We start from the raw sequence: 144,179 nt of genomic DNA, 5'->3' as shown, positions 1-144,179 counted from the left end.
CTAAAAAACGAATGTATATACAGACCGGGACACCGGGATACAAATGACGACCGGGACACAGGGAATATAAATGACGACCGGGACACAGGGACACAACTACAACGGGGACACCGGGGGAAACAGGGGGATGTAAATGACGACCGGGACACCAGGACAGGGAATGGTCGATTAGCAATCACCATCAACAAAGCTCAAGGGCAATCATTAGAATCATGAGGTATAGATCTGAATACAGATTGTTTTCCCATGGACCATTATATGTTGCATGTTCAAGAGTCGGTAAACCTGACAATCTATTTATATGCAAAGACAATGGGACAGCAAAGAATGTTGTATAAGTTTTACGTAGTTAAAACCATATATCTATATATATAAAAATAAGTTGTCTGTCTGTGGATGGATGGGTCAGGTGACGTCACCTGAAAAAACTGGATCAGGTGACGTCAAAACTGAAAAAACTAAAAAAGGCAAAAACTACAAAAAAACTAAAAACTAATAAAAAAAATAAAAAAGCTAAAAAACTAAAAAAACTAAAAAAAGGCAAAAACTACAAAAAAAACTAAAAACTAATAAAAAAGCTAAAAAACTAAAAAAACTAAAAAAAGGCAAAAACTACAAAAAAAACTAAAAACTAATAAAAAAAAATAAAAAAGCTAAAAAACTAAAAAAACTAAAAAAACTAAAAAAAAGATAAAAAACTAAAAAAACTAAAAACTAAAAAAAAAGGAAAAAACTGAAAAATAAGCTAAAATAAAGGTAAAAACCAATAAAAAACTAAAAAAAAAACTGAAAAAACTAAAAAAAGGCAAAAACTACAAAAAAAAACTAAAAACTAATAAAAAAAGTAAAAAAGCTAAAAAACTAAAAAAAACTAAAAAAACTAAAAAAAGGTAAAAAACTAAAAAAAATAAAAAATAAAAAAAAACTAAAAAAAAGGAAAAAACTGAAAAATAAGCTAAAATAAAGGTAAAAACCAATAAAAAACTAAAAAGAAAAAAAAGGAAAAAACTAAAAAAAATTTTCATCTAAAAAACTAAAAAAAACTAAAAAAGGTAAAAACTAAAAGAACTAAAAAAGAAAAAAATAAATGACGAAACTCAAAGAGAAAGCGACCAGGACAAAAGGAATGTTCGATTAGCAATCAACAAAGCACCGGGACACAGGGAGTATAAATGACGACCAGGGCATAAGTAAAAAAAAAAAAACTATCTATATATATAAAAATAAGTTGTCTGTGGATCTGTGGATCGTGGATCAGGTGATGTCACCTGAAAAAACTGGATCAGGTGACGTCAAAACTGAAAAAACTAAAAAAAGGCAAAAACTACAAAAAAAACTAAAAACTAATAAAAAAAAATACACCGGGATACAAATGACGACCGGGACACAGGGAATATAAATGACGACCGGGACACAGGGACACAACTACAACGGGGACACCGGGGGAAACAGGGGGATATAAATGACGACCGGGACAAAAAAACTAAAAAGAAAAAAAAAATAAAAACTAATAAAAAAACTAAAAAATCTAAAAATCTAAATAAGCTAAAAAAGAAAAAAAAAGGAAAAAATAAAGGAGAAAAACAAAACTAAAAAACGAATGTATATACAGACCGGGACACCGGGATACAAATGACGACCGGGACACAGGGAATATAAATGACGACCGGGACACAGGGACACAACTACAACGGGGACACCGGGGGAAACAGGGGGATGTAAATGACGACCGGGACACCGGGACAGGGAATGGTCGATTAGCAATCACCATCAACAAAGCTCAAGGGCAATCATTAGAATCATGAGGTATAGATCTGAATACAGATTGTTTTCCCATGGACCATTATATGTTGCATGTTCAAGAGTCGGTAAACCTGACAATCTATTTATATGCAAAGACAATGGGACAGCAAAGAATGTTGTATAAGTTTTACGTAGTTAAAACCATATATATATATATATATATATATATATATATATATATATATATATATATATATATATATATATATATATATATATATATATATATATATATATATATATATATATATCTATAGACAATGGGACAGCAAAGAATGTTGTATAAGTTTTACGTAGTTAAAACCATATATATATATATATATATATATATATATATATATATATATATATATATATATATATATATATATATATATATATATATATCTATATTCACAGGTGGGACATAGGGACACAACTACAATGGCGCGTAACTATTATGGCGCGTAACGACTTACGCGCGCGGGGGGGCTTGGGGGGGGCGCGAAGCGCCCCCACCAACTAGGTGTTGGGGTGGCGCGAAGCGCCACCCCAACAGCTAGTATATATATATATATATATATATATATATATATATATATATATATATATATATATATATATATATATATATATATATATATATATCTATAGACAATGGGACAGCAAAGAATGTTGTATAAGTTTTACGTAGTTAAAACCATATATATATATATATATATATATATATATATATATATATATATATATATATATATATATATATATATATATATATATATATATATATATATATATATATATATATATATATATATATATATATATCTATATTCACAGGTGGGACATAGGGACACAACTACAATGGCGCGTAACTATTATGGCGCGTAACGACTTACGCGCGCGGGGGGGCTTGGGGGGGGGCGCGAAGCGCCCCCACCAACTAGGTGTTGGGGTGGCGCGAAGCGCCACCCCAACAGCTAGTAATAGAATATTAATTGCTCATTTTATGACTAAAAAGTTTAGGGTATCAGTTATAGTAGTATATGCCCCCATTGAACCAACTGATGGAGATACTAGTGACTCAGATGAATTTTACTTACAGTTACAGGAGCAAATAGACAGGGTACCAGGTAGAAATATGGTGTTTTTGCTAGGAGATTTTAATGCCCAGGTTGGTAGAAATAGGGATAGATGGTATCCTAGCCTAGGTAATTTTGGTGTAGGAAAAGAAAACAGTAATGGCTATAGGCTTTTGCAATTTTGTAGGTATAACAACCTAGTTATAACCAATACGGTGTTTGGTCACAAAATGGCCCATAAGTTGACATGGTATTCACGTGATGGTAAGACAGCAAACCTTATTGATTATGTTATTGTAAACAGAAGACTAGCAGGATCAATACAAGATACTAGGGTGTATAGGAGTGCCGTTATTGATGTTAAAAGTAAAGATCACCATCTAGTAGTGTCTAAGGTTAATTTAAAGCTGAAATTTCGGAAGAGTAACTCCCTCCCGGGAAGTTATGATGTTGGTAGACTTCAGGATGAAAATTTGAGAAAAAAATTCCAGGAACAGTTGAGTACTAAACTTGAGGGTTTAAAATTTGACAATGTGGAAGATGGATGGAATAATTTCAGAAAAACAATTTGTGAAGTTGCTGATGGTGTCCTAGGGAAGAGTGCTAAGACAGCAACTAGGAATATTAGTGAAAAAGCTTTAGGTTTAATAGAGAGTAGAAGGGGTTTGTATAAGAATTATCTGAGCGATAGGTCGTATGAAAACAAAAGGAATGTAAAGAAAGTGGAGAAAGCATTAAAATATGAACTAAGGAGATGTGAAATGGAGGCGATGGATAAAATTGCTGAGGATCTGGAAGATGCGGCTAGACGGCATAATAGTAAAATATTATACTGGCATGTTAATAAATTGAAAGGGAGTAGCCGATCCGGACTAGTCCCAGTTAAAGATAGAAATGGGGTCACAATTAGTGATAAGGAAAAAGTTAAAGAAAGATGGGTGGAACATTTTGAGAATGTGCTAAACCGAGATACAGTTGCAGGAAAAGATATAGATGAAAATGAAAAAGTTTGTGATACCTTGGATGTGAAGGAAGATTTGTTTAGTGAGGAAGAATTAGCGACAGTACTAGAAGGATTAAAAAATAATAAGGCCCCAGGTGCTGATAGTATGATTAATGAGTTCCTTAAATATGGTGGCTCTGAGGTTAGGAATAAGCTACTGAAGATTATGAACATGATTTTTGAAAAAGGGGAAATACCCAATGATTTTAGGAAAACCTTAATTAAACCACTGTATAAGAAAGGTGACAAGAGTGAATGTCGGAATTATCGAGGCATTAGTCTGGTCTCTGTAGGTAGCAAATTACTGAGTAATATGATACTTTTTAGACTGAGACATGCTGTAGACAAAGTTTTAAGGGAAGAACAATGCGGTTTTAGAAAAGGTAGAGGATGTGTCGACCATGTTTTCACTCTTAGGTTAATAATTGAGAAGTCCCTTCGTTGTCAAACACCTTTGGTCCTTAGTTTTATCGATTATGAGCAAGCTTTCGATTCTGTTGATAGAACAGCGTTAACAAAGGTCCTATCGTTATATGGTATACCAGAAAAATACATTAAAGTGATTTGCGCTATGTACGAGAATAATACTGCTGCGGTTAAGGTAGGAAATGAGGTTAGCAACTGGTTTTGTATTAAATCAGGAGTTAAGCAGGGTTGTGTTCTATCCCCCTTTATATGGATCATTTTGATGGACTTCGTCTTAAGGAGCACAGGAAAGGCAATTGGAGACCATGGAATCAAATGGGGAGGAAGAACGCTCCTGGACTTAGATTATGCTGATGATTTAAGCATATTAGATGAAAGTGTGAGCAAAATGAATGAATTTTTAGAGGTTTTACGAGTTCAGGGTGCTAAAATAGGCTTGAAAATTAATGTTAAGAAGACTAAGTCACTAAGGTTAGGAATAAGTGAAGATGAACAGGTGACCTTAGGTAACGAAAAGATTGATCAGGTTGGGAGCTTCAGTTACCTTGGTAGTATTATTAGTAAAGATGGTGGGAGCAGTGAAGATGTTAAAAGTAGAATAGCTAAAGCTCAGGGTGTTTTTTCACAGTTAAAAAAAGTTTGGAAGAATAGAAAGATAAGCCTACAAACCAAGATTAGAATATTGGAAGCTACAGTGATGACAGTGGTCAAATATGGCTCTGAAGCATGGACACTCCGAAAAGCAGATGAAAATTTACTAGATGTTTTCCAGAGAAATTGCCTACGGATTGTTCTGGGTACCCGGCTGACTGACCGTATTTCAAACAGTAGGTTGTACGAAAAGTGTGGTTCAATCCCGCTTTCTGGGGCTATAATGAAAGAAAGGTTGAGATGGCTAGGCCACGTTCTACGGATGAAGGATGACAGATTACCGAAGATTGTCCTTTTTGACCAACCGTCTGGGGCTACACGGAAAGCAGGTCGTCCTTGTCTGGGTTGGGAGGATGTCATAAATAAGGATTTAAAGGAAATGGGAACTTCCTGGGAGGGTGTAAAGAGGGAGGCTTTAAATAGATTAGGTTGGAGGAGGAGCGTGCGTAGCTGTGTTGGCCTCAGGCGGCTTGGTGCTGCAGTGAGTTATTAGTAGTAGTAGTAGTAGTATTTGTTATTGGGAAGTATACAGACATTTTTCGGGAGAGATATTGCGCTTGGGATAAGTTTCCATAGGTAAAATTTTCCTCAGGAGGGAGGGGGGGATTTCCGGCAGGTTGATTTTCCACGGAAAATTTCACAGTAGGGGAATTTCACAGAATTCTTATACGATTTTTTTTTCTTACTTTGTCTTTGCCAACTCAACTTTTCATGAGAGGTTCCGAGGGAATTGTTCAGGGGTTATTTTTAGAGTTTTTGGATTTCCAGGAAAAAAATTTCACGGAAGGAAGAATTCCCGGAGCGATTGAAAAGAGGCTAAAAATTGTAGTCTTTTTCAAATGAAAGTATGCTAAGGTGAATTTTTCAGGCTGAATCCTCCGCAAGAAATTTTACGGGGGGGGGGGTGATTGTCAGCGAGGCGAGAACTGCCCGGAGGAACCTTACGGGGGGAGGTGTATTTTACGTTGGAGGAAATTTCCACGGAAAAGTTCCTCGTCGGTATATTATGGAGGGTGAACCAGATTTACCAGTATTATTTGAAAAACTGTCAGAAATTAAGTAAAAAAAAAAAGGAGTTTATAAACTGAAAGTAGAGAGCAACATTCAAATTCATAACAAACAGAAATTTTACATATATGTAGGGGTTGCCCCCTCCTCAATACATTCCTTTGTACGCTAAAATTTGACTGTTTGTCCCATTTTTTTAACAACGGCTACTGAAACACAGTGATCGTTTTATTCGAATAGGAAGCTTTGTTAAATGAGCTAAAAGCTTTAGAGTTAAGAGCAAGGTATTAGGGAGGGGGGGTCGACCCCTTCATATACGAAATAATTGCTGTTGAATTTTGCGTTTTAATATTGCTCCTTACTTTCAGCTAAAAAAAACTATTTTTTTTAATTTTGATTTAGAATATCAGGAGAAGGTTCATTAGAAAGGAAAGTGAAAGTTCTAGAGTACTTTTGAAGCACCAATATTGTGCTACAGCAAAGTGGCGTTTCTACCATTTTACGATGCAAAACGGAAATTTCAGCCCATAAGCTGCCAAAAAGCCAACAAGTGGAAATTTTGAGCTAGCCAATTGATTTAAAATTATCAGCAAACTATAAATTGGACTTTCCAGTTTTAATACTGTACTACATTCTGTCTAGGTTATGCCATTCCAGCCAAAATCCGATTATTGGCTTAAATCAAGTGAAGTTACATTCTGAGCTATTTGGCAAGTTAAAATTAGACGCTGCCAACCAAACACTGTTCTCTATAAGCGTCAGGCTGTAAAATTACGGTAAGAAAATAATCAATCAACTCATTTGCGAAATCCGCACGTAATTCTTCGTGGTATAGTGCCCCCCCCCCCTTCTAATCAAACTCCAGGGTACGCCCTCGGGTGCAAATATTACAGTTTTGAAACACAGCGATGCATTGAAAGAAAGTATTTTTTTTTTTTTCAAGCCGAAGACTACTTCGGCTTGAATACATTTACCTTTTTTAGTTTATTTTTATTTTTATTTTTTTTAGTTTTCTTTTTCTCCTTTATTTTTCAGTTTTTTCCTTTTTTAGTTTTTTTTTCTTTTTCAATTTTTAGGTTTTTTTAATTTTTCTTTAGCTTTTTTTAGTTTTTTTTTGTAGTTTTTACCCTTTTTTTAGTTTATTTCTTTTTTAGTTTTTAGTTTTTTACCTTTTTTTATTTATTTTTTTAGTTTTTTAGCTTTTTTAGCTTTTTTAGTTTTTTTTAGTTTTTTCGTTTTTTTATTATTTTCTTTTTAGTTTTTTTTTGTAGTTTTTACCTTTTTCAGTTATTTTTCTTCTTTTGTATTAATGCTAAAGCCAAGGTTCGAACCAGGAACCTCTCGGACCTACAAGCTGGAACATAACGCTTTACCAACTCAGCTACTTCGGCTTGAATACATTCGTTTTTGAATTGGTATATGATGAAGTAATTCAGACGTCATATGCGGACACACAGACAGACACACAAACAAACAACTTATTTTTATTTATATATATAGATTTTCAAGATCAATGAATATATATCGGAAAACATACGTAAAAGCGGCATACCCCACCCACACCATAGTTACTGCTCTCGATAAAAAGGTAAAAATTTAATAACGACAGGTGTTTTCCATTGTATTTAACGTCAAACTTGTTCTATAGAAGCGAGAAATTAGAATGACGAGGTATTAGCTCAAAAGGTTACTTATATCTACAGTAATTTATTACTAAATATTGTCTGCCAATGCTAAGTCTATGAATGTTTTGCTTGATCATTCTTGCAGATAGAAAACTGCTGTTCCAAGCTTCTTTCTTTTCTAGTTTCAAAAAAAAATTACGCACTAAATCTCAAGGGCGCATGCTCAAATTTTTTTCAGGGGGAGGGGAATGTTTTTTCGTAAGAGGGCGGGCGAGGGTGGTGGGGGGGGGGTTACAAACAAGCTTATAAAATACACAAACACTTACGAGGGGGGTTCAAACCCAGCACCCCTCCCTGGATACGGCCTTGCTAAATTTTTACTCTTGTGAAGAGTGTACGTTTGAAAACTGAAGAATGCTTAACTGGGTAAATTATATGTGGGATGCATATCCAAGCAAAGCACAATTTGAGGCCTTGTTTTTAAAGCTTTGCTACTACTAATGATTTTATTCTGTTTTTCTTTTTTGTCTGATAAATTTTTGATCCTATAGAAGGTTGTTTGCATTTAACAGATATTGATCTACAACAATGGGGTATTTCAGGGGTATAAACTTCCATATATAGTGCTTTTTTCGTTTATCTGCTATTGTTCAACATTCAAATGACTTTCAAAGCAGTTACTCAGTGAGAAAACCTTAAAAACCATTTGAATATGTCCCTACTTTAATTTGTTGTCACGATAACAAAAATGACTATTCATGACAATAGCAAAAAAAGCAAAGATTAAATAATAAGTATATCAATTCAGTAGCAACTAAGGAGCAGGGACTTTAATAACAAAAGGAACACTGCGATAAAGTGGAGCTTTGACCTGTGCTGCTTGGTGACTCTATATGCACATTGAGAGGAGCATGTTTTGGAACACTCGGCTATATTGGGGAGGGAGGGGGGCAAATAAAAACAAATATAAAAAAAGATGTTAAAAAAATATTTTTTAAAATAAAGTATTATAAGGAAACTATATAATCATAGGTATTACATAAAACTACCAAACACAATTTTAATTATATAGAAACTATAAAAAAAACTTAAGTCTGGGTGCCTAGATTGGGTTTGAACTACGCACATTTTATTGTAGTTTACATGATTGATAGATCTAGCGGTATGTCTCTTCTTTTTGTGTGTGTGTTTTGACGAATAATTCTCATTTGGCTCGGTATAAGTAACTTAACACTACGAAAGAGCCACAGGTGTCAATGAGTGTCACAGAGCATAAAGAGCAACTGCAACAACACTTAATTAAAGAGGACTGAATTTGGTGCATTATGCACAAACAAAACAGACAAGGGGTCAAAGCTTATGTGAAGATTCTCATCGTTCATAGACAGGGTTGCCAACGCGGTACAATTGTACCGTTTCCGGTGCAATTTGAAGGTCTTAGTACAATGCGGTACATTAGGAAATGTTCTGGTACAATCAAATTTCCCGGTTCATCTTGGTTTTATTTGCTCCTTTCTGACCCGGATATCTGTTCAATTTATTAATTTGTCGAAAATTTTCCTCTTATTAGGGAATATTTGTTAACCTACTGCTCAGATGGTATAAATTGACCTCTTGCGGTGCAATTTTAGTCGGCAAACTAGTACAGTTTATTTCAAAGCGTTGGCAACACTGCTCGTAGACAGTCATGCTGCGGCTGATGTATGAGAAAGGATCAGCCATTTAAAAAGAGCCATGCTTTTGCTGAGTTTTGATACTTCCAAAGAGTTATACAGGGGAGGGTAGAGGACACTGCATAGCTATCGGCAGTGGCCGAGTCTCAGCGAAACTAAAGCCAGGAATATTATACAACATCCCTAAATATTTACCGTGCTCTTTGTTTCTTGAAACGCATTAAATAATAAAAAAGGTACTTGTCGGTTAAACAAAACACACATAAGAAATGAAGTTAAGTTAACCGTAATGAAATGTAACAAAACATGATGATAAAATAATATTTTAAAAATAAAATTATGGATACCTAAACAGTTCGTGGTAACGAACTGTAGTAAGGAGCGACCCGGCTCAATAGTAAACGAAACTCTAAAAAAATGAATTTTGATGCTAAAAGATACATCAAAAGAATCGAATTTTCACGCTGATTCTAAATATATAAGTTTCATCACATTTAGTCTTTGTCATCAAAAGTTACGAGCTTGAGAAAATTTGCCTTATTTTGGAAAATAGGGGGAAACACCCCCTAAAAGTCACAGAATTCGCATTCGGCGTATCAGAGAACCCTATAGCAAAATTTTCAAGCTCCTATCTACAAAAATGTGGAATTTCGTATTTTTTGCCAGAAGACAAATCACGGGTGCGTGTTTATTTGTTGTTTTTTTTTGTTTTTTTTTTAGGGGTCATCGTGTCGACCAAGCGGTCCTAGAGTGTCGCAAGAGGGCTAATTCTTACGAAATTAAAAGTTCTAGTGCCCTTTTTAAGTGATCAAAAAATTGGAGGGCACCTAGGTTCCCTCCCACGCTCATTTTTTTCCAAAAGTCAACGGATTAAAATTTTGAGACAGCCATTTTGTTCCGCATAGTCGATAATCATAATAACTATGTCCTTAGGAATGACTTACTCCCCCACAATCCCTGGGGGAGGGGCTGCAAGTCACAAACTTTAACCAGTGTTTACATATAGTAATGGTTATTGGGAAGTGTACAGACGTTTTCAGGGGGACTTTTTTGGTTTGGGGGGTGGGGTTGATGGGAGGGGGCTATGTGGGAGGATCTTTCCTTAGAGGAATATGTCATGGGAGAAGAAAAATTCTAAGAGTCCATAAAGTTGGACTCTTTGCCACAATTCTACTTTTTAAAACAATTAAAAGCTTTAGCGTAAAGAGCGAGGCGTTGAGGAGGGGACAACCCATTTCATATACGGAGTAATTTCTGTTCGTTTTAAGTTTTAATGTCGCTCCTTACTTTCAGTTAAAAAAAAAACTAGTTTTTTTATTTAATATTCAATTAAAATATAGCTACATCGCAGTTTTCTCCTCAAAATAAGCATATCATAACCAATTCCTGACAGGCAACTCGTTATTGTTGGATATTACACTGCATAATTCTTGAATGTGTTTCGTTTAACCGACAATTACAAAAAAAAAAAAAACAACTCCCAGCCTCCTCTGGAGATTTAGAAGTATGACATAAATCCCTAGACCGTTTTATTTCTTGAAAAGGCGGTGGGATTCCCTAGAACAAAATTATCCCATTGAGAGGGGGAGTTATTTTAAAAACTCATCATATTTGCCCTATTTTCAAGAACTGCTAATTTTCTTGGCACACATTAATAGATCTTAAACCACAAGGGGCCTATTCTTCCGGCCTCTCCAGAATCACCCCTCTGTTCTCCTAGATTCACACAGTGACTTAATGATTTCACTATATATTCCCATAGCTTATTGTTTACTTGTTTGTTATAGCGCCTATGTATATAGGAGCTACGTAGAACCTGTTTTCATTGAGTTTGTGATCTGTATTGAATGAAAGTTATTGTGTTGCGGAGCAACACTACTGCTTTCGTAGTTTTTTTTTTTTTTTTTTTTTTTTTTTTCACCGTGATCAGTGACCTGTAGCTCCGAAGTGGTAAGAGTTAAAAATTTGAGATTTTTCAGAGGGAAGGGAAACGTGAAACAGAGTAAAAAAGTTCCAGAGAAGTTCCTAAAATTTCTAACAGTTTTCCATAAAAAAAAAAATAAAACGGTTTTTTCCTTAGAAACTGTGCGTTCGATGTTTGGCGTCAAGTTAAGACGACCCTAGCTTCGGAAATAAACTTGTTAGAAATACAGTTATGCTGAACTCATGTAGAACTTTCATTTGTCTCTTCGAGAACCGGAGCACAAAATTCCGTAGCTCTTACAGATTTCCCGGAAATAATTCCGGAAAAGTCCATCTCGTTCCGATTTTTTTTTTGTAATTTTCTCAAATTTTCGATTTTGATGTTTCTTATATTTTTATCGAGTAGTGCTATGAAAAGTATACAAGAAGAAGTGAAGTGTTCTATATACCAAGTTGCTTCGTTCTCTAAGAAATAATTTCCGAAGTTTCGACGTTCTAGAGGTAACTTCTGTTCTGGACCAGCTAGAATTTTTTTTTCCAACGCGGTTCGACAGGTCTCGATCTCCTAACAACTGGAGCTTACAATAGTTTCTCCGAAATAAAATTCCTTCTTTGGGTTTTTCTATTTGGAAGTTTTGTCATGCCCTCGGGGCAATTTAAATTTTTTGGTGAATTTGGTTTGTTTTATATTTTCCTAGTTTAGACCATCAAAAGTTAAGCAGAAAACTATAAGACGTTATTTCCGTATCTCTTTCAGATTTCCCGGAAATAGCACCTGTTTCCCGTAGGGCACAGTTGCACGTGTTGCTCCGCAACTGTGCCCTAAGGAACAGAGCACAGTTGCTGCAACACTTCCCGTTGCACAGGCAACGGAGGTCTAGTTTAGTTTGCGATTGCGATCTGTGTTGATAGAGAACAGTAATGATAATGGTAATTTATTTATCACCCACTTTACAAAACAGAGATTAAGTGGAGCAAATACAAAGGAAAAACAGCAAAAGAAACAAAGTTAATCACATGCAGAAAAAAGACGGATAAGGCGATGAAAACACCCTAGCTTATAAGGCGCTTCAATATCTAGCTTGGTACATAATTTTTCGAAAACACCAGTAGTATTTTTCGCAAAATACTTTTCAACCAGTTTTGTATTCAGGTAAGCACGAGGCAGATATACAAGAAATTTGCAGTGCCGGTAATAATTTATACGAGTACGTTGTAGACCACCGGTCAACAGAAGTGGCTGAATACCAGTACAGAAGAGTACAGAATGACCACAAAAATTTGATTAAAGCCGAGTTAGCGCTCTTTTCCTATAATGTTCTCGATTTGCCACAATCTTAGAGTTTGATTATGATTAATGTTTGATTATGGATGTTAAAATGAGAATTTGAAATTTGCCGAAGTCTGAAGAAGAAGCAATTAGATTTTTTCAGGATAAGGGGTTGTTTCTTAATGACAAGCGATTCTTAACGACATCAATCCGTTCTGGGCGGCCTACATTCTATAAGTTTCTTCGGTAGTTTCCATAATTTGTTAATAAACTATTATATTTGCATCATATTTTGGGATATTTCATTAGGAATGAGCGTCAGAGAAACAGGTTATACTTTGCTTCTATAAACATAGAAGCAAATACTTTAACACTTTAATAACAAATAATAAAACACTTTAACACGCAAATACTGTGTATTCTTCGTTTCAAATAATTTTTCCGTTTTTTTCTCATTTTGACAAGTTTGCCAACCCCCTCCTTAAAAAATACGAATCAGCAATAAGAATACCTCTGACTGAAATCTACACATTATATTGAGCAACACCAAAGTTGATAGTTTTACTTAACATGACCTTGCTATAACACGTTGTGTGACGTGCAAGAATTCCAAAAATGATTAAGTGAGCTTTTGAGAATTGAAATAACGGTTCTAAGGAACCCTGTTGTCGAGTAATAGCAAAGAACAAACTTTATCGAGTTATCTGACCTATTGACAATTGACGGTTAATTTTACAGTGGAGATTAATGATAGAAAAATCTATTTTTCCCGCAAGTGTCATTTTCCAATATATTGCGACATGTTGCAGTTTTTTGGTTTGTCTGCCTTCTTGTGTAGAATTTTGCACTTCTGTAGATATTTGAATAGACCATGCAAATGCTGGTTTCACCCCTACCCAAGATGTGGGTACCTGTCCACGGTAATATGCCCCTAAACAATTTAGCTCAGCAATTCATTCTTGAATTCCCTGAAATGTTGTCCCCTTTTAATAAACACATTTTCTTCGATTCTCAAATACCACCCATGAATCAATAGCCCCCTGCTGTGCTATAAAGACCGCGATAGAAGAACCGCTACCATCCGCAGCTAATCAAAACCAAATGTGGCAGATTTGAAATATATATAAAAAAGCAATACCAGAAGAACTCATGAAAAAGAATAGAGAAGAAAATAGAATGATTCATAGTTATCAGTTACAGTCAGAACATATTTTACCAACAGACAAAAAACCTGGATTGGGACCTGATTTCATCATTTACGTCCAGCTTGTTGTCTGTAAGAACCGCCCACACGCACAGTGGCGTAGTGGGCTAAAATGTCTGTGCCAGTAGGCATCTGAATGTAATATTTTTATTACAAGGAGAAACATTTAATTGTCACAAGGTATTGAACGCATTTAATAAGCATTTAACGTTTAATATACTATAAGGAGCCTAAAGGTTTAATTCTGATTGAATAAATAAAATTGAACAAGTAAAATTTGAATAGTGTAACATGTATTTTCATTTCAATGCTGTAATAACTGGAAAAGAGAATATTTGTAATATAATTCGCTTTCAGTGAAGCGCCTATGACGCAGCAGGCTTTAGATTTTTAAAGTTAGGAAAGGAGACAGTAGCTAAATTCTTGTTTGTAGTGAAACTAAATTTGTCGTTAACGGTCTTGGGAAGAAATAAGGTTAAACTGAATATTTGATATACAATGATATCAACTGCTGAAAAGTCCATTAGTTCAAAATTTGATTCTACAATAATTTCGTTTTTTTATTTTCAATGCTGTAATATGTACGTAAGAAAATGTTTGTAATAAAGCACCGTTTTCAGTAAAACGCCAATGGCGCAGTAGGTTTTAGACTTTTACTGTTAGGGAAGGAGGTAGTACCCAAACTCTTCTTTGAATGGATTTTTGTTCGTTTCGATCTTGATTCGCATATTTAATTAAAGCTTTATTCGTTTCAAGGTTTATTTATTCGTTTATATTAGTACATGTTGTATGTTTGTTTGCTATGATTGTTTATACAGTCTCTGTTCGTTTGGGGTTCCATTTATGCTACGATATTAAAATATTTGTGTTCGTTTTCAGTTTTACTTGCATATTCAATTTAAGCTGTACTTGTTTTAAGATTTAGTTATTTATTTATATTAATACAACAAAAGAATATAAATAAAAGTAATACGAGACCAGAAGAATGGAACTACAAGAATAATGCAAGAAGAGATAAGAAAACTAGAAGCAACATTTTTAAAGGAAAATAAAAAAAAATTGACCCCCCCCTCCCTCACAAAAAAGCGAACCAAATGTCTTTAAACTATTCCAACCAAATCCGAGGAATAAGAGTCCAGCCTAATACAGATTAGATTTTATTTACTCTTAGATTTAATGACTAACAATTCTAATTTTCATCTTTTCTTCCTCGCTTGATTAGTCACAATCGCTTTTTTCTTGTTATTAGACGTTTCTGTTCTTTTCTGGTTTTTACCGGCATTGAACATGCCTTCTTTGACGCGCATTTTTTAATAAAAAATTGTCACTTTTCTTTTCTTTGCTTGTCCTTTTTTGTTGGCCGGCGTTAACTCACCTGGAAAATATCCCCCCCGAATTATAGCTCTTCGTGGATCCCCCCGGAAAATTCCTCCCCCACGCAAAGGACTAGAACTCTCAATTTCTGATCCAATGAGCGCACTCCAAAGTTTCAGCAACCTTCAGGTGGAGGTGTGGATGAGGAAGGGACAGTCCTCCTCCTGTACGGAATAGACTCTGTTCATCTTGGGGTTTAGTGTTACTCTTCACTTTCATAATAACAGCGTAGACCACAAATTTTCCCAGAAATCGTCAGGGAGTAGATATCAATTTCACATTTTTGGTGCGTTTTTTTCTTTTTTTTTCAAAAGAAACAAAAGTTTCTTTTGTACCCCCCTCCCCCCACTAAAACACCTTTGCTGGAAAACACCCTTTTGCTCTTTGCTGGGAAACTTTTGCCACCGAAAAGGGGATTACCGACATGATTTTAAAAACAATCAGAAATTAAAGTCTTTTCAAATGACAGTGCGCTAAAAAAAAATTTTCACCCCAGATTACCCGCAAGAAATTTCTTGGGTGGAAATTTCAGCTACAATAAAATTGTTTTGGGAGAATTTCCCTGGAAGGGAGGAGGGCATTTTTACGTGAAAACAACTTTCAATAGTGGAATTTTTCCGTGGGCGAAGGAATTTTTCATGGAGGGGGGAGCCGGAATTCTCGGTGTTATTAGAAACGATCAGAAATGAAATTATAAAAGTTTCTTCAACTAAAAGTAAGGAACAACATCAAAACTTAAAACGTTTTGATTAAAAAAAAAAATTGAAAAAACAAATATTACGTGTATGAAAGGAGTTTCCCCTCTCCTCAAGACCTTGCTCTTTACGCTAAAGTTTTGACTTTTTGTCAAATTCCTTAAGAACGACTCCTGAAACACAAAGGCCGTTTATTAAGAATAATAAGCTTTTTTTTAAATTGGTGATCACCTGTTATGAAAGAGTGTCGGTGGGAGCAATGGTGGGAAAGGGAATGGTGCTTTAAACCACCTTGAGGGAGCCGGACCTTGAGCTGATATAACCGTTAAACGGACATTCAATTTAAATTAACCCCGATCTTCAGCAGCACATAAAAGCAAATTTTGTTTTGTTCACTCTTGTTTCCCTCAAGCATTGTATATAAATTATATAAGTGTATAAAAATATATATAGTGCTCTCAAGCTACTACAATTACTAATATCCAAGTTTATCATATAGCTTTTATATACATACTTTTTTTTACGAAAAATGGGAAAATATGCAACATGTATCTTTGAAACTAGTGCGAATAAACCTAATCATATTCAAACCTAATTAGGCTACAGCGCTTAACAGAAAGTACAAAACAGCATTGGATTTTTTGTACAGTAGAAACATAAAAACTTTAAGATATTTTTTATGATTAAAAAACAAAGCATTCTTGTTTCTTATGTGTGAGTTTTATGTTTTCAGTAAAGCGTTAAGGTATTTATGTAATATACCGCCAACAATCAAATTTGCGCTGTGCAAAACTCGAGAACAAACCAGTTTTATCTTTTTGCATTTAGCTTTTTGCATTAAACAATTAGCTTGCGCTCAGTGAAAACAAGTAACGGGTCACAGAATACATTGGAATTATATAATTTGGGCTATATATTTGCACATTAGGAGGATGGGGTTTAAGTTACCCCTCCCCCACCCTAATGTGCAAATATAGAGCCCAAATTAGTTTCTGATGTATCATATTTTCATTATGTTTAGGTATTTTTCATTAGTATTAACCTAAATTCAGTTCTTGAGTGTTGGCGGTATAATACATAAGTACCAGCGTTTATTTTGGATAATCCTAAAAACATCGGAAAATATCACCAATCAGTTTATTTCCAGTAATTTTGTAGATGCATGTTACATATAGGCTGTAAAGCAATGATTTTTGTTCGTTTTTTACTAACCTTTATTAAGAGGAAGTGACCCGTATAGGCTATATGCAAAATCGTAAAGTGATATTACCTGCCGTGAACGATTTTATTATATTTAAATATCGGCATTTAAGGGTAAAATTCTAGATGATGACCTTTTTTCTATCTTGAAAAGCAGCTGAACTAGGTAAATGGAACTTTAAGGAATCGTTCGAGAACGTAAATTATACCCCAGAAAAATCTCACGAAATATCTACCCCTTCTCCTTCCATAGGTCACTGAACTTTGATAAACATGTACAAACTTTATGTTATAAAAGTGGAACTTTTGGAATTAGATCTGCAGTATAAATGAGGCCTAAGGAAAATGTTTTGGGCCTTATACTTTGCCAAATCCGGATTAAAAGGTTTGTAAAAATCTGGAAAAATTCATCTTAAATAAGTTAGAAAAAATTGATTAGGCCTAAGATTCTAGTCGAATCCTAGCAACTTTTTTTTTCAGACCTAGAGCCAAGAAAAAAGTAGACTAAAACCAAAATTTAGGAAAAATATACTTTTTCCAAAGTTAAGACAGGAGTAGTCACAACCTGTAATTGCACGCTTTACAAAACCTTAGAAACAAGGAAGGAGTAGTTATAAGAATGGGCGTAGAGAAGGGAGGAAGGGGAGGGCAGCTGCCCTCCCCTTCGTATGTAGGAATTTTTCTGCTGGATGTTCACTGGTAGATGGTTGAAAAAGCTAGAAATAAACAAAAAGTTTCAAATATCGTTTTCCATATCGATATTTCAGTTTCGATAGTCAGCATTGATTTTGATCTGATATATAGATAGAAGACTTGCCCAAGATCAGCAGTTTTTAACTTTTTTAATTTTTCAGGAATTGATTCAAGCGACAAGAAATTGCTGAGTATGCCAAAGCAAAGGTAACTCATTCAATACCAATCTTGAAGAAGATAATTAGAAACACCCCACAACTTTTCCGACTGGAAGCCTCTCTATGCAAGTGGTCAAAAGTGCTAAACCTCGGCCACCCTGGTACTGGTTCGGACGTCTCTGGCTTGCGTTTGGCCAACTGGCAAAAGAAAGAGAAAAGTGGCCAGGGAAACTTTAAAATTCGTTTTTGGCTATAAAATTATGAAAGGTTACGGTTAGTATAAGAAACTGCAAATCAATTCCAGTTAGGTTAAAAAAAAATGAAGTGTATTAATTTCAAATTATAAATTGACTGAACAACACCAAAGGTAAGCTATTCCGATAATCTTCATGTTCCACCTGCCAGTGGTTGCAGCTTCTTTTCAACTTCTGTCTTTAAGACACTATCCATCTCGTCAGTTAACACAAAGTCTCTTATTCTAGTCTCCTTCGGAAAGTGGACCTTAAGCTCTTCAGTTGCTACTTTTTTCGATAATGATGATGTGGTGAACAGGATTTTTTCTCTTTCTCTTCAGCTCTACCAAAATGTAATCAGCAGCCTTGACTTTCTCGGTGTCAAATTAGTTGTTGCCGGTAAGGGGCTTGTCTTCAACGTCCATACTGCAGTCTCAAGAGCTGTTGCATACAGGCTCATCTACGTCAGAATCATCACTCCGACTGCAACTCTTGTTATGAGAAACATGCCTTTTGCTTCTTAGCCTTTTTACTGCTCTGACTTTCTTCCTTTCCAGGACTAGGGCTTTATTGGCAGATACAGCGTTCATCCAAGCAGCAATGCGGCCTTTCACAGGGATGTCAGTGAGTACTTCTGACTTTTTAATTTTTTTTTTCCTGTTGAGCCTTTTGGAAATAGTTTTACATGGACGTTCTCTTTTAATGAATCATTTGATGACCCTTGCTTCTCATTTAGAGACAGAACCTGTGCTGTATCAGTTTCGAGGTCTATGTTAGAGAAGGAGTCCAAATGTCACACAGGACATACGTTGAGCATAGAAACTTCCCTTGTAAGTGCTTCACCAGATGTTGTAGGCATTTTTTCTGAGACATATGACGAGAGGAACTCAAAATCCTTAAGACACCTCTTTTCATGGGGTAGAACCAACTTGATCTGAATCCACTGATTATATCCTCAAGAGGGAAAGCCTTTGGATGAGCTTTCCCCAGCATCTCAGCAACGTTATAACTGATATAGTTTTACAGTTATGGGCAGTCCTGAAACTAGCAGCTTTTTGGTTATAGTAGGCCTTAAGGACTTCATGACTATCTTCTCTAGAGGCTGTAGTTTGTGAGTAGTGTGGGTAAAGACAGATAAAAGTACAACGCCATTATTGTTAGCTAAATCAAGCAATTCAATGGTGCATTGGATGATCTGGACGTCTATTTTCAGAAGTACAGGTGACTGTTTCGAGGGTTAGACTAAATGGTACAAGTAAAGCAAAAAATGAGAGGCAGTTTTCCAGCCAGAAGTATTACTGAGCAGATCATGATGGTTTAAAAAGCTTTTAAAAGCATAGTCCACTTTCAAACACCTTGGTACCGTATGCCGAACCTACCCAGGGTGTTGTGGCCAAACGTGGGAATTTACAATCCTGCGGGATGAAAAAATGCTAACAGCAAACCAGTGAAGATGACACGTCTCGGAAGCTGCCAAAAGAGAGGCAAATAATAAGAGAATACAACGTGACTTTATGGCTTTTCTAGAATTCATAATTAGGCGTACGCCTTCACGTAAAAATTAGTCCACATTTTATCACCATAAAACGTGATTCAATCTGATATTAACCAAGGCCAGACATTTTAAAAACATACGCTGCCATCTATCACAACATTTATAATCCACCAGAAGCCCCCATAGGTTTTTATATTGACATTATTTGCTTTGGCTAAACATGGGTCATGCTGATCGTAGGCATGTCTCCCCTATACCAATTTTGATGTTTAATATTGCCCAACTTTAAACTATTGAGTTAAATTCTTAGAATAAGGGGCTGTTACCTAACCGTAATGTGATTTGTGTTAAATATCTTTGATTGTAATTCTGTTTTCTAGAAATTGGAAGTAGGATAGTGGGTGCGTTATATTACAGTCTTGCGGGAAAAGTAGAAGACGGAAAATGCTAAAGGTCGAGTTTTATCGACGCATAGAATGACCAGTTTCTAAAGACCTATATTCAAGGGACCTTGGGAAGCATTTTTAAGACACTCCGCCCATCACATAATTGGCTGCCCACGCCCATATACTGCCTACACCCATAGTTATAAGAGGTCGAAAATGCTTTCACGGGGCATTATTTTGACTCTGTATTTATTCCTTTAAACTCTTTCTCAACACAAATACTTTCCAAGACAGAAAAAAAGCCAATAACTTAGAATTTTACCAATTTGAATACACAAATGACGGGAAAAGCATTTTTTTTTATTATTATTATTATGGTAATGGTTCTCTCAGGCAATACATCACAAAGTACAAAAGCAGTTCATTTGCTTTTAGTCATAAATGAAAAAGCTACACTGTATGAATTGCATAGCTTTTAATCCAGTCAGTTCATTTTAGCTTAATTTCTTTGTTATATTTATTATTTCCTGAGTTTCATAGTTATTCTCAAGCATCCAAGCGGGAATGAATAACTTAAAATCTAACCATAAACTAAGTGCAAGTCCTATTTTATAGGTTTCACGCTTTATGTAAAAAAATGAACATTATCCCTAAGGTTATTTTTCTGACTCTTATCTATGTCTTCGATGGTATTAAAATAAAAACCTAAGCTTAATGAAACTTATTTATTTGAAATTAGCGTAAAAATTCGATTCTTTTGATACATCTATTGGTATCAAAATTCCTATAGATTTGATCGGGTAGCTCCTTACTTACAGGTTGTTATGAAGAACTGTTTGAAAACATAAACTGATGAAGATCTACTTGAGGAGTCTTTCTTAATTGCAAACTCACTTCCAAGAAAAGTGTGAGATATGCTTTTTTTCTAGCACGATGGAATATAAATATTAAGCGAAACAAAACTTAAGGCACCATTTATCTCATAAAAGATTTTGCAGTGTCTTCAGCTTCCAAATTTCTAGTGACAACTTCGCAGCCAATTCGAACGCTAGTAAAATTTTAACGAGTCTAGAAGTTCGACACATTGTCAGAGATTAGTTTTTTTTATACACATCAGCAATCTAAGTTAATATCTACAGAATGAGAAACTGCAGTAGTTCTTGTCGTTCTTTAAAATTTAGTCTCTAACTTCACTTTTGTCACTAAGAATAGATATGAATATTTAATAAGACGTTTAATCACCTCAAGATCATAATGAAGCTCTTCAACATTTGACGAAGTCTGCTAGAAATAAACAAAGGCCCTAAAACGTTTACTGGTAGCACTATACGACAAGCAAGACAGCTTATTTTTAACTAAATGTCCCAATTTTGCATCATGTAGTTGCAATTGCTCAAAAGTTATGCTAGGCCACCAATTATATATTAGCCAAGTTCCCATTGCATGCCCGATTTTTATATATATTTGAAACATATGAACATTATTTGAACATATTAATGAATTATATGAACATATTTGAACATTGAAACATATGCACCAAACGAATACTCTGTTATCTGCTCTTCTATTTCTGATTTCAACAACCCGATATAATCGGGTGTCGATATGATCGACACCGGTTTTCGACAGAGGATTGCTCCAAACAGAAATTTGACACGAGATGTTTATCATGTACAAACAATTCGTGGTAATTAACTGTAAGAAAGGAACGACGCGGTTTAGTAGCAACCAAAACTGTAAAAACAGAATTTAGATATTAATAGACACATCAAAAGAATCGGATTTTTTATATTGATTCTATATATATATATATATATATATATATATATATATATAATATATATATATATATATATATATATATATATATATATATATATATATATATATATTTATATATATATATATATATATATATATATATATATATATATATATATATATATATATATATATATATATATATAAAAACTATACTAGTATAGAAAAACTATACTAGATTTTCGAAAAAAGGGAAACACCCCCATAGAGTCAAGAAATCTAGGAAAATTGCACCGTCAGATTCAGCGTATCAAAGAATCATACTGTAGAGGTTTCAAGCTCCCACGTGTAAAAATGTGGAATTTTGCATTTTTGCCAGAAGAAAAATCACGGGTGCGTTTTTTCTTTGTTTTTTTTTTTCCAGGGGTGATCGCACTGAACCAATGGTTTAAAAATATTGAGAGAGGTATTACTCAAACGGTAATTAAAAGTTCTAGTGCCCGTTCAATTGACCAAAAAGATTGGAGGGTAACAAGCCCCCTCCCCACCCCGTTTGCCATTTTGTTCAGGATAGTAAAAAGGTCCAGGAATTATATCTTTGGGGACAACATGACCCCCTACAGTCCATGGGGAAAGGGCAGTAAGTTATAGAGTTTGCTCAATGTTTACGTGTTGTATTTGTTACTGGGAAGTATACAGACATTTTTCGAGGGAAGGATTTTCTGATGGGGGTATTTTCCATAGGGGAGAATTTTCCGGGGAGTGCAGTTGCCGACGAAATTTATCCTGGGGGAATTTGCCAGAATCCCATAATGAGATATTTTTATTTGTCTTATTTTCTGTTTGCCGACCCAATACATGTGGATATATTCCGGAGAATTGTACAGAAAAAATTTACAGCGGGGTTGTATTCGCCGGGAGGTTTTTTCCATCGGAAAGATTTTCCGTGGGAGAAATTCTGCATTGGAAATTTTCCGCAGGAGATACTTTACGAGGGGGTTCCGGAAAACTTTCCACAAACAATGGATTTTCCTATGAATCGAACAACTTTCAGAATTAAGGTCTTTTTCAAATGAAATAATGCTAAGGAGAATTTTTCACGTGGAATCGTCCGCAAGGCATTTTCATTAATGATGGAATTGTCTGGTGGAATTTTCCAGGGGGAGGGTATTTAACATGGAAGGTATCATCCACAGAAAAATTTTTCATAGGGGGAGGGAATTTAAGAGGGAGAGGGATCCAGATTTATCGACATTAGTTCAAGTACCATCAGGAATTAAACTTAAAGAAAAAGTTTTTTTTCAGCTGAAAATAACGAGCAACATTAAAATTTAAAACGAACAGAAATTGTTCTGTATATGTTCTCTTAATTCGAATAAGAGGCTTTATTAAAAGCATTAAAGACTTTAGCATGAAGAGCGAGAGATTGAAGAGGGGGAATCCTCTCATATACAGAGCAGCTTCTGTTTGTTTTAAGTTTTAAGGTTGCTCCTTATTTTCAGTTCAAAAAAACTTTTTTTTAATTACTCAAACAAAGCCAGCATGATGATATTTATGTTGGTATATTCGGTTGTGGAAAAACGAGTCCTATTAAATAATTATTTGAACTTCAGTGATAGGGTTCATAGTGCCACTGTCTCCTGCTATTGGAGATACGCCATTTTTGATTTAGTTCGATCCCCCTCCTCAACATTCTCTGAAAATCATAATTTAATACACTTAGGCGACCCTGATATATTCCAGGTACGCCGTATTGACAACCCGGATGATGTAGCGTCTTTTGATTTAGTTTATAACCCCCATCGTCCCAGCTTAACCTAATACCCTTCTTTCCACAAAACAACTTTTCAAATTAATACCCTTCACTAGTTTTCACACACCCGAGATGTTATATATATATATATATATATATATATATATATATATATATATATATATATATATATATATATATATATATATATATATATATATATATATATATATATATACTAGCTGTTGGGATGGCTCTTCGCACCACCCCAACACCTAGTTGGTGGGGGCGCTTCGCGTCCCCCCAAGTATGTTAACAAATAATTAAATTTTAGCAGTAACAAACGAACGGAAATTAATTTTAAAATACCTTCCAAAAAAGAACTTTTTTAAAGAAAAATAGAGTCATATTAAACCCAAGGGGAGAAGAAGTGAAGTCCTCTATTAACTCACAGTTAAAAAGACCAAAAACGAGTATTTAAGCAAAAATGAAACCCAAAACAAACAGAAACTAAAACAAAAATCATGTCAAACAAAGATAACACTTACTAACATAAATGAATAAATCGATTTCAAAACCAGTAAAAATTAAGCTAAATACTTAAGTCGAGCTTAAAACGAAAAAAAAAATTACTACAAAAAGGTTTAAGCTAGAGTGATTATAGGGTTTTATGTCTTGTAAAATTTTGAATTTCAGCGCTGGGAACAGAAATTTATTATCTAATATGGATCAGGTTATCTTTGTAATTTATATTGGTTTATAGGGATTTTAAGGATAGCAGTGGTCTGAGTGGAATTTATGAGTTTACGGTACGGTAGAACATGAAAAATTCTAGTACACATTATTTTGTAGAATATAAGGAGGCATTTATAAGTGAGTTTTCGGTGTGTTTTAGTTAGTTCTTCTCTTGTCTTGCTTCAATCAAGTTCTTGTCTCGTGTTTGTTTCAAACTATTGTACAAAGACTCGGTGTAATAAATACAATTTATAGGTACTGATACTCTTCTGCCTCCTCCAAGAGAACTCACGATATTGTCAATGATATTGTTTTATCTTTATTTATCGGAAGTTGTCCTCTCCCCGAAGCCAATTTCTTTGCACGCACTTGAATTAGGGTATCAGCTTATTTTTACTCACCCTCTCTCTTCCACTTTCCAGGTACGATAGGTACAGGGGGTAGCTCCATTCCTGTCCCCACATCCTCTGCGCAATTATCTACATCGTATATTGAGTCATAGCTCGAGTCAGCCATAATATCATCGATTTCCTTTATGACATCATCTGCTGTTACTAGTGGCTCTTGTGGGGAACACTGACTCAGATTTGTATTTACATCGAAGTCACTTGTTATTGCCTCATCCTCATAGTCCGAGTGGGAAGACAATGATGACTCCATCTAGATAAAATAACAAAGTTTCAAGTTTCATTGCAATATTAAACGGCTATATTATACGGTAAATATGGTTGCAGCAGTAGCCGCAATTTAGTAAGCAACGTAGAAAAGAAGGAGCTAAGCACATGGGGGTGAACTGTGCTTAATATATTGTAATTCAATATAATAATTAATATAATGGCAGTGACTTAATAAATTGTAATTTAACGTGATTCATTTTCGAAGGGGCAGTAAATTCACGTAGGAAACCAATACTCGCTTTTTCCTATGGGTAGCGGCCTCTGGAATTTGGTAGTGTCTTTTATGACACCAAACGGTGTATGGAGGTCAATAAAACTAGAACAGCGTTTATCAACATAATCCCCTGGAGTCAGAAACAATGATTTCAGGTCCCATAAAGCCCAGTTGAATTAGCCCTCAATCCTATTCCCTATTCAATCCTCTTAGTATCAATGTTCTAGTATTTTTAATTAAAATCAAGTTAGCATCAAACCATGGCTAATTGGAGAAAAAGCCAAGACAGATAGTATGAGTGAGAGGCAAAGCGGGCATAAGCCTTTTTCAAAATTGTATAAAAATGACGTCGATTCATTTATAGATAGATAGTCTATTATTCATCCACCCATCCTAGGGCAAAACTTAGGTAGATAGTCACGGGCAATGGTCTTAGTGGATTACAGCCAAGGAACCAAATTGCAAACGTGATATTTAGGTAAAAAGTAAATAAAAAGAACATTTCTGCATTTTAACGATGCGGACAATACATACAGCTGGTTTGATTAATCCTACATGAGGGATCTAGCTCAAAACCTGTTTCCCAGAAGATGTGTGTTTTGATTTTAGACTACGTGTGGTTATTATTAGTGACACTACAAATTAAGATTTGAATTGGGTTAAATCAAAACGGTGATGTTTAGCGATTATTGCAATCGATAAAGCAGGGCCAATAGCCAAACATCAGACATCTAGCGAAAAAAAAGGATTGATTTTTTTTTCTTTCATAGCCGCAATATAAACGAACCGAGAACCGCCCGTTAGCTTCTGCAATCTTTTAGCTTCACCTATACTTGTGCATTATAAGCCACTGACTCAAGTTCACGCTGTCTAAAACTTGAGAACAAACCGGTTTCGTCGTTAGTCTCTTTCAGCTTAGCGTGAGACAAGACAAAGACAAGTGACACAATAGATGGGAAATATATAATTTCGGCTATATATTTGCACATTACAGGGGATGGGGGTAAAGTATTTGGACAATTTGAAGTTGAAAACAATTGAAAACAATTCTTACTTTATATTATACAGAATAATTGTACCTAACACATTTTGCATGCCGACCCGCTACACTCCCCCCCCCCCTGTAATGTGCAAACATGTAGCCTTAACTTGTTTCTAAAGTATTATACATTCATAATATTTTGGGATATCTAATTAGAAGTGATGGTTAAAGAAACAGGTTCCAATTAAATGAAACAGTTGAGTGAGTGGCGTATAATACACAAGTACCACTTGACCTCCCAATCTGTATAGTTTTCTGGTCTTTGGAGTGGCATAAAGCTATATAAGGAAGTTACTTTGCACTGGTGGTAAGTCCCAACACACTAGTAACACAAAAAAGGCTATGGAAGACGGTGTAAGCAATTACAATCAATAATATCATCCATAATGATGGAATATTTGAAACCAGAATTTTTCGTAGAAGTAGGTGCATTCGACGACGTGAAAATAGAATATTCCTGGGTGGTTTGCAACAGTCACGCTATATCTGTTTGTTATCTGTATACACAAAGTTCAAGAAAGAATGGTTTGCATAAATGGTGGAAACCGGATCAAAACAAGAGCCAAGAGCTCACATGGCACTTGTGACGAGGTTAGAACCTAAAATTAGACTCGGTACTAGAGTTATGTCAATAACAGGTTATGTCAATAACGTATTTAGAACTAGTGCTTATTCTTCCCATCAAATTTCATCCCGATCCCTCCACTCTAAGCGTTTTTCAAGATTTCCGGTTTCCAAGATTTCCATTTCCCCCTCCCCCCAATGTCCCCGGATCCAACCCAATTTGAAAATGGAGCTTCTGAAACATATCATCATTCTATATGTCAAGTTTCATTAAGATCCGATCTCGTGAGATAAACATGCCTCATTTTCCACGATTCCCCCCCTCCACCCTCCCATATGGTCGAATCGATAAAAAGATTGTTGCCAAGTCCATTTGTCGGTCCCTGACACACCTACCAATTTTCATCATCCTAGCACGTCCAGAAGCACCGAACTCGCTAAAGCACAGGAAACCCCCCTCCTCTAACTCCCCCAAAGAGAGCGGACCCGGTTCAATTATGTCAATCAAGTATCTAGGTATTGTGCTTATTCTTTCCACCAAGTTTCATCCCGATCTCTCCACTCTAAGCGTTTCCAAGATTTCCGGTTTTCCCCTCCAACTCCGTCCAGTGTCACAGGATTCGGTCGGAATTTAAAATAAGAGCTCTGAGACACAAGGTACTTCTAGATATCAAATTTCACTAAGATCCGATAACCTGTTCGTAAGTTAAAAATTTAACTTACTCAAAAATTTAACTCATTTTTCTAATTTTTCCGAATTAATCGTCCTTCCAGTCCCCCCCCCCCCCAGATGGTCAAATCCGGGAAGCGACTATTTCTAATTTAATGTGGTCCGGTCCCTGATACACCTGCCAACTTTCATCAGTCGCTATATTGATGACGTATCTAGTTTCAGATCTTCTTCATGAAAAATTGGTGTGGTCTGGGATTGGAACCTGAGACTTCTCGCACCCTAAGCGAGAATCATACCCAGCAAGCCACACTTAAGAAGAACGGTCATTTGTTTTAAAGGCAAATAAAATTCTTCTCAACTGTCTCGTTTGCTCACTCCCCCCCCCCCAGATGGTAAAATCAGGGAAGAAACTATTTCTAATTTAATCTGGTCTGATCCCTGATGTGCCTGCCAACTTTCATCGTCCTAGCTTATATGGAAGTGCCCGAACTAGCAAAACCGTGACCAAAAGACAGACAGACCGACGGACAGAAATTGCGATCACTATATGTCACTTGGTAAATACCAAGTGCCATAGAAACGATCAATAAATTGGAGAATGCAAATAAACAATAAAGTTTTACCAAACTTAGCAGCCGTCCTTGCAGTCGGGGAACATGCTCTTTCAGTGTGTATGAACTTACCAAAATGCTAAACTGTAAATCTCTGCCAAATATACAAAACAATCAAACAGTTCGTGGTAACGAACTACTAAGGTGCGACCCGGCTCAATAGTAACCAAAACTCTATAAAATGAAATTTTGATACAAATATCTACATCAAAAGAATTGCATTTTAATGCTGATTTTAAATATATAAGTTTCATCAAGTTTAGTCTTACCAATCAAAAGTTAAGAGCCTGAGAAAATTTAAAAATTTAGAAAATAGGGGGAAACACCCTCTAAAAGTCATAAAATCTTAACGAAAATCATACCACCGCATTCGGCGTGTCAGAGAACCCTATAGCACAAATTTCAAGCTCCTATCTACAAAAATGTGGAAGTTCGTATTTTTGGCCAGAAGACAAATCAACGGAACAAATCTTAACGAAAATTACACCATCAGATTCAGCGTATCAGAGAACCCTACTGTAGAAGCTCCTATCTACAAAAATGTGGAATTTTATATTTTTTTGCCAGAAGGCAGATCACGGATGCGTGTTTATTTATTTTTTTTTTATTATTTTTTTGTTGTTGTTGTTTTTTTCCCCAGGGGTGATCGTATCGACCCTGTTGTCCTAGAATGTTGAGAGAGGGCTCATTCTAACGGAAATGAAAAGTTCTAGTGCCCTTTTTAAGTGACCAAAAACATTGGAGGGCATCTAGGCCCCATCCCACGCTAATTATTTTCCCAAAGTCAACGGATCAAAATTCTGAGATAGCCATTTTATTTAGCGTAGTCGAAAAACCTTATAACTATGTCTTTGGGGACGACTTACTCCCCCACAGTCCCCGTGGGAGGGGCTACAAATTACAAACTTTGACCAGTGCATACATATAGTAATGGTTATTGGGAAATGTACAGGCGTTTTCAGGAGGATTTTTTGCTTGGAGGAGGGGTTAAGAAGAGGGGGATATGCTGGAGGAACTTTACATCGAGGAATTTGTCATGGGGGAAGAAAGTTTCCTTCAAGGGAGCGCAGGATTTACTAGCATTATTAAAAAAAAAAAAAATGAAAAAATAAATATGAAAAAGTTTTTTCAGCTGGAAGTAAGGAGCAGCATTAAAACTCAAAACGAACCGAAATTATTACCCAAACGAGGGGCTCACCTCCTCCTAATACCTCACTCTTTACGCTAAAGTATTTTTAGTAATGTCAACTATTTATTCTACGGCTTTTGTGATTCAGGGGTCATTCTTAATGAATTGGGACAAAACTTAAGAGTTAGTGAAAAGAGAGAGGTACTGACGAGGGGGCGAACCCTCTCATATATGTAATAAAAACATGAGAATAAAAAGTTCTTTACGTAAGCTAATTTATAAGTTACGTATATCTTTTACTAATAAAAAGATTCGTAAAAATTAAAAGTTCTAGTTGCCTTTTTAATTAACCCAAAAATTGGAGGGCAGCTAGGCTTCCTCCCCTGCTCTTTTTTTCTCAAAATCATTCGATCAAAATTATGAGAAAGCCATTTAGCCAAAAAAGCAATAAATATGCAAATTTCGTTTTAATTATTCCTCTGCGGAGAGCCAAAATCAAAACATGCATTGATTCAAAAACGTTCAGAAATTGAATTAAAAAAAAAACAACAATTTTTTAAACTGAAAGTAAGGAGCGACATCAAAACTTGAAACGAACAGAAATTACTTCGTATATGAAAGGGCTGCTTCCTCATCAACGCCCCGCTCTTTACGTTAAAGTTTTTTACTGTTTTAAAAAGAAGAGTTGAGAGAAAGAGTCAAACTTTAGCGTAAAGAGCGGGGCGTTGATGAGGAAGCAGCCCTTTCATATACGAAGTAATTTCTGTTCGTTTCAAATTTTTAATGTCGCTTCTTAATTTCAGTTGAATTTTTTTTTTTAATTTAATCGAAATACAAAACGGAATATAATCCTGTAGCCTATGTATACGAAAAACATCCAGACAGAATACAAATGCTCCAACAGAAACAAAACAAAAAGGAATGGAAGAACATCGTAACTTTAATACCTTTTCACCTACGAGGTCAGAGGGCTGACTGTTGGTTAATATTTATTGTTCCCTTAAAGTTAACAGATCGAAAACTAGAGTTTAATATTTACAACAAAACTATTAAAAGAAAGAACGGTGCGTTTTCACTGATTGGAAATTCGTTGACGCAAAATGTGTCTATTTAAGGATATTTGACTATCAGCTAAATGATTTTCGTGCCTTTTTAAACTTAGATGATCGCACTTTAATAAAAATACAAAACAATCCCTCAGGGGTATTTTACTAATTCAAATTAATAAAATTTGGAAGACAATAAGTAAAATTAAAATATGCTAAACGTTTTGTTTAGTGAAATTGTTTATGGATAATTATATGGGAGCACCCTGGTGAAGGGGTTGCAAATGTGGCTCCTTCAGAAGAGCGGATAAAGCCAACTCAATTTCACCGTTGTGTCGGCTTTAAAGACTTCTCAGGATGGATAAGTTTCACTAAAGAGATTTTCTCTTTCCCAGTCTGCAACGCAAGCTACTTGACATAAAAAATGTAAAACAGTCTATTTTAGGTCACCTAAAAAACAGCCACTAGCCAAAAACAGCTAACATTCTTACGAATTTTAAGTAAAATCAGTATGATATGCATATTCAGCCAATGAAAGATTACTCTTAGATTAGCCTTGGAAGACAATAAAAAACGATTCAAAATCTCTCAGAGTTTTTGGAAGGTGACCAGGCAGAAAATATGAAATTGGGGGGGGGGAGAAATGTTTATAATTACATAAATATCATCCGTTTTACCAATGGAACAGGTATATCGTAGTACTACTAGTACGGTAGTTATGTAACGCCTCCTGAACTTTAACCTTTGGGACATATTATAATATATATATATATATATATATATATATATATATATATATATATATATATATATATATATATATATATATATATATATATATATATATATATATATATATATATATATATATATAAACACATCTTAGGAATTCTAAAATCAGAACTTATAGGAATAATACCCATTCTAATAGCATTTTACGGTCTGTTAGCACGTTTGTCTTTCATATATGCTTTCCCCGCCGCCAAATTTTCATCTTAAATATGTTAGAAATCATTTATAGTTGATAATTAAAGGAAAAAGTGAGCGTCTGGAGCCTTGCAAAAGAGAAAGAAAAATATTTCGTTCCACATTTACCGTAAAATTACGTAAATTACGTAAACTAAACGTTTTCGGCTCTGACTAAAATATATGAGTTCTTTTTTTTGCCTCGATTTCAAAAACGAAAACGCTGCCTGTAGAACAAGAAATAATCCTTTTCTAGAAATTTTAAGTCTTGTAGAAACCCTGTTTTTGAAAGAAAATTTCTTCAAAATGAATCCTGATATTTTGTGCTATAATTCTAAATAATTCTTTCATTCTTCTTCACTAATTTCAAGTAAAAATTAAAGATTATGAGACTATAAAAATTAATCAGAGATCAGAGAGACTCAAAAGCACAAAAGAGACTCAAGACAAAAGCAATGCTTCGTTTCAGGAACAGGGTAAATTAAGGACTTGCTCATATCGCTATCGACACTCAGGAAATATTTACGCAAAACGAATAAACATTATGCCATCCATTTCAGCTGGATTTATTTTCGCAGCAGGAGTAGTCATTAACAAACCAGATTTTCTCTTAGTTCTTAATCTACTTCTGATGATGATTTAATTACAAGTATTTTGTCTCCGAAGTTTTGGAACAAAACCAAGTCATCGTTTTTACATCCACTTGGAGGGAAAAAATCGTCATTCTGACAAATGAAACCAGAAATGAAGAATGTGGCTTGGTACTGATAACCAAGTAGATATTGAATTCCAAACCTTTAATGCTATAAAATAGTTTTCAATGCTATTTACTTGTAAATTCAACTTATAATAATATTTATTGTCAAAATCAACATAAAAATACCCATTTTTAATGCCCATGGTATGCCTATTAACAGAAGTGACTAAAACCAAATGTGAATACTTTCTGAAGAACATTGAGAAGTAACATAGAAAAATTAATTAAAAACACGATTATTCCAACCGTCATTAGAAGCTACATTTGTATGTTTTTCTGCCTCATTAGCACATCTAGAGAAAACAAAAGCTACCTCTGTGCCTATCCCCAACTGACAACTTTGCAGACTTTGTTTCTGGAAGCGGCGGAGGATCAGTATGAAGAGGAAAAATTTGTATTTATAAAGTGGCTGGTTAGATCTGTTCTTGTCTATTCTATACCGCTGCTGCGGCATGAAACCCCCTACAACGATTGTCAAGCAGAAAGGACTGTGTTGGCTTGGCCATATCATGCGTAGACCAAACGACACGATCACGAAGCATGTGCTCCTAGTTACTGCCTTTGCCGGATTGGGGAAGGTTACTTGGTGGTCATTTGAAGAATTGATGGCAACTGTCAGAAACGACCTTAACCCTAATGGCGGATTCCGTAAAATTGATCAAAGATGGTAGGGTTGCTGGCTCCAGTTTGCCGGAGAACTGCCTCAAGATCACTTCAGATGGGAGTCAATTAGGCTGAGTCTTCTGGGTACCAGGTGAAGCGTTTGAGTCTGGTCACGCAACATGTACAAGTGCAACTCTCAGTGATAGAGTACGATCTTTATTCTTGTGTTCTTGCAAGTCCCGCGTCAAAGACTATGGGCAACGGATAAGATAGGAAACTTGAAGATTAATTTAATTTAGGAAACCTATACTAATCAATATAGGGAATTGAACTTCAAATTGATTTTTAAAAATTATTTCTTTATATCTTATGTATTTTTGCTTTACATTGTATTGGGACAAAGATGAAAGACTCACTTTTGCGACAATAATATGTGTATTTAAACACTTTTTTCTCGACTAGCCTTTAGGTCTATTATGTTGAATAATGAAGCTTTAACTGTTTAATAATCAGGAGATGAGTTTAAACACACTAGAACCTCCTACTTTTAGAATATTTTTGGGTCCGATCCACGAACTTTACAAATCTAAATAAAATCCAAATTTTAAAGATAAAAATTCAATTGAATTTAACCGTATTTTGGATTTTCTCTTTCACTCTTTACTCTAGTAACTATTCAACCTGAAAAATATCCAGATTATAATTCTCGTGTGTCACATTTCATGTCAAGACCAGGCTAACCTTTCCTCCAAAACAGCCCATAGCCCTAATGTTGCCTGAAAACTGGTGTTTCATCTTGCTTAAACGGTGAGATACAGACGAATTTAGATAGAAGTGTTAATAAAGAAAAATGGCGAATTGAATAAGAAACAAATTATGAGGAAAATATTTGAGAAGGGGTATCACCCCTCAAGTGCAGTAGTTGAAATTAGGCCCAGAGACCTTATTAGCTAAATATATGGTGGAAGGGGATGTACATGAAGTTTTCATCTTTTGGAAGGAGCTACGTCGTACTGAATCAGACGCTATTCTGTGCCTAAAAATGAGCCATCTTTAAAAATTGAAAAGAAAAGCAATTGAACCTGGGAATAAGGAAAAAATTAAGAGGGAGATATTTGAGAAGGGGTATCACTCCTCAAGTGTAGTAGTGGATATTAGGCCCAGAGGCATTATTAGCTACATAAATGGTAAAAGGGGATATACATGAAGTTTTCTTCTTTTGGAGGGAGCTACGTCGTACTGAATTAGGCGCTATTCTGCTAAGTGCACAATAAATAAATACCTATGGTTACTGTACAGTTATTTTGCGTATTAAGGTGGAGGCTGATCCCCCCCACCCATGAGCGTTTCGGCAACTATATCATTGAATCTCCAGGCCCACGAGCCGACACCTAATTGAACCTGAAAATAAGGAAAACAACGAATCGAATAAAAAATTAAGGGAAAAATATTTGAGGAGGGATATCACTCATCAGGTGCATTATTGGGTATTAGGGCCAAAGACATTACTAGCTAACATATATGGTAGAGGGGGTGGGATGAAGGACAAAATAAGTTTAGAGTCGAAAAAAATAAAACATAGTATCGTTTCTTTTTGTAGAAAAATTTAAAAACAGAAGAGATAGATCTTAAATTCTGTGTATTAGAAAATTAGAATTTAGTAGCATTTAAGAAAGTAGCTCTACGGAATTCTACAGAACTGTTTTCATTTGTCATTCTTCCTCTTTGAATGCACAATCTTACGTATGGAGAGAATATTACGATGGAATTGTCAAGTAAATAATTAGAATAAGTAAGTAGAATAAGTAAATAATCCTTCTTTCAATATACAACTTTGAATGGTTCCAGAACCACATGCCTACACTTCTTCAACCACAAAATGGCGAGGGGCTGTGGTTGTGGGCGTAATTTGTTATGGAGCAGAGGGTGCAACTTCCCTTCCATACCTCAGTTTTCGTCCAGATCCCATTTTGCCCCCCTCCCAGCCGAAATTTAGTTTCTCTGAAAATATAATCACAACTAAGATAAACCTACATAATTCAAGCATCCACTGAAACAAGTCAGTTTTCTTTAGCACATTTTTACCTTTGTTATTACTATACGGCTCATTTTTCAGTTTTCTATGTTATTGTCACTTAATTTGGGAAAATTGGCTCCAACTTTACCCCCCACTCCCCAAACAGGATTTTGAGAAAATTACTTCATTTTATTGGGTACGGATTGAGTGATTTACTCAGAATGTCGTTGCAAACCATGAACTGAATGACCTCTATTCCCTTTTGAATCACAATGCTTGACCAAATACCTTCCTGGGACATGCTTTTAAAAAGGGGCGTCTTACATTAACAAAAAGAGTGACATTATCCGAAAACGGTCGTATAGAAGGGGCAAAACTATGATTGAAAAAAAAAGGAATCGAACGCAAGACACTAATTTGAAGTCGAACGCTGCACTACTAGAACCACGCCTCTAAATATACTGGTGTTTGTACCTTAATTGTATAGCTTATTAAGGGGGCTTGGAGGGGGAACACATGGGAGATGTTCTTGCAAACCTCCAGTTAAAGGTTTTGGACCACAATTATTACAATGATGATATCGTTTTATACTTCCAAGATTTTCTACTTAAGAAGTGATATCAAAAGTGTTGTTTTAAGTGCTATACCACACTTACGGATGGTAGAATTGATAAACATCGCTTAGAATTCAGTTATAGCTTTCAAATGACCCATTAAACGTCATTCTAAAACATTTTTGTAGTCCACTAGTATCAACTTTTCCACTTCAAACATGGCACCAAAAGTGCCGTTTTTAGTGCCATTTGGAACTTGCTGATTGTGGAATTTATAGGAAGGACGTAAATGTGAGCAATATCTTTTATATGAGCTATTAAAGCCTGTCTAAGATACTTCTGATACCAATACGCCTAATAACAATACACCTGACGATACGTGTGATATCGATACGTCCGATACCGATACAGTGTGCAACCCTTTCCCCAGGGACTATGGAGAGTTATATCATCACCAAAAAAAAAGACCTTCGACTATGTTGAACAAAATAGCTATCTCAACATTTTGATTGGATGACTTTGGGGAGGGGGTCTTTGATGAGGGAAGGGAATCTTTAGGAAGGGGATGGGGCCTTTGGGGAGGGGGAGGAGGCTAGTTGACCTTCAATCTTTTTGGTCACTTAAAAAGGGCACTACCAAATTGAATTTCCGTTTAAATGAGCTAATACACGTCTCTCTATGATGCACTGGTCATCCCCTAGCTCTGCTAAAAAAAAGAAAAAGAAAAAAAAAAAAGACATAAGTGCTAACAAGCAAAAAAGTGATCTTCCTTCTTGTTAATAATGGGTGACTGTAATTTCCCTCTAGAGGTTTTCAACCATACAGATTCCAATGGTACACTTTTAATTTTGATCTGACTCCTTTTCCGAGGGGTTGCAGACTTTTTTCGAGTCTTTTCATAATAAACATTTATTTTTAAGAGGAACCGAAATAATAGGTGCCATTTTTGAATTAGTGTAAAATGGCGATGTTTTTTTTTTATTATTTGTCCATTCCTTACAGAAAACATTTGGGCTTTTTTTTTTTTTTTTTTTTTGCAGCGGGAGGAAAAAGTGTCTTGGGGAATTTCCCGTGGGGAGAAAATTTTTGGACGAATTTTCTTTCAACGGGGATGCAATTGACTAATAAGATTTTTCCTTGAAAAATGCGGTTGAAGTCCACAAAGATGCTGCAAGGTGAAATTTCCCTTCTTATTGCACAATAATGTTTTTACCGTTTGTATATTCCTTTTTCTGAAGTGATTTGCTTCATAATGCAGGGATATAGTAAGATACCAAAGATAATGTTTGGTAAGATACCAAAAAGAGGACGTATCAATTGCCTACTTCTCTGAGCCTCATTGAGTCTTCAGATGAAAACTAAATCAGTTTTTGGGACTTGTTGTCTAATTCTTCTTAGTTAGCATGTATACATTCAGTCTAATCCTTTATTATTGGTTCTGAGGAGGACGCTAGCCACATTTCCCTAAGGAAAAATCTTACCAGAAAATTTGATCCCCGCTGAGAATTTCTCCTGGACATTTGCACCGTAAAAATCTCTCCATATGTAAAATTGTACATGTAAAGAGGAAGAAAGACAAATGAATAGAATTTTGTAGGCGAATTCAAGGTAATTCTTCCGAAAAGTTTCTCCCCTTGGAAAATTCCTCCAGATAATCCCCTCACAGAAAAATCCTTCGTAAAAAATGTCCGTATGTTTCCCAATAATAAATAGTTATCTGTAAACATTGGACAAATTACAAAAATTAAAAACGCACTTAAACTTCCACAATGGCATTTTCTACAAGGGGTATACTTCAAAGTTTGCATTTGCCAAAACATCAAAGCTCTCATTGAGCCTTCAGGTAATTTAAATTTTAAAAAGTAAGTTTTTTTTCAAAGGAAAGTAAGGAGCAAGCTCTCATTGAGCCTTCAGATAAATACAGAATGAGTTCTAGATACGTGATTGACATAATTGGAACAGACCCACTCTCTTTGGGGGAGTTGGGGGGAGGGGATTTCCAGTTCTTTGGCGAGTTCGGTGCGTCTGGACGTGCTAGGATGATGGAAATTGGTAGGCGTGTCAGGGACCCGCACAAATTGACTTGACAACAGTTGTTTCCCTGATTCGACAATCGGAGGAAGGGCTGGAGAGAGAGGAAAAATAGAAAAAATAGGGGTATTTTTAACTTACGGATGGGTGATCGGATCTTAATAAAATTTGACATTTATAAGGACCTCGTGTCTCGGACCTCTTACTTTGAATCCCGGCCGTATCCGGTGATATTGGGGGAGTTGGAGAGGGAAACAGAAAATCTTGGAAAACACTTAGAGTGGAGAGATCGGGATGAAACTTGGTGGAAGAATAAGCACAAGTCCCAGATACGTGATTGACATAATCGGATTGAATCCAATCTCTTTGGGGGAGTTGGGGGGGGACTTTAATTCTGAAAATTAGAAAAATTTAGGTATTTTTAACTTAAGAACGGGTGACCGTTCGGGTGACCGAGATCGGGATGAAAATTGATGGGTAGAATAAGCAAATGTCGTAGACACATGATTGACGTAACCGGACTGGATCTGTTCTCTTTGGGGGAGTTAGGGGGTCCAGTCCTTTTTTGAGTTCGGTGCTTCTGGACATGCTAGGACGATGTCAATTGGTAGGCATGTCAGGGACCTACGCAAATCAACTTGATAAAGTTGTTTTCCCCGACTCGACCGTCTGGGGGGCTGAACGGAGAGGAAAAATTAGAAAAAATGAGGTATTTTTAACTTACGTGTGGGTGATCGGTTCTAATGAATTTTTATATTTAGAAGGATCTCGTGTCTCAGAGCTCTTATTTTAAATCCCGATCGGCACTAAGCCTCTGATTTTCCTTTTAAATCAATCTGTTGATTCTTAGAATTCTGCTAGTGCTCTTGGCTCTTCCGACCTCGTCACAAATGCCATATGAGCTCTTGTTTTCTATGGGTACCAAACTACTAATCCACTGATATGATTGCTATTTGAAACCCTATCAATTTAAAAGGCCTCTGAGTCCCTTTGACTTAAACCGGAATCTAACACCCACGTGGTTGCAACCATTGGCGATAACAGGATTTTTCAGATGACTTTTAGAATTTGCGCGGGAAAAGTTAATAGATTCTCCTGTAAATGAATAATCAAGTCAAGCTTAAAACGAACAGAAATTACTGTAAACAGAAGAACGGCTAACGCTCCCTATACCTTATGAAGGCATCGTTTGCCCTTTTTTTTAATATTTAAATTTATTTATGCTAATAAGTTGCGACAAACATAAATCTAAATTCAATGCATTATTTCAATCATATCCTTTTGATTTCATGTTGTATAGTTTTGTTTATCAAAATTAACCTTTTTGACATTGTTTTTACATATATCTCTTAAGTTTACTTACTGTTCATCACAAAATAAGGTTTGAAACCGAGAATGAGAATATATATATATATATATATATATATATATATATATATATATATATATATATATATATATATATATATATATATATATATATATATATATATATATATATAATTTATGAGACCAAACTGGCTAATCATGACAAAACATAAAATCGCTAAAAGGAGAGAAAACGAGGACACTAACAGCCAGTGGAAAAATGGAAAAAAAGTTATGCAAATATTTCTGTCAAGACCTCCGCTTGACCGTACTCAGTGAAGAATAAAGCTGATAAAATATAAAAACCCAATCTTAAAACAAAACACAAAACTAAAATAATCAATAAAATCAAATTTATATATATATATATATATATATATATATATATATATATATAATATATATGGTAAAGTATATATATATATATATATATATATATATATATATATATATATATATATATATATATATATATATATATATATATATATATATATATATATAACAAAAAAAACTATGAGAAGCTCGTTTTTGAAAATCAAACCAAATTGGGGGAAATGAGTAAAGTTATCAACCACGCTCAGTTTGGTATGTCAAAGTAGAGTCTCGTTAAAAAGAAAATATATAGACCATATAAATATTCGTCATGCGGAAATTATGTGACCACTCTGTTCACGAGGACCTTAGATCTCTTCTTTTGGAATTTCGTGTCTTAAACTACTAGAATAAATCATTTAAACAGAGGGAATCACACAGTTGGCCTAATCCATTATAATAATTCTTGACTGCCTTTTCATTCATCTTGATGGGATGACAAACCTTAGTTGATACAAAACAGATTTAAAGAATTGGCTTTGTTATTCAAATTCACCCTTGTATCACTAGACTGCTTCAAATCTCCAGATATCCTGGGTGGCATCCTTAACATTATTGATCACTCTATAAATAATGACGGAATTCAGCCTGTGGCAAAATTCTATTGTTAAAAAGTGGTATGACCAGCAATGATAATATTTCATGGACTATACATTTTACGGTGAATCATAAATAAGGATGTTTCTATCGCAACACACATTGTATGCCTTCTATCCAAAGAAAAAAGAAGAAGCATAAAGTCAAAAATTCATAAAAAAGATATAATTTTCATAGTTTGGATTATAAGTCTTTAGGATTGACTTGAAATGTCAATATCATTTTTTAATTCCTCTCTTATCACTTTTTTACAATTTTGTCGATGTAGACACGGGGTGTCAGCAGAGCCATTCATAGGGCCGGCGGTGAAATCAATTACCGGACCCCCTCTAGACTCAAATCAAAGAGAAGAATTAGATATAAGTAGGTAATTCCGCGGCCCCCAAGGCCAAAATTCTCGGGCCAACTGTCCCGTTTGCCCCCCTCCCTAGGAACGGATCTGGGTGTAAAATTAGAGGAATTCAGGACTTAGTAGATATGAATTATCCGCATTACTAATTGAGTTAACTGAACAAGCTTAAGTTAAATGAACATTAAAGCGGTTTCGTATAGTCATCTGACTTAGGCTTACGCTACGGAGTAGGTAAAAGGGCCCATGTTCGCTCAGTTAAAAGTAATCGACTGATAAGTAATAAATAAATTCTCAAAGACTTATGCAACAATGGATTAAAAAAGGGAGAGACATCGTATGAATGCTATCCATGCAAAATACGACTTTTCTTATTGTTTAAGATGGAAACTGTGTACCTCCAGTAAAAGCTTTTAAATCGGAGACTCCAAAACTGTAATTTCTATTTCAATTTGGCTTTAATATTGGCTGATTTCACGCTCTTTTCAAAACTCTAAAAAAGATCGTAGTTATGAATTATAGTTCAGATGAACCTAAATGAAAATTAATATTTTTAAAATAGTGTTGCATGGAAATATTTATTCCTAGAGAATGTTTTAGTTTCGGCTACTGAGGGCCGTCGTTCACTCTTTCCTAGGTTATAGCTACTGCTGCAACCTAGGAAAAACTAAACAACCAAGCTGCGACCTAAAGAACAACGTCAAAAATTAGTTTTCTTCTGGCCTCATCTCATAAAACGATTAGTCAGAGGAGCTTGAGCGTGACTCACCAATTGCAAATGAAAAATTATAGCGTTATTTTAAAGGGTCAAAACCAACTGGAAAGCGGTCCTGTAATCTGCGACTTCACAAGGCGACATAAAAATACCAAAATTCCATAACAGCCGTTTCAACCAGACAGTAAAAAGACCCCAAAATGTCCTTCCAAGGGTGATATGATCCTTCAGCAATTCTCAAGGAAAAGAATCCACATGTCACAAATTAGGCAAAAGCTTATAAATAAATAATTTAAATCAACTAACTCAACTGGTGTACCATAACAAAACCAAAGGTAAAAGTAAGGAATATAACTGGTCTATGACCAGAAAGAAAAAAAAAGAAAGAGCAATCGAAAGAATATTTCGTCGGCCTACAATAAAGCATCCCCAGCTTTGAGAAAGAGAGACAATTTATAGCCATAGCAGCTTAAAAAAGTAAGGAATCTAAAGTCAAAAGAGAACAAAGAGAAAAATCCAACATGTTTTCGCTTAGCTAGTCCATAAAAAGACCACTGGAGTAAAATATATAATTAAGTGGGATACTTCTATGACAACACAGAAACAACTCGACAAGCTTCACATAACAATAATTACTTCTATGTGCTTATCGGGTTATCTCTTTATGCAGTGCATTTTACTTTCTTCTGCTATATTTTAATCTTTACTCCCTTCTGCCAGCGGGTCCCCACTCAGGATCAACATGACTCAAAGTTACTGATGAACTGGATTATGGAGAAAGTTTTGAAAAATAGTAGAGAAGGAAAAATTGGGTAGATGGTGCGGTGCATGTGATGCTTGGGAAGATTGTCATGTTACAGATAAGTGTTTAAGATCCTTTAGCGAAAAACATGATGGCGGAGATGATGATTGCAGTTGCGGGTATGAAGTCAGGTCAGAAGGCGATGAAACTAGATAGCTTTGGGGAGAAGGCAATGAATATGGGATGGGGTAGGTACTACTATTACAGCTACTTCTCCCGTTACTTTTACAATAGCACTGCAATTAGTGCATAATAAACCAACGCCAATTCAAAAAAGAACATAAATTGAAAAATCAAAGGTTTTCAGCGAACTTCAAGAAGAGCAATAAACCTTAAAACGAGTAGAAATTAACTAATCGAACCATTCAAATTTAAAAGGAGCAGATATAGCTCTGAATGAAGAAACGAAACCCAAAACTTTTTTAAAACAATCAAAACCCTTTAAAAATATCAATTAAAATCATATCAAAGCAAGCATATTTTTTTTATAATTACATCTAAAAAAAATACTTCTTATGCTTCCAGGAAAAAATCAAGCAATTTTTTATATTACCCTATTTGTGACAAGCAATTCAGTTTTGCTTCGGGAAAAACCACTCATTTGCATCGATGTTTCGGTTCTTCAGTTTAATTTCATTGAATTTTATGGAAAAATAATAACTAAATGCAACTTTCAAGAGTAGGATTAACAACTGGCAGTGTTAGAGGCATTATATTTTGTTTTCATGGCTTTCGAGCGCTAATGACATTCTTAACTGTGGGGCGGTAGAGGGAGACGGTGTCTCCATTGTTATTTGTGGTATTCGTTTCATTTTGGTTTCTTTATTCGTAGTAATTCCTGTTCGCCTGAAGTTTGACTTTTCTTAACTTCTCTAGATTCTTAGTCGCTCTTAATTTTTCTTTAAAAAACAATGTTATTGTTTTATTTATATTCTTAAGTGGCAGATTTTTCTAAACTTCCTAAGTTTGACTTTTCTTAACTTCTCTCGATTTTAAGAAGCTCTTAATTTTTTTTTGAAAAACATTGTTATTGTTATATTTATATTCTTAAATGGCCGACTGTCTTCTAAATGAAGCCTGACCCTCCCAAGCCTTTTATCAACTTGTTGAATATAGTGGAATTAGTAATAGAGTAAGAAGTGCTAGAAAAAAAGATGTTTTCTCATTTAGCCAAACTTTAAAATTATAAAAAATATGAGTTATTTTAACAGCCTTGAATAAAAATAAGCAGTATCCCGTTAAGATTTTCAGGTACAACTTTGGTAATAATTTCTTCTCTGTCATTGAAATATTCAATCAATCAATAAATTTATATTCTTGATCCTCAGTAGGCGCGCACGTTTCAAAATGATGAATTGTCCTTAATTCACTGGAAGAGAATAAACTCTTCTAAGTAACCAAAGTAAAATTAAATATTTCCCTTCTAATCAAACTGATTATCCCTAATTTGGAGATAAGAGATCAATTAATCGCAGGTCTTCACACAGAAAACACTCTGGCTGAAGTAAAGTTTTTCATTTCCTTTCACTTTTATTGGAAATTACATAAAAAACTAGTTTTTTAACTGAAAGTAAGGAGCGACATTAAAACTTAAAACGAACAGAAATTATTCCGTATATGAAAGGGGTTGTTCCCTTTGCAACCCCCCGCTGTTTACGCTAAAGTTTGACTCTTTCTTACAATTCTACTTTATTAAACAGTAAAAAAACTTTAGCATAAAGAGCAGTGCGTTGAGGAGGAAAAGCCCCTTTCATATACGGAGTAATTTCTGTTCGTTTTAAGTTTTAATGTCGCTGCTTACTTTCTGTTAAAAAAACTTGTTTTTTTATTTAATTTCTGAACGTTTTTGAATTAATGCAGGTTTTGATTTTGGCTCTCCGAACATAAATAATTAAAACAAAATTCGCATATTAATTTTTTTTGGCTAAACAGCTTTCTTATAGTTTTAACCGGAGGATTTTGCGAAAAAAGGAGTGGGGGAGGAGGCCTAATTGCCCTCCAGTTTTTTATTACTTAAAAAGGCAACTAGAACTTTTAATTTTTTACGAACGTTTTTCATTAGTAAAAAATATACCTAAGTTACGAATTAACTTATGAAATGAACTTCTACACTCGTATGTATTTATTACGTATATGAGGGGGTTCACCCCTTTGTCAATACCTCGCTCTTTACACCAAAGCTTAAATGTCCCAATTGTTTAAAAAATGACCATTGAATCGCAAAGGCCGTAAAATAAATAGTTAAAATTACTAAAAATACTTTAGCGCAATGAGCGAGGTATTAGGAGGAGGTGAACGCCTCATATACGTAATAATTTCTGTTCGTTTTAAGCTTTAATGCTGCTCCTTACTTTCAGTTGAAAGACTTTTTCATATTTATTTGCTCATTGTTTTTTTTAAATAATGCTAGAAAAACCTGCGCCCCCTTCATTGAAATTCTCTTCCCCCATGACAAATTCCTCCATGGAAAATCCTCCCATGCAACTCTCCCACCAAACCAAAAAAATCCCCCTGAAAATGTCTGTACACTTCCCAATAACCATCACTGTATGTAAACACTGGCCAAAGTTTGTAACTTGCAGCCACTCCTCCATGGGGACTCTGGGGGAGTAGGTCATCCCCAAAGACATAGTTATTAGGTTTAGCGACTATGGTGAATAAAATGGCAATCTCAGAATTTTGATCCGGCGACTTTGGGAAAAAATGAGCATGGGAGGGGGCCTAGGTGCCCTCCAATTCTTTTGGTCACTTGAAAAGGGCACTATAACTTTTAATTCCCGTTAGAATGAGCCCTCTTGCAACATTCTAGGGCCACTGGGTCGATACGATTACCCCTGGGAAAAAGGAAAAAAAACAAACAAATAAACACGCACCCGTGATCGGTCTTCTAGCAAAAAATACGAATATCCATAGGACCTTGAAACTTCTACACTGGGGTTCTCTGATGCGCTGAATGCGATGGTGTGATTTTTGTTAAGATTCTATGACTTTTAGAGGGTGTTTTCCCCTATTATCTGAAAGAAGGCAATTTTTCTCAGGCTTGTAAGTTTTGATGAGTGAGACTAAACTTGATGAAACTTATATATTTAAAATTAGCATTAAAATACAATTCTTTTGATGTAACTATTGGTATCAAAATTCCATTTTTTAGAGTTTCAGTTACTATAAAGCGGGGTCGCTCCTTTCTACAGTTCATTACCACGAACTGTTTGATTACCGGTCATTTTCATATTCAGACCAGTGATCCTTTAGTTTCCTTTGACTTAGCATTTTCACAGTAAATATTGTACTGAGACAGGGAGGGGAATAAAAAATCCTAGGATATCTGAGAACAATTCTAAAAAGAAACCAATCAAGTGTTCAAGATAAGACTACTTCCTATAAGAATCGCATCCGTTGTAAAAGACATATAGCCTACTCACTGCATATCTATCTATAAAGACAAATACATTGGTGGTCGAGGAGTATGCCAGAGTATGGACACAAAATAAGAGAGAATACTCGAATGCCTTTTATAAAGGCTAAAATTAAAACGATTAGTGCCACTAGTGATGTAGCGTTTCTCAGCACAGCTACACAAATTTACAACAAGCTTTAAACTGAGCATCAAGGGCGTATCCCGACGGGAGGGGTATCACATTTGAACCACCCCACCTTAATCGAATTTTTTCCGACTCGTAAAAAACCAACAAAACACATATAAACGAATTTTTGTTGAGTTTTAATACACCCCCCCCCCCATCCAAAATAAAAATCCTAGACATGAACTTGCTGAGCATAATCGAAAAATATTAAAATTTGTGTTTTAATTAAAAGTCCTAGTTCCATTGGATGAAATCAGAAATTTTCTGAAAATAAGCAGAGGATTTTGTTTTGAAACAATATTTTATATACTAAAAAATTGTACTGCCACTATAAGTGGCCTATAGCTGTTTTTAGCAGGACTACAAAAATTCAAAACGAGTTTATACCGAGCACAGTCTAAGTTTGTTAGAAATTGAATTTTATCCGAGGGTCCGTGTCTCATTAGATATAATGTTAAATTTTTGGAAAGTAGATTAAATCAGGTCGTTTTGAAACGGCATCTATTGATAATAGAATAGTTGGGGTTAAGCTAGCACTCAGAACAGTCAAAAGGAAGTATAAACAAAATCGTCGAATATGTTCTTCCGGCAAAAGTAGTTTTTTTTTACCATTTGTCCTAATATAAACCAAAGGTTCAACAAGAGAAAGGAAGTAAATACAACCAATATGTTTATTTAATATTTTACGGTTACTTTTGTTATTTTGCCTTGGTAATGTTGTATGTAGTTATTTTTTTCCTTTTTTTTTTGGCTATTCTTTTTCTCGGATACTCACTGGAGGTTCCTCTTACGTCAGTTTTGCATGTTTGAAAATATTGTCAAAGAAATAACATAAAAATGCATGTCGCTAAATCTTACATTCAAAACATGAGAAAAGATGAGGTAAATGAAATTATCCTTCTAAACAAAGAGAGAGAAAAAAACAAGAAAAGAAATTCAATCCGAAAAACGAGAAAAAAAGGAAATATGAGTTAAATGAAATTATCCTTCTAAACGACGAGGGAAAAAACTCCAAGAAAAGAAATTTAATCCAAAAAATGAGAAAAGACGGAAATATGAGCTAAACGAAATTATCCTTCTAAAAACGAAGAGGGAAAAACACCAAGAAAAGAAATTTACATCCAAAAAATTAGAAAAGATGGAAATATGAGCTAAATGAAATTATGCTTCTAAACAAAGAGGAAAAAAACATCAAGAAGAGAAATTTGGGGCAGGGGATCAATCATTTAAACAATATATAGGAAGAATTTAAGACGAATACGCTTCGACACTCTTCTTAAACTATGGTTAAAGGGTTGTCCAAGAGCTCAACTTCAAACAGTGAAAATATAACTACATCCCTAAGAGCAGCATCTTAAATTATACGAGATATCCTAAAGATTATTGGTTGTGAAACCCTATACCCATTTTAAAAAACGATACGGTACATTTTGTAGTAGAAAATGCACTGATTTGATAGCAATGCCTAGTCATCCAATCTTAAAAAAAAACGATTCTTCTCCATCCTAATCACAAAGGAACGTAACAGTCTCACTATCTTACAAATTTCTATACCCCAAAAAAGTCTATCTACAAGATTACAAAAGATCATTAACGCTTTTGCCTGTCCAATCCTGTCGGATGAACATGAGTTATGACAATCCTGCTCATAAGATGGCAAATTATTTAAATTATCATGCATAAGAAATCAAGAGGAAGACATAACAATCGCAAATAGTGGGTACTGTTAAGACATTACCTTTTTCTCGGCATTATTGACTATTCTTTTGGTAGGGGATCCTGACCAATCAATGGGCAAAAGACTTCCATAATTTCCAGTTAGGGTCCACCACATTCTATAAAAAAAAGACATAGTTTCTGTATAATTTCACTAACTTCATCCTAAAAACTACCATTTAGTAAATCAGAAATTAGAGTAGGCCTTGTTTTACAGATTATGAAGCTAATTATCTTTTGTAAGAAAAAGAAAATGAAAATACCATAAACAGAGATCTAAAAGGTCTAATCAAGAAGACAGGCAAAGCCTGAATATAGCTTATACTAACTCCAATCAAGTTTAATTGCTGAACAGAAAAACTAATAAGAGTCAATAGAGGCTTTCATTAAAAGAAGATACATTATCAGGAATTCCGAAATCATCTACGCCCGTCATTATGCCTTTTTCCGGTCCTAAAATACAGAAAGACGTTTCTTTTGACCAAAAAACTAAAAAAATTTAATTTTTTTATGTAGTTTATTATAGAGAGATGGGACTAAATTCCTTGTCCGATTTTGGAGGCACATTTCCCCATATTTCCCCATTACGATTTTAATAGTGGATAAGAAGAAATTGACATTATTTGAGATTAGCCGATTTTCAGTGAGAAATTTACGCCCATGTCATCTACTTGGGAGAAATGACCATGCTAAGCTTTTACTACTCTACCATCCGCAGAAAAATGTTTTCCGAACTTGAAACGAAGAATTCTAAATTTCTTCCACTCACCAGCCGCCACTATTTTGAAATAATAAAACTATCGTCTAAGAACCATCTGCAAACAATCTACATCAGCCTCAATGCATAACTAGGACTGACCTTGATGCTTTTAAATGGCAAAGATGGAATGCTTTGATTCTAAGGGTGTAACCTAACACCCTCTTCTGAATGACCCGAAAGAAACATGAGAACAGAAAAGAATTTTATGGGCAATTCTAGAAGCTTCCATAGCTTTTTACACATCCGCTTGCTTTCAATGCTAAACTCTTAGGGCAAATATTGGTCAATGTTGCAAATAAATAAAAAAAAACTAGTTTTTTTTAACTGAAAGTAAGGAGCGACATTAAAACTTAAAACGAAAAATTTACTCTGTATATGAAATGGGTTTTCCCCTCCTCAGCGCCTCGCTCTTTACGCTAAAGTTTTTAATTGTTTTAAAAATTAGAATTGTGGCAGAGTCAAACTTTAGCGTAAAGAGCGAGGGATTGCGGAGGGGAAAAACCATTCCATATACGGAGTAATTTCTGTTCGTTTTAAGTTTTGATGTCGCTCCTTACTTTCAGTTAAAAAAAACTAGTTTTTTATTTAATTTCTGTACGTTATTGAATTAATGCATGTTTGATTTTGGCTCTCCGCACCTAATTATTAAAATGAAATTTGCATACTAATTCTTTTTTTGGCTAAATGGCTTTCTCTTAATTTTTATCAGGCGATTTTGAGAAATAAGGGGTGAGGAAGGAGGCGTAATTGCCCTCCAATTTTTTTGGTCACTTAAAAAGGGCACTAGAACTTTTCATTTACATTAGAATGAGCCCTCTTGTAACATTCTAGGACCACTTGGTCGATACGATGACCATTGGGAAAAAGAAAAAAACAAAACAAAAAAACGAACAAACAAATAAACACGCACCCGTGATCTGTCTTGTTACAAGAAATACGAAATTCCACATTTATGTAGATAGGAGCTTGAAATTTCTGCTATAGGCTTCTCTGATACGCTGAATGCGATGGTGTGATTTTCGTCAAGATTCTATGACTTTTAGGGGGTGTTTCCCCCTATTTTCCAAAATAAGGTACATTTTCTCAGGCTCGTAGCTTTTGATGACGTAGACTAAATTTAATGAAACTTATATATTTAAAATTATCATGAAAATCCGATTCTTTTGATATATCTTTTAGCAACAAAATTCCAATTTTTAGAGTTTCGTTTACTATCGAGCCGGGTCGCTCCTTACTAAAGTCCGTTACCACGAACTGTTTGATGACCATACTTAAAATTACAATAGTCTGCATCAGCTAAGATTTTTTTTTTTTTTTTTTTTTTTTTTTTTTTTTTTTTTTTTTGCAGTTGCAGGTTGAAGCCAGTGGTGTGTGTAAGGAATGGAGGTATATATATGAAGATGAATCGAGACAAATATAAAATATCACTAATAGGGTTTCTCCCAAGGAGTAATCGACTTTTAGTAATCACGTACACCAGGTAACTTGCGTGTCAAGAGAGGCGAAAGTGTGCCAAGCACAGCAGAACTCTGCCAAGCGTTGTAAGGAGTTTGTCTAGGGTGGCTGAACAGGCCACACGTGGCAAAATTGCGCGGCACATGTGGCGCTCAGAGATGTACATCAGGAGATAGAAAATGGGTGACCCCTCAGTTTCTTTTGTCTTTACCAGCTGATTAAGCAGGAATAGCAGCAAAATAGTGTAAATCTGACCAAAAACCAACATGTTTTGAGTGTAGAACACTGGATGAACAGTGCACGAAGAAAAAAAACAGAAGAATTTTGCACGAAGAAAAAAACAAGTCAGTGATAGAAATTAAGCCAAAACTTGTACTAGTAGCAGTTATCTTTGCCCCACTAAGCATTGCTTCTTGTTGGCATTATTTCAGACTGAAAGAGCGGGCGAGTTGTTGTTATTATTCCACTAGATAACCAATAACAAGACACCTCAGGAACGATTTATAACTGACAGTAAATCACCCACTTTAACAACCTTGCGAAGCAAACACCCACTTTCTTCGATACCATCTATATATGAAACAGACAGAATTGTTTTTCGGTCTAAAATCTTATTTCCTTTAATATACCACCCTGCTTTACTCTCCCTTGTTAGGGCGGTGGAGTTACAACTTAATCTCGATTTGAATGAGCTTCGCTGGTAACAGTAAAACTGAGAAATTAAGACGTTTCCTTTATTGAGTTAACTAATCCCAAGCCCTTGAAATCTGCTTTGTGGACTAAAAATAAAATGAATATTTGCACAAAATCATTTCTTAATGGTCTTCCCTACAAAACAAACATTTCCTCTGAGAAAGACGCATGGCGTTAATTATTCTCACTGTATTTGTGAAACACATTTATGATTGCAAAGAATGCTTCAAGGAGATCGTTTATCTAGGAAAACACTCTTCTTTTATGACTGCCTAGTTTAAGGGTACATAAATTTCAAGATGTAGCCACCTTTAAACGCGCGCCCGCCCTAGGTTTCAAATGCAGGCAACCAGATGCCCGCGACTGCTTACTTTGGATACAGTGAAGTATTTCAGCATCTGTTTTGGACCCCCAAAAGCAATGAAGGCTTTACCAATTAACATGGTCATTTTCCTGAATAAGCATATGTAAAATAATTGGGGAATTCAACTGGATCAGGAATTCAACAGACCATTTACATACCTAGGGGTCGTTTTCCCAGCTTTCTGTTAGAAAGCTTCAATCTTAACATATCCGTTTGTGTCATATTGCTTCAGTGTAAGCATCTGAAACGCATTTGAAAGATTTTTTATATTTTAATTAATCAAACCTATGTAGATAATTCTGCCATAGTATGAGATGCGAATTTGACCAAATCCATGAAAACAATTAGAAAAAATAGGGAAACAACCATGGAATGCTTGGTGACAGCCCCCCCTCCTTTACAAAATAATTTCCGCTTTTTTTAGAATCAAACGTCGCTCTTCCATTTCATTTTGAAAATTTGTATTTATTGAATCCTTTTGTGCTGAATCTTTTGTAAAGCAATGCTTCGAAAATAATTGTAGAAACAGTAAAAAATAAAAAGAATACAGAAGCAGAAGTGAAAATACTTGAAGACAGCGAAATCGGCTTACGCTGAATGAGAAAGAGAACAAACTGAGGTGCATTAAGAATGGTATTAGACCTTGAATTAGCCCCTGAAAAAATATTGAGAGCTAGATAGAAAGAGGGTTTTTAGTCAACAGACTTCTTTTTAAAAAGCTCAGTCATTCTAGATGAGTGGATTTAGCTTATTCAGCAAATAATATATTCACTCTAATCAAGCTGAGCCCTTTCCCACCTTCTAATCCAGCCGTTTCCCTCTAAATTTCCTTTCATCGAAGAATACATGGTAACAAACTGTCCGTGGCGTCATTTTTCAGGGAAGATCTTCCCCACTTGGAATATTTGCCTCATCTGCCTTTAGAAAAATGTTGAAAAATTATAGAAAAATTTTGAAAAATGTGTCTTTTTTCGAATTTCACAGAAAAATATTTTTTTGATTATTTTCATTGACAAATTAAAGCAGTTATAGAGACTAAAAAAAAATTATAATAAATTGAAAATCAAAAGAATCAAATTTCGATGGTGATTCTAAGTATATAAAATTCATAGTATAAAATGATGAACCCGAGAAAACGTGCCTAATTTTGAAAAGGAAGGGGAGACATCACCATAATGGGAGCTGATTTTGATTAACTTGCAACGTCAAATTCAGCATGTCAGGGAATCTTCTTACAAATATTTCAATCTCCTACCTAAAAAAAAATTTCAAAATTTAAATTTTTTTAAGCATGGACCATCAAAGATGTGTGTTTATATGCTCTTCTTTCGCAGGAGTAATCATATCCAACCAGTGGTCCAAAAATATCTGAAGAGAGCTCGCTCAATGAACACATAAATTTCTATTGACTTTTTTTAGCAGCAAGAGATTGTGCCACAGGAAATAGTATTTTCTGCCTTTTTGTGGCGAAAAAGAAAAAGTCCGAAGAAGGGCAAAATCCTATTAAGTAACAATCCAGAAAAAGTCAGCCCATTTAAAACTACCAAAAATCAATATGTCCAGCGTTTCAGTTTATGCTGCGTAGTGACATGTGATGGCAAATTTGTTCCCAAAGATCCGTGCAGTCCATACAAAATAAACTGTTAATATAAACAATCATTTATCAGCTTCATTTAACTGAGCTATTTCATTTTAAACTTTATCAAAATAAAAATAGACAAGTTTTTCATTTGAAAAGAAGGGGTAAAATCAAAACTTAAAAGGAACAGTATTTATTCCGTATATGAGGGGGCCTGCCCCTTCCTCAACTCTTGCTCTTTATGCTTAAGTCTTAAAATTCTTTAAAAATACTTCTCACTCAAATTCAACGGTCCTTGTGTTTGAGCAGTCTTCTTTTAAGAATTGCGACAAAAAATCAAACTTTAGCGAAAGAGCGAGGGTTGACAATATGTGAACAGTCGGCAAATTTTGTAACTTACATCCATTTCCCGAGGGACTATGGTGGGTCATGTCATCCCCAAATGCATAATTATTGGATCTTTCAACTATGCTGAATCAAATGGCTATTTTCAAATTCTGATCGAATGTCTTAGGGAAAAGAAGGGACATGAGAGGGATGCTAGTTATCCTCCAATCTTTTTAGTCACTTAAAAACGGCACTAGAACCGTTTCTACGGATTTTTCAAACACGTTCCTTACTTTTAACTTGATGGCCGCTAAGTACTAAAGCTGCATGACAACATTTGGATATCTTTTTAGTTAAGAATTGAATTCCAAGTTTTCCTAATTTTTTTAAAGATGTACATAGTTTTTTATGTTTCCATTGAACCAATTTAAAGAATTTTATTTCATTTTAACGTTTTTGGTACATAAAAGCAAATACGCATCAATGAGCTCTTACATTTTGGAGACATTGTGAAAGATACTTTATATCCCAATGCAATTGCTCTAGTTTTTGAACAGGCGCTGTTAAATCATTTGAGGCAGAATGTCTAACTTGAACGTAAAGAGTGAGGGGGTGAGGTGGGGACAGCCCCCTCATATACTTGGACAATATTGGTAGTGTTCAAGTTTTCTATTTGAATACTACCACTTCTTTCAAGTGGGTCTGCTTAATCTAAACAAAAAACAATTGGTCAAGTCTCGAGGGACTGCCAACTCTCCATCATATGGTTTAAGCTAAGTTTCGAGCACAGACTGTTCCACCACGTGTAGCATACTTTGTACTCCACCAATACTTCCACCACTCAACTGATCCTCACATGACTCGCATACTTTGCGTAGCACTTGTAATATGGGTGTACAAGATTTTCAAAAGGGAACGGTCACCACCATGTTCGCAGCAAAAAAGAAAACAAAATTGATGAAACAGTGAAAGTTCCATGTCAAGTGCCCTTCAAACTAGTATTGATTCCCGGGACCTAAACAGGACTTAAAAGCCAAAGAACTATGCAGCAGCAGTTATTGCCACTGGGGAGAAGTTCTCCTAATGCTGATGTATTTATCATTAAATTGAATTATTCCCTAAATAGTTAGTGAAGTAGCCTACAAAGAGCAGTGCGAATTGAGAGTCCTTGCATTTAAACTGAACAAGTAATAACATTTTTGATAGAATTAAAAATCCCCGCCCACTATCCCCAATCTATTTTTGCCAATCTATTGTCTGTGTCTACGTTTGAGAGTATAAGTACATTTGTGCATGTATTTGCTAAGGTTAATGCCTCTAATTTGAAGTTATCCATAGCACTATGAAGCATATAATTAAAAATCAAATTCAATAATGCCGGAAAGTTGGGGAAGGGGAGGGTCCATTAACCGCCACGCAAAGTTCTGCAATATTCTTTGTTTCCCGAGCAAAATCGTTTATTCTTCCGACATTTTCGACTTCATGGTCTTCCCCTCCCTCAAAATATATTCCTGTGAATTCCCAACAATTGCTTAAATAATGCAACAACTGCTCTCTCAGACCCCTTTCACATTACCAGAGCTTCTTAAGTAATATCACAAACATAACTGTCTAGGATATGCGTGAACCAGAATAACTGGATAAACCTTTCGAGGAGGGGCTGTAGCAGTCTATAAGAACGTTTCTAGGGGGTGAAGGTTTAAAAAAACATGTTCCTTAAAAAACATGTTCCTTAAAAAAATGCACTACTGTCTTCCCATAAGCGCCTAAATGTGTGGGAGGCAAGTGCACAACCAGCCCCCTCTTCAATCAGCCCAACCAGCACCCCTATATTTATGGAGGTAATATGTATCTAGGTGAGAAAAAAAAATATTGTATTAGCATGCCAAGGCAGTTTTTTCTTAACCCGAGGGTCACCCACTTTCTGCCGCGTGCTGTTCATCTCTGAGCGCCATTTGTGCTGTTGAGTTCTATCGCGCGTGGCAAAGTCCTACTACGTGCGACATAGTCCCATCACGCTTGAAACAGTCTTCAGGACGCTTGTAACGCTTTCGCTAGGCTTGTCACGCGCGACCTGGTGCATGGAATTTCTGAAACACGGTGACCCCTCGTCTTACCCAATAAGTTTCGATCAAAGTCAAACAGGCAAAGTCAAACAGGCATCAAAGTCAAACAGGCAGCAAAGTCAAACAGGCAAAGAATAGAGGGTACATCCCATACATTTTTTCGCGGATCATTACTTCACCAGTAAAAACCTTCTCTTCACTGGACACAAGCATACTTTGCATCACAGTAGAAGCATTATTTCCATCATATCTGTTAGGGGGGAGGGAGGACAACAATGGGGACAAAAATACACCAGTACCTTTAAAAAGTATCTAATGTGACTATGCACTATCATAGCGAAAGCTCTAACACTACCTGTAGTAAAGATACATAGGCCTTCAATGTATTATTTTTTTAAAGTATTTTTGCTACCCCTTCTCCGCAACCTCAAAAGACATCTGATTAAAATTGTTAGATAAAAACTTTGATAAAGATAACAGAGAGGATCAAGAAACATCCAGAGATCACATAATCCCCACAGGCCCTGGGGTAAAGGCCTTTAATGGTGCAAATTGGCAAATGTTTAAACATATGTTCTATGATAGAAAATGGGCCTTATTTGATGTTGGGTATGTGATTGGCTTGAAACTTTCAGAGATGGTTATCTGGGTCAATGTGTTTTGTTGTGGGAGGGTAGGAGGTCCGGAAACGCGCCAAAGAACTATTTTGTTCCTGATCAATTTTAATTAGTTCCTTTCAAAATACTTTTTCCCCAGCCATTTTCTATGGAAGGGTGGTCATACAAAATTGGTAGGGGGGTCACTTAAGATGGTCATTTTGTTTGAAATAGTCAAGAAGTCTAATAAATAAGCATCCAGGGATAGCACGACCACCGGAACCTCTGGAGAAGGGTCCTAAATGATGCAAATTGTCAATTGTTTACACATAAGTTTTATAATGCAAAAAAAGGGAATTGCTTGAAATTGAAGAATCGCTCGCGGTTCACGAATCAGTCTCTAGGTAAAAAAGATTAAATGTTTTTTCGTAGGAAGAGATAGGCCAGAAAACATGTCCCTCATCAGTTTGTAATTTATAGCCGTCAGTCTATGGGTCAAGAGGTACTTAATGTACAAACAAATATTTCAGGACAAGCCCCATTTCCGAAATGGAGCTTTAAAAATGGGCCAAAAAACTTTTTTTTTCAATTGCCTTGAAACTTACATACTTAAGTTCTCGATTTACGGGAGCTTCGATACAGAAAGGAAAATCGAAGAAAAAATAGTTCAGCCAAAACAGGGCCTGTGAAGGGGCACAAAAGATTTTTCGGTTGCTTCGTATCGAAAAGGCTTTCGTAAACACACCCAAACTACCAAAAAGGTTTTGGGAGAGGGCTCATTTGATTTCGAAGTTCTAGTGACAGGCTCCCTGGAACTAGAAGATTTTTATAGGCCAAAAAAATTTGAAGGTACCCGGACTCCCTCTCAAGTAAGCCTCCAAGGTCAAAATCACCCGAACAGCCTAAGGGTAATAACCCTAAATTCTTTAAATTACCTATTGCTCACTGAAAGTTTATAGCAGAAAGGCACCCATCTTCGAACGTGGTTTTCTAATATATTCTCTGAGGCCAACCTGACTTTCATACATAATGATGATAGAAGGTAATAAGCTTACCTAAGCTATGGATGTCAGGTGACTGATTTTTCTTCTAACGATAATTTCGACAGGATAATTTCGACCATAGCTTAGGTAAGCTTATTACCTTCTATCATCATAACGTGGTTTTCTGATCAGCTAGGAGCTCTTACGGGTTGTTCACTAGACCAAGAGTCCCAGAGTTTCTCTAGGGTATACTCTGAAGACGAAACTAGTACAGTAAATTGAAAAAACAAAAAAACAGTGTGCGCCAGAGGTTAAACTTGAAACTTTCAGATAATCCTAGAGAAAAGGTGAGGTGAACTCTAATTTTGATTTAGGGAGGAGAAAGGCAGAGGTAAATCGTAAGACACTGCATGTACCAAAGGTGCTCGAAATCCTATATTTGCAATATCTTGAGAATGGCTCGGGGTTTGAAGGTAAAACTTAAAGGCATTGAAATGAAGGGGGAATATGAGCCAAGGAGACTTTAAATTTTGGCGCTGTGCATAGGAGGTAAATAAACTTTGGCTTTGATCTACCAAAAGATTTTAAGCATCAATTCCTATGGGACTTTAGATCTCCATAGAGTTAAATAACAGGGTAGATCAAAGGGCGCTACGCCTTTTCAGAGAGAAAATATGATTCTTGGAAACACGAATATTAGTAATGAAACCACCATTGCATATTAAGCTCGGTCTAATGAAGCAGTTTGTGGTAGTTCTAACTAAAAATAGATCATTCTTTGCATATATACGCCTCGTGCGACCATAGAATAGATTAAAGCTCGAGTTTTTGATGGCCCGCAAATAAGAAAACTCATGAAAGATCACGTTTTGGTATGTTCCATGAATGAGGCTGAGCAAAAAGCATGGACACCATTAGTCTAAGTCATAAATGATTTTTTGGATAACCGTAAAGCTGGAAACTATGTTACACTGGTAAACTTGATGCTTATAAGTTTCAGAAATCCTGAATCTAAGATGACTATTACATTTCACTAGCTTCATAGCCACTTCAACTGTTTCCCATAGAATGAAGGTGCCGCCACTGAAGAAAAGGTTTCAGGTGAAAGATTTCACCAAGATATAAAGACTATGGAGGATCACTACCAAGAAAGATAGGATACTCATATTATGGCAGATTACTGTTGTACAGGGGCATAATTTGCTATGGGATAGGGGGGGCAATTTCCTATCCCAGAGATTGGTTTGCCCCCCTCGACCCTAATTTCCCCTCAGCAATCATTCAATTTCTTCAAAATCTTGTCAAAACTAAGATAAGCCTGCATAATTCAAGCATCCGCAGACACGGGTTAATTTTCTTTTGTATGTATTTACTTTTATGGTACTGTATGGCTCATAATGTCGCTCTTCTATCGTTTTAATGTCGCTCCTTACTTTCAGATAAACAAACTTTTTTTTTATTTAATCAGCACTAAAGCCGCGCCACAAAACCACGATTGCTCAATTAGTCGTACGGCTTCATCTCCAAATGTTAGCCAAGGAAATACCATTTTAATCACTACTCCTACATTCTAAGATACAAACATACCTTTCATTCATCATTGCAAACTCAGAAATCGTTTAAAAGATAATAATAATGATCAATTTCCTTAACTAAGAAAGAATTTCCGACTACAAAACAGTGCTTCAGAGAAATATTCAACGACCATGTGGTGAGTGGCTTGGAACTTTGAGATAGTCTGCTGATAAAGCTTATAAGCAATGAATATGTATTAGTTTTTAGAAACATTAGCAGGAAGGCTTAGGAAACATCGTTCACTTCAAGTGCGTCCCATTTCGAAAGTGTACACCGATTAGAGAAAAGATGAGAGAAAAATAAAGCAGCAAATTTCTATTTCAAGAATACTAGCCTAAATATGACCCTTTAACCTATATTTCATCGAGTTAAAAGTCTAAATTTCATCGACATTTTTTTGGGATACCAAATTCATTTTTTTTATTTTGTATTCTTGTGTCTCCAACCGTGCACTGTAAAAAGCTTACAAAAGAAGACCGAAATAATAGGTAGCTAGATAGGTGTTCAGAATGAAACTTTCGGAAGAAATCGCACTTCTCCAAGAGGAAGATTAGATGATATAAAAATAAAAACATTTAAAAAAAATGTACTTATGGGCTAAAATATTTGATTACTTCCACGTTCATGGGTATTTGGGAGATATCCCATTACAGGACTCTGTATGGATGTCCCATTACAGGACATCCATGCTGGATTTTATTCCGGCGCTAGGATCCCAATTCATCAAAACAGCAAAAATATGAGAATGAAATATCTCCTTTTTTAAGATTTTCTCTTTGATTTCCTTTATTTTTTCTATGATTTGCCAGTCTTAGCAAAGAGGAGTCCATATCCGGATAGTCAAGGGACATGGGCTATATAATAATTTTTTCTCCAAATACTTTGGAAGCAGCCTCCCCCTCCCCCCAAAAAATGATGCCCCTGCCCCTTTCCCTCTGCGAAAGAAAAGCACATGCGCCTTAGGAAAATCCTGCAAATAATATTGGATGCAAAATCCTGCAAAGGACCATGCACGGTCCTTGCTTGGTTTTAAGGATATAATTTGCGGTACTTAAGTATTATACGAGAAGTGAAGTTTGGTTAATGCTAATGAAATATACCTAAGTAAGATTAAAACAGAATAGTTTAGAAACAAATTTGGGCTATATATTTGCACATTAGGGGGGGGGGGAGTAAAGCATAGTATATGTAAAATACGTAACCTAAAAAAACCTATTCTAACCTAACCAAAATACCAACTAAATATTCAATTAAAATATAGCTATCCACAGTCAGACACAATATTCTATCACTATACATTGCAAACTATCCGGGAGAAAAACCAGGTAATGTCTCAAATGTTTCTTGTATAAAAATAGAATAGTTCAGAAACGAATTTGGGCTATATATTTGCACATTAGGGGGGGGAGGTAAAGCATAGTATATATTAAATACAAAACCTAAACAAACCTATTCTAACCTAACCAAAATACCAACTAAATATTTAAGTAAAATATAACTATCCATGGTCAGACACCATATTCTATCACTATACATTGCAAACTAACCGGGATGAAAACCAGGTAACGTCTCGAGTGTTTCTTGTATAATATTCAAGTATCTAATTTGCTCTTACCCGACCTAAGAGCCTATGTATGCTTCGACCCTTAAAATGGGTAGAAATATTCTAAGCCGAAACAGTTGACAAACAGATGACTTAAACAGGGAATTCCACAATCGCGTCGGGACGAAAATAAACTTAACGCTGGATAAAAAGATGGATTTAACGGCCCTTTTTTCTTCAATTTTCCCCGCAAATAAATATCTTAATATACATGAAGTTTAAGTATATCAAATCTCCCACAACCTCGATAACATATTTTGTTATTTCTAAACTCGGAGTTATTTTGAACCTTTTTGGACGCAATACAAAACAATAAATCATTAAAACCCAAAATGACTAATTTGTAAATAGAAGAGACGTCCTTTCAGAATGATTGACTAGACCCCTGGAAACAGTAACTGACGTCATTAGGAAATAACAAAACTCAGGATTTTGTTACTAGATGGACAAGGGGTGATAAAATCGAAAAGAAGCAACAGACACGCGCTATGTCATCGATCAAAATTTAAGACAAAACTATGGCCACTGTGCAAGGTCGTCTTGAGGATATTTTTCAGGGGTTGGGGCGTATTTTGTTCGGAAGGGGGAGGGTACAAAAAAACGCATCTAAAATTTGTTTATATACGTTTTGTTACCTTTTTAAAAGCAAGACCAAAATTTCGGGGCGGGGGGTAAAACCAGATAACTCCCCTGGATACGGCCTTGTCACTGTGTATGCATCCTTCAGTCGAAGCATGTATGATATCCTGTCTCAGGATGAGCATGTCTGTCAACATTTCCCTATACTTATTGAGCTTAGACCAGTGGTTCCCAACCGATTCTGGGGCAAGCCCCACCTAGGCATTTTTAAATCCTGATGAACCCTGATATTCAAATTTTGCTGTTCAAAATTGTAAATGTAGTCACATGAAAGAAGCTTAATAGGTCATTGGTTATTTGGTACCAACTTAGTATTTTTATTTTATTTTTTTTTTTTTTTTTGGTCGTCCTTTATTTACATTTTGTGCTAATGAAAAATATTTTCTGCATAAAACACCTTTTAAACAAGGCATGACGTTATTGCAATACTATTATGGTATCTTTTTCGCTCTTTAAATGCATATGAATGTGACGTCATGCACATGAAAAATCGTTCTTGTTTTTTTTAATTAAGGCTCTAAAATGTAGTTAGCCAAGGGGGCACGTCCTGCGTATGAATCACCCAAATATTTTCATACCCCACCGGTGGATCCGGGCCTGGATTTAGCAATAGACACACTAGGCCCAGGCCTATGGGCGCACAATTCGCGGAGGTGCAATAAAGTAAAATTGAAGGATTTTTCTTAACAAAAAATAGACTGATGGGATTTATCGTCAAAGTGCCGGGTGCACTACGCCGCCGCGCTGCCTATTCACAGAGAAGTGATTTTAAAACAGCACAAGAATTCTGTGGCTACTTGAAAACTGTCAGATGTCTCCCAAGAATGGTAGCTGAGAGTTCGGTATCACCTATCTCTTTTATTACTTTTGGTTCATCAGTTGTGTTCTGTTCATTGCTTCCACTATCCCCGATTTTTTGGGGATTTCCGCAAAAACGAAGTGGCAAAAACGCTTGGGACTAGAAGTTTCAAAGCCTTAAATCTGGCCCTGGGTGGGGCCTGCTTCCCACGTTGGGAATCGCAGGCTTAAACAAACCACAAACAAACAAAATTGAAAGTTGTATCCCCTAGAAGTGGATAGAAGAATCGACTGAAAATGTTTTGTTTCTCAAGTTTGTAACAAATGAAACCATCCTTGCCGAGGATGTTCTGAAAGTTTTGGACAATTTAAGAGCTGAATACCCAGTAGTGATCTTTACCAGTGTGAATATAAGGATTACAGGTTTAACCCTCAGATATTGAGGATGTTTTTACTGCATTAGTATTTATTCATATTAGTATGTCCCGGTGCTTTATTGTATATTTATATTTATGCGCGACAATCGAAAGCTTTCTATGTTCTGGTAATAATAAATAAAGCTGTAATGGCAAATTAAAATAGAAATAAGTCGAGCATAGAATTAAAAAGAAGATACAAGTCAGAGATAATAGTTCAAACTGGTTGAATACTTTATTACCCATAAACGTTTAACAAGAGCATCAATAAACTATTCAACCATTTCGAACTTTTATTCAACCATCTTCAACTATTATTTCTGACTTTTATTTTCTTTTTAGTCTTATACCCAACTTTCTATTTTATTACTTCAAAGTCGATGCAAATCCAGAACTTAAAAATAAAACAAGAAAAAAATAACAAGAAACAAAGAAAGAAACTTGGGGAAATAGTGAACTCAAAAAGTCAAAAACTCCGTGGCGTAAGAGAATGGGAACAGTCCCATCGCTTCAGACTTTTCAACAGCAACGAGCAAAATCTTATACCCACTATAATCTGTCATATCCACGTCTTTTTTTCTCTGAATTTATTTCTTATAATTATTCAAAAGCCAAATTTGGCAGATATCTAATTCGTACTAGATCCCAATTTCGAGATGCTCAACTTCATATTTTCATATTTTAATAAAACAAAACATCCCTTATTTAAGGCTCACTTAGTTTTGTGACTTTTTTAATCTGGCAAATGCCACCTTGACAAAAAATTAAATAACAATTTCAGCATTGGTTTTAAATTCAAACTAAACTTTACGCTTGGCAGCATCTGCATTACCATCAATAGAAAAGAAATCTCAAGCATATTACATATCAACTGGTTTAACAAACAACCGGTCTACATAATCCTAGCTTTCATTACTAACAAGAAACTTTGCGACTTTTTTTTCAATCAGTAACTGACCTTTCATTGTAGTTATTGCCAAGTTTTTCCCATTGGCTTCAGTCCACAGATTTTCTGGAAGAGAACCGAGACCAAATAAACGTGGAATTGTGTGATGTATTTCTAACTTTTAGATCGAGTATGTATTCATAAAACCTTTGGGTACCTAATTTAGTCTGAAATCTTAACTAAAAGACTCCACTCACACCAATAGCTTTAAGCAGAGACCATGAGCCAACACAAGTCCCAATAGAGGACTCTACTGGAACTACTCGACTCCATTGGACCTACTATATCTCTAGACCTGCTAAACTAAACTAGTTCTACGTAAAGTTCTTCAATCCAGACAAAATACCAACGAAACAAGTGAATTATTTGATGATCGTTGTATGTTGTGAAAATCTCTAGATCGTTAGCTTTATGAGCGTTCAGACCCTGAAATGCTCGTCACACCACGTACATACTTGGTCTGAAATTTAAGCAAGAAACAAAACTAAACCCTGATACAAATTACATACTCTATTATACTATCAAGAATCTTACTCGACAAAACCTCCTAGTTCAGTATCCATTTTTACAAGTTTCGCCTGAATCCAAATACAGGTTCACTTACAAGACTACTCTTATCGGACAAAACATTACTTAAAAGTCCTCCAAATTAGATAAGCTTTACAAGACGAAGATAAGGAAAAAGGTGAAGGACTATTCAGTTGGAATTACAGATATATCTAAAATGTCCCATTTTATAAACAATTTCATGAGTTTTCTGATAAGCTCTACAGCCAAAACGGAATCATCTATAGCCAAACATTTTAGTCAACAAGTGCCAAGATTTACTTCTCTGATGTCAAAGAAAACTTGGATTTTAAACTCAGCATATCTGCTCTCTATCTTCAAGCAGCTCTTTATTTATGTATGTATAAAAATTTTCGTGGAAACGACTCCTCTTTTAAAAATTGGCACCTGTGATTCCCTGGACTGAAAAAAAATGATCTGGATAAGTCAGGAGTTATAGAAAATTCGTTTATAGCCTTAATTTTGGAAACACACTTTTCATGTAAATGACGTCACGAGGACAACCCAAAAAACGCAAATCCACCTTTGCTGAAAATGAACAAACTGGACCATCAAACGTGATAGGACCAATCCGAACAGCTAAAGCAAAGGGCATGGAACAAGAAACAGCAAAAATCACATTGGATTGCAAGCGAAAATTTTGTACAACAAAATCTGCGGTTAGAAGACAAAGTAAATTTAGAATGGAATGCAGGAACGTGTTAGTTTAGTGTGCGTGAGTCTGTGAAGGACAAACAGGAAGTAGGAATTGAATTCACGCCAGAACTACTTAATTCAACTGAAATTGCTCATTTTTCACCCTAGAATGAAGAAGGGTAGTTTTAGCGTCTGCAAAAACACGCAGGAAGGAGAAAATGAATTCACGCCTGAAAATCTTAACCGCTCTAGAACGGGATGAAGTTATTTTGCGTCTATGAAGGATAAACAGGAAACAAGAATTGAACTCATGCTAGAAAAAAAGATCATGAGAGCGAAGTTATATTTATATATAGATTCAAAGAACAAAATTACATCATTTCTCCTCCAGGAGTGGTCGTATCGTTTTTAGTACCTATGACACATGCAAAATTACATAAGATGACAAATTACTCTGAACAGCTAAAGGAAAAGGCATGGAACAAGAAACAGCAAGAGCCATATTGAATTTCTAACGAAAATATTGCAAAATGAAATCTGCGGTTAGAAGACAAAGCAAAATTACAATGGAATGAAGGAACGTATTAGTTTAACTTGTGTGAGTCCGTGAAGGATAAACAGGAAGGAGGAACTTGTTTTTAGTATCCATGACACGTGCAAAACCACACAAGATGACAAACGGCTCTGAACAGCTAGTGAAAAAGGCATGGAACAAGAAAGAGCAAAAAGTCACATTGAATGACCAATGAAAATGTAACTTAAAATCAATGGAAAAACACCACAATTATGCTATTGCGTAATCTAAACATTTCAGAAATTACAATGGAATAAGGAACGTATTATTTTAGAGTATGCGAAGGATAAACAGGAAGGAGGAGTTAAATTCATGCCAAAATTTCTCAATTTAACTCAAACTGCTAATTTGCCACCCTACGACTTTAAATTAAAGAATAAAACGATATTTATGCCAATCCGTAATTTAGAGTTTTCAGAGGGCATAGGCATTTGAACATTCCTGGTAGTTACTGAATTATGTAACAGCTCAATTAAGGCAAAAATATAACCACTGGGAAGAAGAAGGGAAAGAACTTTTTCGTATCTATGACGTCGTGTGAAATTACACATATTTGAATGAATCCTAACAGCTAAAGCAAAAAACATGGGAAATTTTCTGAGGTAATGAGGCAGAAAATGAAGCGCAACGAGATCTGCGGCTAGAAGACATGCGACAACAAGCACCACAACAAATTCCAAATGAAAATAATGGACGAAGAAATCTGCGGCTGAAAGATAAGCGACAGGGATGGTAATATCGAATCGTCAACGAGATCTGTGGTAAGAAGAGAAGCAACTGTTAGAATTACAATGAGTCCCTGGAGAAAACGAATCATATAAAACGTAGTGTTGGGGGATGTTGGATATCGAAATCGACATGTCGCACAAAATATCGATATCGGAACGTAATCGAAAACGATATTATTTCTACTTTTTCTGGTATCTACCGGTGAACGTCCAGAAGAAAAGATCTAAGATAAAACCTGTTTCGCAAATGGCAGAGCAGAAGAATAATCTATTCAACATACTGACTCGTAGATGCTGAGACACAGCATGCATAGCTGTATACACAAGATGGCATAGCCCGTTCTCTAACTACGTTTAGTTAGGGTGGCTCTCAAATGTTGTTGAGAACCTCCAAAGGTTTGGACAGATAAAATGCCTACTAGGCTTATAGGCCTTGTTCAGATCACACTCGTCAAAATTGCCACATATCTCAGTCCGCGTTTCTAGAAACTGTATATTACCCCTGACGACCTTCTCCGAGTTGAGAGTAAAATAGCAAGAGCCATGGATTGGGCCTTTCTGAAATCTGTATCAGTAGATGCAAGTGCCATGACAGTCCCTGTGATTCAGCCACTACAGAATCAAGCCAGTTTGTAGGGATCACAAGACGGTTTCAGTAGTCAATGTCAGGCAAGCTTCGTTACCATCTGTATCTATCACCTCACTCTAGATTTTCAGCAGGGAATCTTTAGTTCCATGAAAACTAATCTTCTCAAGTCATGGAAGCCTTGTAATATAGGTCTAAGAAATGCCTATTAGAGGTTGTCATAAAATCAATATCCATTCCTGCCACCAATACCCTTTCTGAGAGTGGATTACAAGCCTGATTATTTAATAAAATAGTTTGAGGTAATAAACTGTAAGTAAGGAGCAACTCGGTCAAATAGCAAAAGAAACTCTAAAAAACTGAATTTTTATCAAACAGTTCGTGATAACGAACTGTAGTAAGGAGCGACCCGGCTCAATAGAAACCAAAACTCTAAAAAATGAAAATTTGCTACCAATAGCTACATCAAAAGAATCGGATTTTAATGCTGATTTTAAATATATAAGTTTCATCAAGTTTAGTCTTACGCATCAAAAGTTACGAGCCTGAGAAAATTTGCGTTATTTTAGAAAATAGGGGGAAACACCCCCTAAAAGTCATAGAATCTTAACGAAAATTATACCATCATATTCAGCGTATCAGAGAACCCTGCTGTAGAAGTTTCAAGCTCCTATCTACAAAAATGTGGAATTTTGTATTTTTTGCGAGAAGGCAGATCACGGATGCGTGTTTATTTGTTTTTTTTTTTTTTTTTGTTTTTTTTTCCCAGGGGTGATCGTATCGACCCAGTTGTCCTAGAATGTTGCGAGAGGGCTCATTCTAACGGAAATGAAAAGTTCTAGTGCCCTTTTTAGGTGACCAAAAAAATTGGAGGGCACCTAGGCCCCCTCCCACGCTAATTATTTTCCCAAAGTCAACGGATCAAAATTCTGAGATAGCCATTTTATTCAACGTAGTCGAAAAACCTTATAACTATGTCTTTGGAGACGACTTACTCCTCCACAGTCCCCGTGGGAGGGGCTACAAGTTACAAACTTTGACCAGTGCTTACATATAGTAATGGTTATTGGGAAGTGTACAGGCGTTTTCGGGAGGATTTTTTGGTTGGGGGGAGGGGTTGAGAAGAGGGGTATATACTGGGGGAACTTTCCATCGAGGAATTTGTCATGGGGGAAGAAAATTTCCATGAAGGGAGCGCAGGATTTACTAGCATTATTAAAAAAAAACAATGAAAAAATAAATATGAAAAAGTTTTTTCAGCTGGAAGTAAGGAGCAGCATTAAAACTTAAAACGAACAGAAATTATTACCCATATGAGGGGCTCACCTCCTCCTAATACCTCGCTCTTTACGCTAAAGTATTTTTAGTAATGTCAACTATTTATTCTACGGCTTTTGTGATTCAGGGGTCATTCTTAATGAATTGGGACCAAGGTGGCATATGACACAATGAAACTTTTTATGTCATTTCTGAATCGTATAAAGTTGTAAACATAAAGAGTATGTCATTGTAAATAATACCGTAGACCACACTACTTCTTCGTCATGCAAAATATAAAAGGATAATATGGAATTTTCTGAAGATAGTGAATAAAATGTAATAAACTACCTAAGCAAATGACTGTTGACTGTTTGCTGCCTTAGGCGAAATGTGATGCAAATCGAAGGAATCAATAAGACACAAACTCACTCAAAAACTTAACAATAAATTATTGGTCCGATCAAATCTATAGAAAAATATATAAAATATTGGTAGAGTCATAATTTAATTACCTCACTAACTTTCAGCCAAGACTAACATAAAAGGGTATTGATTCATTCTATCCATCAAAAGTTTGAAATTTTTTTTCTTGCATTATATGTTTCTTTCTGCAAATGGCCCTTAACATTTTTTGGATGTAGATATAATTTGATTTGTTCCTGATTTTACTTTATTTTGCATTGAATCATTTTCTGTAGTTAAATCTGTGTACACAGGGTTAATTTTGTACTCAATAATCTTTTTTTTTCAATCTTGGCTGAGTCTTTCTGAGGTAAAAATCTACTAAAATTTTTATATATTTTTGTGGCTTTGAATATGTTGTGTGTACATTCAACCTTACTAAGCGAATATTAAAAATGAATTTTGAAAAAAAATGCCAAGCGAAAACATAGTCAAACAGTTCGTGGTAACGAACTGTAGTAAGGAGCGATCCGGCTCAATAGTAACCAAAACTCTAAAAAATTGAATTTTGATATCAATAGCTACATCAAAAGAATCGCATTTTAATGATGATTTTAAATATATAAGTTTCATCAAGTTTAGTTTTACCCATCAAAAGTTACGAGCCTGAGAAAATTTGCCTTATTTAGGAAAATAGGGGAAAACACCCCCTAAAAGTCGTAGGATCTTAACGAAAATGACACCATCAGATTCAGCGTATCAGAGAACCCTTCTGTAGAAGTTTCAAGCTCCTATCTACAAAAATGTGGAATTTTGTATTTTTTGCCAGAAGACAAATCACGGGTGCGTGTTTATTTGTTTGTTTGTTTTTTTTTTTCCAGGGGTCATCGTATCGACCAAGTGGTCCTAGAATGTCGCAAGAGGGCTCATTCTAACGGAAATGAAAAGTTCTAGTGTCCTTTTTAAGTGACCAAAAAAATTGGAGGGCATCTAGGCCCCCTCCCACGCTCATTTTTTCCCAAAGTAAACGGATCAAAATTTTGAGATAGCCATTTTGTTCAACATAGTCGAAAACCATAATAACTATGTCTTTGGGGATGACTTACTCCCCCACAGTCCCTGGGGGAGGGGCTGCAAGTTACAAACTTCGACCAGTGTTAACATATAATAATGGTTATTGGGAAGTGTACAGACGTTTTCAGGGGGATTTTTTTGGTTTTGGGGGTAGGGTTGAGGGGAGGGGGCTATGTGGGAGGATCTTTCCTTGGAGAAATATGTCATGGGGGAAGAAAAATTCAATGAAAAGGGCGCAGGGCGCAGGACGAATCTGGTCACGTTAGAAAAAAACGTCAAATTCAGAGCTTAATATACAATGCTGGGTGTTCGGAGCCTCTCTATTATGGAGTATAATTTGAAAATAACACAACTGTACGAGCGATAAAACATATATACCACAACCATAACTCAACTAACGAAAGAACTGCTAAGAGATAACACAACTATAAAGCGAAAACAGGTGAAAACTAACGGGAAAATAAACGAACTAAGAGGTGGAAGGGGCCCAGAGAAAAAATATAATCCTTTTCCAATTTTGAGCCTAACTTCCGCAAAGGAGTAATAATGTCAGAAGCCCCGAAATACCGAATTATTTTCTTTTTCCTATAAGACCGGGGTAAATGAAACAGAAACTTACAATAGCGGAAATATAATATACACAATTCAGCCAGATCTTGTCTTTTTTTTCAGGATAGGTGAAATACCAGATAGGAAAAGTATTGAATGGTCGCAAAAACTAGTGTATAGCAATGCAAGCGCTTTTCGATAATAATGACCACGATTAGTTACTTTTTTACCATAACCCGCTTTAAGTTTTCTTTAATATGCCGTACAATGTTGATCCTAAAAGCTAGTAGATTCCAATAAATATGAATGCTTGACCGCCGCAAATCAGAGACACAATGGATGGAGAAGTTAGAACGTGGATTTCAAATGGGCATAGACTTTGCATTAAAGACTAGGTACTCACACTTATCAATATCAAACAGTTCGTGGTAACGAACTGTAGTAAGGAGCGACCCGGCTCAATAGTAAACGAAACTCTAAAAAACGGAATTTTGATGCTAAAATATACATCAAAAGAATCAGATTTTCATGCTGATTTTAAATATATAAGTTTCATCAAATTTGGTCTTTGTCATCAAAAGTTACGAGCCTGAAAAATTTTTCCTTATTTTAGAAAATAGGGGAAAACACCCCCTAAAAGTCACAAAATCCTAACGAAAATCACATCATCGCATTTGGCGTATCAGAGAACCCTATAGCAAAATTTTCAAGCTCCTATCTACAAAAATGTGGAATTTCGTATTTTTTGCCAGAAGACAAATCACGGGTGCGTGTTTATTTTTTATTTTATTTTTTTTCCAGGGGTCATCGTATCGACCAAGTGGTCCTAGAATGTCGCAAGAGGGCTCATTCTAACGGAAATGAAAAGTTCTAGTGCCCTTTTTAAGTGACCAAAAAAATTGGAGGGCACCTAGGCCCCCTCCCACGCTCATTTTTTCTTCAAAGTCAACAGATCAAAATTTTGAGATAGCCATTTTGTTCCGCATAGCCAAAAACCATAATAACTATGTCTTTGGGAATGACTTACTCCCCCACAGTCTCTGGGGGAGGGTGCAGTGCAAGTTTTGGGGGTGGGTTTGAGGGGAGGGGGCTATGTGGGAGGATCTTTCCTTGGAGAAATATGTCATGGGGGAACAGAAATTCAATGAAAAGGGCGCAGGATTTTCTAAAATTATTATAAAAAAAAAACAATGAAAAAATAAACATGGAAAAGTTTTTTCAATTGAAAGTAAAGAGTAGCATTGAAACTTAAAACGAAGAGAGATTATTACGCATATGATGGGTTCTAAAATACTTTAGCATAAAGAGCGAGGTATTTAGGAGGAGATAAATACCTCGCTTTTTATGCTATAGTATTTTTAGTAATTTCAACTATTTATTCTACGGCCTTTCTGATTCAGGGGTTATTCTTAAAGAATTGGGACAAAACTTACAATTTAGTGTAAAGAGCGAGGTATTAACGAGGGTACAAACCCCCTCACATACATAATAAAAATTAAAGAATATAAAAGTTTGTTACGTGAGTTAATTCTTAAGTTACGTATATTTTTTACTAATAGAAAAATTCGTTAAAAATTAAAATTTATAGTTGCCTTTTTATGTAACCGAAAAATTGCATGGCAACTAGGCCTCCTTCTCCATCCCTTATTCCTCAAAATCGTCAGATCAAAACTATGGGAAAGCCGTTTAGCCAAAAAAGGAATTAATATGCAAATTTCATTTTAATAATTTATGTGTGGAGAGCCGAAATCAAACATGCATTAATTCAAAAACGTTCAGAAATTACATAAAAAAACTAGTTTTTTAACTGAAAGTAAGGAGCGACATTAAAACTTAAAACGAACAGAAATTACTCCGTATATGAAATGGGTTGTCCCCTCCGCAATCCCTCGCTCTTTACGCTAAAGTTTGACTCTTTGCCACAATTCTGCTTTTTAAAACAATTAAAAGCTTTAGCGTAAAGAGCGAGGGATTGCAGAGGGGACAACCCATTTCATATACGGAGTAATTTCGGTTCGTTTTAAGTTTTAATGTCGCTCCTTACTTTCAGTTAAAAAAACTAGTTTTTTTTTATGTAATAATAAATAGACACATCAAATGAATCGGCTTTTTATACTGACTCCACATAAATAAAATAAAATTCATCAAGTTTCATGTACCCATTAAATGCTACAAACCTGAGAAAATTCGTATGATTTTTTAGAAAGAGCGGGAACGCTCCTAAAAAGTCAATGGATCTTAATAAAAATTACACCATCAGATTCACCATATAAGAATCTTTCTATCTTGAATGGTTTTTTTTTAGCTTCCATCTCCAAAAATGTGAAATTTTGCCATTTTTGCCAGAAGAAAGATCAAGGATACGTCTTTATTTGTTCTGTTTTGTTTTTATTTTTTTGTGTGTTTTTGTTTTTTTCTTTGCCAGGGTGATCCTATGGAACCAATGATCATATAAGATCGGGAGATGAACGGAAATTACAGTTCTAGTTCCCCATTTCGTGGCCAAAACAATTAGAGGGCAACTAGATTTCCCCCTCCCTCCCATGCTTCTTTTTTCCGAAGCCATCCGATCAAAATTTTCAGATAGCCATTTTGATCAGCATAGTTGAAAGGTCTAGTATCATGCCTCTGGGGATGACACAACCGTTAAAGTCCCTGAAGAAAAGGGTTGTAAGATATTAAATTTGTCTCGTGTTTACATATAGCATTTGATATTAGGAAGTAAACAGACATTTTTGGGGGAGAGTGAATTTTCTGGGGGGATTACCAAGAGAAGAATTTTTCGTGGTGAGAGAAGTTTCCGAGGAAACACTTTCAAAAGAAAACTATAGACGGGATAGAGAGGATCACAGGGATCAAGATCAAAGAGATACGTCTGGATTTCCTGGGAATTTGTCGAAACATCAAAATTTTTCGTGCATTAAACATGAACGTGAAGACGCCTAAAACTTAAACAATCGATAATAACAGAAACACTGATTGCAACATATATTAGTACAAAAATGCTAATTTCAGATAAACATTCAACTAGTGGTCGTAAGTTGTCGGGAAAGTGCTCATTTGAACTCAAATTTGAAGCGATTCAACTTTAAGTAGCAGAAGACCATGCCACAGTAAAGGCTCTTGTTTTCATGTTTTGTTCTGCAAAGCAAGAAATGTTCTCTGAGCAGAGCCAAAATATTATGAGGTAAAATCAATAGAATGGTATTTTACACACCCTTCCAGCTGCTGGAGCCACACTGACGAGCGAAGTCACAGTATAGCAGTCTATTGAAAATGAAATGTTGCTATTGACAGTTTATACAGTAAAACTAAAGACTGTAGCATATTGTAGAGTTCCCCACCAGCAAATAGGACAGATGGCAGTAGTCCGTCCTGTGTCTCTGTGGGGGCAAGGAGTCCAAAACTCCAAAACTACACTTTCAGACTCGCGTTTTCAAGATTTTCCATGAAAAATGCTTCAGCTAGATATGGAGTGGATCATTTCATCTCTCTTCATTTGGAGTAACATATTGGGACTAAGTTTGTGACATTTGTGTAAATAGGGAAGGGGGTGGTAAATACAACAAATCCTCTTTTGTTCCAGAAACGGAAGTTTTTTTTTAAGTTGAAGCTTAGGAAAATTGAAACGGTACGAAAGTTGAGCCTGAATGCAATGTGCCTAGATTTGACGAGGTATCACACCTAAACACGTTCTAAGACCACACTGGCTATACATGAAATTTGACATAAAACGAGAAAATATAAAAAAAAAAATAGAAACTAAGAAGGAGGGTGGTTTTTAGTCAGTGTAACCTGACTATTATTGTCTTTGTTGCTTTCAAATTTGTTCTTGGTTTCTATTTTTTTTCGTATTCTTCTTGTTTTTTAGTCAGGTGCCAGGCCACCCTTGTATTTATGAAAATTATATTTTATTTAAAAGGCAAATGACGTTTTTGTCAAAGAATTGTAATACAAGAGTTGAATATTAACGTAAAGAGCGATGGGTTCAGAGGGTGGAGATACTTTTCGTATCTCAAATCAGACAAACACATAACTATTTGAATAAAAATACGCAGAAATTTAGGATCTCAGGGAGGACCCTAAACCCTGACTCGAATATAACAAATACGACCTAATAAAACCCCAAATATGGTATCAAAAATGAACTGAGGTCAAATTAACAAGCAATCTTTTAAAAATGAAAACTGAAGATAAACATCAAAACATAAAAAAAAATTAGTAATCGGGTATACAAGGGGGCTGACGCCCTCGCCAGTTCCCACTCCTTACGCTAAAGTTGGACGTATTTCCACATCACTTCAAGAACAAAAACTCTGGTGCAGAGTGCAGTGGCTTCAATTCATGAAAATGTTCGGGGGTAAATCAGACCCGTATCCAGGATTTTTTAGGGAGGTTTTTCAAATGAATTTTTTAAAGTGATTTTACAAAAAAAAACTTCAAAAAACGCATAGAATACTGTTTATATTCACTTTTGTTACGTTTTTACGAGTCGGGCAAACATTCCAAGGGCGGAAAGTTCAAACCCAATGAACACCCCCCTGGCTACGGCCTTGGGAAGAATGTATTATTCAAAATCTAGTGTTTCAATTTTACTATTTTTTTTTCAAAGAATGAAAGCTTTTAAGTTTTTAAAAAAGGGCATTTTTTTCTAATCTAGAAAAGGCAAAATTATATAGACCCCAAACTGACACCCTTGGCAGAGTGATGGAAGGTTTGATTTCTTCTAAAGAAATACAGCAAGAGCGCTTACCACCATTTCCTTTAATTATTACAACGGTTAGTTCATCTGTTTTGAAAGGCATTAGGTAAATAAAACATAGACTGACTAGATTAATTACCCTCTACAGTAGAGTAATAGTTAAACTTTAGAGTAAAGAGCTGGGAGTCGAGCAGGCACACAGCTCCCCTAATATAAACAATAGTTGTTGTTTGTTAAAGTATTAATGTCGCTATTTAATTTCGCTTGAAAAAAAAAGCTATTCAATAATACTAAAAAGACAAGGCTGTAAACTATGCACGAACTATAGTGTCTATTTAGCCAAGCATAAGAATATAACAGACTATGTAGTTAATTTGCTGTTTTGTTTGTTGTTATCAATGTATTGAGAGAACTTAAACAAAAAAAAACATAAACTAAGCATAAAATAAAAAGTTATAACGGACTAATTTGCTTATAGTATTTAGGTAATGTTAGACCAACTCTTGTAGACAGTTTACTTTCCCATCACTGGAAAAGTAGTAGTCAATAGCCTGGCTTTCTTTGGTTTCTAATATTAATTCAATAAAGTTTTCAGATGTGCTTTTGGATCAACACATCTACTTACATCATTTCCATAAAAAAGGACTAAAAACCAAAAACTACTATTTTCTAAATATTCTACCAAAGCTTGCATGTTGCATATGTACATTATTTTGAGTAGGACCACTCCCTACCCTTTAATCCAAAAGTTTACAGAATAAGTTTTTTATTCAATCTTTAGCCTTCCATCTCTTTACCTGAAAAATTATTGGCTCTTGACCCCTCCCGAAGAAAAGTTACAAGTGACATGTCTGATTCTAAGTAATAATCTATATGCGAAGACAAAGTTAGGTACAAGGCTAAAATAATAATCAAAAACAGGGAAGAATAGCTGTTAATCTCTAATAGTGACAGGGGAGTTTCAGATTTTAATCATTTACCCACCAGGTGAACATAACAGATACGTTCTGCAGATGTTACCAAGTTGACCAAAGTCAATGGAAATCCCTCTTGCACCTAGAGTATATTTCCTTTAATATTGATCTTCATTCATGGGTATGGTAAATGCTTTAAGCCAATTGAAATCCAAATAAATTAGACGAAGACAAGCAAAATAGGACCCTTTGTTACTTTCGTTCCCAATAACCAATATGGGCAGTCACCTGTTTCAGTGGGCAATAAGAAATTAGAAACTGAAACTACTAAATTCAAAATAACTATTTAAGTTCTTTTTAACGCTTTCTTCAATTAGTTTTTTGCTCACATTTTGATTGCTCACGTCAGTACTCTAAATGCCATTTAAAGTCCTCCTTGTACATATCCTTTGTTTAATAAATAAATCATTCAGTAAACGCTATTCCAGAGATTTTTCCAGAGAAGGGTAGGGGGGCTACCAAGAGCTTCAATTAGCCAAGATTTAACTTGGAATTTTGTCTATGTTCCTCTTTTAATGTCTTCTTGTTTCCTAAGAGGCAATTTCCCCTTAGCCCCCCCCCCCCCGACACCTGTGATATTGCGTTTCTTCTTTTAAGTCTCCCAGATTCGGGATTCAGAAAATCTCACGTACCAAGAGCTTCAATATAAAAACACTCTTTGCTCCCAACCCTCTGGGGTCCATTCTTACCAGAGAATTAAATAAAAAAAACAAGCTTTTTTAACTGAAAGTGAGGAGCGACATTAAAACTTAAAACGAACAGACAATCCCCTCCTCAACTCCCCACTCTTTATGCTAAAGTTTTTGCTAAGGTTTGTAAAGGTTATGCTAAGGGAAAAAATACCCCCTGAAAACGTCATTATACTTCGTCAATAACCAATATTATATGTAAACAATGGGCAACGTTCATAACTTGCAGCCCTTCCCCCTGGGACTTTGGGGGATTAAGTCGTCCTCAAAGAGATATTTATTTGGTTTTGGACTATGCTCAACAAAATGGCTGTCTCAAAATTTTTATCCTGTGACTTTGGGAAAAAATTAGCGTGGGAGGGGGCCTAGTTGCCCTTCACTTTGTTTGGTCACTTAAAAAGGGCACTAGAACTTTTGGTTTTCATTAGAATGAGCCCTCTCATGACATTCTAGGAGAACTGGGTCGATACGATCACCTCTAGGAAAAAAAACAACAAATAAACACGCAGTAGGATTCTCTGATACACTGAATGTGATGATGTAATTTTCATTAAGATTCTATGACTTTTAGGGGGTGTTTCCCCCTTTTTTCAAAAATAAGGCAAATTTTCTCAGGCTCATAACTTTTGATGGGTAAGACTAAACTTGATAAAACCCATATATTTAAAATCAGCATAAAAATTAGATTCTTTTGATTTATATATTGGTATCAAAAAACTGTTTTTTAGAGTTTCGGTTACAATTGAGCCGGGTCGCTTCTTCCTGCAGTTCGTTACCACGAACTGTTTGACCAAGGATTTTAGAAAAAATCTTTCTTCTGGTTATTTCAAACTATTAAGTTTTCAGGGCAGAAGTAAATTTTTGTCAGTGTTGCTGTGTGGAAGTGTGAAATAAATAAGCAAAACTGATTAGTCAAATTTGGCAATATTTTTTTGTCCGTAAAAACTTAAACATTAACAAAGCTACACCTTCTTAAGTTATTTAGTGTCATAGGTTTTTTGCTTTTTTTGCTGAATTTTCACCCTCGTTTCTTTTCTTATTTTTTGATCATTTGCCACACATTAATACCAAAAGAGCATAACTACAAATTAAGGTATATTTCATTAAAAAATGAAATTCCCAATTTTTCCTGATTTTTAAGATGTATATTGTTGTGTAAGTTTCCACGTAACCAATTCAAACAATCAGATTTCATTTCCACTGTTTGTTTCACTCTTCGTTTTTACCAATTTCAATTAAAATAAAATACGATTTGCGAGAATATTAAATGCACATGTTTTTCTTTGGGCCTTGTATAAAGCAGAATCAGCCTCAGACTTGTAATCAATGACATCAGAAATCCTTCGACGCAAATTATGGTGAAAAGTGGAAGCAAGTAAAGGCTGAGACACATTGGCTGTACAAGACGTACGATAAAAAAAAGAAGAAGAAAAAATGATAAAAAAAACGACAAAACAGCAATGTCTTTTGTCAAAAAGGTTGTTTTTTTTTGCACTGAAGGAGATTTAAAATGGACGTACTTACTGAAATATCTGCATTGTTTTCGCTATTAAGCTGCATAAAATTGTCCCCTTTGTTGTTTCGTCTTTTTGTTTTCTTCTCTTTTTTTTCTTTCGCTCTTTTTTCGTTAGGAAAGTAGAATCCATGTATAAAAAATGTATGGTGTGCGCTGTGTTTTGTCTTAAAACAGACTGACTCAAACTTGTAACTAGTGACTTCAAAAACCTTGAACAACAACTTTGATGGAACTTTAACATTATTTTTGAAACAAAATTTACTAAAATTTGCGTTAGGGCAATCTCTTAGACTCACAATTTTCATTAGCAGTATATTTTCTTTTTTTAATCATGACGAAAACTCAAATATTTATAATTTTAACAGGGGGGGGGGTGCGTATCACCATTTCTGAGGGGCTACAAGCTTTGAACTCCATGTATATCGCCTCGGGAATTCTAAAGCTAACCACCTGGATTTCGAGGATCAAGACTGCAGATCTTGGAGGCGGTGTTGGGAGTCCAGGAATAAGTCCCAGGAGAATCAATCCAGAGCCCAAAAGTTGATATTCCCTCGCAAAAGGTTAGGGACTAGCCACAGATCCCCAAAAACATGCTTTCAATTTTAAGTACAGATAGTTCGACTTATAGTATCTACTCTAAATATAAAATAAGAAGTTGATTTCTGCTTTGCAAAGATTGTAAAACCGTAATTTTTTAAAACAATCATTTTTAACAAAAAAAAACGGACATTCCAAAGGGTGAACATAATTCCTCAGAAATATATCTTTTAAAGATCGAAAAACGCAACAAGTTAGTATGAAAGGTTCCAGAGACGCAGCGACTAATTTCACAAGCGATAAATGGCATAAAAACCCAAAAGCGAAACCAAAAGTACAAAACGGAAAGAAAGATTATGAAGGCTAGAGAAGAAGACCTACTGCACACATTTCCAAACTAAAGGTATTCAGGGAGTTACTATCTGTCAGAGAAAAAGTTAGCAAAAAAAGTAGAAGACTGTATTGTTCGAGACATACATTTCGTGAAAATCTCATGATTAATGCGGGGCCAGAGAAGCCTTCGTTGGCATCCTGTGCCAAGGCCAACAATTGTTTTTTTTTTGGAAAATACAAAAGAAATAGGAACTTTTAATTCGGTTCCAACTTTCAGAAAAGGTTCAATTCAGCAAGATGTGACACCGTAAATGTTTTTTTTTTCTGTCAGAACGCATCTGGAATTTATCCAAAAAATTCATACGAACACATTGTGTAAAACTACAAAAAGGTTACTTTCAACAAAGGTAAACTTGGCGCAATAATGTTCTAAGTATAAAAAAAACGATATCATTGGTTCATAACAAATTCGATAAAGAAGCCGCGTAACGATAGGCAATTCCATTTGTCATTCATTTCATAAAATTTGGCTTTTTAATTCTGTCAAAAGCAATTTCCTTTAACGTCTCAGATAATCAAAGTGTCCAGATTAATGCGGCGTGGCAACCAATTTTGAATGGAAGCATGTTATAATTCAATCACTGACCCAGCAGAAAATAGCTAGCAAGACTACAACGATAAATAGTAGACAATTTGCCTCATCATAATTAGAGGGGCCAGTAATTCTTTTAGCAATGCTAGAGCCAAATTATGCCGGCGTGCTAAATGTTGGTGCTTGCATATTATATCGACCAAACTATTTTTCTGGATATATTTAAAACCAATTTCTCTGTGAGCTTAGTGGGATAAACTACTATGCAGGTAGCCTATATTTTAATTAAATATTTAATATATAGAGCTGGTTGGGTTAGATATTTAATACAATGCGTTCTGGGCGGCCTGCTTTCCATAATTCTCTGTTGCAGCTTCCATAATTTTGTAACTTAAGTATTACGTTTTCATATACGTTTGGTATAATTCATTATGATTAACCTAACTTCACTTCTTGAGTGTGGTTGGTATAATACACAAGTACCTAAATGTTTCTACGAACCTATCTTACATGATTAACGACATAAAAATCCTAGAAAGGGAATAGAGTTGTCGAAGGTAATGAAATAAAATTCATCTCACCTAAATTTTCTCACTAAACTAAATTGAATTAAACCCCAAGAACCCCAATGTTTAAAAGACGAATTGAAACACTTCCACGAATGGTTTATTTCCATTTTCAACACTAATTTTTAAACTTTTTCCGAGTGGTCACCCCCACCCCACAACCTGATGTATACCTCGGAGCGCCGCGATTGGAAATTGATCGGAAGACTTCTCCGACGAAAGTTTTGAAAATTTTTACCACTGACTCCAACTTGTTCCACGTTTATTCCGTCAAAATAATAGGCTGCAAATAGGACACCTATTTTTTATCAAATAGCGAGGGAGGGGCGAATTAGGACATTTTAGAATCAAAAATTTAGGCCCATGTTCTATCTTTTTAAACTAAACAGTACATATTTTAGACAGAGACAAACAAGAGTTTATAAAGAAAGAAAAACAACTGACAAAGCAGATTTGTGGGTTTTCTATTGAAATTTTAAATAAGCACAAAGAAAACTAAAGACAAATTGCTTTCAAGGACGAATAAACACAGCAAAGTTAAAATAAAGTTATGCTGTTTTAACAAATTCAAATAAGAATGCAGATTTACAAGACTTTATCACAAAGCTGCTTACGTAACCAGAGGTGGTAGGGAGAAAAGTGTCAATTTTATTGTTTTGTGCAGTTTTTCACTAAATTTATATTTAGTTCAGATCTTTTTCTCTAGCAAAGGGCAAAATGAGTGTCTTCCGAAAACCAACTGCGAGATGAAACCGATTAAACCATTCAATATGATCATTGAATTTACCAAATAATTAGATATTAGGACATCGAGAAAAAAAGGAGCTTCAATAATCATTGCCGTATCCAGGATTTTTCTTCGGGGGGGATGTTTTACAAAGAATTTTTCGTGGGGGGACAAAATTTTTTTAAAAAGGTATTAAACATTTGTTTATATTCATTTTTGTTACGTTTTTAAAAGTCGAAGGTTCAAACCTCCTAACCCTCCCCCTGGATACAGCCTTGTCAATAATCATCTGGAATCACCGGATTAGTTTATCCTAACGCTCACCAATTATTTCCAGGGCAATGTATTTACAGGAATGCAAAACAATATTTCATTCTTCTAAAGAAAAAAAGCAAGGATCTCTGACCCCAGGATTCTCAGTTAAGTTACTACTTATTATGAAAAGTGGAGTGTGAGTAAAGGAAGTTCCACCAAATAATAAAACCTTTACAGAACATAGATCGACGATGATTCCAATTATTACAAATAAACCCAGAAAGCCAAGCTTTAAGTCTAGAACTAGAATTTTTTCATTGCAATAGTAAACCGTTAATGCAAGCGATAGATTTTTTGTCCAGTAATTTCTAATAGATTTTTAAGATTTTCATTTTACATTGAAGGATCGCCCAAATATATTTGGCACCGATTAACTCATACGAAATACTGCTGAAAGTTTGGTTGTAACTTACAGAAGAAATCCTGGCAGCATATTTTGAAAGCTAAACTTCGGCAAAAGCTCTCCCTGTATGAATTTTGCTGAATTTCCTCCAAGATTGGTATTTGAGTTAAATAATAGGCCGGTGCTAACATCAAATTGCGTCAGGGCTAAGCACATGGATTTTGTCCTTGAGGCAGACCACGATGGATAGAAGGTTTTACCAACGCCCAGAATGCATTATTATCTCGCACAATACCGGACAGGGCGTCGCATCAAGCCCTTATACATGAGTTGTAGCAGCAGTACCTCTAATCCTTCCACGAAGCTGTTCAGGACCTTAAGCGAGCAAGTAATTACATATGGATTGGAACTGCAGAAATGAACTTCTCTGACATTCCAAATTTAAACACAAGATCTAACCGCCAACAGTAAATGGTCTCTCTAGATTGTTTGTTTACGTTTTCAATTTTTTACTAATTTTAAACAGCTTCTTCCATATTCTTTGCAAAAAGAGAAATAGCAGCCAATCAATCATTTCTTAGAAGCGACACCAACATACTACTGCATAAATAAAGAAATGCTAACTTTAAATCCCGCCGGTAAAAGGGAGTAAGGGAAAATTAAAAGACACGTCAATGACAGTTTATTTACAGTTCAAAAATGCATCCTTTTTTCCAAGCAGGTGTGTGCAATCTGGAAATAGCATTGCCGTGTCTCAATATCGTATTGCACGATGTTCTTAGACAGAGTTGAACGATTAATTATACTGGCCTAGACAAGGTGCAACAAAAACACGGTGGAAAGAGATGGAAAATAAGATGAAATACTATTGACAGCTACCACGAGATGTTTGGATGTTTTGAATCATGAGGAAAACTAACGACACATTGCTCAAACAGAAAAGTATTGACTTCAGTTGTGCTCTATTCATGGGCGAGGATTAAACTTAAGTAAAGAAGATACTTCATCTGGTCAACTACTTTGAAGTATTCTGTAAGAAATAGAAGAAGGATGGATTTCCGAAACGGCGCGAAAAATTTAGCGGACAAATTGTAGAGATAAATCTTTCAAGATCCAAAAAGCATGTTTCTTTGCAAACGAAATATTTGGATTCGGCTCAGTAAAAACAAGACATGAAAGAGTGGTTTATGCGGCTTGACCATGTCGTCTTGAGGAACAAATGCAACATATCAACAATCTTTCGTTGAATTATTTTATTAAACGGCCGCAAGATGGAGAGAGAAAGGCTAGACGGCCTCACATAAGGCTCAAATGAAACCAAAAAGTGACAAAACCTTTAGGGGTCTCTTGGTATGCGGCCAAAATAGGTTTCAGCATGGGAGGATGGGGAGGCAGTTGTCAACAATATGTCAGCTACAAACAGTTTAATGCTGTAACGATTTTATAGTAGTAGTGACAATTTTTCCTTTTGTCTGCATGACAGAAAGTTAGTATGATTTAGCAGTGTCGATTGGGAGGAGGCAGGGGTGGTTCCTAGTTTTTTTGCCCCATCCATCTCCTAGATTCCTGAAAATACTTTTTTGGTGAATTTCCATTGAAGATGCCCTTTTTTAGCATTTACTCCTCGAAATTATGTGAATCGATGCCACTGCTATGATTCCAGTGTTCAAGTTAGATGTACCTTATATGACGATTGTCCCTGCTATGTTGATTGGTGATATGTAAGAAAACACAAATAACACTTTTTATTTGTCCATAACTTAAAATAAGCTTTCATGTACCAGATGAACTTCTAATTGCACTTGGGAGACTGGGAAGCTAAGAAATTGAGGTAGAGCAGTCAGTCCAGGCAGATCCCAGGTAAAGATAGCAACGTGACCTTAATCAGCTGCAAGAGGTGTTAAGGAGGGATGGGCTGAACGTTTCGAGAGTATAAAAACCGCAGTAAAGTAAAAAAAAATTATAACTCCTCTTCTTCAGTCTTAAGTAAATTACAGTTTTTTGGCTTGGATGCGTACATTTTGTTTTTAAGTAACTGCGTGTTATCTTGTTTTTCAAACTAGCTTCCGTTTTGCTCTATGATCAATCTTTTAACTCTCCAAAATCCAGATCTATTTCTAGTTTCAAAGGCCCCTCCTCTTGTGATGTCAGGTTTTAGTACGTGTAAAACTCACTGTCTCTTAATATTAAGGATAATTACTCACTAGAGGTCTTCAAAGGATCAGTGAAAGATTATTTATCTATATGGGTGTTTTTCGTGCAATTGTTATTTGTCCTCTCCTATGTTACAGGCCTATTTTGGGGGAGTTCAAATAATTTTGATTTTTTTCTATTTGTTTGAAAATAAAGAAACGTCAATCTTCGTAATCTGAAAATGAGCATCTAAAAAATAGTGGACATAATTTTGATAAATTAGAAGCGAGCGAAGACTTGTTTAGCGGTAACCAGTTAGACATGGTTTTAAAAGGAATTAAATAAAAACAAGTTTTTTGAACTGAAAGTAAGGAGCGACAGTAAAACTTAAATCGAATAGTAGTTATAACGTATATGGGGAGGGAGTTGTCCCTTCGTTAATACCTCGCTCTTTATGCTAAAGTTTGAATTTTGTTCCAATTCTTTAAGAATGACCCCCGAACCACAAAGGCAGTTTTATTAGAATACCTAGCTCTTTTGAAATTACTAAAAATACTTTAGAGTAAAGAGCAAGGTACTGAGGAGGGGACGAAACCCCTCGTATATGTAATAATTTCTGTTCGCTTTAAGTTTTAATGTTGCTCCTTACTTTCAGTTGAAAAAAACTTGCTTTTTTATTCAATTTCTCATGGTTGTTTTAAATATTGCTGGAAAATCCAGCGACCCTTCATGGAAATTCTCTTCCTCCATGATAAATTCCCCCATGGAAAGATCCTCTCACGTAGCCACAACCCCCCCCCCCCCAGCACCAGAAAAAATAACCCCTGAAAACTTTTTTATACTTCGCCAATAACCAATACTATATGTAAACAATGGGCAAAATTCGTAACTTGAAGCCCATCCTCCGAGGACTGTGGGTGATTAAGTCGTCCCCAAAGACACATTTATTTGGTTTTCGACTATGCTAAAAAAAATGGCTATATCGAAATTTTGATCCGGTAAGTGTGGAAAAAATGAGCGTGGGAGGGGGCCTAGTTGCCCTCCAATGTTTTTAGTTACTTAAAAAGAGCACTAGAACTTTTAATTTCCGTTATAATGAGCACTCTCGCGACATTCAAGGACCACTGGGTAGATACGGTCAGCCCTGTAAAAAAAAACAAACAACAAAAAACAAATAAACACGCATCCATGATCTTTCTTCCGACGAAAAATGCAAAATTCCACATTTTTGCAGATAGAAGCTTGAAACCTCTACAGTAAGGTTCTTTGATACACTGAATGTGATGGTATTATTTCATTGCGATTCGATGACTTTTAGGGAGTGTTTCTCCCTTTTTTCGAAAATAAGGCAAATTTTCTCAGGCTCATAACTTTTGTTGGGTAAGACTAAACTTGACGAAACTGATATATTTAAAATCAGCATAAAAGTGCAATTCTTTTGATGTATATATTGATATCAAAATTCTGTTTTTTAGAGTTTCGGTTACTATTGAGCCCTGTCCGCGTGTTTAATATTATACCAATAAGGAGGGGGCTTATGACAAAACGAAATAACTTGGTTTTTGTGTAGAAACTGTTCGGAATAGTGAAGCATGGAATGAAGAATTAAATGGTATTGTATTTTATCCTCTTGTATATACAAATTATTCCAAAGGACTTTGTCTTAAGTATCATCGCATAGAATGTGTACATTTGATGTTTTCTGAAAAAAAAGAGGATGGAAAACTGAGAGGAAGGCAGTAGTCTATATTGGCAATGTAGACTCCTACCTGTCTCCCAGTTTTCCATTCTCCGTTTTCCGCCCAATTTCAAATTTGTCCTTCTGCATTTCAATTAGTGAGAAAGTCTCTTCATTTGACCATTTCTGACAGTTTTTCGAAGCTACTTTATTTTTCCTAGTAAAACCCATGGCTTCTTTTTCGAATTTATGGCTTACTAAAGTTCCCAGAAAACTCAACAGCCTATCTTCACTTCCCATTTTTGGCATACCGGCCCATTTATTGGTTTCTTTATGTGTCCTGGCACTAGTGGTTCACACCATTTAAATCACCAGTTTTCCGTCACATTTTTCCAAAAAAAAACACACCAAGTCTAGACGCACTATTGGCTTTGGGCAAACATAGTGTTTAATAGATAGGCAATAATCCCCCTCCTCCGAACAAAATATTGGATATGCCCTTACCTAGGAATAAACATTGACAAAACAAGTGGGATCTATAAAGGTTTTGAGAATCAAGTGTAAGAGATATGGCTTTAAATTGAATTATAAGAAGAATTGAGTGGCTTCAAATCAAACAAATCTCAGAATTTTGATCCGGTGATTTTTGGGGAAAATGAGCGTGGGAGGGGGCCTAGGTGCCCTCCGATTTTTTGGTCACTTAAAAAGGGCACTAGAACTTTTAATTTCCGTTAGAATGAGCCCTCTCGCAACATTCTAGGACCACTCAGTCGATACGATCATCCCTGGAAAAAAAAACAAATAAACCACGCATCCGTGATCTGTCTTCTGGCAAAAAATGCGAAATTCCACATTTTTGTAGATAGGAGCTTGATACAATAAGGTTCTCTGATACGCTGAATCTGATGATGTGATTTTCGTTAAGATTGTATGAATTTTAGGGGGTGTTTCCTCCTATTTTCGAAAATGAGGCAAATTTTCTCAGGTCCGTAACTTTTGATGGGTATAACTGATCTTGATGGAAATTATATATTCAAAATCAGCGATTCTTTTGATGTAACTATTGGTATCAAAATTCCATTTTTTAGAGTTTCGGTTACTATTGAGCCGGGTCGCTCCTTACCACAGTTCGTTACCACGAACTGTTTGAATACGGCTGCTTCGGAAAATTAAGGAAGATATTATGCAAGATGTTTGTCGGAGGAATTGTCAGAAGAGCCTTTCGTTACCCTCTAGTTTGAACAACAATTGGACTATATCAAACAATAACTTATAAAGAAACAATAATTCGATTTCATTGTTTACAGCTACGGTGAAATTAAGGTTAAGAGTTAGGTCAACGAATGATAATACAAAGAATAAAAGACTGTAAAAATCATGCGTTTTGACAATCCTGCCAGGTCTAAACGATGGAGTAGAGCATCCTTAAATGGATTCATAAAAGACCATAAAAAAAAATCTTAAGGAAGTTCAAAGACCATAGCTAGGAGTAAAGGGCGAAGCTTTTAAGAAAGTTGTGTGGTGCGCAAGGGTAAGCAGCTATGTTGGGCTCAGGCGTCTAGATGATAATATGATTTCTTATCTTTGGGGGGATTTACTCCAAGAACTATTTCGAGGAATTTCCATGGATGAAAAGTTTTTGCCTAATGAACATTCTAGACTCAGTACAATTCTCCCGCCTAAAGAACATGCTAGACTCAGTAAAATTCTCCCAGCTAAAGGAAGAGATTTGAAAACTCTAACACATGGGTAAAATACACATAAGGCTATAATGTTCGATTAGCATACAAAATATTTTGGCAGCTTAAGTTGAACGTATAATCATACCTTTATTCAAATCGTTCAAAGGTGTTTAACTTGCAAAACGTCAGAAACCTCTCTTTCTTATTTCCTAAAAGTCTTGTATATTCCAAGTACGACTTTAATGGCTTAATTTACTGTTTCTATTTATGTTAAGATAAGATCATTGAATTAATTCACTTCTTCTGAGGCTCCTAAATCAAGTATATGAATTCTGATTGTCGAAAAGTTGATATCAAATTTCAAATCTACTGACAGGCTAAAAAATAATTAGCATGATCTCAAGGGTGATATGATTATGTAGTAATTTCGATCATTTCGGCCTACTAGATGGTTTAATATAAAGAGTATAGGTATGATGGAAATACATGAAACACTGTGGGAGACAAGGGCTATGAATAATGCGAAATTGTCTTGGTACAATTAAAAAAAAAAGCTTTCTAAGTGACCTATTTTACTTAAAATAAGTTTAAAAACCCGGAAGTATTTTATTTGCATTTTTTGTTCGATTTGAATATAAAATTCCAAATTAACACAGCAAACAATTTTTGTTAACTTGAGAATTGTATTCTATGGGTATTTTCCCATAAGCAAACGGAGAATCAGATACTAGAAAAGCATCAGATTCATCATAGAAAAGATCAGATTCATAGAAGAAAAATATTAGATGTCGTAAATTTCCAAAAAGTCTTACATTTCTCGCCTCCTAAGGTTCACTGCTTGTGAAACATGTAATTTTGCGACAAGCCTAAAGCTGTAAATCGCAACCGAAGTACAGGATGCTTACATCATTGCTACGACTACTACTACTAACAATTCACCGAAGCACCAAGCCGCCTGAGGTCAACACAGATGCGCTCAGGGTGTATCTTCACAGTTGAAAAAAGTTTTGAAAAGTAGGAAGATATGTCTAGGAACCAAAATTAGAATATTGGAAGCTACAGTGATGACAGTGGTCAAATATGGTTCTAATGCATGGGTGCTCCGAAGAACCGATGAAGATTTGCTAGATGTTTTCCAGAGAAATTACTTACGGACTGTTTTGGGTACCCGGTTGACTGATCGTATTTCAAAGCATAGGCTGCATGAAAAGTGTGGTTTAATACCCCTTTCCAGGGCTATAATGCGAGAAGGGTTGAGATGGCTAGGACACGTTCTTCTTCTAGGGCTAAACAGAAAGTAGGGCGTCCACGGTCGGGGTGGGAGAATATCTTAAAGAAATATTTAAGGTAAATAGGAACTTGGATTCATTAAGATAAAGGCCTGTACGTGTAACTGAACCCTTGTAACTCAACCCTCGTGGATCTAACCCCATTTCCAACTGAACCCACGTGCAACTCAATCCCACTTAACTGGACCACCATGGAATTGAACCCCTGTTTAACTGGACCTCCGTATAACTGAACCCTCGTTCAAAAAACCTCGGTACAACTTAACCCCGATTGAACCCCCGTTTAAATCAAGTGTTTTTTGGTTTTATTGCGAACTATTAGCGTTTCGATTAGTGTTTGCTTAAGTGCATGCGAAGGGACCAGCAAAAACTCGGATTTTATACGCAGTTCTCTAAGCTCTTTCAGTTTGATTTTTGAAAAATACGTAAGACATTTTGTTTGCGTTATTCCACATAAGATCAGTCAGGAAGTGACATCCGCCTTTTTGGGGTGGGGGAAATAAAACACAAATTCGGAGAACCTTGGATGGTTACCCATTTCAGAGCCTCTACGAGGTTTTATTGATCGATTAGTGCTGGAAAAAAAGAAAAAGAAGACACGTTCAAGTATCAAGTACTTTCTCGTGATTCCAAAGAATTTGTCTCATAATTAATTTTGGCACCGAAATGAAAATAAATGGCATCTATCATTAACGAATCAGCTTCATATTAGAATGCATTTTTCTTCACTTGGTAGCCTTTGTCTTCAACTTTCAAAGGTGACTGGGAAGGGGAGTATTCAAAAGGGGGATTTTAAACACCAGCTTATGGGTTTTCAATCATGGAGATTTCATTGGTAGACCAACCCTTTATGGTGTTAAGCCTTTACAATCCAGAAATGACAGAACAATCGTATTTTGCTGCCAAAAGGCATTTTACGAAAAAGCACGTAAATGTAAATATTAGCTTTCAAATGACCTTAAACAGCTCTCTATGATGTTCTAGTGCCCTATAAGTATTCCAGAATTTAAACAGAAAAGGGGAGACTTGACAGCGTTTCCAGCTCTTTTTAAAAACTCCCATAAATTTTTTTCCCGCAATAAACTCTTACTATTACGATGAGTCTAAATAATAGTCATAATTCTGAATCGGCATTAATGGCAAGTTTTTCTTTAAACCTGATGTCCCTTGCGCTAAGATTTAGTTGCAAGATGCTTCAGAGGATTAGGGGGCTCAATGAAATGGGGGCTGAGTTGCAGGAGGGTTCACTTACACGAGGTTCAGGTAAACAAGGATTCAGTTGAACGGGGGTTTTAGCTGCATGAGGGTGCAGTTGCACAGGGTCGGGTTGCGAGGGAGTTCAGTTAAACGGGGTTTTAGTTGCACCTGGGGTCGGATGCACGAGGGTTCGGTTGCACGGGGTCCAGCTAAATGAGGGTTCAATTACAATGGAACCATTTAAGATCGATCCATTTACTGAGCTGTAATTTTTATATTACTTAGCCTACACTTTCTCGAAGATAATTATCTAACTTGCTTAAAAATAAGAAGTTTTCCCTCTTTTGATTATTTTTATAGACTTGTTAACCTACAAAAAAAACTTTGTAAATAATTTTTTAATGTAATTCTAAAGACCGATAAACCTAAAAGTCAGCTATCAAATAATTAAAAGAAAGTCGTCTTATGTTGATATATTAAAACAATTACACTGCAGAAAAAAATAACACACCAACAACATGCAAAAGAAAGACAAACCTTAAGATAAACGTCAAATAATTGTTATTTTCAGTACGTATCGCTTAAGAGTGTTAGTTAAGATTAGACAAGTACACATGGGAGGGGGGACTGAGATGCATACATCTAATATGTAAAAGGTGTAAACTGCATATAAAGATGTATTTTCAAAGTTTCATATATTCTTGAACTTAATTTTGACAATTCACCCACTTTCCGTCACCTGGTGTATATTTCGAAGTGCCACGTGTGCCAGACAGTTAAACCATGCGAGGCACAGTACCCCTAGTGCTTGACGGAGTTCCACCCCACTTGACATGCTTTCACGACGCTTGGCACGTGCCACCCGATGTACGGGATTTTGGAAAGTCGGCGACACTGTGTATATTTTTTTCATTTTTCTTGCAACTCTCCCTGAAATGTTCAGTGGTCATCAGCCAAATACACGTTTTGTCTATTGTGCGTGGTCTGTCGATAAAATAAGATCAATTACCGAGTAGAAAAAGATCCAGCTTCACCCTGTTCTTCTTCAATTTAACTTTTAATGCCCGGTCTACATAACAATGTATTAGATTTATTATAAGTCCTTGAGCATATTTGGTCTGAAAATTTTGGATATTGTTCAATGAATCACTTTAAAAGGAGCTCAAAAGTGACTTCGAATCTCCAGCTGCTCTTTTCAAATGCCCTGATGAGATCAACTTAATATATAGTTTCCGGCGAGATTGTTGGATATGCTTAGCTGGAAAAACACCCATGCAAATTGTAGAAAGTTTCGTTCGCCAGTTTCTGCAGTCTTTTCAAAAAAGGGGTTCTTATTACATCGGTTATTTACTTCCACCTAGCGATACTTTCATGAGCAATGCTACCAGAGAGTATGGGTAATCACTCTTTGACTCATACTTCACCCATATTTGACCATTATTTTTGTACCCATACTTTTTGTAAGTTACCTATACTCTTTGAATCCCATATTAATTATTTACGGAACTGTTTCAACTGCTTAAGTATCAAAGCTAAATAATCAATAGCCTACTAACTTGAAAATAATATTTTCCCGGTAGAACTATTGTTGCCAGTTGGACTCGTTACTGCCAAATAGGGAAGTAAAAAATATATTTAACAAAGAGAACTTTAAAAAATGACCCTGTGGACGCTAAAATCTACTCAATTAAAAAATGGCTAAATTAGCGATATTTTTGACACCTAATTTCGCCATAAAAGGTCCCATAACGCAACAAGATCTGGCAACTTGTGGGTATAATTTCAGTTTACTTTTGACTTCGTTACGGTCAATATGTCCAAAAACTGATTTTTCAATTCTTATTGATACTAATTGGTCAGTGGTTTGTTTACAAATAAATTGCTTGCACTGGAGTTTTGTTATTTATCGTACTATAGATTCCAACAAATATAAGATGATTTTTAGATTGGTGAGCATTGTCGCAATCTAGAGTGGTTCGATTCTTTCTTCAACTTTTCCAGCTCCCCCCCCCCCTCATGCATATTTACCTTTACCCATTGACATAATTTTCTGTGTGTTTTAGATGAATACTGTGCTAATAAATTTTATCTGCAATCACATATTTTATATTTTACACAAAGTTGAGAACACAAACAAAGCTAGATCTACGTTGCCTGGGCAACGTGAAGTGTTGCGGCAACCTTTGTCCGGCTTCGCCGATTAAAGTGTTGCGAGAGCAACTCTTTGGTTTTGTTTCTTCGCTATCGGTTAAATGCTTAAGTTGTCAAAACTATCAAAGCATTCAAAACGGCATATTCAAAGCAGAACACAATCAGTAATCACATGATCAAATTCTTCAGCGTTGAAAAAACAACAGCAAAAGAATATCGGAAGAAGGGACTAAATTGAGTTTGCAGCCAGTTGAACTTTATCCTTTTCAATCGTAGACATCGTGACGGATGGAAACTTGGAACATTATCTTATATAATCTAGTTGGTATTATAAAGCTATCCGTAACTTTTCAGGATCAAATACCATAGATGTGCACCAATTTGCTCAAATTTGTAGCCCTTCATGAACCTCCTCTAGCAACCGATTCTTACTTACAAGTCCCTCTCCCGTGATATACATCAAGTTTACCGAAAACAAATAATGGGTATACCAACTAGCAAAAGTTGCAAACCCCTCGTCGCTGAAGATCATTGTAGCGTAACAGCTGATTATTACTTACAACTCCCCTACATGTCTTACAATCGGGAACCAATTTGTTCTTACCATCAATTACACCAGAAACAGATAATAGGTACACCAATCAGCAAAAGTTGCAAACCCCTCATTGCCAAAGATGATTATAAGCTAATAGTCGACTATTGCTTGAAAGTCCCCTACATATCTCACAATTGGTATCGGCCTATTTTTGGTTTAAGTGTGTACCTTACCACTGAAGTTGTCAACCCCTTGAAACTTTCAAACTGATGCATCTCATGAAGGAATTTTTGTACAAAAAACGGATGACATATACTTTGATCAGCTCATCAAGGTCTATCGATTGCCGTTGAAAAAAATTCTATCTGTCTTAGTTCAAAAGTTGACTTTTTTGCCGGAGGCCAACTTTCTAACACCACCACTTAAAAAGGAGCAAAGGATAAGCTCTAATTTCATTAGCAATGAGAGAACTTTTAAAGTTTAAGAGGCATATCTGATATCATTTCTCTATTGCAATCCCAAGTAGAAAAAAAAGAATGGTAAAGTCAGCTGAAATCACGAACAGAAATAGGTAGAAACAATAGAAGGCAGCACTTTCGGACCCGGGGGAAAATCGCACTTTTTTGTTTCTGTAAATTTTTCTATTTATCACTCAAAGAAGATATATTGGCTGTGGGGCCGGGGAACTGCCGCATATATTTGACACTTATAGATTTTAGTCCATCTTCAATTTGAAATTGGTGCCTGCCTGCTTGCCTGCTAGAACGGAGCTTTCCACTCGAAAGCAGAAACATGGTTTGATGAAACGAAAGCTTGGCTGGACAACTTCAGATACTCCTTTCTGACATAGGCTATACAATTCCACTTCACTTCGCACACCATAGGCTCTGGCTCGAGGACAAGCAAAAACCATCCTTTTTGGCCCCAGGCAAGAGTTCTACGGAGCTTTCCAAAATGTAATGTCATACTCATCAATCCGACCTGAGGTCCACACTTTCCGTAAAAACCGCACAGGTTAGACCCTTACCAGTTTCCAGGAATAAGCTGAGATAGACTCGCAACACAATGATAAGTAAATAACGTATAAATTTTGTTTCGCCGAGTAGTAGGATAGTGGGTTTCCTTGCTATAGAGAATATCCGCAGTCTGTACGTTTTATTTTACATTTTCACCCACCCACCCTCACAAAAAACAAAAATTATTAAGAATGGAGGTAGTGGAAAATTTAAAGAGAATTTAGAAAAAAGAAACCCCAGGGACGATAAGATCTGCTCAATTGAGAATATGCATCGGCACTGTTTCTGTTTTCTGTTTCTGTTTCTGTTTTTTCTTGCCTGTTTCTGCCTGTTTCTGTTTCTGTTTTTACAAAAAACAGAACAGAAAACAGAAACAGGCTACCTGTTTTTGTTTGACCTGTTTCTGTTTCTGTTCTGTTTTTTTTTCATCTGTTTTTTTCCGTTTCTGTTTTTTTTTTATCTGTTTTCTGTTTTTTTTTCTGTTTTTTTTTTTTTTTTCAAATGCCGCGCTATCTAGCGGGCATGATACCGAAACGCATGATACCTACCCGTACCTACCGTACCGAAACGCATATCTAGCGGGCATGATACCATGATACCGTTGATTTTTGAATTTAAACAAAAAGGGAATACTTGTGGGAAAAGTCAAAGTCATGGCCAATTGTAGAAAAAAGCTAAGACAGATTGTCCAATTAAGTGGGCAACCCAGTCAAGGTTAATTTTACCCCTTTGATTGCCGTTGTGACTGTCTCCCATTTATGCTGCACCTCTCCGTGCATGTATGTCCCTTGACAATGCCGAAATAGAGTCAACCTGTTGGAGGTTCTCCTTGGGGAACACACGCGGGTTGACTACGGGTTGACTACTTGAAAATTTTCCTCTCATGCATGTCACTCCACAATGCTCAACTAGAGTCAACCTCTCATGCTAATTCACGCCGGGGTAAATCTGAGCGAAAGAGAGAGATAGAGAAAGAGAGAGAAGCTTGAATGCTATACAGTGGACATGGGCTAGATGGGAACCCCATATGACAATGTCTCTACTGTTGGTATATGTGTAGCGGATGGCTATTACCGCTTGAGCAACGGTCTAACCATTGACGGCTTTAAGGATTCGTGCTTTAAGCGGCAAACATGGGCTCAATGAAATCCCATATAAAAGAGGAATATAGCGTTGGTATTTACTTAGAGCAATGGGTTACCGCTAGAACAGCGGTCCAACAAGCCACGGCTTGAAGGCATCCGTACTTTAAGCGGTGAACCTAGGCACCTTGATATGTGTGTAGCGGAGGGTTATTACCACTTGAGCAATGGTCTAACCATAGAGCGTTATAGAGCGTTGGTATTTGCTTAGAGCAATGGGTTACCGCTATAGCGACGGTCTAAATAGCCTCTAACTTAAGCGGTGGACATAAGCTAGATGGAATGACTCTGTGTCTGTCTGGTATATATTAGCAAGCAGCGGTCTAAGTAGCCTCGGCTTGAAAGCATCCGTGCTTTAAGCGGTGAATATAGTGTTGGTATATGCTTTGAGCAATGGTTTACCGCTAAAGCAACGGTCTAAGAGCAATTAGGGTAAATTGTCAATTATAAATGACATTTAAACTTGAAAGGAATATAGCGTTGGTTATATCACCCGATTGGACACATTTTATGACAAATTTCGCCCCCCCCCCCCTAAAAATACGCTAGTGTGTTGAATTGCACGAAGTTGCTCATCTTTTGTACGTGACTAAAAGGATTTAACAAGAAGATGTTTTCTTTCCTATTAGAAATAGAAGAAGTAAGGAAAAACAGCTGTTAAAACAGCTGTTTTTTATTTTTAAACAGCTGTTTTCTGTTTTTTCGAAAAACAGAACAGATTACAGAAACAGGTCACCTGTTTTTGTTTGACCTGTTTCTGTTTCTGTTCTGTTTTTTTTCTAACTGTTTTTTTCTGTTTCTGTTTTTCTCAAAAACAGAAACAGTGCCGATGCTTAAGATTTGAGAAGAAATGGCCAAATTAGTTAAGCTCGGGCAACTACTTTCATCATTAAAGATACCGCAATACAACAAGATCTGGCAACAGTGGGTACAAGAGAAAACTGAATATTTTAGTTTTGCTTTTGATTCTGGTAGGGTCAATACATCGAAAAACTTATTTTCTAATCCTTAAGCGTTGATACTAACCAGTCAGTGGTTGGTTTACAAATAAATTACATCCACTGGAATTTGGTTATTTATGGCACCGAACAAGTACAGGTTCAAACAAGTTCATATAAGACACGTTGGATTGGTGAGCAATGTCGCCGTTGGATATTGATTCGATTATTTCTTAAACTTGCCTAAGATTTGCTGCCCCCTATAAGTTGAAATAAATTCCTGCGCATGCAATATGAATATATTACATACTACGTATGTAAGACGAATATAGATAATATAAGATGATGTAGAAATTACAATGTTATTTTGACAAAAAAAAGAATCGAGTCTATAGCTCCCACTACAACTGATTTACAGACTCCTCTCCCTGTCCCTAAAAGCGCTTGTGGCCACCCATGAACAAGGTACCCTTTTTTGCAAAAGGTATTAGGGGGACATAACGTAAATGAATATTCATTTGATGAGCGCTTGTAAATTTGAAATTTCCCATTATGTATGTGGCGTTAAATTATCATAGAAACAAAACAGCCCCTTGTTAAAATCCCTAATCTTGGGAACTTTTCAGCTTAAGAACCTTTCTTTTCCTTGGCGTTCGAGCAGCTACTGTTGATGTTAAGATTCCTTTATTTTTACGTTTTGCCCATAAGTTCAAAATTAAAAAATTAATTCGAATCTTCGAGTGACATGTATCAAAACGATTATGCTCACGAGTGATGTGTTCTAATTTATTTAGATAAGAACTTCAAAGGGCTTAAAGAAAAAGAAGGGGCGTAGCTGCAGTATTTTTATTGGGGTGGGGGGGGGAAGAGGGGTGCTATTAAAGTAGGTACTATTCAAGCAGTAGCGAAGAAAAGTATCTATTTAACAAACACGATGCTTGGTGAATTTAAAAACATTATGCAATAAATTATAAACAATAAACACGCATTAAACAGTCATAAATGTAAGTGCTGGTACTTGGCCTTTACTAAAATTGTTAGGTACATATCCACCCTCCACTTCCCCCGAACCCCACGTCCATCACAGGATGCTAAATCGCATAACTGAACCAAGCTCTATTATAATAGCCCCGGGTATCGTGCTATTATTCATTTGCTCGTAACCTTGTATGGATTTGGACTCTTAAGATCTAATTTGTTGTACTAAACTTTTACATACGATACGTGATTTATTGAAATACTTTTTTATAATATACATGATTTATTGAAATGCTATTTATGATTTTTGTTAAGTTTATTTATTTGTGGTTTCGTCGATTTATATTGTTAAATAGCATTGATATCAGCGGGCCACAAAAAGCCGAAACAAAAATCAAAGACAGCGCAACAGCGCTGTCTAAGTAAATATACAAGATAAGTCAAAGTATTTCCACAGATTTTGTAACATTATATTGTGACATATTCCCCATATTTAAATAGCAACCGTATTTCAAGTTGAAAGTATTTGAAAATCAAGTTAGAATTCTTAACTTATCCGTCGGATATTGTTTGACAAAGAATATCCAGAAAATGTGAACAATTTTTTGCATCATCTCGGCAGAAACCTTAGACTAAATAAAAATTGCCAGGGATGCCAATTGTAAGGGAAAATTGACTCCTAGAGTTCGAAAATTACCTTCCCCCTTGCATCTTTGTTTAAAAAATAAATTCTATAAAAAGTCCACAAAAGTTCTTCTTGTATAAATCAGGGTATAATATATCCTGGAAATATACCCGCCGGAAATATACATTTCCGGAGTGGGGTTACACTGAATATCGTTTTATGTCTGTAATTCTCTTCACAAGCAAAGCTTGGTCTCCTAGTGCAGCACGATAAAACTCATAACAATAGAAAAGGAGAGTGGGTTGTTATCGCTTATATGTGACCACAAAATTTCTAAATTGTTAAAAATATATATATTTTATTAATATTCACTTTATTTTATTCTCAGGAGATATTTCGTAGAACACTTAGGTCTCTTCAAAATTCCACATATTGCGTAATAATCGATGTGCTCTAGTGAAACCATACTAGCCAAGTCAGAAGCAAACCCTCCAGGTAAGGACTAAAAATGTTCTACAAAATTTGTTTTAATTCTTCTTCCAAGAATGAACACAGGCGATAAATACAAGAAACACCACCCATTGTAATGAAGCCTACTCTATTAAGTAAAAGCACTCAGACTGTATCTTGTTGTTTATGGTCTAGCCTTTTGAAAGGTTACCTAAATTCAGTTCGTACAAAAACATAAGGCTTTGCATAAATTAACACTTTAGTTGTATGCACTCCATGTAGTTATCAACCTGATCTATCAATTAGTGGTATCTTGGAAAACACTAGATGACTGTTTCCTAATCTATGTCGACTTAATATGCGAAATATTCCTAGTATTTTGATGTTGACAGACTAATAATAATAATTTATTTATGTCCTCTATACATACGTGAATATATACAGAGGGGAGGATTATAAAAAATAACGAGAAAGAAAAAACTAAATACTAACAAAATGACACTTCTGAGGAGAACGACAATTGTGAAAAAACTCATTGAGAGAATTACAAGAACTAGAAATAACAACACGTTGGGATAACCACATAAATAATATGGTGACAAAACTATTTATTCATCAAACGATACAATTAAAGGGAAAATCCATTCTATTATCGGTGCTTACGGATCATAGCTACCACACTCAAGAAGTAAAGTTGACATAACACTTTAATAGCAACATTGGGGAAACTAAAACAGAGAATTATGGAAAGCAGGCCAGCCAGAGGCCATAACACATTATATTAAATACCTAACCCAACCAACTCTAATATTTAACTAAAATATACATGTGAAGTACTTATCTCGCTCAGGCTAAGCTAATTATACCCGAATGCACACAGAGAAACCGGCTATACAACAAATCGAGAACAAACGTGTGGTCGCTATAATACGTAATTACCATATTATCTCTTAATCGTCTCAGAAACCAATCACATGCTGTAAATATGTTTCTATGGAAATTTGTTCAATCGGGGGATCACCCACTTCCAAAGATCATCTAGTCTATACCAGGTGGCTGATGAACTCCGTAGTGGAAGCGTCCCATCTGAAGCATGAGCACATGTGGTGGAAGTTTAGGAACCGTGGCACGAAGTACGTCACGCGTGGTGGAACGAGTGGCCCACTAATAACACACTAATTGGAGGAGTGTGCAGCCACTCGTTCTGAACTAAAAATCCCCATGATTAGGATTTTTCTTTTTTCATCCGTAGCGACTGAGTATCTGGTTTGGCAAAACCAAACTAACATCATGCAAGTAGTAAAATATGTACATGAAAGTAGCTAATGAAATATACCAAAATTTGATGAAAATATAATGCTTTAGCACAAAAATTATGAAAAATATAACAGAGAATTATGGAAAGCAGGCCGCCTAGAATGCATTGTATTAAATACCTAAACTAACCTAAACATCCCTATATATAAAATATTTAATTGAAATATACCTGCAAAGTAGTTTCTCTCGCTCAGGTTAAGCTGATTATCTCCAAGTGGACACAGAAAACCGGTTTCATTACAGATCAAGAACAAATTGTGGTCGCTGTAAAACTTAAGTACCTTGGCCGCTAATGCTTTAGACAAATGAACAGGGTAAAGCAAATCATTCAACTAATCAATCTCCTCTAGATTAAGCTGACACCCAAAATAATGCACTACTATCTTGACAATAATGCGAATACACTTCCATTTTGTCCTTCTTTTTTTTTCTTTTTTCTTAAGCCTATGTACATGGCTTTAATCTTTACTTCTGAAGTTCCATTTAAGGATGTTAGCTGAATCAGTTCTTATCGATCAAATGAAAATGCAGTTTTAAAAGTAGAGCCATTGATGGATAACATTGCAAGATAAATGTGTGTCTGTTACAAACTTCTGTCGAGATAAATGCCCATATCCTTTTTTTAAGTTAGGCTTTCATTTTAGTTAATGATGATGCAGTATGTGAATATGGCTATTCTATGCTTAGACAAATTTATTGTTCATGACTCAAATTCATATGAACATTTATAATGACATGAGTAACCAGTAACATGTAGAAAATTGTTACGGTTAGTTGCCTAAGAGTTAATTAACAATGAATGAATAGATTAGCTACATTAATCGCACAATTTTAGCCGTCAAAATGTCTATGCAGACAAGCACAGTAGAAAATTTTTAAAAGAAGAAGCTAGTTGGCCATACTTGGAAACGATCTTCGCGTCAAATCAGTGTTAAATTACAATTGGAAGGGATCATTAAAAGGGGAATTTAGGTTTCAAGTGCCTCTTCCCTCTGACCAACGCCGTATCGAGGGGGGAAGAGAAGGGGGAGGTAAGGGGTTTGAACAAAATGTAATATAAACGCATTTTTGAGGCGTTTTCTGAAGTTTTTCATACCCCCCCCCCCCAAAAAAAAAAAATCATGGATACGGCCCTGCCTCTGACAGTAGCGATTTTGAGATAGGCCTGAAGCAGTAATCAAACTGTTCGTGGAAACAAACTTTAAGTAAGGAGCAAACCGGCCCAATAGCAACCGAAACTCTTAAAAAACGGAATTATGATACCAATAAATATATCTAAAGAATTGGATTTTTATGTCATTTTCAAATATATATAAGCTTCATTAAGTTTAGGGTTATCCGTCAAATGTTACGATCCTGAGAAAATTTGCCTTATTTTTGAAAAAAGAGGAAACAGCCCTAAGAGTCAAAGAATCTTAATGAAAATCACACCATCAGATTCAGCGTATCAGAGAACCCTACTGTAGAAGTGTCAAGCTCCTATCTGAAAAAATGTGCATTTTTGTAATTTTTTTTGCCAGAAGAAAGATCACGGATGTGTGTTTATTTGCTGTTGTTTTTTTCCAAGAGGTTGACTGGGTCGACCCGGCGGTCCTAGAATATCGCAAAAGGGATCATTAGAATGGAAATTAGAAGTCCTAGAGGCCTTTATAAGTGACCAAAAACTGGAGGGCAACTAGGCCTCCTCCCATGTTTTTTCCCAAAGTCACCCGATCAAAATTTTTAGATAGCCATTTTGTTCAGCATAGTCAAAAAATCTAATAACTATGTCTTTGAGGATAACTTAATCCCTGGCAGTCCCTGGGGGAAGGGCTGGAAGTTATGAACTTTGCCCATTACTTACAATGGACTAGTATTGGTTATTGGGAAGTATACAGACGTTTTCAGGGGGTATTTTTTCTGGTGGGGGTTAGGGGTAGGGGTTTCATGGGAGGATTTTCCATCAAGGGGGTGCCGCATTTCCCAGCATTATATAAAAACCGAGCAGAAATTAAATAAAATACAAGTTTTCATAACTGAAAGTAAGGAGCAAAATTAAAACTTAAAATGAACAGAAATTATTACGCATATGAGAAGGTTCACCTCCTCATCAATACCTCGCTCTTTACGTAAAGTTTTTTAGTACTTTCAAAAGAGATATTTATTCTAACTAAACGGCTTTTGTGATTCAGGCGTCATTCTTAAAAAATTGGAACAAAATTCAAATATTAGCGTAAAGAGCGAAGTATTGACAAGGGGACGAAAATACGTAATAAGTACTGTTCGTTTTCAGTTTTGATGCTCGTACCATCATATTCATTAGTCTCAGCTCTCTTATTCACCGATCCAAAATCATGATATCGCTTAGAATTTATCTAAGCTCATTCTTCAATAATCTCTGTCATTTCCACTTGATTTGGGAAAATTGCCACCAACTGTCCCACCCCCGGGATTATGACAAAAAACGTCTCTAATCTAAACTTCCTTAAAAATTACCCTTTTTCCGGCAACATTTAACAAACTTTCAACCTATTTTTAGAGCAGGTGAGCAACTTTGCACTCCGGACCCCAGTCTTCAACCTCACCCCAAACCCCACTTTGTACCCTCCCCCGGTTGAATAATTCAACCATAAGCTTGCATAATTCAAGCATCCAGAGATCTTTGGCTTTATGGTACTATATGGCTTATTTTTCATTTCTACTGTCATTTTCACTTGACTTGGGATATTGGTTCCAACCTCCCCCCCCCTCCCCAAGGTTTTGACGAAATTACGCCGCTGCTGTACACCAAACTTGAAAAAGATGATTCAGTAGATACATACACAAATATCTCAGCTACGGTGTGATAGCAAAATTTTCGTCTTTCCTGACATTAGAACAGTTGAGTTTAACGAACAATTTACTCTAATTGAGTAAAAATGGATCGAAAATATCTTGCTAGCCTACTCTTCTGCCTAGGTTGTAATTTTGGGGATTTTTGAGGTGGACGATTGGATTTTTTTTTTTTTTTTTTTTTTTTTTTTTTTTTTTTTTTTTTTAGTCTCTTGAAGATGTGAATGCATAATGTTGAAAATATTTTTTATATGTATTTTTTCATTTTTGTTTTGGCTCACAGAGCCTTACGAGGGAGACTATGTTGAAGCGTCTTTGTTGTAAATTTATTGATGAATAAATAAATTCTAAATTCTGTAGGCTAAATAAAATCCATCCCTCTCCATAATCTTCCCCCTGAAATAACAAGTTTGTTTACATTTTCCCAAATGATTTGTACTCTTAAGTGCCCTTTAAGCATCGCTCATCAAACAACACTCAAACCTTCTTAATTATCAACCCCCCCCCCCCTATTCCCTCCAAAGCGCACTGCATTTTGATGAACTTTGCCAACCTTTTATTTTTCACATATTTTCTATTTTCATGAGTTAATGTTACTTAATGTTAACAAATGCGTACAAAAACGCGAGTCTTGAGAGGATTCAAGGTGGTAAACATCCATAAACGGATAGCTAAAAAATGAACAAACTGTTCAATTAATCGCTCAATATTCTCTCGAAATATAGTTCTATCGCAAATATAGACGTAATTGAACAATTCTCTGACAAAATGAAGGGATTTAAAAAAATCTGGAATGGAAGTAAAGAGCTAAAGTGAAACATTCAAACTTTGCACACACAAAAGTTGATGTATATAAAAAACAAACTCAAGTAAACTGACCTTGATGTGCCTTAAATTTTTTATAACTTAAAAATTAGCACTTAACTGAAAATTCAGCAGGCTTTTTTTTGGAATTTGGGTAACGGCTATCATAAGTTACACGTATTTATTTCCAGTAAAATATTTGAGAACCTAATAAATCAAGATTTTTTTCAGGCTTGAGGACTTTAATGCTCCTGAGAACATATTCTGTTTCTATGTGGGCTTTATATTTTTTTGAAAGCTCCAGTTTTCCAAAACTCTGCATATATAGTGGTAAATTATCAAAAATAAGTTTATATGAGCTAGTTTGATAGATGTATTAGGCTCAGTATGTGAAGTAACAATTTCTGTTCGTTTTGTGTTTCAATTTCGCTCATTACTTCCATCACAACTTGTTTTTTAATTTTTGTATTTAATTACTTGTTTTTAATTTTTGTATTTAGTTTTTGTACTGTAATGTTTGTATTTTTTTAATTTTTGGATTTATTTTTTATTTTTTTAAATCTTTAAGTTTTGCTTTTTAATTTTTAAGTTATGTCATTACTTCCATCACAACTTGCTTTTTAATTTTTGCTCGTATTAGTTTGTCTGAACATACACAATAAAAGTACACTTTTTGAAATTTAGCTTTCCAACAAGAGTTTGGAATGTTAGAAATAGGCCTACACTCTCTATTGTGATGTATGCATAACTGTACTTCAGAGAGAACACAAAGGGGGGATTTTCAGCACATACATACGAAGTTTCCAAACTGAAAGAAATATTTGAGAAAGCACGTAAAATGTGCGAACATTACTATTTTTATTTTGAGAAAAAACATTTGCTAATCCTCAGACCCCCAAGATAAATAATCCTAATTATCCTAAGACCCCCAAGCTCCTAAATAATTCTAAGACCCCCAAGATAAGACCCAGCTACACATGCCAGGTTTGTGATCCTATGAATTAATGAAATTTTCAAATAATTTTCTGAGAGAAGATGAACGAACATAACGGTTTGGGATGTAATAAAGGCAGTTTTGAAATAGATCTGTGGAGCAAATATGCTGCTTCTTCTTTATTTATCTGCCAACAACAGGCCACAAAAAATGTTAGAGTAAGATTCAGTGCATAAATTAAAATGGCTTTGTGACATGCAATTGTCTGAAGTCAGACACAGCTATTACAGGAAAACCTGTTCGCCAAAATCCAACTATCGTTCACCGAGGATCAGTAAATATATTTTCTCACGATACTTCACGAAAGGAGTAACCATTAAAAAAGAACTTTATGTAGGAACATTGGCTTCGGATGATGAAGCAATCACAAGTTATGTCATTATTTTTCTATCACTATAAATTTTTAAGAAATTAATAACGTTTGCTCACCCTTCACGTTGGTATAGTTTTCACAATTTGTGCCGTGGGCCAAACAAATTTTTAAAAATTCGTATAGTTCACAAAAAGCAAAGATGCAAGAATGTTTTGACGGCAAAATTTAGAAATACTGATTCGAGTGGGCAAAATAGAATTTTCTTAGCACACATTATTGAAAATAGCCCCGGTAATTCCAACTGACATTGGAATCTGGAATTAATAATAAATTTCAATAGCAAGCACTGAAAAATAAAGAGAAAATTCTTAGAAATAGCACTCCCGTGAAAATAAGTGTGCATAATTCAGATCCTTAGGGGGACAAGGGTGAGGGCATTTTTTCCTGGAAAAAGGAGATCATAATCGAAAAAATGTGCATTTTACAATACCTTTCATTTTTTTAGCAGCGTAACTTCAGTATGATCCCCTACATCCCCCTTCCTGTATGCAGGATTGACCGACAATAAGGGCCTGACTGAGTGATAGGAGACCTCAAGAAATGGCGGTTAGGCACAGGTGGAACACTTTTCTTACGAAGAGAGAATTCTAGCTAAATATTCTGATATTTGGCATTGAACATCATTAAAAGAGGTTTACTTAATCTGGTGTATCCATACCTCTTGGAGGTAATGGATTCTAATTTTGAGAGCTGGTAGAAATAGGGCCGTATCGAGGATTTTTTCCGGGGGGGGTGTTCTACGCAAGGATTTTTTTTTAGAGGGCGTTACATATAAAACACTCAAAAAAAGCATAAAAAAATGTTTATATCCAATTTTGTTACGCTTATACGAGTCACACAAACATTTCAGGGGGGGGGGTCAAACCCCTAACCCCACTGAATACGGCCTTGGTGAGAATTATAGATTATAGGAGAATTTCGTAAAAATTATTATATTTTCTTGAAGGGAGGGGAGAGTGATTATACAAAATTACACTATGGACTATGTATGGTATAAAAAATAAAGAACTTTTTATGGATGATATGCAGACTTACATCTTTACACTTAAATAAAAAGCTGCAAAAGGAAATATAGATTTACACAACTAAATTAACAAACTCCTAGTCATTGACTCATCAGGCAATTTTCTATGCAGAATATCCTTTTAAAACTTCAAGGGGGAGAAACGAACCAAACGTAATACAGAAAATCCGAAAAATTGTCACACTTCTTAAGGATATCACAAAAGCCTCCCCCTTCTTTGTATATTAGGAATAGACTAAAATTACACAATATAGTATCTACGGCGAGCAGAAAATGAATTGGCAGACACGGAAATAAAACAGACTTGTGGAAAATCGTTTGAAAAAACTCTGCACCTTCATCTACTTCCCCTGTTCCAAAAATGGGGAGAGGGAACAACTACTATTCACCAATTTCTTCAAAAACACAGATACTAGGCTTTAGCAGAACACAAACGATTAGCGGTCTGAAGTCATCAATAGGTTAAGAACCACCTGCATCGAAGTGTTCCGCAACATTAAGTTTGAAATTCTCAAAATATTGAAGTTTTAGTCCAACATTGAAACCACAAATTGCAAAAAAAAAAACAAAAAAAAAAAAAACAACAACCTTATAAGTACAGCTAGATCCAGAAAAGTCCGAAGACTTAAAAATGTTGCTGTTTACACACCATTAAACGATACGGCTTCAAGTCTGGAGATTTGCCTCTCTGTTGGTTTTAAAACACACAAGAAACATATCAGGTTTCTCTTATTGCAATCCGAAAAGATAATATTTGCCGAGCAAACATACAATCTTTTCAGAACATGTGAAAAGTAACGACAAATTTAACTGTTAAGAAAAGGAAAAAAAGGGCTTTGTTCATTTAATCTTAGTTATAGAGCTAACAGACAAAGATCATAGGAAAAAAGTACTTTCCATCTCTGAAATCTTACCAGTACACAAGAGAGGGGAGTGGAGTACCCTCCTCCTAAGGTATGTCTGAAATACTTCCCTTGAAAAAAAAAATAATATACAGCAGAATCTCTAAGGCATCAGGCCCCTCGTCTCAATCGAAACTTCCCTGGTAATCACTAAAAGTCAGACCTATCGGCATATATTTCTACAATCATACCTGCGAATCATATCATAGGCACAAAGGTGAGAAACCCCAAACACTTCCCAAAGTATTCCTAGGAGGGCTGATCCCCCACGTAGAAAGCTTGAAAAATCCTACAAAATCCAGGAGACGCTATGTTAGAAATAAGTTAAACTCAATAATCAGATTCCGGACCCCCTCACAAAAAAACAAAAGAAAAAACAATGACAACTATGGGGTTCCGAGTGAGAACGGGGAGATGCCCCAATTAATAGATACCCCTAGTACCCTCCAAACTTTATTGGGTACGCAAGCGAATCAGACTGCTATTGTTCGGCTTTGGCAAGTTTCTAAAATTTCATTTAAAACATTATTACTTAGAATCAAGGCCGTAAGGGGGTTTGAACCCTTACCCCAAACTGTTTTTCTGACTTGTGACAACGTAACAAAAATAAACATAAACAAATTTTTTCTTCATTTCTTAATTTTTTTTGTAACCCTCCCCCGCCAAAAAACAAAAACTATTTTGTAATCCCCCCCCAAAAAAAACTGGATACTGCCCTGCTAAGAATACAAACATATTCGTATATTTCAAGTACGTTTGAAGTTAATATTTAGTTTCAATTTCAAACAGTTCGTGGTAACGAACTGCAGTAAAGAGCGACCCGGCTTAATAGCAACCAAAACTCTAAAAAAACGGAATTTTGATACCAATAGTCACATCACAAGAATTGTATTTTTATGCTGATTTTAAATATATAAGTTTCATCAAGTTTAGTCTTACCGATCAAAATCTACGAGTCTGAGAAATTTACCTATTTTTAGAAAATGGGAGAAAACACCCCCTTAAAATCATAGAACTTAACAAAAATCACACCATCAGATTCAGCGTATCAGAGAACCGTACAGTAGAAGTTTGTATTTTTTGCTAAAAGACAGATCACGGATGCGTGTTTATTTTTTATTCTTTTTTTTTTGTTCGTTTGTTTTTTTTGTTTCTTTTACGTTGGAGGATCTTTCCATGGAGGAATTTATACAGAGGAACGAGAATTTCCATGAAAGGGGCGCAGGATTTTTTTTAGCATGATTAAAAAAAACAATGAGAAAATAAATAAAAAACAGTTTTTTCAGCTGGAAGTAAGGAGCAGCATTAAAACTTAAAAAAAAGAGAAATTATTACGTATATAAGGGCGTTCCTCTCCTTCTCAATACCTAGCTCTTTACCCTAAAGTATTTTTAGTAATTTCAACTATTTATTCTGTGGCCTTTGTGATTAAGGGGTATTCTTTAAGAATTGGGCGTAAAGAGCGAGGTATTGACGAGGGGGAAGCCCCCTCATCAGGCACGTACGCAGGAGTTTTTTCGGGAGGGGGGCCCAAAACCTTCGAAACAGCAGATATAAAATAGTACTGTTTTTTATCTAGTAACTAAATAAATGCAAAAAGCACATATATCGGAAAATACAGATTAACTTTAATATGTAGTATTGTAGCGGATGGGGGGGGGAAGAAGACTGAAGCCTCAAAAGAAAGTTTTAGGCTCAGTTTATGTTCATAGCGATTTAGAACCAGTGTTTAATCTTTTATATCCCACTGAGAGGGAAATTTGAAGGTTAACAGTGCAATATGGGTGCTGTGGGGTAGTCCTAGTTCTTCTATTGCGAAAACGTCGATTTTAATGAAAAATTATAGTTTCCAAAATTGATCCATTAAAAGCTGTACTTTATCCTGAAAAGAGGGGATTAACGCACCAATATCAATGATAATTCTATTTTGCTGTGGAAAGCAAACTCTCTTTAAAAAAAAATAACAGTACAATCGCTAATTACTTCTAAGAGGGTAAAAAGTTAGACAGAAAATGGGTTCTTAATTGGGCAGTGACTTGACCAGATAATTGCATGCTGTAAAATCTAAAAATAAAAGGCTTCACGCATGTATCTAGATTCTTAATAAATATCCTACTTTTGCCAGAAATCTCAAGAAACCATGGAGAAACATTTCACAAAAATCCGGGGGGGCAAAGCCCCCCCCCCGCGTACGTGTCAGCCCCTCATATACGATAATAAAAACGTGCAAATATAGAAGTTCGTCATAAGTTACGTATATTTATTACTAATAGAAACGTTCGTAAAAAAACAAAAAGTTCTAGTTGCATTTTTAAGTAACCGAAAATTGGAGGGCAACTAGGCCTCCTCCCCCACCCCTTTTTTATCAAAATAGTCTGATCAAACTAGGAGAAATCTATTTAGCCAGAAAAAAAAATATGAAAATTTCGTTTTAATTATTCATGTGCGGTGAGCCAAAACCGAAACATACATTAATTCAAAAACGTTCAGAAATTAAATAAAAAACAAGTTTTTTTTTAAACTGAAAGTAAGGAGCGACATTAAAATGAACAGAAATTATTCCTTATATGAAAGGGGCTGTCCCCTCCCCAACGTCCCGCCCTTTACGCTAAAGTTTTTTATTGTTTTAAAAGTAGAACTATGACAAAGAGTCAAACTTTTCCTCTCATATATCAAACAGTTCGTGGTAACGAACTGTAGTAAGGAGCGACCCGGCTCAATAGTAACCGAAACTCTAAAGACCGGAAATGTGATACCATTAGTTACATCTAAAGAATTGTGTTTTAATGCTGATTTTAAATACATAAGTTTCATCAAGTTTAAGTCTTACCCATCAAAAGTTACGAGCCTGAGAAAATTTGCCTTATTTTAGAAAATAGGGGGAAACACCCCTCAAAAGTCATAGAATCTTAACGAAAATAACACCATCAGATTCAGCGTATCAGAGAACCGTACAATAGAAGTTTCAAGCTCCTATATACAAAAATGTGAAATTTTGTATTTTTTGCAAGATAGATCACGGATGCGTGTTTATTTATTTTTTTTTCCAGGGGTGATCGTATCGATCCATTGGTCCTAGAATATCACGAGAGGGCTCATTGTAACGGAAATAAAAATTTCTAGTGCCCTTTGTAAATGACCAAAAAATTGGTGGGCACCTATGCCCCCTCCCACGCTCATTTTTTCCAAAAGTAACCGGATCAAAATTCTGAAATAGCCATTTGATTCGGCATAGTCAAGAAACCAAATAATTATGTCTTTGGGGACGACTTACTCCCCCACAGTCCCCGTGGGAGGGTCTGCAAGCTACAAACTTCGACCAGTGTTTGCATATAGTAATGGTTACTGGGAAGTGCACAGACCCTTTCAGGTTCAAAATAATTTTCAAAACTTTCAATAACTTTCAAAATAATTCCCCTTTCAGGGGAATTATTTTGGTTGGGGGAGAGGGGTTGAGGGTAGGAGGCTATTCAGGAGGAAATTTCCATGGAGGAATTACTATGTCTTTGGGGACGACTTACTCCCCCACAGTCCCCGTGGGAGGGTCTGCAAGCTACAAACTTCGACCAGTGTTTGCATATAGTAATGGTTAGCCTACTGGGAAGTGCACAGACCCTTTCAGGTTCAAAATAATTTTCAAAACTTTTCAATAACTTTCAAAATAATTCCCCTTTCAGGGGAATTATTTTGGTTGGGGGAGAGGGGTTGAGGGTAGGAGGCTATTCGGGAGGAAATTTCCATGGAGGAATTTGTCATGGGGGAAGAGAATTTCCGTGAAGGGGGCAGCATTTTTTTAAAAAGCAATGGTAATAAATATGAGAATGTTTTCAACTGAAAGTAAGGAGCAGCATGAAAACTTAAAACGAACAGAAATTATTTCGCATATGAGGGGTTCACCTCCTCCTAATACCTCGCTCTTTACGCTAAAGTAATTTTATTAATTTCAACTATTTATTCTACGGCTTTTGTGATTCAGGGGTTATTTTTAAGGAATTGGGACAAAATTTAAGCTTTAATGTAAAGAGCGAGGTATTGTTGAGGGGGCGAACACCCTCATATACGTAATAAAAACATACGAATATAGAAGTTCGTTACGCAAGTTAATTCGTAAATTATGTATATTTTTACTAATAAAAACGTTCGTAAAATTAAAAGTTCTAGTTGCCTTTTTAAGCAACCAAAAAATTGGAAGGTAACTAGGTCTACTCCCCCGCTCTTTTTTTTAAAATCGTCCGATCAAAACTATGAGAAAGCCATTTAGCCAAAAAATAAATTAATATGCAAATTTCGTTTTAATTATTTATGTGCGGAGAGCCAATATCAAAACATGTATTAATTCAAAAACGTTCAGAAATTAAATCTAAAAAAAACAAGTTTTTTTTTTACTGAAAATAAGGAGCCACATTAAAACTTAAAACGAACAGAAATTACTCCGTATTTGAAAGGGGCTGTTCCCTCCTCAACAGCCCGCTCCTTACGCTAAAGTTTGACTCTTTCTCTCAACTCTAATTTTTAAAACAGTAAAAACCTACAGCGTAAAGAGCGGGTCGTTGAGGAGGGAACAGCCCCTTTCATATACGAAGTAATTTCTGTTCGTTTTAAGTTTTAATGTCGCTCCTTACTTGCAGTTAAAACAAACTTGTTTTTTTTAAACATAGGGAGCACTGACTCAGTATGTGTTGTTATATGGATTGACCAGCTGGCAGAGGTCATCTTCAGGTTACAGATTAAATAAAAAAAACAAGTTTTTTTTAACTGAAAGTAAGGAGCGACATTAAAACTTAAAACGCACAGAAATTACTTCGTATATGAAAGAGGCTGCTTCCTCATCAGCGCCCCGTTCTTTACGCTAAAGTTTAACTCTTTCTCTCAATTCTTCTTTTTAAAACAGTAAAAAACTTTAGCGTAAAGAGCGGGGCGTTGATGAGGAAGCAGCCTCTTTCATATACGAAGTAATTTCTGTGCGTTTTAAGTTTTAATGTCGCTCCTTACTTTCAGTTAAAAAAAACTTGTTTTTTTTTTATTTAATTTCTGAACGTTTTTGAATCAATGCATGTTTTGATTTTGGTTCTCCGCAGAGGAATAATCAAAACGAAATTTGCATATTATTTTTTTTTGGCTAAATGGCTTTCTCATAATTTTGATCGAATGATTTTGAGAAAAAAAGAGCGGGGGACGAAGCCTAGTTACCCTCCGATTTTTTGGTTAATTAAAAAGGCAACTAGAACTTTTAATTTTTTACGAATCTTTTTATTGGTAAAAGATTTACGTAACTTATAAATTAGCTTACGTAAAGAACTTTTGTATTCTCATGTTTTTATTACATATATGAGGGGATTCACCCCTTCGTCAGTACCTTGCTCTTTACACTAAAGCTTAAATTTTATCCCAATTTATTAAGAATGACTCCTGAATCACAAAAGCCGTAGAATAAATAGTTTAAATTACTAAAAATACTTTAGCGTAAAGAGTGAGGTATTAGAAGGAGATGAGCCCCTCATATGGGTAATAATTTCTGTTTGTTTTAAGTTTTATTGCTGTTCCTTACTTCCAGCTTAAAAAGCTTTTTCACATTTATTTTTTAATTGTTTTTTTTTTTAAATGATGCTAGTAAATCCTGCTCTCCCTTCATAGAAATTTTCTTCTCCCATGACAAATTCTCGATGGAAAGTTCCCCCAGCATATCCCCCTCTTCTCAACCCCTCCCCCCTACCAAAAAAATCCTCCAGAAAACGCCTGTATACTTTCCAATAACCATTACTATATGTAAGCACAGGTCAAAGTTTGTAACTTGATGCCCCTCCCACTGTGGGGGAGTAAGTCGTCCCCAAAGACATAGTTATAAGGTTTTTCGACTACGCTGAATAAAATGGCTATCTCAGAATTTTGATCCGTTGACTTTGGGAAAATAATTAGCGTGGGAGGGGGCCTAGGTGCCCTCCAATTTTTTTGGTCACTTAAAAAGGGCACTAGAACTTTTCATTTCCGTTAGAATGAGCCCTCTTGCAACATTCTAGGACAACTGGGTCGATACGATCACCCCTGGGAAAAAAAAAACAAAAAAAACAAAAAAACAAAAAAACAAATAAACACGCATCCGTGATCTGCCTTCTGGCAAAAAATGCAAAATTCCACATTTTTGTAGATAGGAGCTCGAAACTTCTACAGTAGGGTTCTCTGATACGCTGAATCTGATGGTGTGATTTTCGTTAAGTTCTATGACTTTTAGGGGGTGTTTCCCCCTATTTTCCAAAATAACGCAAATTTTCTCAGGCTCGTAACTTTTGATGGGTAAGACTAAACTTGATGAAACTTATATATTTAAAACCAGCATTAAAATACGATTCTTATGATGCAGCTATTGGTATGAAAATTCCATTTTTTAGAGTTTTGGTTACTATTGAGCCGGGTCGCTCCTTACTACAGTTCGTTACCACGAACTGTTTGATTACGCTGACACGCGCTAACACCCATGAGCTTTCGTAAAACACCGTATTTTTAAGAGATGAATTCTCCACTTGGAAAACATCATAATAACCACCAATTTAGAGCGGCGATCAATACAGGCAACTTGGCTGTTCCACGCCTTTTTTATTTTGTTTTTTTTAGCCTGCAATTTATAGTTTGGACCACAGTTAGGAAGGATAACGTAAACATTTTAAAGTCAATTCTCTAGGGAAGAAAATAGAAAACACTAGGCTAGAAAAAAGAGAAGAGAATTCTGAAATTTCCATCAATTTAATGTAAAAACATCAAGGAGTTCCATGAAATTTCAGGAAATTATCAATATTTCTACAATGAAATGAGCTTACTTGCACTTCTAAAGCCTCTTAATAAGCAGCAAAAAAAAAAAATCAGGCTCAGTGACAGAACCTTGAAAGTTTTAAAGCATGCCACCATTCCCTTAAACCATATCTTAGTAACTGATAGCTTTGTCTATAATTAGCCTAATTCTATAATCAGTATTAACTGGGGAAACTAATATGTGATGATTAGTGATGATGTCTCTTGGAATTTGGATGGCTGTATGAAGTTCAGGATTTTTATGGGCACGCACACAGGTCTTTTTGGGGCAGGGGGATACAAAAAAATATCTTATGAGTTGAATATGAAGTGCCCAAAATTCAGGAAAATCTAGGATTCCGAAGGTTTTTGGCCCCGAGCCCCACCCCCCATTTACATACCAGATAAGGCCCCTCTAACAGTCGCCTACGAAAGGAAATTTTCTTGGCCTGTCCTCAATAGGGTTTCTTAAAAACCTTTATTTTGGAAAGTTTTTTTTGCCCAAGTTTTTATTCAGTCCTTTTAGCTCGAAATGAAAACCAAAAATCAAATATTGACTCTCGAAGTAGCCTAGATGGTTTGATCGTAATGGCTGAAGTTCTAGGATATAGCCTATCTATGAAAAAAAACGCTTTTTCAAAATACTGAAAAAAATCTTCTCTTTTCACTCCAATCTTAGATATATTCTTATCCTCGAAATTATGCTTCCCACTCTAAAACTTGCATAATAATAATTTTGACATTCCTTTTTTTTTCAAAGGTACTTTGAAACATGAATTGCTTCTAATTCTCAACACCAAAGTTATTATAGTTACATATCCAAAAACAACCAGAAAAAAAATCCCTAACTTAAAAAAAGAGTTAAATCTGAAAAAAAACTGGTTTGAAGAAAGCTCACAATTCCCAAGTTAGTTCAAGAAAACTTTTCTACTAAGCAAACAGATTTCAAACTTGGTTTGTTTTTCTTTTATTTGGAGTCTAAATACATGGGCCATTTATGTTTTCTATTGCAGATAAAAAGGCTTTCTTAGGTATCTGAAATCAATATTTTATAGGAGATTAGAAAAAGTATTTCTTTTTTCTTGAATGCAATATTTTTTTTATAACGGAAAAAGCCTGCATCAAATACATTGATTTCAATTTTTACAAAAAAAAAAGCACAGAAAAATAAAAGTGCACGCTATAACCTACTGTGCATCGAGTTTCGATGTCTTAAAATATTTTTTGCTTAGAAAAAAAATCCTGACCCCTGGTTTTGTATTTATTCCCTATGATTCCGAATAAAAGAAAAGTTAAAATAAATTAAGCTCTGAAAATTTAGTAGAATACTTTTCTTGGACTAACTTCGAAATTATGAATTAAAAAAAAAGGATTTTAGTTTTATTTCCGAAAAAAAGACCTAATCATTTTCGCTTGAGGATATATACTCTTAAATAACTTTATTAATTTAAGACTTGCTATTTAGATACGATTCTTAAAACAGTTTGAGAAAAAACGATTCTCCGAAAACAACCAATAACTTTTCTTAAACATTGCATTAAGGTTTGGTTTTAGTTCGCCGCTAAAGCTGATCAAAAAGCAAGAAAATAAATAAAGTTTGGATAAAGGTCTACTGAATTTTCATGGGAATCGTGTTTATATGTAGCTAATGATTGTTTTAGATGCTGAAATTTACCTGATAAGCGCAGCTTGATCTACAACTACGATACTGCAAATTCGTCACATTGTTAAGCCGCCTGAATTAGGCACCCTCTTTCTTCCTCCACTGTTTAAGGCATCTGACTTGCCATCTCCTATGACATCCTCAAAGATATTGGGTTATATTTTGTAATATATACTATTACTTTCTTAATAATCCTATTTGAAAAACGTGGCAAACCGCTGGTGGTGAACGTAAACGACCTCCCCCTCCCTCACTGTCTCACTGTAGGCTCACAGTCTACCAGTGGGGGGGGAGCAACTTTTAGAAATTTAGAGGAAGTAATGAAAATTGCGCACTCTGCGATGAGAAGGAGAATGAATTGGGCAATTTTCTCCTGAGGTACCAAAAGTCACCTTAAATTAGGGTCAATTGGCTGGAGGGATTGATGACTTACTTCTTGGCATTCTCATATCAACGACATCACAAACGGTTGTTATGCTGAGAAATTTTGTGTTAAAGGCGAAGGAGGTGAGGGACAAACGTCGCAATTAGAAATACATTGTGTATTTCTAATTTGTGTATAATGTATAATTGTATTTCTAATATTATGTATATGTTTTGATTACAATGCATTTGCAGCTAGATGTATGTAATCACAACTTTTGTGATATGCTTATTATGTTTGGTTTTGATTACAATGCATTTGCAGCTAGATGTATGTAATCACAACTTTTGTGATATGTTTATTATGTTTATTATGTTTGGTTTTGATTACAATGCATTTGCAGCTAGATGTATGTGATCACAACTTTTGTGATATGTTTATTATGTTTGGTTTTGATTACAATGCATTTGCAGCTAGATGTATGTGATCACAACTTTTGTGATATGTTTATTATGTTTGGTTTTGATTACAATGCATTTGCAGCTAGATGTATGTAATCACAACTTTTGCACATGGCCCTCGGGTTTTCCAATACAAACTATATTATTATTATTATCAGTAAAAAAAAAAAAGAAAGACAGAATTATATTTTCAGAACCAAATCGTGGAAATACCATAAAAAGAACATGCGATGTTCTAAGGAATTATAAATGTAAGATTCTACAGTAAAACAATAGGGGGGGGGGTCGAAATCCGATAGTGAGCTTTACCTCCATCCACCAGTATGCAAGTGTGCATTCCTGATGATATGGCATTAAAGTACAAAAACAGGCTAAGAATAGCTTACCAAACTGAAAACTTATGCTGAACTTTTAAAAGAATAATATGCTACATTTCTCAACAAAGCGAAAAATTTCAGGAAGAATCAACAACGATGTAACTTACTGTTTAAATAATAAAAGTTAACTCAAAAGGTATATCAGAAAATCAACATTTTGAGGTGATTGTGAAATCTTGCATCACAGGCACAAACATTTAATGAAGGGGACCCGTCCTATTTTTACCGCAACTTCGTACCTGGCTTAGCCAGTATAATTTCTACCAAACAAAAACAAAGAGTCAAGAAATAGGTTAAACATTCACAAAGAGGAAATAACTGTTTATAATTTAGTTCAACCTGGCAACATAGTAGATTAGCTAGCAGGTCTGAAAATGGCACCAAATTTCCATATAAATGTGACATGCTCTGATGACTTATTTTCAGTGACACCTGATGACATATATCATAACTCGCAAGTTTTCCTCAGAGCTCCGAAAGAAAAATTTGAATCAAGACACATCTTGACGAGCAAAGATAAATACTAAGAATGTTGCGCCCCGCCGTAAGTGCTTCTTTTGTATCTTTTTTGGGGCGGTTAGTCGTAACTTAGTTTAGGTTTTTGTTTGAAAAAAAAAAAGAATTTGAATTGGATGATCCAGCTAGTTCAAGCACTCATACTGCCATGGCCAGGAAAATCTAAAAACTCAGACATAATTTTTTTTTGTTTGAGAAATGATTTTCAGCAAAATGAGCAGTAGCGTAGTATATCCATGCCCAGCTTGAGCATAGGATTTAGCTGGTAGAACAACACGGCTGATAATTAAATGGACGACATGTCATTTTTGTAACTTTTCAGGAGACAAAAAAAAAAAAACGGAAAAGTTTGTCCATGGCGTATGGCTCATTTTTATCTTCAAAGTTTGTCCAAGTTCAAAAGTGACATAGGCCGTGCCTCTTACAAACTTATCTTCGTAACAACGGCACATACATAACTCATTTTGACCTCAATGGCGAATGTAAACCTTTTAATTATGCCAGTTAAATAGTTCCCAAAGTTAGACTTTAAACAATTATATTCTCTATGACCAGTGCCCAAAATTTATTAAACGTAATATAAAACAAAATAATAAAACATAAAGAGAAAATATTTCTTAAACATAGCAAAATTGTGTTAAGATTAGTGACAAATAATTCCGATATAAACGTTAATTATCCAACTCCCCCAAAGAGAGCGAATCCGTTCCAATTATGTCAATCACGTATCTTGCACTTATTCTTCCCATCAAGTTTCACCCCGATCTCTCCACTCTAAGCGTTTTCCGAGATTTCTCTTTACCCCCCCCCCACCAGCCCCCTATGTCCACAGATCCGATTCCATTCGTAAGATAAAGATACCTCAGTTTTCACGTTTTCCAAGATTTCCCCCTGAAACTCCCCCCAATGTCACCGGATCTGGTCGGGATTTAAAATAAGAGCTAGCACAAGATTTTTCTAAATATTAAATTTCATTAAGATCTAATTACCCGTTCGGAAGTTACAAATAGCCTACCTCATTTTTTCTATTTTTTCCGAGTCCCCCCCCCCAAAGAGATCGGATCCGTTTCTGTCAGTCACGTACCTTGGACTTGTGCTTATTCTTCCCACCAAGTTTCATCCTGATCTTTCCACTCTAACCCTTTTCCAAGATTTCTGGTTCCCCCTCCCTCCAATGACACTGGATCCGGTCGGGATTTGAAATAAGAGATCTGAGTTACGAGGTTCTTGTAGATATGAAATTTCATTAAGATCCGATCAGTCCTTCGTAAGTTAAAAATACCTCATTTTTTCTATTTTTCAAATTAACCGCCCCCAACTCCCCCACAGATGGTCGAATCGAGGAAATGACCATTTCTAATTTAATCTGGTCTGGTCCCTGATACGTCTGCCAAATTTCATCGTCCTAGCTTATCTGGAAGTACCTAAACTAGCAAAACCGGGACAGACAGACCGACCGACAGAATTTGTGATCGCTAAATGTCACTTGGTTAATATCAAGTGCCATAAAAATAAGCAACAAAAAGTCTGGTACTTGTATGATATACCCCCTACCGCTCAAGTTATTCATTCAAATGACGCATTGAGCCGGCTTTTTCGATAGTTTCCTTCAGCTTAGCGTAAGACAAGACAAAGAGAAGTGGCAGAAAAGATGGAAAATATACATAATGGGCTATATAGTCACATATTAGAGGGGGGATGGTTGGTAAAGTACTTGGACAGTATGAAGTTAGAAAACAATTCTTACTACATAATATGCAGAATAATTGTACCTAACACATGAGGCATGTAGACCCACTATACTTTACAATCCCCCTCCTAATGTGCAAACATATAGCCCGAATTCGTTTCTAAAGTATCATATCTTATCTTACTTTGGTACATTTCATTAGGATTGAGCGTCAAATAAACATATTAGAAGAATATTAGGTAAAGGGTATGTCATACAAGTACCAAAAATCTTAAGTAGCCCATGGAACTAAAGAGTTTAATTTATAGTCTTTCTCCAACTATGAAATAGATAACTGTTAGTATACAAGTGAGATTCCCTAAAACTCTTAAGCCACCTCAGTGGGATGACTACAGCCTACCCTTCTTCTGAAGAAAACACAAAAACCATAGAATAATATCATTCCATAAATAAATCGACATTATTTCCAAATATAAATGGTCACTATCACGAAAAATGCTCTCCCCCCCCCCACTATTACGGTGCTAGATGCGACCCTGAATAATACATTTAGCCAACATTTTTCATTCCTTGAGTCTTCGTATTTCTTCTACGGATAACAATATATGGTTTTCTCGCGGTACTTGTCGGCTATTGGAAACACACTGAAGTGAGGTTGGTTAACCTTAATGAAATATAAAAAAAAACATGATGATAAAATAATATTTTCGGAACAAAATTATGGAAACAACCCAACTTAACCAAAGCCAAGCTAACATAACCTAACCTACCCCTACTCCTAATGTGAAAATATATAGTCCAAATTATGTAAACTCAACGCATTCTGTCTTATTCCAGTGCGTTCCAGACTTCCAGTGCAAATACTTATTTCAGTCATAAAATTGTGTTGCTAAACTATACCTCGCCTCCTCTTGATGGATAAATGTACAGTATATGAATAGCATATTTAGAAAGAGGATAAAAAGACGCACTGATCGTGTGTTCACAAAAAAACTAGCTAAGTAATGGACAATCAACCTACGAAATAAAATTTTACAAGAAGATTTTTGTAGAACTAAGCCGGTGAAACTGAAAATGACATAGTGAGACTTCCTTGGGCATTAAATATAGGTTTCACTTCCTACCTCTCTTAAACTTTCTCAGAGAATATGTGCAACTCTGTGACATAAATAGAGTCCCAAGGGGTAAATTGTCGCAGGAATCTTTGAGAAGTTGCTGATAAAAAGAAGTTCAATTATTTATGATATATCATGCCTAAGCAACATTACAGGTTTTCAATAATACATGCCCCTGTACAGTTTAGCCTCTTTTGAGAGTATAGTGTTACGCTTTAAAAACTATAGTCATAAAATCATTATTTAATTACCTTCCAACATGTCTTATTTAATCAGATTTTCAAAAGTATTTCAAGATCTTGCTTAGAGATCTGGTATCTTGCTTACGAGCACCTGCCCCCACGTAATGACTGAATATAGTCCTAAGCTATATACTTCAATGATTTCGTTGTTGTTGTATATTGTCATTATTCGTCTTTGACGTTATAAACCAACTATTGATGAGACACGGTAAAGTTTTATTGAGGGGCTTCTTGCTATCTTGGAATATAGTTGAAATAGGTGAATAAAATTTTCAGGAATGAACCGAGGGCCTAAAATAAAACTTTGTAGCTATTACCTAGCTTCTACAACTCTTTCACATAGCGTATATCCAGGCACTAGGGGGACTAGGATGGAACTAGGCTAGGCCTACTTTTAGTAGGACGTTCCTTTACATGCAGTCATCGGTATAAGCCAACTCTTAGGACTACTGAGAAGGAAACATTAAAATTTATTCTTAATTCATGCAGGAAAATGTACTCCCTACTCCCTTAGTGTGCAAATATATAACCCAAATTGAACATTTCCAATGTTTTCCATTTCCTTACTAAATTTATAGGTCAGTCGTACATCGGTTGAAAAAAGAGTGAAGCATGGTTAAATACACTGAAGATAAAGTTCTGACATTCTGGAAAAATAAAGATGGGTTTTTGACCACCCCTATTTGACTACAGCATGATCCAATGGGGCGGGGGGTAGTAACAAATGCTTGCTTTCTTGGTGAAATTTTCACCAATAATTTGTCAGCATAAAAGTTACATTTTTAAAATCAAAAGAAAATCAGCTTTCTATTAATATGTGAATGAAACTGAAAAGCTGAAAGGATATTTATGTCAACAGGATAATTGGTATTTCTATAGAGGTCCTTGTAGGTAAGTCAATAAAATAATAATTTCAAGTGTTTGGTCTTAAATAATAGGCTATTAATAATATCCATATTGATGCATGGTTTATTTGTATAGCTATTCATTGATATAGGCTATCCAATTCGGTAAAATTCTAGTTGATTGACTTTTGGCTATCTCGGAAAGGGGTTAGGGTACTTCAAAATACCTTCCCGGAACATACTTTAGCATTTAGACCCATCCCTGAAAGTTTCGTTTTCCTAACCTAACCCCTTTCCAAGATAGCCAAAAGTCAATCAACTAGAATTTTACCTCCAATTCTTCTCAATTCCTCTCTGGTAACAAGATGTGGGGGTTTTAGTTTCACATAATTTGGCTCAATTGGATGGTGGTTTTTTACCCTAATTTTTTTCTCAATTACCTCAATAGTCTCAATTACCCAAGTTACCCTTATACCGTGTTTAGTTAAGAAGAGTGGATAGGCTGCACTGTTACCGATGGTACTTACACCAGACATAGGAGACTTGGTTCTCGCACCAGATGGGAGCTATAGAGCTGAAACCAGAATAGTTTTTACGTTTCCTTCTGAAAACAAAAAAAACAAGGTTTCATTCTCTAGCAATGGCGTTTCCTGGATTTTTGTCGGGGGATACCAAAAATCTTTACAAAATCATCATAAATTTGTTTGAAAGTATTTTACGATTTATTACAGGCTTAAAAAATGGTCAATGTTCTTATTAACTGAACAATTGTTCAGGGTCATGAAACTATTGTTAATAGATGCATTTTGACTTTTGGAACATCTTTTCTCTCTTGCAAAAATACCGCAAACTCACCGTTATGGAGTTATTATATATTTTTAGCATATATTAAGTACAGCAATGGTTAGTTTACGTATTTAATATATGCTATGCTTTAAATACAGCAATGGTTAGTTTACGTATTTAATATATGCTATGCTTTAAACCCTCCCCCTAATGTACAAATATATAGCCCAAATTTGTTTCTAAACTAGCCTATTACAGATTTGCGATTTCATATATCTGATCAACGAAAACGGAAATTATTGCAATTCTATATGCGTAAATACAAGAATATTTGGGCCAGAATAACTCCATAACGGTGAGTTTGCGGTAGTTTTGCAAAAGAGAAAAGATTTTCCAAAAGTCAAAATGCATCTATTAACAGTAGTTTCATGACCCTAAGCAATTGTTCAGGTAATAGGAATATTGTTCTAAAAAATTGTGTGGGGGGGCAGGAGGTTCAAACCCGCTAATCCCCCCACCTCTGAATACGGCCTTGCCTTCTGGACACCCGCTATTCTACCCTTTGACATTTCTGGAAATCAATACACCATTAATCCTATCCGCTTTCCTTTTATAGGCTATCCAACAACTTTGGGCTAGGCTACTTACTGATGACATTCAGCAATTGTTTCATCCTCTAGTCTTCTTTGAACAGGAGCAATATTTTCGGTTGTTTCTTGAAAATCCTTCAAACAATTTGTAACCTTTTCGTCAAATGTACTCACTAAATCTTCTAAAGACCCTGAAAAAGTTTCACCAAAATTGTTATCCGACTCACTTGTATGTACATTAGCATCATTATCAATTCTAGACCAGCCACCATTATTATTAGCCATGTTTAGATCCTCAAATTCTTCACTTTCAGAAATAGCAAGAGGAGCCTCAACACGTAACTCTATTCCTGACATTTTGACCAGCACTTCCCTCATCCTTACACGTCAGGAAGCAACGAACGACTGTTCTGAAAATCGATTCACGGCATTGATTCAACCAAGTAGTTCAGAGAATGCGCCAGAAATGCCATCTCCTTGATTAAACTGTATCTCTGATAAGATCTAATATAGGGGTTAATCAAAGGTATAATGAAAACAGAAATAGGGACTTCGTATCTAAAAATCCAATATTAATAGTTAAAAGAGAGGGTTAATGGCCTTCGCCTTATTTGGACAAAAAAAACATTCACTTCGTTAAAAGAAATTAAAGCAAGTACCAACCTTTCATCTGATAGCCTGGTTTTGTTTTCTATTTAGAAATTACCAAAAACAGCTGTTCTGGTAGAATTTTTTTCATTTTTTTTTGTTTTTTTAGCATCTAGAACTGGGAAAGTGGCGCACAATTTAAACACTTTTCAGGAGGCAGTAACGTAGTCTGTAATCGAAGTGTTTATTATAATATACTGTTGCACAACTATTCGTATATCATATTTATTGTATGATTATATACAAAAAACATATTAGGAAAAAGAAATCTATAATCGTTTTTCTTTTCCTTGCTTGTGCCCCGATTTTTTCTTGTCGATTGTAAGACAGGTTTTTAATAAAACTCAATTCGGTTTAATATAAATTTTTGGTTCTAATAACAATGTAGGAAGTACGAATCACATAACACAATAATAGTTTAAAAAATACACATCATCACAAAAGTACGGTATTCCTATTGAGAATAAGAGCTCTCATTTATTTCTTCTTTTTCTAAGTTTGTTTCTGAAATCCTTCCCTTTTTTTCAATCGAGCCTCGAGTTTTTTGTGTAAACTTCTTTCTACTGTATCTTGGACCAATTTTAACATTGGTGACCATTAGTTACAATGCTTATCAAATCTATTAAACAGTTTTTAAATAAACCTATAAGAAGTTATTAGCATGAGAATGTTCTGCATGGCTTGTGCACCAAATTTTAAAAGGACCAAACTTTCAGAAGAGCCATAGCTTTCGTGGATACATTTCGATATGATCTCTCTCCGACCAATGGCACCAATTCCCGAAAAGTAGAGGGGAAAGGGATTTTTAGATTTAAAAAAACAGGATACTGAAGAAAAGTACTTCTAGAGTGGTACATTTTTGTTTTATTCAATATTTTTAATGACAATACCAGAGAAAAGTTCTTTTCAAAATCCAAGGGGGCAGGGACAATTCCCCCCCCCCACACCCATCTCGTTTAGGACCTTGTCCATAATCATATTCTATCATCAGTGTATACATTGTGGCTTCCATTCCCTTTGGTAAGCAATACGTACGGTCTGTCTTTGAACCCCCTTTGGTCGACAGTGCGTATATTCCTTATCCAGCCTCCTTTGGCTAATAGTGTATGAGCCTTCCATATGACTAGAGGACCAAAGTGAGACTCTAGATCCGCGCAAGACAGTCTCTGTCCTGTGGTCAATCTTGCTTGCACCCCATCTTCAAACCTTCTGGTCATCAATGTGTAAGCCCCATCGTTGATCAAGTTTGGTTACCAATAGATAGATAAGTGTATTTCAAAAACCCGTGGGCCATATACATACAAATATAAATAAATAACAAACGAGCAAGGAAATTAACAACAGTACGAACACGCACAAAAAAACAGAATTCAACGCAAAAAGTACCTAATCTAACTACAAAAGAAATTAATCATATAAAACTTTTTCTTCTTATTAAAGATTTATCTATATATACTCCCACTCGAAATGTTGTTGTTGGTTTACTATTTTGTAGAATACCCGGAAGCATCAAATTAATCCCAGGGAAATAAATTTCCCGTAAATCCAAGAGCACTGGGCATTTCCGGAGAAAATGATCCAAGTCAAATGATCCAAGAAAATGATCAATATGTGCGTTCCGCCTCTGGGCCCCTTTGATCAACAGTAAATTCACTCCGTCTTGAATCTTTTTGTTCCCTAGTGTGTATATTAAGATACAACTGATGATGACCAACTGTGTGTACATTTCGTCTCTGACCTAGTTTGATCATCAATGCTTATGCTCCGTCTAAGGTTCCTGTTAGTTACTAATGAAACCACTCCATCTCCAGCCCTTCCCTCCCTGGTCAACAATATTCCCACTCCGTCTCCAACCCCCTTGGTAAACAGTTGATACACTCCGTCTTAAGCCCCTTTCACAGGCCCACCTCTGTATAAGTTCCATTTCCAACCCCTTTTGGTGAATGGCGCGGACACTGTCCTAAAAACTTTTCAATTTACATTTTGATTGCTAACTGATGGTCAAATTTTTAATATGTAATCTTAATTCCGAGAAAAGTTATCAGATAAGCAGGAAGTACCTTACCATTTTGGAAAAAAAAGACACAAATAAACGTTTCTCTATTCTTTTTTTCTTTTGAACAAGCGGAAACAAGAGTTGTTTTTTTTTTTAAACAAACTTCTTCTATTCTATTTTTTTAAGAAAATAGAACGGATTAATGCTAAAAATAAAGTACAAAAATAATTATCAATACATAAACATGGCCGTCTTAACATGCAACCCAATGGGCGCTTGTCGACAAACCAATAAGTATTGGGGTCTTCCTATTGTCAGTACACTTAAGTGGACTTTCAGGGCTCCAGTGTAGCTCTTTACCAAGGGTTCACACTGCAATAAAGATGGCCCTGATTGAGAGAATTTCAAACTAAGAAACCTCTCGCAGCTCCAAAAGACTACATTTACAGTAAGTACAACCTGAACTTTTCAAACAAGTTTTGTTTAGGTTATTCTCCAAATATAGTTTAGGATTTTACAGTAAGGTACAGAAAGAATTTTACAGTAAGTTACAGTAAGGTTAGGATTTTACAGTAAGGTACAAATTCTAGGCGAGGGCTTTTTCGCTATCTTAAAAAATGGTTGGGTTAGGAGAATGACACTTTTAGGGTTGGAATCAGAGCCTAAATTATGTCATGAGTGGATGTTTTTATGGCACAGTACCTATTGTTTTCCTATTTTTAAGATTTAGAAAATTGCGTAGAAGACAGATTTATACATGTTTTAACTTCATATATATATATATATAAATATATATATATATATATATATATATATATATATATATATATATATATATATATATATATATATATATATATATATATATGTATATGTATATATACGTGTATATTATATATGTTTCATTCTACTTTTCTTTGACTAAATGTTTTGGCTAAAATTCACGTCTCGCAAGATTCCAGCGCCAGCAAAACGAAAGGTACTTACTTTGAACAACTTATAGTTTTGACTCGTAGTAAAATTAGATGAATGCTTTTTTGAACATCTTTATAAGTGGCATTTGATTGCAGAGATAAGTGACGATAAATTTCCTGACCATCTAGTCTCCTGATATAGGCTATCAGCACGAACTCCTGTATTTATTTTTTTGCTTTCCTGGTCTTTTTTTCTAGGACATAAACTGCTAGTTTTAGCAAGTTGACAGCAGCTTGTTTGAGTTTTATTTACCGGCAGAATAGAAGCGAATTTTTCTGCATGCAAGGAGCCCTTTTAGGTCTCTAAATGCTAATGGTAACATTAAACACCAAATGTGGAGATTTAAGCTTTAAAACAATGTTTGAATTTGTCATAAATCTTATTACTGTAATTTTAGGTCTACGTCATTTGATTCACGTTAAATTTATAAAGTTGAAAGTATTAAAAGAGCCCTTTTAGGGCCCCAAATGCTATGGTGTCATAAAACACCAAATGTGGAGATTTGGGATATTTTTTTTTTACCAAATACTAACGGTAAAATAAAGCACCAAATATGCATGACATCATAAGAAAGGAGATTTAAGTTTTAAAACAATATTTGAATTTGTCCATAAATTTTCCTCTATGCAAAATATTAAAGATTCAAAGAGTAATGGTGATTTTTCCATCACCACTTTCTTCTGGGACTCCCCTTCTATGAAACTTATCCATGCACACACTCAAAATTACTGCTGGAGATAAAGAGGTTTGGTATATACGAGGTTCGTGTATTTATCTGGAGGAGACTTGAAGAATAATTGTTAGCAGATAAAGGGTCATTATCCCTGTGAATTTAAAAGAGAGAAAGGCAATAAACAGTTGGAAAACACCGTTTCTTTTACAAATTAAATAAAAAAAACAAGTTTTTTTAACTGAAAGTAAGGAGCGACATTAAAACTTAAAACGCACAGAAATTACTTCGTATATGAAAGAGGCTGCTTCCTCATCAACGCCCTGCTCTTTACGCTAAAGTTTGACTCTTTCTCTCAATTCTTCTTTTTAAAACAGTAAAAAACTTTAGCGTAAAGAGCGAGGCGTTGATGAGGAAGCAGCCTCTTTCATATACGAAGTAATTTCTGTGCGTTTTAAGTTTTAATGTCGCTCCTTACTTTCAGTTAAAAAAACTTGTTTTTTTTATTTAATTTCTGAACGTTTTTGAATCAATGCATGTTTTGATTTTGGCTCTCCGCAGAGGAATAATCAAAACGAAATTTGCATATTTTTTTTTTGGCTCAATGGCTTTCTCATAATTTTGATCGAATGATTTTGAGAAAAAAAGAGCGGGGGACGAAGCCTAGTTGCCCCCCGATTTTTTGGTTAATTAAAAAGGCAACTAGAACTTTTAATTTTTTACGAATCTTTTTATTGGTAAAAGATTTACGTAACTTATAAATTAGCTTTGTTTCGAATTTTGTGCGAATAACTTTTCTCAGGTTTCTCCAGTCTAGACAACGTATATATTTCGAGTTTCCATAAAAATCCCAGCTCTTATTTTCAAAATTTTTGCATCGCTGTTTACCACACGTTCACTGACATGACCACCATAGTTTATCTAGAGTAGAGTTATTTACAAAATAAGGTACGGCCACACGTCCCTATAAGAACTTTTGTATTCTCATGTTTTTATTACATATATGAGGGGATTCGCCCCATCGTCAGTACCTCGCTCTTTACACTAAAGCTTAAATTTTATCCCAATTCATTAAGAATGACCCCCTGAATCACAAAAGCCGTAGAATAAGTAGTTGAAATTACTGAAAATACTTTAGCGTAAAGAGCGAGGTATTAGAAGGAGGTGAGCCCCTCATATGGGTAATAATTTCTGTTTGTTTTAAGTTTTATTGCTGTTCCTTACTTCCAGCTGAACAAGCTTTTTCACTTTTATTTTTTAATTGTTTTTTTTTAAATAATGCTAGTAAATCCTGCTCTCCCTTCATGGAAATTTTCTTCTCCCATTACAAATTCTCGAAGGAAAGTTCCCCCAGCATATCCCCCTCTTCTCAACCCCTCCCCCAAACCAAAAAAATACTCCTGAAAACGCCTGTATACTTCCCAATAACCATTACTATATGTAAGCACAGGTCAAAGTTTGTAACTTGTTGCCCCTCCCACGGGGACTGTGGGGGAGTAAGTCGTCCCCAAAGACATAGTTATAAGGTTTTTCGACTACGCTGAATAAAATGGCTATCTCAGAATTTTGATCCGTTGACTTTGGGAAAATAATTAGCGTGGGAGGGGGCCTAGGTGCCCTCCAATTTTTTTGGTCACTTAAAAAGGGCACTAGAACTTTTCATTTCCATTAGAATGAGCCCTCTTGCAACATTCTAGGACAACTGGGTCGATACGATCACCCCTGGGAAAAAGAAAAAAAAAAAAACAAAAAAACAAATAAACACGCATCCGTGATCTGCCTTCTGGCAAAAAATGCAAAATTCCACATTTTTGTAGATAGGAGCTCGAAACTTCTACAGTAGGGTTCTCTGATACGCTGAATCTGATGGTGTGATTTTCGTTAAGATTCTATGACTTTTAGGGGGCGTTTCCCCCTATTTTCTAAAATAACGCAAATTTTCTCAGGCTCGTAACTTTTGATGGGTAAGACTAAACTTGATGAAACTTATATATTTAAAACCAGCATTAAAATGCGATTCTTTTGATGTAGCTATTGGTATCAAAATTCCATTTTTTAGAGTTTTGGTTACTATTGAGCCGGGTCGCTCCTTACTACAGTTCGTTACCACGAACTGTTTGAAAAGACAAAATTCTTCAAATTCACCTTTATTCTTTAGAATTTCGCAAGCACAATTCACTTTTGTTTTTTTTTTTTGTGGTTTCGGTGGAATATAAATTTATTATTCTGGATTTAACTAGTGGTAAACTATAACAACCATGATCCATAAATGGAAAAAGAAGAAGCTTCATCTATATAAAATAAGCACTTTCATTGAAATAATCTTAGAAACATAGCAAAAGGAAATAGTAAGGATTTCACTCGATTGATTGTAAAATCCTTTTTTTTATCAGAATTTTTTTTTTCTGATAAAACCTTAAAACCAGGAGCCAAAACTTTTTTCCCCCAAATTACAAATTTTCACTCATTCTATCTATGACGTTATTCATTTTTTCTTTCGTAGAGTCAAGGGACCCGCCTGATCAGGGAATGACACGAAATAGATAGTATAAACTAATGGACTCTGAAGTTCAAACTTCATTTTTTTAAAAGAAAACTGATTTTCTTAAATTGAAACGGCTATTTCTATGAAATACCTCCTACGTTTTATTCTTCATCTAAGTATAATCGGTGTTTTGTCGATGTTTTTTTTGACAAAGAAATTTGAGCTATATATTTGCACATAAGGGGGTTGGAGTACCTCTTTAGTTTCCATTATTTGGTTATTAAAGTATTATATTTTATATTTCATTAGGATTGAGCGTCTGAGAAACAGACCCGCTATACTTTACCCCCATCCCCATAATGTGCAAATATATAGCCCAAATGCCTTTCTAAAGTATCATATTTTAATCTTACTTTGGTAAATTTCATTAAGATTGAGCGTCAGAGAAACAGACCCGCTATACATTACCCCCATATCCCAAATGTGCAAATATGTAGCCCAAATTTCTTCTAAAGTATTATATCTTAACCTTGCCTTGATATATGTATGTATATATTTCCAAAAAAAAGCCTTCAGGCCATAGAAAAAAAAAACGGAACATAAACATAACAAAACCAATAGAAAACACAATAAATTAAAAAGAAAATTCGTCTTTATATATAAATCTCCACGAAATTATTTACAAAGAGATACATCTTTCACTATGTATGAGCCCTTTTCCAACATGCTTAGCCAGATTCCTTATTGTCATTTTAACTCGTGATCCTACAATCCCTTCCACCCACCTTCTATCTGTCAACACTAAGGAAAAACACTGATTTCTCAGATCTAACAATTCCTTACAATTTTCCAAAAAATGAAAAATATCTTCATCACTTCCCCACATATAGCACAAGGAACTGAGTTAATACTATAACCCCCTAACTTTTTTCTCTCTTTCCCAATATCAATCGACCATTTCCTTGAGTTCAAAATCCATTTTATTTCTTCCCCTTTCAACCCCAACTTAAAATAAACTTCTTCCCCGCAGGTGTCCTTCACCTTACTATACAGACTCAGAGATCCGAGGCCTCCTTCTGAGCCAACCACTGCTTTATTCCTTGTTCGTGTAACCTTTCTTTTACCTTATCAACCACTGTATCTGAATTCGATCCCTTACCTTCATTGCAAAAATACAAATATCCTACATCATCTAAAATTTTATTAATTTCCTGCGGCCACCCTACCTCTATTTTATCCTCCAAAAAGCTAAAATACACTTCTTTCACTAGCCTATTTTTACTTCTCAAAACTTTAATCCAAAACTTCGCCATTCTTATTAGCCTATCTTTTCTTAACCTACTTATTCCCAAATTCCCCTCCAGTACAACACTATGAGTAGATTTATGGACCCCGAAAATTCTCTTCAAATAATTCCTTTGCATTCTCTCCAACTCCTCGTTTTCTCTAAAATCCCTCAGCTCACATCCGTAATGTATAACTGGAAGGAGTTTAGTCCTAAATAAATATTCATGCATTGCTAAATCCCTAAACTTTCCAACCTCACTTATTAAAATTAAATTATCCTTTTTAAACATATATCCTTTTTGCACTCTATGCTTAACCTCCTGTGTACACTTACCATTCCAAAAAACTTAACCCCTAAATACACGAATTCTTTTTTAATATCTATAAAATCACCTTTATATCTAAATTGATCATCTTTCCTTAATTTTCCACCTTTCCTAAAAACCACAATTACCGTTTTCTTCTTATTTAATTCTAATCCTTTCAGATTCTAATATTCCTCCGTTATGTTTATTAATGTTTGCATGTCTTTTGCCGATTGTGCTATGAGAGCAATATCATCAGCAAACAAAAGCATGCATATTTTCGAAACACTTATCAGTACTTTCTGAGCGCTTTTCTCCTTGAAGAAATCAACTACATCATTAATGTAAATGTTGAACAAAATCGGTGACAGTGGGCATCCCTCTTTTAAACCTATTCGCGTCAATATTCTCCCGGATACCCTACCTAGTATTCTAACAAAAAGACCTACTGAACTATATATTCTTACAATTAATCTAGCAAAACTTACAGGCAGTTCTATCTCCAAAAGTCACTTAACTAGCATAGCTCTTATCACATTATCAAAAGCCCCTCTTACGTCCAGGAACGCTACGTAAATTCTACCCTCTCTTTTCAGGATTCCTTTTTAACTATACTGTAAAACAGAAACCTGCTCTATTGTACCCGCCTCTTTCCTAAACCCTCCCCGCTCCTCTATTAATTTCCCTAATTCTTCTAGCGATTTTCTTAGCCGACGATTTACTATCTTACAAAAAATATCACTAACTATATGGGAGAAATCTGGATCAGTCGGTAATTCGAGAATTCTTTGCTATTTCCTTTTTTGTATAATAGTACAACAACAGATGTTGTCCATTCTATTGGCCAGCTGCACAATAAAAAATATGTGGCTCAAAATGATAGTTAAAGCTGGTATACATACTTCTTTAGCCTTTTTTCATACTCGTAGTGGAATTCTGTCTACGACCTGTAGCTTTTTCTTTCGCTGATTTTATAGCCTCCCATGTCTCCTGTTCCGAAATCGGTGAAATCAATTTCGTATCTCCTTCTGTCAGGGGTTAAAAGGGTATAATTTCTGGTAAAATGTTTTGGAGATCTTTTTCCATTCGGTTTCTGTTTACCGATTGTGTCCTGAGGTGCTGGTCCCACTGTTCAGGTTCCAAAGAACACGTGTTGTGTGCCTTTCCCTTCAGCGACCTATGTACAGCTTTCCAGATTTGATGTGTATCTTTTTCTCTGAATCGTTTAATAAGTTCTTTTTCTCTTTTCTCCCCGTGAATTCTTAAATTATTCTCTTCCTTGCGATTGGGATGAACGTACTTTCCTCAGGCTCTCTTGCACAATGAGTCGAAGACCCTCAAACTCATAATCAAAAAATGTTTTCGTCGATTTCTTCTCTTTCCATAGTTCGCATATCTGCCCCAGCGATTCTTCTAAGTCACATGCTGATTCACTTACTTTGCCTACTTCAACTAACTCAATAATCTTCTCCATCTCTTTCTCTAAATTTCCATTTCCTACATTAACCTTAAATAAATCTTCATCGTATATATCTACTGTTCTCTCTATTTTTATATTTTTTCTTAAATATAGTATACATTTTTCGAAACCTTTTCTATAACCTTATTTTTCCGTTGGCGATCTTCCACTCTGATTTTATTACCGTCATGTCAACTCTTAATTCATTTGAAAAATGTTATATTGCTCGGCTTGCTGAGTTCTGAGTCTCTTGCAGGCTATTCAGCTTCAAATCCATCGCTTGTAAGTTTTCGAATAATGCCTGAATCGATGCTAAAATAACTTCCGTCATCTTGTAGCCTACAAAATAAGCAAAAATAGAAACTTACTCGCGAGGGGGGTTGTGACCCCTCCTGGTTTCAAAGAACACCGGTTTTTTCCACACGTTTACTGTTTCTCAGGTGGGATAAATATCTGAATATCAATAAATCACACTTTTTTGCGCACTTCTTTCGATGGAAAATACTTAAGCTTTTGTCGCCGACAGCGACCTTATCACCTCCAATAACCTGTTGAAGTTTATTGTTTCATTAAGATTGAGCGCCAGAGAAATAGACCCGCTATGCTTTACCCCCATTATCCCTAATGTGAAAATATATAGTCCGAATTCCTTTCTAAAGTATCATATTTTAACCTTACTTTGGTATATTTCATTATTTGATATATTTCGGTGCAGAGGTGAGGCAAACAATGTTTTCCCAAAGGCAGTATTAAGTATAAGGTTTAGTGCGTAAGGGCAAGGTCGGATAAAAGGGGGTTGAGCATTGATGAACGATGGCAAATAGATTTGTTATTATTTTTCTTTTATCCATTGATTTTGAAATCAAATCAAGTAGTTGGGGGCATCAAGCAAGACTGTTAATGCTAAAAAACGAGCAAAAAGAGAGGCTTTAAAATATGCAATGGCCATTCCATATTGCCACCACAAACAGAGTATTAACACTCCAAGCATTTACGAACTATACAACAAAATCAATTTATTTTAGATATCTTCGTATCTAATGAGTCTAAAATGACAAAAATAAATAGCTTTCCCGGCTTAAAATTCTTCATAGCCCTCAACTTTCATGTCATTCAAACCTAACTCTTCATTCTGCTCGAAAGATCGTTCATAATGGTCAATATTCATCTCTGGATCAGGTTCAGGAGCATAATAATTCTGAATGTAGCTATTCCCAGAAGGATCATCTAGTACAATATGTACTGGGATTTTACATGCTAAAACATCATCCAATTTTTTTGAAAATTCTTCCACCTTCAACTTGATATCATTCTTTGCACTATCACCGCTTATTAGAGGATCATTGGTAATTATTAACTCTTTGATGGAAACTAGTAAGCCTTCAAGGGTTGTAAAACGACCACACAAAATTCCAGAACCAACTTCAAACTCCAACTCAGGAATAGAAAAAGAACAATCATCAGACTTGAGTACATCACGACTGAAATCAGAGACATCTGTAATTCGTAAGCTTATTCTCGTACCTTTCTCAGCTACTCCACCACCTGGTTTAACTTCATTAGTTCTATGGCCACAGTTATCACAGTTAGTAGCCATAATTGTAACTTCTTTAAAAAAGGGAATGTTTGTAACTTTCATGTTTGTTTGACATGGAGCATTACAAGTAGGACAATTTGTCTGAAAAGTGAGAACTTCGTCACTAAGATTTTCAGCACTTGTTTCTTCTTCTTCTGGGACTGGGTCGTTAGTAATTTCAGATTGCTCATAGATCCCTAAGGAATGATCTTGATCTTTTGTTCTTGTATAGTAACAAGTATTCATATTTGGATCCTTTTGTGGTGCATGTGGATTCTCAAAGAAACTGTTTCCAGATGGATCATCAATCACCTGAAAAAAAAAGAAAAAAAATCAACAACAGAAAACAAGTCAAAATTGCTCGAAAAATGTGAGAAATTCCATTTTCCATTTTCATCTATAATGTTAAAATTTAGAAGCCAAACGTAATTTAGCTAAGCATAATCTACACTCAATAGCATATGGAAGCATCAAAGATTCTGAACACTTTGTCTACTAGATAATTGGTGAAACAATATTTTTTTCATAAATAAAAACTGTACCAGTTCTTGGCAGTAGTATTGTGACATGACTTTCATCCAGTGTTCGAAAAAAAAGTGTGGCAATCCTGTTCCATGACAAAATCCTACCTCATGTCTAATGTATAGAGGCAGAGATTATGGGCAACTTATGAGAGTGGGAACTGTGACTAGGGTAAACAAAAAAATCCATCAACGCCATCTATCATTTGGCAAAACTTTGCATTTTTTTCGAGCTTTGTAATTGTCTTCCTGTCAGAAACTGAGATAAGACACTCATTACTACACTAATTTCACCGACTACACAAACAAAATCAGTTATTCTTATTATTACACTGAGAACAATGACAACTGTAGCTAAACGCTAGATGGCGTGAAGGTTTTTTTGTTGACACTAGCGCAATTTTCCAGTCTTGTAGGTTCTCATGCTCTTCAGTAAACAGGTATATTCAGATAAAAATGCTCAAAATCACCAATAAGTTATTAATCCCCTGGCTCCATATTCTTAGAATTTTATATTATAATTTGGATTATGGAAAAAACTTGCCGGTACTGCATTGGCTGTAGCAAAAGAAACAACAAGTAAACAAACATTTGCAGCAACATACTTCAGTTACTTTTTGTTAGTACTTTTCAATGGTCCCAAATAAGTTTTAAAAGAATAGGAGCCGAGTCACGTAGATATTGTCAACTTTAAACAGGCCCAAAGTATGCCGATTGCAAAAGTTTCATAAAAATACATCATTCCGGCTCACCTGTACGCGTAAACTTATGCCTCAATTCTTGAAAAATATTGCCGTCACAGGTCTTAAAGGGCTTCCGTTCTAGCTCAAATGAATATGAACACCACAAAGTCTTTTTCTATTATAAAGCCATAAAGGGAAACCAAACAACCTTTTAACCTAAATTTTTCAAGATAATGGATAAAAAAAAAGTTTTATATAGCGCAATGGTTTGTTTTAGGATTCAAATTTTGAAAGGGCTTTGTTTCTGGTAATTAGCCAGATGTTTCGAAAAACTTGTATTATTGATATCCTTTTCAATTCTCAGTGATTGGAATTAAGCCTTTATTATCATTTTTTTAGAAAGTATATTATTACTTTTTCCTTTAAGCTTATAGTGGGTAGGATTTATTTTGGAATCTTCTTTTCCTTAACTGTGTGTATCTTAGCCCTTCTAGCCTCCTCAGAGATGGGGGTCAACCATCAAATTGGCATTCAGACACTGACATCCCCATAGTTGCAAATGTCATTGCTGTATCTCCAATCTCTAGTGATGACAGCCAGAATAATACTATGATAACAGTCTCAGAGTCCCTAAACCCCAAAACTGATTCCCAGCTCAATGATAATTTTCAGACAGTTAAAAGAAATCAGAAACGCGAAAAGCCCTCCTGAAATAAAAGAAATCCCTACCACAGTTTGAGCTATGGAATTGAAGAACAAACCCATCATCCTTTTCACCTCAACAGTAAAAGACAAAGTGCTTGCTACCAAAAAAATCGCTAGCATTAGAATGAATCTGTTCAAATCTTTGAGATTTAGTTTCAGTGTGAATGTTAATAGAGATGGCTTTCTTACAGTTTTGTTCGAAGACAGAAAGGATACCTGCAAAGGTCTTAACCAAAATATAGTTGGTAATATACCAGTTACCTCTGAATGGTGGACTCCAACTATAGAAAACACACAGAAAATAGTAATGTATAATGTCCCAATCGAACTATTAACTAAATACCTGAAAAATGGTCTCATGAATAATAAGGGAGAAATGCTGGAGGTCCTTGAAGTCCCTGGGATGGGCAAACCAGATGCAAACGGTTTACTAAACAATGAGTGTCCTTTTTATCTTGCCAGTGAGTACCCAGTTTGACTCATTGTTCCTTTTTGATCAGCATAAAGCAAGCTTATAAATCATACCAAGGAAAGCCTATTCAATGCTCGAAAGGTTTTAAGCTTGGTCACACATCTAAGTACTGCCCTTCCTCTGACACAATCTGCCCCAATTGCCTTTGTAATCGCCCTGTTTGTAGTGAAATTAGATGTTCAACATCTCCTAAATGTATCCACTGCGAAGGCGACTACTAGTCTACAAATAGTAATTTATGCCCTTAACTTATATTCATAACTTAAATTAGGGAAGAGACGAGTCCATTACTAGAGGTCTTCCCCAGGGAGCAAGCAAACCCTTTCTGTTCAATTTGTATGTTTCAGAATTTCAATTATCTCACTCATTGTTTGGCCTTTATGCAGATGATTTGATAATTTGGAAGTCTGGAAAGCCTTATTCTTCAAAGCCTTATTCAACTTGATATAAGATTAGTTCAGAGATTTTCTTCAGCTTTTGGTTTTCTCAATTAGTAAAACCAAAGCCATTATGTTTATTAATTGCTCAAGAGATCCCCTATTGCGATCCCCTATCTAGTGATCCCATATTGCAACTCAGCTACATGGCTCATGGATAAATTCTAAAATGTTATGGCATGTACATATTATTTCTTTGAAATCCATCATCATTTGGAGACTTTGTGCTCTAAAGAGACTTGTTGGAAGTAAATGGGGATGCCATACTAATGTTACTTTGTATTTTTATAAATTATATATCAGTTCTAATATAGAATATGGTATCCAATTCTTCTCAATTTGCTCCTCATCTGCATTTGTAACCACAAAATCTCTACAAAATTCAACCATTCAAATTGGTCTGGGTTTGCACAGGCATACTCCTCTGTCTAAATTTCGAGGTTTCGAAGTTGTACCCTAATCACAGAAAAATCTATTCAGATGGATCTGTCCAGGGTGAGAGCGCTGGAGCAGGAGTATGTAGTTCATCATTGGGTCTTAACATTTTTTCACCCCTTCCTTTGGGATCTTCCCTTTTGATAGCTGAATTATGTGCTATTCGCCTGGCCCTAGATATTCTCGTAAATTATAGCCTTTCAGATGATAATATTATTTGCCTTTCTAACTCCAAATCGGCAATACTGTAACTAAAAAAATTTAATACAATTGCCAATGATAAGATTTTGTTCATCATTAGAACACAGCTTCGGAACCTTCAGGCTAAAGCCAACAAGATTTATTTCCAACATGTTCCAAGCCATAAAGCGATCAAATATAATGGTACTTCTGATTTACAAGTAGCCAAAGTTTCTTTGCTAAACCCAAGTACTCCCTCTGACTTCAATTCACGTGATATTATTAGACAAAGATCTAATGTTAGTCACAGTAAATTTATTTTTATCTCCTTTTCATAGTAGATTACACACAGTGCTATATTACCGTCTGAAATCAGGTGCCCTTCTTCTCAATAGTTTATTATTTAATTAGAAGCTACATCACTCCCCTCTATGCCAGGTTTGCTTCATAGCTGATTAAACTATTCAGGATGTCTTAATTGATTGTCAGCCCCTGAGTGTGGAGACTATTTCCCTGAAACTCCACTGCTACACGGCTAATATTCAAATATCTACACAGCAATCCTAAATTCTAACCTGCCTTGGCACGTGGATAGAAAATTTTTAAGGTATCTACTGATATTTCAAAGGAAAGACAAATTGATTAATGATCATTGATTCACTATGAAGTCATTAAAAAAAAGAGGTAATTTATCATTTGTTTTGGAGAGTGTAGAAGAGAGCGGAAGGGAGTGTGAAGATTGGAGCCGGCCGGCCTATAGGTCTTAGACTGCTGGAGATAGGTAACTCAAGTACCCACACTTCCCACAACCCATCAATAGAATTTAGAATTTTTATTGGGATGATTGGTTTTTAACGAATAAGAAGATTTGGTTTCCGAGGAGGTCGATAGATTTCTGAATATTTGATGATACTTTTTGGAATTTCAAAGGGGTGAAAGGACTAATTGGTAGTTCATATACACTGTATACAAATTTCATTCATTCTTTTACTTTGGTTCACTGTCATGGAATTAAATAGCAACAAAATATGAGACAGTGGAATTCCACTGTCATATATGAAAATTTTTTTATTGTTCTACTTTTTGTTTAGGTCATGGAAGTTTTTTTTAAGCCACATTCTGAATCTTTGTTACATTGACTTTTTTTCGTTTAAATAGACCTGTAACCCTAAGATATGAGGGACTGTTTATAAGACTCCAATAAACATGCTATCCATTTGCATAATTCATAGCCTAAATCTTTCAACTAATACAGACAATCGATAGCTTTAAAATAATCACAACTTTAAAAAACAAAAATCGAAAGAAATATTAACACTTCTATCCTCTACTCAGTCATAAAAAATAATTTGTCAGCATTAACTGTTGACTGCTCTTTCCTTAAAAAGAATACCAAATAAAAAGAAAAAAAAGTTTTTCAACTGAAAGTAAGGAACAAAAAAAAATAAAATAAAAATTATTACGTAGATGAAGGAGTTCGCCCCATCGTCAATACATTGCTCTTTATGCTAAAGTTCAAATTATGTTCCAAGTCTTTAAGAATGACCCCCCTAAATCACAAAGGTCCTTTAATTACAATAAATAGTTCTTTTGAAAGTAATAAAAACATTTTAGCATAAAGAGAGAGGTATTGACGAGGGGGCAAACACTCTTATCTATGCAATAATTTTTTTTCGTTGCTCCTTACTTTCGATTGAAAAAACTTGTTTTTTATTTAATTTCTGACCGTTTTTAAAATAATTCTGGGAAATTCGGCGCCCGCTTCATGGAAAATTCCTCTTTCCCCGTGAAAAATTACTCCATGGAAAGATCCTTCCATGCAGCCAGTTCGTCACCACGGACTATTTGATAAATCAAAGTAACAAAAGATAAGAAAGCAAAGGGATGTTTTTAACCTTGCAAGAACATTAGAATTTATATCTACAATACAAAATGTAACTGCCACTATCACTTACCCCGCTTTAATTTCAATTACACACCTTTTTAACATCATTTATAATGACCTCTTTTTTACAAACAAGGGATAGTGTTGCCAGTGTGTCTGAATCATCATAATTAAAGAAAATAGAACACAAGTCTGTCTGATGATAAACCGTCAAATGAAGTATGATACCGTATTGGGCAGTCTATGCGGAGTCTAAATTTCCCATAAGACTAAAATTATTGCTAAAATGTATGCTTTTACAAGCATGAGTCAGTTTTTCTTCTTTTTCTTTTGTCAAAGATAACTAACGAATCAAACATACTGTTTCATTTTGAGGCATGTTATCTGCTCCGGATTCCTCCGTAATTTACCTGTCCAATATAGCATAAAAGTATTCTTACGACTGTAAATGAATTTTCCAAATTTTTACACTGTTTTAGCCTTTCAATGAAAGCGTCAATCGCTGTGGCAGATTCGGGGTCAAGCGCTCGTCGAGCAGGTTGGTCTTGCTCTAATCCTGCAACAGCTCTTGCCAGTAAACTCTCTACAGTTGTAATTTCTGCAAAACGTGTGCATTAATAAAAAAATAAATTAAAGGTTTTCCAGCCAAAGCTTAGAATTTATATAACACAATAACAAGTACATTGCAAATAAGCGCACAAAAAAAAACCTATAGGCATTAGTATTAAATTAAACTAAATCCATTTTGCATCAATTTCACTGCTATACCACAACATAGATGAAACATGACATTGATCAATACATTAATGAGCTAAGTTCTAATTCTTGCATTGATAGAAATAATTCAGCACTGGCATGGAGGCTTAGAATTTTTTTCCCATAGCAACTGTAAGTCAAACTTACCAATCTGTGCTTCATTGATTCCAGATTTAGCCAGACATATATCATACTTATCATAACCAATTCTATGAAATATTTAATGGAGCTATTCAATAACGATCAAAAAATAAAGCAATCAATTTCAGTCACTTAACTTTAAATGCCTGTTTCTAAAAAAATTAATTTCTCAAGAATTTGTACATTTTTATGAAAGACTTACTGGACTTAATCAGTAACGATCGAAAAATAAAGGAATCAATTTCAGTCATTTAACTTTGACAGCCTATGTCTAAAAAATTTAGTTTCTCAAGAATTAGTACATATTAATAACGACATTTTTAGGGACTTCTTTTTCTGCTTGCAGAGACAACAAGAATAATATCTTATAGAAAAAATCAACAGACAACTTCCTACTCAAGAAATAATTATGAAAATGTCCATTACTAGTGGTGGTTGTAGCCAAAGCCCAAAGTAAAACCCAAAGTAAACTACTTTGTTTGTGCCTAGCTTGCTACCCCTAGGATTGTGTAAGGAAAAACACCATAAATTTGATATAAAAATGTAGACAACATGTAGAAACTGTCAAGTAAGTTCCCACAGACCAATTTTAGTATTTCTCATGATAAAAAAAAGCAGATAATTTATCAGATTATGACTCATAGTGCAACATTTATGCATGGACATTGAAGGCTTTGATTTGCTTGATGGAGAAAAAAGAAACAGGGGGAGGATAAATCATGACACAACAAAGGAAAAACACAATTGGCCAAGAGTAAGAGGAGCTCTACATTATCCAGGTTGCAGTAGTTGCTAGCCACCTTGTAAGAGACGATCATGTACAATACTAAAAAATACAATAGTACATAGCTCCTGAAAAGAGTGTCAGATCAAAACAAGAAGTACAATATTAGAACCGCCTTGTCCAAAACCCTGTATACAAAACTTACTGTCCCTTGACTTGGTTAACGAGGAAAATCTATTGGCTTGAAAAACATGAAAAGTTGATTAAACTAAAATATCTGCGTAAACATCATCCTTGTTTTCTCTGTCTGTTCCCCTCAGATAGCAGGGTACAAGAAAATCATAGAGCTGTTCAATGACTTATTTTAAAAGAATTTGTCACATTTAGTGGCTTTTGCAATTTAGCTAACTCTATAGAACATGTGAAGAAATGTGGTTATTTGCACCCCTACAAAACCAACAATTTTTCAGAAAACACCTGCTACATTTAAAGAAAATGTGAAGTGTTATGCATCTACTACCTGGAATAAAAGCCTTACTGGAGACCAGCAATGCATTCAATCTGTACATACATCCCTTACACATGAGCTCATTATCGCCACATTAACCCCAAAAGATTGATTTCTACTTTAGTAAAAAGATTGCCTTTGAAAAAAGCCATATTTTGCTAAGAAATATTTCTACACAATAAACTGATATTAATTCAACACACAGGAATTTTTTTACAACAAATGAGGAGCTACTTCCCAAAACATATTCTGTATAATATACTCATATACATCAACCTTTGTTTCAAGCTATTCCCTGTGAAGCGAATTTATTTAGACTTATTATTATGAATAGGAACATCACATTAAAATTATAATTTGCTACCTGGAAGTTACTGATGCATCATCATAGTCTAGAGGCTACTTGCCGGGGTAGCAGACTGCTAATGACAGCAATTTTTACAGACACTTTTCATTTTATTATCATGAAGGTTGCTGGTCAAATTGTATATATCATGTGCACTGAGCCAAGTTATGCTAATCAGATTTGTAACATAGGCTTTCACTGTATATTGAACATAGTTTCTTCTCTATTACAAACTAAATTTATTATAATTTATTAATATGAACAGCAATGCTACACTAAAGGTGTTAGTTTCTATGTAAAATTTGTCTTTGGGTCACTGTGCCAGTGGTGAAAACTACCAGCTTATTTAAGCGGAGGCAATAAGTTAAATTATTGTACCACCAGCAATAGAAAATTTATTTCACTCAGAAACAAAGGTCCAAGTACAACATGCAATGTAGAAACTGCTGGTGAACTGTCATAGCTCAATGGCAACAGGTACCCCCCTAGTTAGACAAAACCTACAGGCCCAACAATGGTGGCCAGTTGCATGGAATATTTTGATTGTTTTACCAAATGACCCATGTGCTTTACAGACAAGACTATTCTTACCTAATCCTTAAATATGAAAAAAAAAATCCAATTTGATTTGAACAAAAGACAGTTTTGAACAACAATCAATTGAGAAGGAGAAAAAGGTATAGAAATGGACAAAGAATATTACCTCCTTTTTGTGACTGTGCAGGAATTTCAAAATCCAATTCGGGTATGCAGACAACTGCACTGTCAGATTTCACAACTTGTCGATTTAAATCGCTTTCTTCTTTAATTTTTACTTCATATTTGACACCCTTTTCTTGTATTTTCTCTGCAGACTGTAGTTCATTGTTTTTGTAGCCACAGTGCTCACATTCAAATGACATCAAAATTACAGATTTATAAAAGGGAATCTGTGTCAACAAGAGCCTTGTTATACCCTAAAAGAAAAGGGTAAGGGCTACAAAATCACAAAATAATGCTAAATGAATAGAAGAAATGTAGATTCAACTGATGAATAAAGGGTCCAAAATGAGTGCATGCTTATATATAAGCTATTTCTACTAGTGCTGCTATTTATGTTGCCAATTTTACAGATTCACCAATATGCCTTAAGCTTTTGATCTTACTTTCAATGTGCAAATTTAAGAGTTGGGTTGAGCTTTGACATGAATGGTGCAACAAGTCATAAGGCATCTATATCTTAGAAACATATTCACAAATTATAGAGAACAGATCCTGGCTTGTCTTAATTAATACATAAGATGATTAAAACCATCCAGTCATACAAACTGCTTCTTAGCATACTTATTGCCTCTCTTTTCATTATTATTCTTTCCTTTATTATTTTTCTCCCTGTTGTCTCACCTTTCCTTGCAAGAAAATCATTATCTGCCAATGAAGACTAGATACAATAGGGGGCTTTTAGTTGGTAAAAAAAAAGGTTTATACTTTCTTTGACTGGCACTGAGTTGCCTAACTGTTAAATGTAAACTAAACAAAAATGCAGGCATGGTTGTGATTATACTAAGTTTACTTGGGAACAATTAATGACAGTTTCTGTAGCTTAAAGCTTACAACTTTAACTTTAAAACTATTTAAACATGGAGTAATGATGTAAGTATGGTTTTTACTGCAACAGATTTAATGAAATAAAGTGTCACTGTGTTGTTAGATACATATGCTGGAATATATTTCATGGATTTAAAAAAAATTCTTTTTTTTTTAGCATCTTTACTAAAAACAGTAAAATCATTGCCTCCCTTCATTTTTGTGACTTGGCACCCTAGTAAACTCTTAAAATTATTAACAAGGGGACTGAACTAGCAGGAAAACAGACTACTGTCAAAGCATCACCCATGCCCATTACATCACTCAATCATTTTAATACACAAATGAACCATTAAAGCAAAACAGGAATGAAAGGCCAGAGGGTACTAAAAACTTGCATCTATGCTTGACAAAATACTTAGGTACCATATTGTTATTTTGATAATTTCAAATACTTAATTAATTCTCTTTTGGGGGTAAGTTTTTCTTTATAATTTGCTCTTCAGCTTGTTTTCTCCTAACACCCAAGGCTTGCTGCCCAAAGCACTTGTCCCCTTTTGACCCCCCCCCCCCTCTAAATTCAGTCCTGCCTAGGTTATACAAAGAAATTAACCAAATAAAGTAAAGGAAGTTTTATTTTTTACTATGCAGCAACTATCAATGAATTGTATTTCCTTATTTTCCCCATTTTCATCTCTTTTTGAATCAGTTTTCATTAATTATGTTAATTTTTTCCAAATGGCTCAAGACAGTATGAGACCATTAGAAGGGCTGGGGATGAATTAAAAGAATGCAAACCAAACCATGAAGACAATGATGAAATTAGCAATCTAGCATTGTCTCTCTTTTTTCTAGCATGTCTTCTTCTGAAGAGCTGCTATTCTTAATCCATACCAGTTTTGGTAACAATGTATGGGGTACATTAAAAGATTCTTCTTTTGTACAATTGTGGAATGATAGCTCTCAAGAAGAAGACATGCTATAGGAAAAAGAGAGGCATTTTTAAATTGCCAATTTTATACTCTTTTTCATGGTTTGAGTTGCATTTGGATCACCATATATTAAACCAGTTATCTTCAAAGTTTTCAGCTTATCTCTATGTGTGGCTCCATTTTCATGTTATGCTTTGCATTTGATTAATTTAACCCATTACCATTTTACTGGGCTCAGGTTACACTTTAGAGAGTAAAATTCTTTTTAAATCAATAATATTATATCATCTTTCAAAAAAAGTAGAAATGAATGTGAGTGGATAAAACCAACACTTTTGATAAATAGCATATGTGAAATAAATGGATTTCAATACCATTATTTCCCCATAAAATATGTTTAACTTTCACTCAAAGCAAAAATAATAAACTTACCATACTGGGAAAATCTACATTTGTCCCCCCCCCCAAGAAAAGCACCCAAGATTTAGCTCTGAGCCAAGGGCTATCTGGAGAACAGTAGTGGGGGCACCAATGAATTGTCAAAAAACAAACCAAACTATAAAAATGAGCATAAAATTAGAAATAAAATGTTTATCTTTTTGTTCTAGCATGTCTACTTCTAAAGAGTTGCTGTTCTTAATCTCTGCCCCAAAACTCATTTTTGTAGAGTTCCACTTTCTACTATTGGCCTAAGTTATTCTTTATTTATAGTTTGTTAACATAAACTGTTTGACAAGAACAATTGGATGAATTCATTAAAATAAATACATTTAAAATCTAGAGTGATATGGTATAAACCATAAAAATTTTATTAATAAAGACTTTATGTATATTATGAAGTAATTTACAATTATCATGTTTTCTTCTGAAGTTTTGCATACAACCTTGAGGTATATCTGACCTCATCAGGGAGAGGGGCAGAATTGTTACAGTATGGCTATTACATTAAGAAATTGTTTTTAGTGGAAATGTAATAGTAATATTCTTTTGTTATTGTAGTATTTTCTTCATGGGAGGAATTGGTAAATATGCATTTATAAACATAGTTTAATTAAGGTGAAAGTAAATACAACAATTGATGCTTTTTCTTATGCTCTTTCATAGTTTGATAACTATATCAAATTTTGAGGCCTAAATGGGGCCCAAAAAGATAAAATGGCCCATAGTAGCCAAAAAATTTGAGATGTTTCCAAGAAAACTGGCTGGTGGGTAATAATTGCCATTTACAGTTGGTTCAACAATAGTAACTATTATTTTCTCTAGTCTTAATAGTAACATGTTAATTTGAAAAACAAATTTGCAGAAATTTTTAAAGAAATGATGTCAATTTTGCTGTGTCATCATTTTCAAAGGTTTTTTAGGCTCTTTTCAACAATTCCTACAAAATTGCTTCTAAATAATGTCTTACTATTAAAACTAAGGAAAATAATAATTAATATTCCTGAATCAACTGCAAATGGCAAAATTTCTCACTAGCCATCTGTTTCTAGAAATAGATTTTTAAACTTTTGGTTACTAAGGGCTGTTTTGAGGCCTTTTAACCACTTAAGGCTCAAGGTCCAATTTTCCCCATAAGTGATTAATAAGTGATAAAAGAGCATAAGAAAAAGTACCAAGTAATATATTCATTTTCATCATAGCTAAATCATCTTGTAAACTGCAAATTTACCAAGGAATCCTGGTGCATAATAAGCTTCCCAAATTTTTCAGACAAAAATGTGCCAGTTTAAACTACTGACCTAGGAATAAAGTGAACATGCTGCTCAATGCTTTTTAATGCTCTGTCTGAATATAATAATTGATCTACTTACAAATTAAAAATTAAAGCCTTTTATGGACCCTTAAAATGATGCCTTTTTTTCTTATTTTAAGCTATATAAAAGTGTTAGGAACAACAATTCTTGCTTTATCATATTCAGAATAATTGTAATTAATAGGCCTACATTCTAATTACAGCACTGCTATACTTTACCCTCTTGTTCAAATATATAGTCTAGATTATACAGTAAATATGAAGCAGTCTATATTTCTGACAAACAAGTAAAGTGAAAGCACTACTTGATGCCTTTTGTATGCTCTTTCTAAATATAGTGGTTGTTTTATGAGCAAATTCAATTTTAAGCCCTCTATGGACGCTCCAAGATGACACTTTTTACTCTTATTTTAGACACAGTTTATAGCATCTTCCTCTATTAGTATTACTCTTGTTAAAGCCACTTTACCTGTAAATTGAACCAATAGCAACAAATTTTAGATCCAATAAATGTATAGAGAATTTACAACATGGACTACATATTTGGGTAAGATTAGAAAGTTTAGATTAAGATAGGCAAGGTCAAAATTGTTTTTTTGCCAAAAGTAATTATTATATTTATAAATAGTATAAAAAATGTTTAGTGTGACAGTCTATGTCCTTTTTATTTGTAGATCAGAAATATGAACTGCTGCAAATTTACCAACTAGGGTCCTTTAGGCTAGTCTAAACATGAAGAGATTACCTCCTAGCTTAGAATTTCAACAGTCTACTTTGATAAATAGAACATGATGACACAAATCAGTTGATTGCCTTGACACTTACATTGTCACCACAGTTCATACATAAGCTAGAAATCTCAGTGGTATCCAATTCCTCGTCATCATAAGACAAAGGCTTAAACATAGACATCTTAGGTTGGCTTTTTTGGCAGGATAGCCTACTAGTGATCTTAAGTTAAGAAAATTCTGGATGATAATTCTTTAGCACGTGAGCATGCATTCAAGATACAAAAAGGATTCTAGCGCTATCTATATTAAACGCCTTGATTCCAGGATCCCACACAAAATACACAAGATGTATATGCATGAGCCTCACTAGAAGGAAGACCTCCTTCCTAAGGTTCTCAGAAAGGACTTTTGTCAGGCAAAGCCTGACAAAAGTCGCCTTCATTTCGGCGAGAGGTTAGGCTTCTAGAAGGCATTGCGTCGGACGAAGCCTGACGAAACTTAATACTTAATGTGCGCAAAGTCGACATAAACCAGTCTGTCCCTAGAAAATGACTCAATGCTTTGTCATCAAAGACTTCTGTCAGGCAAAGATGGCAAAATTGACTGCCTCACCTGCGCGAAGTAGACAGAAATAAATTGGCTCCCTAAAACAAACCGAAAGTATACAATAGGCTGGAATTGTAATTATCGAGTACAATCCAAGGCTCAGGAAAAAACAACTTTCAGAGTCCCAAAAGCTTATTAAATCAGGACCACTTCAGTCAAAAATCAATCTTCCAATAGACAAGAAAATTTAAGACCAGAGTTCTAACAACAGTTTTGGTCTGTCAGAAACTGACACTGCAAGCACCCACGACTATAGCATAATGTTGACACGGATTTAGCTTACTGCTTTGCCTGTTCATTGTTTCCAATTGAACTGGTCTTGAATAAAAAACAAAAACAAGATTCTTCATCTATAACAGAAACCAGAAACTGAAAAAAAATATGCAGAAAGATGGTTAAGGCTCGTCACTCAGTTTTATTTAAAAGGTCACAGAGATTCTTTGGGTGACTTTATTTTGTTTCATATAGAGATATTCATCATTACCAAGCTTAGTTAACAACGAAAAACTAATGAAAGATATAGAGTCATAAAAAGAAAGGGAAAGAGAGCTCCGCATTACATACATGTTGCTAGATTTTACCACCACTCTAGGTAAACAGAAGTTGACATTTTGTGCGAGGTATCATGACGGGAGAAATTACGTTGACATTTTGTGCGAGGTATCATGATGGGAGAAATTACGTTGAGTTAGCTAATCTTCTTTCAAAATACGATATCGTATAGATGGGCCATTGGATGAAAAACCAAAACAAACCAATTGTCACCAGCTATCTCTCAAGTAATAGTCAAAATGAATTAATTCTAATTGTTGGAAATATCAAAGTTAAAACATTTATATCCGTTCACTCTCGATTAAAGGGTTTCATCCTATTTTGAACTGTTATACTATCGTCGTGGAAAGGCAGTGTGGTCTTCAAAGTTATCTATGAAGCTAA

General features: G+C 35.3%; 2 protein-coding genes across 3 annotated transcripts; both read right to left on the bottom strand.

Annotated features, from left to right (window-relative positions):
• Window positions 1–23,708: 23,708 nt before the first annotated feature.
• LOC136029321 (fasciculation and elongation protein zeta-2-like) lies at window positions 23,709–118,862 on the bottom strand. 2 transcript variants are annotated; one of them, XM_065707591.1, is made up of 3 exons: window positions 61,855–61,973; window positions 46,543–46,639; window positions 23,709–24,790 (listed from the first exon to the last, which is right to left on the bottom strand). In XM_065707591.1, exons 1-3 carry the CDS (start codon window positions 61,881–61,883, stop codon window positions 24,524–24,526), a joined length of 393 nt encoding a protein of 130 aa, XP_065563663.1. In that variant the 5' UTR covers window positions 61,884–61,973; the 3' UTR covers window positions 23,709–24,523. The 2 variants fall into 2 exon arrangements, with proteins under 2 accessions (XP_065563663.1, XP_065563662.1); XM_065707590.1 differs by lacking the exon at window positions 61,855–61,973 and adding an exon at window positions 118,520–118,862 and having other exon boundaries at window positions 24,473–24,790.
• Window positions 118,863–129,287: 10,425 nt separating this feature from the next.
• LOC136029320 (zinc finger protein ZPR1-like) lies at window positions 129,288–142,930 on the bottom strand. Its single transcript, XM_065707589.1, has 4 exons — window positions 142,732–142,930; window positions 138,359–138,611; window positions 135,621–135,778; window positions 129,288–130,174 (listed from the first exon to the last, which is right to left on the bottom strand). The coding sequence occupies exons 1-4, from the start codon at window positions 142,816–142,818 to the stop codon at window positions 129,365–129,367; spliced, it is 1,308 nt and encodes a 435-aa protein (XP_065563661.1). The 5' UTR covers window positions 142,819–142,930; the 3' UTR covers window positions 129,288–129,364.
• Between the last annotated feature and the right edge of the window lie 1,249 nt (window positions 142,931–144,179).

This window comes from Artemia franciscana, chromosome 7 (assembly GCF_032884065.1).
Source record: "Artemia franciscana chromosome 7, ASM3288406v1, whole genome shotgun sequence".
NCBI classification, from domain to species: domain Eukaryota; kingdom Metazoa; phylum Arthropoda; class Branchiopoda; order Anostraca; family Artemiidae; genus Artemia; species Artemia franciscana.
The sequence above is the reverse complement of the archived record's forward strand: the minus strand, read 5'-3'. Positions and strand labels throughout refer to the sequence as shown.

Bases quoted from the DNA above. Each gene is read 5' to 3' on its own strand.
- LOC136029320 (XM_065707589.1), bottom strand. From the start codon at position 142,818: ATGTCTATGTTTAAGCCTTTGTCTTATGATGACGAGGAATTGGATACC. The intron at 138,612-142,731 runs GTAAGTGTCAAG...CTTTTCTTTTAG, and splicing joins GTATGAACTGTGGTGACAAT to GGTATAACAAGGCTCTTGTT. The intron at 130,175-135,620 runs GTAAGAATACTT...TTTTTTTTTCAG, and splicing joins TGGAAAATTCATTTACAGTC to GTGATTGATGATCCATCTGG.
- LOC136029321 (XM_065707590.1), bottom strand. From the start codon at position 118,839: ATGAGGGAAGTGCTGGTCAAAATGTCAGGAATAGAGTTACGTGTTGAG. The intron at 46,640-118,519 runs GTAAGTAGCCTA...TTTTTTTTATAG, and splicing joins ACAATTGCTGAATGTCATCA to AATGTGGTGGACCCTAACTG. The intron at 24,791-46,542 runs GTAATGTCTTAA...TATTTTATCTAG, and splicing joins TCAATAATGCCGAGAAAAAG to ATGGAGTCATCATTGTCTTC.